Source organism: Colias croceus, chromosome 22 (assembly GCF_905220415.1).
Source record: "Colias croceus chromosome 22, ilColCroc2.1".
In the NCBI taxonomy this organism is placed as follows: Eukaryota; Metazoa; Arthropoda; class Insecta; order Lepidoptera; family Pieridae; genus Colias; species Colias croceus.
The window spans coordinates 3470189-3587429 of NC_059558.1; the positions used below are offsets into that span (position 1 = coordinate 3470189).

The window sequence follows — 117241 nt, forward strand, 5'->3', positions numbered from 1 at the left end:
TTATGTTATTTGTAGCTAATATTATGATAGTATACTGTCATTTATGTCTTACAATAACTATTAATTAAATAAACTTATATAAAACTCTTAACAGCCTGGGGCAGTCTTGAACAAAGAACACGTTATTTTAACCGAGATCAAATTGGACATTGCGAAACAATATTAAAAATAATATTCATAAGTAACTTAGCAAATATGACATTTTAAAGACGCTTAAATCTATAATAAACGAAATGACCAGAAAATATAAATATTAAAAATGCAAACCACATCAATACTTTGTTAGTTAATACTACCAAAATATTGGACTTTGAAATAAATTTAAATATAAATATGAGATAGCACCTTTTCATAATTATTAAAAAAACATTAACATTATGTTTATTAAAGCTCGTTGAGCGAGAAAGACTCGTGTTTTCAGGTTTTCGCAAAGATAATTTGGAGTGCCGTTTCATAAAACTTTTCATCCACTCGATCCCCGCCAACTTGTTATTTAACCATTTTTCAGGGCACTTTCCTAAAGCTCTTGCATATTCATAAGCCAACTCTCGGCCCTGTAATTAAGTTAAACCATAGTTCATACTGGACATTTTCAAAAAGTAACCTTCCAGCATACGCTCCTCATCATTGGTAAAAATTTGATGCGTGGTGTGTTTGCTGCTATAGTTTTCATTTTTTTTCCTTAAATTTTTTAACTCTATAAAATAAAGTTGACGGTTTTATGTTAAATATCGTAGCAGCGGTCCTCAACTTCATGCCATCATTATACCATCATCAACATATGAAACAGCTCGTTGGGTATCTTCTTCGATCACATCACTTTCTTTTTTCTTTTTATAATTTCTTACAATTATGACTGTAAAGTAAAGACAGTACAAAATGTAATTACTTACTTAGTAAAAGGGTCAGCTTTACATGTATATGTGTATGGGGCAGTTTTGAACATTTTATTCAAAAGTGCCCCAGTTATTTTGATCAAATCTGCCCCAATACCAACCTTCACAAATAAAAAATTTTGGACGTGAAAGTAACTTGTGTTCAATGATCTCATATTTGTAAATACTTTGTCTGTAATACGTGAAACACTATAAAATAATAACAACTCGAATATAATACTTACGTTTTCAGTAATTTGCATTTAACCAAAAAAATATTTGTTTACTTTCGTCTCCGTCAAAGTAACCGGCAATATTTTCGCAAAATGACACTGACATAGACGTTAGTTGACAACTGACAGATGTGTAGTTCGGTGTTACTAGTATTAAAAAGGTGATGGAGGTCGAAAACAGTAAAGGATGCGTTCATAAATCGAATAATTCAAAACTGCCCCTGTTCTAAACTGCCCCCCTCTCCCCTACATCAAGTAGGTACCTAAGTCTAAACTTATGCAATAGCGCCCCGCGATTTTTACCAGCAAATAACAATATTAATATAGGATAAAAAATAGCCCGCTATATATGTTAATTCTTTGTAACAACTGTTATCTGTCAGTGAATATCCCGTTAAAATCGGTCCAGCCGTTCCTGAGAGTAGCCCGAACAAACAGACAGACTACATACATCCATATGCATTTAGTAAAAATGGGTTATTTCAATATTAAAAACACCACACCAATATTATTATTGGTATAGAATATAGATACACCACATTTGTATTTTGTAGGATAGGCAAGATTTAAATAAAACACATAAGAAATTGGTAAATTTGCTATAATATTTCTTTGAAAAGTATGATGTAAATCGAAAAATTCTTCAGCAGCGTTCCCTTTGACTAGACAATCATTAACAGCTCTTTGTAGTGTCTGAAAAAAATACAAAAATATTTAGAACCTAAGATTTATATTCTTGAAGAAAAATTAGGCAAGTGTGAATAAAAATTGATTCATTATAAATTTGTTTAAAAATATTACAGTCAGTTGCAGGACAGTCCTAAATATTCGTATTATTTTAAGCGAGCGTATAGCTGTTACGGTCTAACTGATGGGTCAATAATTCTTCGAATGGCGAAAAACTGGAAATATTTTGTTCAATATTTGTAATATTATGGGAAATATGAAACTTAAAAAGTCTTATAACAAAAAAAATAAAAAAAATCAGTGAATAAACCAACCTCAACTACTGAGTATAATGACCAGTTCACAACCATCTCTTGTGATCCCAAAAAACCATTCCCGACCAAGTTTGCCATAAAATTACGAATATCAAGCGCTACTTTCGCATTTGTACTCGTTACTTTTAATACAGGTCGAGAGAAACCATCATTTAATATTTCTATATCAGCTTTTTCGTTGTTGACATAAAATTGGAGGGTAGTTTGAGATTTCAAAAAATCTTCACTTGATATGAGTTCTTTAATATATTCACATTTTCTTGTATCAAAAATATTTCCTATATTATATTCTTTAAATATCTGCTTGTAATCATTTGGTAATTTGGCATAAAACACCCACTCATAAATATTAATTTTCATAGGATTTTTTGCAATACTAAATAAAGTACCAAATTGATTATCGACTGTTTTGAAAATTAAGTCTTCTAGTTCACTTCCATTCTCCTTCAAATAAATATGTTTTGGAGATTTTCTAGTTTTTATAAAATATTCAGATGTTAGTGGAATATATTTTTCATGCAAACATGTCCATAGGTTTTGTTTTGTATCTAAAACACCTGGTATCCTTGTAACAAGTTGCAAATTTATAAAAAAATTCTTCCTCAAGTCCAAATATTTCGTTTTCAATGTTACTACGATATCTATTTTTTTAAGTTCTTCCAGAATCTTCACTGTAGTTGTTTTTAAAATATTTTCATTTGTTAATAATGTAATATGAATCCTAAGATCGCCAAATAAATTTGAGAGGATTTCTTTGAAGTTTTGTTGGAGGTGTGAAGTTGTAATATTTATCAAAAAGTAGAAAGAATCCTTATAAAATATATCTTTAGGGTCATCGGCAAATATTAAAACATTGTCCGAGTTTAAAATATCTTCATAATCATCGAAAACAGTAACATTATAGTGGATAATAGTATCCATAAGATCTTGTTTATTTGACAATGCTAGAGTGGTTATATGATTCTTTTCTTCATTAATTTCCTTAAAAAGTTCTTGCATTTTATTAACTTCATTTACTATCCTTTCTAAGTAGTGTGAATTGTTTAATAAAATTTCTGCGGAACAATATTCTTCATTGGATATAGGTTTCAAGTATGAAGATTCATCATCAATTGAAAATATATAAATAAAGTTTGTATAAGTAGTGCAAACTATTTGGTCATTGCATTTAACAAAATCCTTAACTTGTTTTACAAATAATTGTTTAAAAGAAATACTGTTTTCATATATATTATCTGCTTTCCACATAGAAGAACCATCGGAATATAAGATACAATCATTTGTTTCAAGAAATTTATCTATACAACTGTTCATATGTACTATGTTATGTGATTTTTCTTTATTTAAGTCTAATTTTATAAATGTACCAGATGAAAGAGCCATTAGTACTTGAGGATGGTTCCGATTCAAAATTTTTACATCACTTATTTCAGTGGGACAATCAAAAAGTTTGATTAAAGTGATTTTATTATTATTGTGGTAAGTAAATAAGCAACCAAACATTGTTCTTTTGTCAAAAGAAATTATTATTAAATAGTGGTCCTTCCAAACACTATCTTGGCAATTAAACATTTCCTTTACAGTATCAAATTCTTGTAGAGACAGCGCATGTAGGTAAAGTAGACACTTTGTGCTATCTAATGAATTCTGTACAAAAATTTCTTGTTTTCTAGTCAGTTGAAAGTCTACATTCATTTTATATAAACATATGTAACAAATTTCATTTTCCTTCTTAATACATATTACATCACTACCAATGTTTTTCATTGTTATTATGTTTTGGTCTCTCGGAGAGAAGGAACTTTTAAGTCTTTTTGTAGCGGAATGTTTAAATTTTAAAGATATTAAATGCACATTCCCACTGTAATCTAAGCAAAGCAGGTAGTTATCTATAAGCAAAGATTCTCTGATTTGAAACTCGGGAATTATTATCTTGGCTGCATCTTCGAAATTAAAATGTTCGTGGATAAATATTTGGTATTTGTTCCATAAACATAACATAGAATTGGATGCATTGTAAATTATGTTCAAGCTACCGGTCAATTTGTGTCGATATTTAAAACACTTTTTGTTCACTTCTTCATCATCACTTATATCAATCATTGTCACTTTATTTAAACAGTACAAAAAGTGGACGATTATCGCATAAAAAATAAATACTTTGAATTTTGAAACTAAAAGAAAGTTAACAAAAATAACCGCGGCTTTTTTTCAAATTTGGAAATGTCATTTTTTCTTAGAAGTCACTGTCCACTGACATTTCGATTTGACAGAATTGCTTAAAGTTGCCATTTCATAGCATGTCGTATGCAACAAGCAGAATCAGTTTAATTAAAAGCATAACGTCTTTTTATTCACCGCCCGCTTTCCATTGTATTTAATTGATTAAGGAACAATACTGTAGTCTTGAAAAAGTAGAGGAAAACCCACGATTTTATTCTATTATAATATTATGTAAAAGAATGAAAGGTTTTTGAGGATAGCTCAATGGCCAATGGGTTCAGCCAGCCCTTTCGGTGGAAGCTCCCAATCAACTTATTCTTTCTATCATTTAATATTTTCGTATTCCATCCATTTCACACAATAACATTTCACAAAAAAAATGGTCGCAGGGAAATGACGAATTCAGAGAACTCACAAAATACAAATAACGGCAAATGTCGAATATAATTTTTTATTTTACTTTACGTTTTTACTAAAATGGTTCGTGGTTTATTATAGTTAGTTGTGTTTGGCTACAAAATCAAACAAGCGTTTCATACTTTTCTTTTATTTCAATCTGTTTTTCATAACATACATATTTACACAAAACAGTTTTACAATAACTTAGAAGTTATGAATACAAAAATAAACGTTAAATTAACATTACATTTCTTTAAATTCTTGGCACACGATTTCTGTTACAATACTGTTATATTTATAACGATTGTTAGACATTAGTTAATTTTTACATTTCCAACTTCTATGTCACATTAAGCCGGCTACTCACTTCTTGCAGCAGGGGCAATATTGGAATTACACCCTTAATGATTGTGCTCCTTAATTGTGACGTGTATAGGCAAGCAGTGAGAATTTAAAGAACAACTGAAATTGTTCCGACGGCCGCGCCCGCACCATGCAACCGAGATTGTACCAATATTGCCCTTGCTGCAGGTACGTGAGTAGCCAGCTTTATGTACTTTTTTTGTCATTTACGAAAACGTTATGTGACCGCATATACGGACTGGCACGTATTATTTCAAGTCAAAATTACAAGCTGTTTTAATATTAAAATAAACTAAAAAATCACAAGTATACATAATTATTCACCTTCCATACAATGTCTGAATATTTTATTAAGTCCACACAGAAGGGTAAAGTGACGTAAAGCAATACTAACTCCCATGTAAGAAAGAGACAGAGCTATGTAGGATGCAAGAAGCTTATATCTAATACACTGGAGATTGCACTATGAACGTTGACTTGTCACGGGAAGGTATGACCTTGAATGACGCCTGGTTGTTTTTTGTCCCTTTCACACCTAACTTGGCAAGTTGGTGTGAAAGGGATGAAGGATGATATAAGCTTCTTGGTAGGATGTCAAGTGCCATCACTTTCTTACACTGGAATTAGTGCTGCTTTAAGACCTCACGGTAAGTCCTCAGGTTTGGTAAAACGACTTTTTTTTGCTGTGAGTGGACCCAACATTAAATCATAAGTTTGACCAAGGACATAGCAAGAGTCTACGTAATATACTGAGGTAGGAATTGCAATCAAAGTTATTTTAAAGGTAATACTTTGAATTAATTAAATGGGGTGCGAAAACAAATTTTACCTTAATATTTTAAGTTAAAATTGTGAAATGTCTTTAATTATTATAATAAATACATAATAAACACTTATCAATTGAAAATCTATTTAGACTCGCATTAAAAACTAATTGGCACACGTTCACAAAGAATCTAGCAAAACTATGTCTAATTACAAATTATTAACTAAGGAGGTTCGACTTTAAATAATTATAACTGACTGAAAAAAATCTTATACTGTATTAATTTTTCATCTTACTTCAATTATTTACATTTACCTTGATATGTGTGTCTTATTGCGCTGGCTCATTGTTATTAAAAATACTATTTCTTTGAAGAGAATACAAAACGGGCAATATCATAAACGCTTAAATTTATAACTAATTTATTTTATCTATATTTACAAATTCTCACAATCTTGAGTATTTATATAATTGCACTTTATTTGTATGCGGTTTTGCTATAAACGCAAGTATTTAATGTTATAAATGCATGTTATTCCGACTATAGATTACTAAAAAATCAGAATCTAAGTAACAAAACCACAAAGAAAAATGGTTTAAGTACAGAATTTATAAAATACTATACGCATTTTTTTGAGCTGAGTAATGAGCAAAAGTTTTAGCTGTAAGTTTATAAAATAAAAAAAACATTGTAGAATTTGTACGCAAGAAGTCGGTTAACAAAACAAATTCATATTTATACAAATCGAGTGTTAAAAAAAAAACAACTTGCAACGGCAGTGACAATTTTTTCGTTCCATAGACTAATAGAATAATAGACCACGGAAGTAGTAAGAACAACGTAGTTCATAGAACTTCCGTAACTTATTTGACATTTACTTTGACAAATAAAATGTTGCCAGTCAAATAAAATGTTCAAGTCGTTGTTCGAATTATCTGCTACTTCTTGATGTCGGGGTCCATTTTTGTCTTGTCTAACGATGAGGACACCATTCCGCTTTGTGGGTACAATTTGTCTAAATGCTTCAGGGATTCGTTTAAAAAGTTCTGTAACAAGAAAATTATTTTTATTAGCAATACAATAATAACATAACTCAAATATTATCCAAATGCAACTATTGAGATTTACAACTCTACAAACTGACATGAACATCGAAATATCACAATTTGGACTCGACGATCGACTTAGCCAATATCACTACATAGTGTAAAACAAAGTCGCTTTCTGTTTCTATGTCCGTTTGTATGCTTCAGTATTTAAAACTACACAATTTTGAAGCGGTTTTTTTTTAATAGATAGAGTGATTCAAGAGGAAGATTTTAGTATAATTTATTATGTTTTAGAAAAAGCGGGCGAAGCCGCGAGCGGAAAGCTAGTTGTGTTATAAAAATCGAATTAAATCTTTTCACATTGCACTGATTTGACCTAAATTGTATTTATTACTAGCTGTTCCCCGCGGTTTCACCCGCATTGCTCCGCTCCTGTTGGTCTTAGCGTGATGATATACAGCCTATAGCCTTCCTCGAAAGCTATCTAACACCGAAAGAATTTTTCAAATGGGACCAGTAGTTCCCAGTGCCGGCATGAGGGCCACTGATACCCCGGGCGAAAATATTGTGGCGCCCACTTGAGGGAAGCAATATCAAGTGTTAGGTTAACCAACTTCAGACCTTGGCGCCCTGGGCCATTGCCCCTCTTGCCCCCCCCCCCTAACGCTGGCACTGGTAGTTCCCGAGATTAGCGCGTTCAAACAAACAAACTCTTCAGCTTCATAGTATTAGTATAGATGTACCTGTATAGCAGTGAGCGCGGCCACTATAGCGGGCCCGCCGAACCCGTGCGAGATGAGCGAGAAGTGAGTATTAGTATATAGATGTACCTGTATAGCAGTGAGCGCGGCCACTATAGCGGGCCCGCCGAACCCGTGCGAGATGAGCGAGAAGTGAGTATTAGTATATAGATGTACCTGTATAGCAGTGAGCGCGGCCACTATAGCGGGCCCGCCGAACCCGTGCGAGATGAGCGAGAAGTGAGTATTAGTATATAGATGTACCTGTATAGCAGTGAGCGCGGCCACTATAGCGGGCCCGCCGAACCCGTGCGAGATGAGCGAGAAGTGAGTATTAGTATATAGATGTACCTGTATAGCAGTGAGCGCGGCCACTATAGCGGGCCCGCCGAACCCGTGCGAGATGAGCGAGAAGTGAGTATTAGTATATAGATGTACCTGTATAGCAGTGAGCGCGGCCACTATAGCGGGCCCGCCGAACCCGTGCGAGATGAGCGAGAAGTGAGTATTAGTATATAGATGTACCTGTATAGCAGTGAGCGCGGCCACTATAGCGGGCCCGCCGAACCCGTGCGAGATGAGCGAGAAGTGAGTATTAGTATATAGATGTACCTGTATAGCAGTGAGCGCGGCCACTATAGCGGGCCCGCCGAACCCGTGCGAGATGAGCGAGAAGTGCGTGAGGTGGCGCTGTATCGCCGGCTCCAGCAGGTGCGGCGGCCGCGTGTTGCACAGCGGGGATCGGTCCTGGTTCAGCAGGTCCATCACTTCTTTGACCACCTGGTGGAGATGTTTTATGGTTATAAATTTATAAAGAAAATAAAAAATTCGATCACGAGGCGGGACTCGAACCCGCATCCTTTCGCGGCATTCCGGGGCGGATGCCTGACCAACTCAGCCACTCGTGACCCGCCAGAGCGTGTTTTATGGTTGATGCATTTTTTACAGAAATTTAAGAATATGAAAGTATTTTTTACTTTGAGCGGTCACTAAAAGCGGTTCGACGTAACATAGAGCTGAGTTCAGTCTGCAGTCCATTTTTGTAGCGCAACTCTGACATAAATCAAGGTGTAATATATGTGAATTTTACTCTTTTAAAAAGTGAGACTGACTGGTTGGGAATTTTAGTCACAAAAAATACATAAGTCCTACACACACTCTTTTTTTTAATAGCACTGGCTGGTTGGAATTATTATTTTTTTCTTTCTTTTTCCCCGCTCACCTGTTTAGTGGCCTGCAGCAGGTCGCGTCGGCGTCGCGCGTCGTGCTCCGCGTACTGCCGCGCGAGGTACTCCGCCAGCGCACGCGCCGGGAACTCTGTCTCGCACACGTAGCCGAAGTCGCGCGCTAAGTGCACTGCTTCGGCTGGGGGAAACAAAAATAAAATGGTTTAGGTATTTTGAGGAATAAGTTAGTAATTTATCATAAATTACGTAGACGAAGTCGCGTTAGGTGCCCTGCTTCAGCTAGACGAAATTAAAATAAAATGGTTTAGGTATTTTGAGGAATAAGTTAGTAGTTTATCATAAATTACGTAGACGAAGTCGCGTTAGGTGCACTGCTTCGGCTGGGGGAAATAAAAGAAAAATGGCTTAGATATTTTGAGGAATAAGTTAGTAATTTATCATAAATTACGTAGCCGAAGTCGCGTTAGATGCACTGCTTCAGCTGGGGGAAATGATGGAAAATTGTTGATTATTACGCATGTTTTGGGGACTAAGCACATTGCACACTAATTATATAGTTAATCAAAAACTACGCAGTTGAAAGTAATAAGTTAGGTGCACTGCTTCGGCTGTGAGGGTAATTTCAAATTTAGCAATCAATAATGATTTTAAATGCGTTTTAAGGGGAAAACACCAGGCATCTTAGCAGCTAGCCATTTATAATTGGTATGATATTGAAAAAGATTAAACTCTGCATTAAAACTACTAGTACCTATAGTTTTATACTGTGGTTTTATATGATCTGTGATTAAAACCAATTTTAAAATTTAAATAAATAAAATGAGCAATCATGAATTTACTTACAACAAAATATAATAGAGAAAAAAATTAAATTTACCTTCTACAAGTGAAGTGAGTAATGTGACATTAGCGGCTTTCCGTCTCCCCGCTGGTAGGTTCAAACCAATTTTTTCTAATTTCTCCCTTAATAATCGACCACCATTTTTGCTTTTTGCCCTGAAATAAAAAATACATTAAATTATTAACTTAAGGGCATTAGAATAATATAAAAAAAAATATCTAATATCCGCACCGTCATTCGCGTAGACGTAGTAAACAGGTATACAGTTCTTAAAATATGATCACGTGTTTCAGCGTGAACGACTTAAAAAAAAAAATCCATACATATTCTGACAAAACATTGTTTTTACTACAGAATAAGAATGTCAATGTTTTACCGGGAAAATCGTTCCGCACCTATTTATTTTGACAAATGTGATTAATGAACTTGTTACTTGAACATCTAATTGACATGTTTATATTGTAAAGTTGTTTTTAAAATGCAAATGTTTATAAATTAATGATGATGGTTTTATAGTTACCTACTACAGAATACAGATATACATTTTTTACTAATCAGAGCTAATATCATCTTATTACATTCAAGAATCATCCATCATAACTTTATTACGTCAATGAAATCAATATTTTTTTAATATTTTTTACGACAGAGCACACGAAATTATTGACGTATAGAGCAGCTACCGCCCACAAGATTGAACCACAGATAAGTGATAACCTATCTATTACCGCCAAAATGATTGACGTGTAGAAAGCGGTCTAAACGTTGCCCTTTAAATAAATACCCTAAGTACACGCAGTAAAGTGTAAATTAGATTAACGATGTTTTCTTTTTAAATTTATGTAATGTTGCCAGTACGTAACACGCTACTGAATTAATGAAAAAAGTTGGGCTCATTAATAAAATTGTTTTTGCTTGGCCTTATCAAGGTATCTAGGAATGTGTGCTTGACGCTTGTTATTTTGATTGAATATTAAAACTTTAGTTTTGGTATGATTGATAGTGGAATCAACTTAACTTTAAAATTTCTTATTGTTGTTTTATTAGTAATTCGGTTGCATCAGATGTTTGATACACATCCGATATAACCAAATGAAAGATATTTAAAGTAATGGACACACCCAAAATTTTTGATATCTTAAATTTTTTATTAAATTGATGTGTTGTAACTTGTAAGACTAATAATTGCTTCATAAAAAATAACGTTCAGAATATACTGCATATAATTTGTTTCAAACACATTTCTCATAGGTACCTTATTTATATGCAAATTATACTGGAATACTTCAAAATCGACAGACCGATGCGTAATCTGATATTAATTGAAATAAAAATTGAGTCTAACTACGTAATTGTTAACTATCGACCCAGTATAATAATTGCTACCTACTATATAGATAATGAAAACTGTGTATGTGCTATTATTTCAAATCGCTTACAATTTTGATTAAAACAAGCTATGATTATAACCGTTATATTTCAGTGTACACTTTTTTAAATAATGGTTTGTTCATACAACGCGTTAATGTTGCCAGTAAATAAATTAACTATGACTAAAAGTGTCGTTAAATTAAAATTGGTCCTATTTATGTGAAAATTAAAATTTGTTTTTATTTTTTTAGGGTTTAATGAGACTTCAGTTTATCTACGCAGTAAAGTTTATTTGCTTCAAATATAGTAATAAATTATTCCACTTACAGCGTATTTAGCTCGCAGTACCTACTAATCATTACTGCCATTAATTTGAACAAGTTTAATTTTCGCTCCATTAGTAATTACATCGAGATCCAATTGGATACATTTACACTTTAGTACGTAATTATAAAATTTGTTCGTTCAGCGCGTGCTGCTTTTTATCGTCCGATCGCATACCGCCAAACTGTCTGGTCATGATAGGGTTGCCAAAACAGAAATTTAATTAAAAAAACTTATTAGATTATTTTTTTTTACATAATAGTGTGAACTTTGTGATGTATTTCAAAATTTATTGGTTTAAACCAATAAATTTTGAAATACAAAAACCAGGAAGACTTTATATTATGAATCTTCGTGGTTACTAAAGTTTTTAGCGGTTTAATTTTATTTAAGAACAACTAGAAAAGTGCTTCTAAATTGAAGCTTATTGAATTAGTACGAAAGACTTTTCGGCGAAAGGGAATAAAATGGCTTTCTTTACAGAAAAGCATCAATATAAAATATACATACCTAGTACTTATAGAGACGATATTTATTGTATTTGGGATGAAGGATATCATCCATTTCAGTGCTGAAGACTTAGTATTTTTAAGAACAGCAAGATGGTCTTTAGTTATTTCGTTAAATATTTTGATAAATGTGATGTTATTTAATACATGGATGGTGGCAGCCCTAAGCAATATTTAAGATATCCAATTATTCCTGAAAAGGCACACGTAATGAATGTATGAAGCCATTTTAAACGTATACGATTGGTCGAATTTGCCGAAAATTGGTGTTATTCTGTTTATTTTTTTGTAATGAAATGGAATCGAATTAATTTGGTTAATTTACGTACAATTTATGTTAAGGAGATAATATATTATACATGAAACTTTTTAAAGTCTCAGCATCGCAAATCAAAATTCCTTATTGTGAATGTATTGAATACAATGTAAAGAAAATGTAGCATTTCCAGATGGATATTTAATCATTACGTAAAAGAAGTCGGGTGACCCAATTAGTTTATAATATCATCATTATAACTTTCTAAGGATCTTTAACGCCACCTTAATAGCCTCAATTCTATAAAACCAACGTCTCTAACTTTATTTTTAATTGTCTTATTTTAACAGTCAAATATATTTTTAATACTTATAACTCCATTTTAATTTGCAAAAATGATGGTGTATACGTTTGTGTACATTGTGTATTTGAGAAAAAGTTAGGTATCGTTCTATTTGATTAATCAGAACAATTATATAAGTAGTTTCTTCACTAGTCCTTTCCACCTAAGATGATTTCTGTGACACATCGATTTTTGACACGTGTAGAGATGTCTTTACTGAAATCGTATCAATTGTTTCCGATAATCAATAATATTTTATATGGAAATGAAATCGATTTGAATAAAGTACCAAAATTAGTTTTTTCGGCATTTCGCCAACAATTAACTAAGGAAACATAGCAAACAACAGCAACAAAAACTCAACAATAACAATTAGTAACAATAACAGAATTATAAACGTAAAGTATCAATATAAAAATGCAACTTGTATACAAGGCTGACGCATTCGTACATACGATTGACTCGATTGACAAACGATCACAAGATGGGCGCCGATTATATGTTTTCCAACTCTATGATTTTTCAACGATCCATTTCATGTACACGAATTGCGTAGGTATTATATTTTTGTGTTATTTTTATTTTATTATTCATTATATTAAACTAAACAATACTGTTTTTGATTTATAAGCTTAAGATGTTTCATTTTTATATTTTTGGTAATAATGCCGCCATAAAATAAAAATATTATGCACTAAAATTATTTTTGCGTTTTAAACATAAAATACGTAATTCGGAACACGACGAAGTGTCACAGGAATCATCCTACGTGAAAAGGACTATAGACGCACAAATTCATAGAATTCATTTTTCATACATGCATATTTGACTTAGAAATTCGGCCATCGACAAAAGAGAGATTCAAGCACAGATCTAACGAGACAGGCAACTATTCGATTCGAATTTAGAATCAATGTAAAACTAAATCGAATGAATCGACATATCGCTAGCTAATGGGCATCAAATATCGATATAAAAGCATCGAGTACACAGATGTCCGATTTAAAGAGATTATCAATCAATAAACGGATATTTGATTTCGATAATTATGATGAAAAAGATACCGTTCGTTCGCATTGTACCAGTTTTATTATTGTTTTGTGTGGAGCTTTCATGTTTCATCTGTCTTAATCTCTTTTATGCTATTTCTTTTGGATTAAATTGAGGCTCTTTCAAGTGTAAAGTATGATGAATTCTATATTATTGACGTTCCGAAATCTCAATAACTTTGTTCGTTAATATTTTACTTTTAAATGTTGGTTTCGTTCAATTATCGTTGTGGATATTAAGTTTCTTATTAATCAACTAAAACTTTTACTGGCTCGTGCTGGTAAAAAATGTGTATAGTATTTGATTTGCCTGTATATAAGACCACAGACAAAAAATATCTGACCGCTAACTGGCGGTTGAAATTAAACGATGTCTAGCCGCAAACTGTAGCAGTGTTGCAAGCGCAAAAAATAACGTGATGTAAATAACCCGGTAGTGCGGTGTGGGGTTGAATCATTGTGTAGTCTGTGGATATAACTGTACATGCTTATTTGTGGTGTAGACGGTGTAGTGGATACCGAACATATTTTCTTCATGGTATATTTGATTAGATTATATCGACTGCAGGAAGCTAGATTCTTTAGGTTACTGCAAATACGTAGGTTTATCTTACTTATATTAAAAATGTAAACGTTAAAATGACGATTTATGGATGCTTGTTTGTTTATCTTTCATTTAAGTACTACTGAACAGTAAACGGATTTAGGTGATACTTTGTGATGTAGCTATTGCTACCAGAATCATACAAGCTATAGAAAAACTTGCCATTGACCGGGTAATCTGCGGATGAGCGCGGCACAGCTCATACATAACATAGCATATTTAAACAATATAATTTCCTTATCGAGCTTTTCTCCCTACGTTCACAAGACACAAAAATTCATAATTATTCAATACACAAATCACACATACCTTCTTAAAACCCCTCCCAGCAGTGAGGCATTCAGACACTCCGGCGGTGACAGCCTCCTCTGCACCTCCGCGACTGTCACCTTGTATTTACTGGTAGAGGAGAGGAGGGACAACCTCCCGGGCACTGAGCAGAACACGTCGTTCGGTGCACATGAACCGGAGGAGAGGCCGTCTCTGCCTTTCATAGCTGGTGGGAAGAAAAGTATTTTAGTATCGTGTGTCTTCTCTTTATAAATGGGTCAACCAAATAGATGGACTTCGCCAATGTTCAGTTGAGTTATTACTGATTTGATATCGTTTGACAAAGTTTGGTTTTGTTGAAAGGAAAGAAAATCTATAAAATTCTGCACTGGAAGACGACGGCAACGTGTTATCTCGATGTAAAGCGTTCGAAACCTCAAGATAAATAGAAATATTATAAGGAATGCATCTCTAAATTCCAATAATTTATACTGATTGAGTACCTATTTCTTTATTTGTCCATATAATACAAAACGAAAAGAGAGCTAAACATAATTTTACATGCACTATAGGGGGCTTAGCACCTCACTTCCATGATTTTCAATGAATAAGTATAATATACTTAATATCCTTACAGTAAGTAGCACAAAATTGCTCAATGCTCATTGAAATAAAAAATCCGGGTGATTATCAAATCCCTGGTGTAAAACTAACAATGGCGCTCTAACAATTCAGCCACGCCCCAAACATGCACACAGCGTGATTGCTATTCTCATTGTAATAACGCGTATGGCAACCCTAATACAATAAACATTACTGTATCATTACCTCAGCACCATGCTGGCTGTTTAACACGTTTAAAAAAAAGAATTAGCTTTTTTTGTAGAATAAAAATCATTAGCGGCCAATTATTTTGTCGATGGCCAGAGTTGAATGCAACGTTTTTCGGCAGCAAATTGATTTGTTGCCGTTTCTTTATACTTCGGAATTTGAAAGAAATTTTGCAAGATTTTTTACGTTATAACGGTACCTACCGTATTATATTATATGGTAGGTATTAATGATTTTATTTAGTAGCCTCGAGTAGATTTTATGTGATTATAATTTCTGTATATCTCTGAGATTTGGAAAAAAATACGATACTACTACACTAATACATAGTTAATCATATTTACTGAAACATTAAACTTAATTTTACAATTTTATTTCAGAAACAAATAAAAAAAATCCGTAACATATTATTTTGCAATCGAAATGAGACTCATCAATCGATAAATAGACAAGAAAAAAGTAGCATCTCATTTCCGTATCCGCATTCGATCGATCCAATTTTATCGATTATTCGCTTGTCCGATCTAAAAAAATCGACACACGTTTCCGATTCGATGTACTGCCTAATTACTGTTTTATCATTGAAACCATCTTAAGTAAAGTATTTGATAAGTTAATAACGTGTGTTATATAGCGGTATTTAAATTACATTTATTATAGATAGAAAAAAAACATTCAGAATATATTTTAATGAGCAACATATTTGCAATATTGAGATTGATATATAAATTCAGTTACTACACAATAGTTTACACAATTAAACATGGTAGTGAAGCGATGTTCGAAAGAAAATATTTTTAATCTGCAGTAGGTATAGATCGGATTTTTTTTTAATTATTTTTTTTAAGCACTCACTTTTTAATAATGGTAGATCTGTCATAAAACCACTTGTGTCGTCCATGCCCGCATTCTGTGAAAAAAAAAACATAGAATCAAATTGTAAAATATTATGAAAAGTATTAAAAAAAAGTAGAAAAAAATTAAACATTATGATACCAGAAAAAAGACACCCTGTATAAAAATATTTATAATAATATGTAAGTCAATATCGTATAGGAAGCTAATCATAGCAAAAAAATAGCACGGAATTCTTTGGAACATTCCCGTAACGTTAAGGGAGGTCTAATTTACTTAGCTTATTAAATTCTTTAGCGAATATATTTGTGTAGTCCATAGAAGGGTATTTTTTTGTATTTATTTACTGCTCTTATGAAACCGTTTAGAAATCGACAGTTTAGAGAAGTTTTTTTTTTAGAAGATCGACAGTTTAGAAGATTAATTGTGAACACAAAAATAAATTTAAGTAAGATGAAGAATTATAATATGTACATGATAAAACTTTTTACTAATACCACTTAATACTTACTAGTAACAAACGCTAGTAAAACTCTATATCAATTTAGATTAGATTAAGGTGATTGCTACGATCTGTTCCCAGCCAATGTCCCGCTAGATGGCGCTGAATTCTACATTTCTAGTTTATTTGAGTTTTTGCGTAATTGGAAAAGATTAAGGTCGTAGGAATAGTCATGGCGATTACTGAATATTATATTTTATTTAAATATGTCATATCATTGCCTTAAAATCCACCCAATTCGGTAAAACCATGCGTTTTAACATCTGTCATTGCATACAGGGTCGTTTACACACACAGACGTATACAAAAATGATAAAGATTGAACTCTAGATGGCGTGAATGTAAAACAAGTTTGGCGTGTATGTATTTGAGTAGTTAGTAGCATATTATATTCTGAATTTCTGATCCATGCCTATTCACTCAAAACTACCTAATAACACTAATGATTTGTAACAGTAAATTATTTCAATAGGTAGGTATTTGAACATTTCCCAACAAGACGTAAGAATAATTATTCGTAGGTATACAAGATACAATAACAAATCTAATACACTATTTATTATTTTATTATTTACTAGCGGTCCGCCCCGGCTTCGCCCGTGGTACATGTTTACGTTTTCTCTCCATAAGAAGTAAGAACCATCCTCGTACTTCAAGGAATATAATAAAAAAAGAATTATCGAAATCGGTTCAGCCGTTCTCGAGTTATGCGCTTACCAATACATTTTGCGATTCATTTTTATATTAGACTAGCGGTCCGCCCCGGCTTCGCCCGTGGTACATGTTTACGTTTTCTCTACATAAGAACCATCCTCGTACTTCAAGGAATATAATAAAAAAAGAATTATCGAAATCGGTTCAGCCGTTCTCGAGTTATGCGCTTACCAACACATTTTGCGATTCATTTATATATATATAAGATTATGTGAAAATAACCAGGAAGGTGAAAAACATATTTACGAAAACATAGTAACATATGGCTGTCGCTACAATAATTATATTTCAATTTTATCTTTTTATACCTAGTAGAACTGGCCGACGAATAAAAAAAATCGTATTAGAATACAATATATTACGGAACAAAAAAAGGATTGTAACTGAATTAGGTAGGTATGTTTGTTTCTGGGCGCACCGTTTTCGACGACGCGACGCGCGACGTAAGCGTATAGGTATAGGTACCTACTTTGCTAAAACAAACTAATAAAATTGTGTGTCTGTCTGAAAATTCGGAAAAGCATATTTTGCAAGTTTGTGATTACTTTGATAGTTTACCGATTTATAATAATTGTAATTGTAATTGTATAATATATAATTTGCAATGTGGTGAAATTTCATAAAAATCACGGGCCAATTTTTTGTTTTGAATCCCACCGAAAATATAATTGCGTTATTAGAATAATTAATTACTATACCTACCCACGATCAATTATTACAATATAGTCTCAAATGCATACTAGAGAAATATTGCAATTTGATTCAATTAAAATGCATAGCATACAAAAATAAATTCACAACACAAGAAATTCCGCGCGCAAATCATAGCGCGTGTCAATGAAATCAAGAATGTTTTATATCAAGCCGACGCGGACGAGCGACGACGCGACGCCGAACAAAAGTACCTACGACGGACGACCACGCTTCGAGTTGCCAAACACACAGCCAAACAACAATAATGAGTAATAAATTGTTTACAAAAAAAACAAGTTTTCCATTTTTCTGTATGAGTAGACAGAACTTCAAAACGCCACCTGCTACGGTTTATATTATGAACGATGGTTATAAAAATAAAAGTTATATTTGTTGGTGTAAACTATTTTATTGATCAATAATTTTGGAATTTAAAACTGTCAACATTGATTACAATAAAACGCAGTTTTATTTTATTACACTATTGTTTTTTTATCAAAACATGTATTTGAAGTACCATATAATATTATGCTGATCCAAGCATTTTCACTCAAAACTAATATCACTAATGATTTGTAAAAGTAAATTATTTCAATATACATTTCATAACCAACAAGTAAGAATAATTATTATTATTCCTACCTACAACAACAAACATAAAACACTATTTACTATGGGAAAATAACCAGGAAGGTGAAAAACATTATATTATTATTTACGATTTCGACGCACTCGACTTTTAGTAAAATATAGTAGGTAAACATAATATTATGGTTTTGATTTTTGCTACTAGTATAAGAAAACTGCGTGTTCAAACTACTTGTTTGTCTGTCTGAAAATTCGGAAGTACTTTGGTAGTTTACCGATTTATAATAATATTGTATATATCGTTGTTTAAAAAATATTCAAACACAATAAAATATGATATACTGATTTATCACTGGTTTCAGTGATGAACTGATGAGTCAATGTTAGCCACTATACTTTCGTCATACGTGTGTATGATTGATGTGATTTGAGGTGATATTTCAGAAAAATCACGGGTCAAATTGTCCCACCGAAAATATAACTGCGTTATAAGAATAACTATACCTACGATAAATTATACATAATACAATATAGTCTCAAATGCATACTAGTGAAATATTTTATTTGAATCAATAAAATAAAAAAAAAATAAAAAATAATAATAATACAAAAATAAATTCACAACACAAGAAAATCCGCGCGCAAATCATAGCGCGTGACAATGAAATCAAGAACTTTCGAGCCGACGCGACGCGGACGACGAAGGAGCCTAACAAAAGTACCTACAATCATAGGCGGCTCGTGACAAAATTGTATGGCCGTGTTCACTTGAAATAAAACAACGAAAATAGGTACCTACAATAGCGTTAGCAGTACAAAAAAAATGAGCACCACATTATAAATGTCTATTTATATTTATACACTAAAAATTATAGAGTATTTCAAAACGAATTCAATTATTATTTAGCAATAATTAGAAAATCCCCGAATTTGCATTCGTGATCGTATTCATAGTGTTTGTCTACACTAATATTATAAAGAGGAAAACTTTGTTTGTTTGTTTGATTGTAATGAATAGGCTCATAAACTACTGGACATTTTACCAATGTTTGCAAGTTTGTGATTACTTTGATAGTTTACCGATTTATAATAATGATTTATAATAATTGTATACTTATATCATTGTTTAAAAATATTCAAACACAATATGATATAGGTACTGATTTATCACTGGTTTCAGTGATGAACTGATGAGTCAATGTTAGCCACAATACTAATCACTTTCGTCATACATGTGTATGAACTATGATTGATGTGATTTGCAATGTGGTGAAATTTCATAAAAATCACGGGCCAATTTTTTGTTTTGAATCCCACCGAAAATACATATATTACTAATTGCGTTATTAGAATAATTAATTACTATACCCACGATCAATTATTACAATTTACAATATAGTCTCAAATGCATACTAGAGAAACATTGCAATTTGAATCAATTAAAATGCATAGCATACAAAAATAAATTCACAACACAAGAAATTCCGCGCGCAAATCATAGCGCGTGTCAATGAAATCAAGAATGTAATTTATATCAAGCCGACGACGACGCCGAACTAAAGTACCTACAGTACCATTTACCTTCAGTGTACAATACAGTTTACAGACCTACGACGGACGAACAATAATGAGTAATAAATTGTTTACAAAAAAAAACATAGTTTCTAAGGTCATTAGTTTTATTTTATTTTATTGTTATTTTCTTTGAACGATTGGAAATGAAATTACTCAATTTTTACACAGAACTTTGATTTATTAGAATTATGCTCATTATGTATAAGATAACGAACGCGAATGCACGACATCTAGCGCGTCTTATGTCTAAACATCGCCTTTCGTTTAGACATTGACGCGCTAGATCTGTAATAAGTATATAGTCTATGCGCTAGATGTCGTGCTTTATGTCGTGTTTCGCTTGGCAAAAGTCACGCACACTACTGTAGAAGTGTCAAATTTTTCCGGTATTTTACTGTTGTTTTTCTAAGTAAATATTGTAAATTATTGATTAAAAAGGTCGAACGCGCACACATTTCATTATAGAGAAGTGATAAAATGATTAGTTTTAAAGAAATAGTGTCTGTGTTAAGTGTTTAGAGGTAATCAAAAATGTATGGAGGGACGGTCGGAACATCCACCTTAAGGGCTGATTTTTCAATCCTTGGTTAAAACTTATTCATCGAATAACGTATTAAACTACCATTTCAAAAATGTATTCTAATTGTCCGTATTTGACAGTTTACAGGTGATTTAAAATGTTCGTGCAATACTTTATTGGACGGATAAATTTTAACAAAGGATTGAAAAATCGGCTCTTAGAGATGTAAATCTTTAGGTTTTATTTCTATGACAATAAAAAACTAGTCTCCTTTTTCTAAGTTACATCCATCTCTTTATAATATTCAAGCCTCGCAGCTTTAGGTACCAAACAGAATGACATACAAGACATCTTTTATCAATATTTTGTCCTGATTACCATAAATATTGATACTATACGTGTTTTAATACCATGTGCACATAATATGTTCACCTGTAGAGGTGTAATAACACACAGGCTTGTCATTTATAAGAAATAATTTATGGGATTGTGACTCCATTACTCTGTAATCACATGTAATTATATAAATTGATTAGGTTAAGTCCGCCATGATAGTATACAGGATGCTCTTAAGTGGGTGATTATGTTTTGCTAAAATGTAAGGTGGTCATTTGCATTCGGGTTTCTGTATCACCTTATATGCATATTGAAGATCTGCTCAGGGTTAAAAAAAATCATTGGATTATGATGCTGTTTATAATGTGTACTTAAATTAGATAGGTAATATTTTGGAAAGTTCTTCGATATTTAATTCTTATTAAGTAGTAATGTAGTTGAAAGTTCAATTGATTATCTGAATACTGTATTTTTCGTGTGTAGTCACAAGTTTAACGAAATTTCTCTTACGTTTCATCCATAAAATATATTGTTAAGACTTAGTTATACATACTATTAGTACGTAGATACAGATAGAAACATTTGCGAAGTGCTTTTCATATTAAAACTACCCTCATAATAAACATTCTTCTTCTTATTTCTTTATGGCCCCACCATAATAAACCTATATAGCTACATATATACAAATGACACACACTTACCTGTGTTTCATCAGTGGAATGCAGTGCATGGTGTAAGGCGAGCTCATGCTGCTCCCGCACTCCGTAGTCTGATCGCCTCTCACCACCGCCGTAGCTGAAGCCGCCATGGGATAACTGTTGAATATAAAGATTAAACGTTAAATTTCGTTTTATCAGTGATCTAATCATGTTTAAGAAGAGATCATAATGACTTATCTAAATCTTTAAATTATTACTAATAATGGGAAACATAGTTTAAGAAACCTAAATTTTACAGGTATGTCGTGGTTATATATTGTGTATAGCTGTTTTCATTTTAATAGTTTTATTTTTCTGTTTAATTGTGAATTGACTCAGTGTTTTCATGTGTAGGTATAATAAAAAAAATTGTGAAAAATATATAGGTATGTTTTTCTCTTCTTATGATGTTTAGCATATTGTTTGGAAAAACGTAGGTACCTTTTAAATTGAATGAAATATTTATTAGAAAACCTTTATATAATCCTAAACCATAAAATCCTTAAATCATATTATAAAAGTTTGTTGACGCCTTGTGTGCAAATTATTAATTATACACACACACACAGGCTCGCGTGGGCTCATCGGCCGATCGCCCCTCCCGCCCCGCGCGCCTTATCCAGCGACCGGCACTCTCAGCTGCGCGGCTCGTGCGAACAGTCGAACACACGCATTAATAATTACAATTTGTTTGGACTTGTCTTTATGTAAATTGCCGAGCACAAATATAAACCTTGAACTACCATTACGCCTTCTTATTTCACCGGCGACGAAGCCACCAAAGCCGCAACCAGCCTCTTCATTTTGGTCCTTCGAGCCGGATATCAAATCAGCACCTATACAGAGGAAGGAATCGCGCACGTGGCAGCCGTTTCGCCGGTGAAGACATACCTACCTGCGGAGCTGAGAGTCACCATTGGAAGCATCGAACTCGCACCTACTTCAATGGGAAATTTGTGAGAACCGGGGAGGTGGCGTTATTGTGAGTTCGTTCCAATTTTTTCCATTAGGAATTTAATATTGAATCTTTCCGATTCATTTCAATTGAAACTCATTAAATATATCTCATTTTGCTTTTTACTTTCGCCTTTAGTGCGTATCTAAAAGCCTTACCAATTATCATTATTTGTTTCGTGCATTGATATATGCCGAAACTTCATTAAATCATTATCTACCAATTACATCGAGATTTAACTGCGGTTAATCTCATTTAGTTGTTTAGCCGTTCCGGTTAAACTCATTAAATATATCTCATTTTGCTTTTTACTTTCGCCTTTAGTGCGTATCTAAAAGCCTTACCAATTATTATTATTTGTTTCGTGCATTGATATATGCCGAAACTTCATTAAATCATTATCTACCAATTACATCGAGATTTAACTGCGGTTAATCTCATTTAAATAACATTAAATTAAGAACATTACCTAAAGATTATTTCTTTTCTTTCTCATTAATTTATAAAATTAATTGCAGCATTTTATTGCTATAAAATCTCATAAAATCATTTTCTAGTTCTCAGATTGTGTCATCTGTACATTAACTGTTAAAAACATAATTCATTAGAAACTAATTATAATTTATTGCTTTCGTCTTACAGTTGATCCATTGTGAATCACGCGCAGCGCAACGTGACTTGCATTCAGGTGGTTACGCGGCGGTAACCGATCCCTATTATACCGAATCACCCTCACTTCATATTCACAAATATAAGTATTCTCGTTTATTCATTTCATAATTATTTTACTGTTCTGTGTTTTTTGTGATTGATTAGTGTCAGAGTTGTGTGCTTTAGCTAAACTAATAGTTCAGGTAAATTAATATTTCTATCGTAAGTAGGTCAACTATTAAATTAAATACGAAATGGATATTTCAGCTTTAAAAAAACAACGTGGTACATGTAAACAGAAATTAACAAATTTTAAAAAGTTTTTAGATCCTCTCGATGAGTGTAAATCATTAACTAGACTTCAAGCAAGTGAACTTAGTGTTCGTTTGTCAAGATTCGAAGAACTTTATACCGAATTTGATAATATTCAAACTAATATAGAACAATTATGTGATTCTTCAGACGATGAACGCGAGGAGTTCGAGAGCAAGTATTTTAGCACTTTCGCGGTTGCCAAGGAGGCGCTGGCGCGGAGCGGCGACAGCGCCCCAAGGGACGTCGACTTATCGGTCTCAGGTTCTAGTTCTGTGCACGGAGGTAGGCCAAACCTTAAACTTCCTACTATCCACTTACCTAGCTTTTCGGGTCGGTATCAGGACTGGCTTGAATTTCATGACACATTTAGTTCACTCATACACTCAGATGAATCAATTAACGAAATTACAAAATTTCATTACCTACGCGCATCTCTAAAAGATAGTGCAGCTTTGATTATTCGAGCGCTAGATTTTTCAGCTGATAATTATAGTATTGCTTGGGATCTACTCTGTGATCGCTACAACAATAAGCGACTTCTTGTCAATAATCACATTCAGTCAATTTTTAATATCGAAACATTAACTAAGGAATCATCCAAGGGTATGCGTAATATTATCGATAATGTAAATAGAAATCTTAGAGCACTAAAGACACTGAATTTACCTACTGAACACTGGGATGCACTTATCATCCACATTTTGTCGAATAAATTAGATTCAGTTACAAGTCGGGAATGGGAAACGTACCGCAACACATTTAAAGACTTACCTACGCTTGAAAATCTTCTTACATTTCTTAAAAACCGGTCTGATTTACTAGAAACAATGGAGGAAGCCAGCGCTAAACGCCGGCACAGCGACGTCACGCATAATCGTCAGAAATCATTAGTTGTCAATTCTTTATCTCCTCCTACTACGAATAATAAACCACAATATGCTTGTCCGTTATGCAAGCAGAATCATCCAATATACCGTTGTCAGAAATTCAAGTCACTTTCATTAGAACACAGAATGCAAAAAGCTAAAGGCTTAAAATTATGTTTAAATTGTTTGCGTCAAGGGCACAATGCCAACGCATGTAAATTCGAATCTTGCCGTTTTTGTAACAATAGACTGAACAGCTTATTACATAAACACTTACCTTCGGATGCGACGTCCTCAGCTCCCGATCAAAATGTTGTTCTATGCGCGGCGCCGCCGCTGGCGCAGCCCACGCAGATGCAACCTGAAACAGAAAAACCTAAAAATTATAATACAGAAGACAATATCGTCTTATCAGCAATTCATAATAATTGTGTCTTACTGTCCACTGCTTTAATCCAAGTGCAGGATAAGCATGGCCACAAACACACAGTGCGAGCCTTATTAGACAATGGTAGCACATCAAGCTTCATTACCGATAATTTATTAACTAAACTTGACTTACCGACCGTTTCGACTTCGTCATTAGTTGAAGGGTTGAATTCCCAATCATCACAATTAACTAAACGATGTGAAGTTGTCATATCGTCGCTTATCAACTCATACACGCAGAATATTAATTGTTTTGTAGTGCCGCGAATTACTCAAAACTTACCCACTGCGTATATTAACTATAAATTATTAAATATACCAGAAAACATTACTTTAGCTGATCCTACATTCAATGTGCCGTCTCAAGTAGACATGCTGCTTGGAGCGGACATATTTTGGAGTGTTTTATGCTCAAAAAATATATATTTAGGTAAAAATATGCCCACATTAAGCCAGACCACGCTTGGTTGGTTAATATCAGGTCTAGTTCAGATACCTAATAATTTAAATACAGTCCACTGCCATCATATTACTTTGTCTCATGATAATCAACTTCACGATCTTGTTTCACAATTTTTTGAGCATGAAACTGTACCTACTCATAAACAAATATCAAAAGAAGAAAAAGAATGTGAAGAACATTTTTCGAAAAATACATCACGGCTGCCTGACGGGCGGTTTGTTGTGACCATACCTTTGAAAGAATCTCCCATCAAACTGGGTGAATCATACGAGCGAGCTTTGTCTAGATTTTTATCATTAGAGCGTAGATTTAGTAAAGACCCGGTATTCAAGGAACAATATTGTAAATTTATTAAAGAATATATCACCTTAAATCACATGTACGAAAATAAAAATCCTGAAAAAGATATATACACTTACCTGTTGCCGCATCACGGTGTTTGTCGTGAAACCAGTTTATCTACCAAATTACGCGTCGTATTTGATGCCTCTGCAGTCACGACCTCTGGTCTGTCATTTAACAATATACAAAATATCGGTCCAACTGTACAAGATGACCTCTATAGTATTTTAGTTAGAATGCGCCAACATAAATTCATTGCCACTGCAGACGTGGAAAAAATGTACCGCATGATCTATGTTCACGAAGATCAGCATCAGTTGCAACAAATATTATGGCGGTTTGAGCCTTATGAACAAATAAAACAATATAAGTTAAAAACAGTAACATACGGTACGGCATCCGCGCCTTACCTTGCGACTAGATGTTTAAAACAACTCGGTTTAGAATGTCCCGATAAAGTTATTTCTGAAATTATTCAACGCGATTTTTATGTTGATGACCTCATAACTGGAGCATCATCCGAAAAAGAATTACTACAAATCTGTAAGGGAGTCATAAAGCAGTTACAATCAGGTCAATTTCATTTAAGAAAGTGGTATTCAAACTGTCCTCATATCATTAACGAAATCGTTAATGAAAGTGTAAATGACGGATTACTTAACTTGAGTAACAACGAATATTCAAAAACATTGGGTCTCCTTTGGTCGTGCAAAGAAGACAAGTTAATGTTCGCAGTAAATATAAAAGAAAACAAACTCGTTAGTAAGCGTACTATTTTATCGATCATGTCACAAATCTTTGACCCATTAGGCATAATTAACCCATGCATACTTAACGCAAAAACTATCTTGCAAAAACTGTGGTCTTTAAAAATTACATGGGATGAGAACGTTCCTGCAGATATTGCAAGCTGTTGGCAAAAATTCATTGATTCTTTACTATATATCAACCATATACGCGTTCCGAGATGCATTGTTTGCGATGACTCAGCGATCATTGAGCTCCATTCATTCAGTGACGCATCGAGTTATGCGTATTCGGCTTGTGTTTACGTTAAATCCGTTTCTTACAATAATAACGTTTCTGTTCACTTATTGACAGCGAAAAGTCGAGTCGCTCCATTGAAACAGACAACTGTACCGCGGCTGGAATTGTGCGGAGCACTTCTCGCTGCAAAATTAGTAGATAAAGTAAAATCATCGCTTAGATTACACATAAATAATTGTATTTATTGGTGTGATTCAACTATTGTGCTTGGTTGGATAAAATCTTCAAAAACTCATTTATTAAAGCCGTTTGTTTTTAATAGAATTCAAGAGATTCTTGACAGAAGCGAGTCATCTGCCTGGCGTTACGTACCCACCAGCGTTAACCCCGCCGATATAGGCTCACGAGGGCTAGACGCTAAACAATTAGAAACTTGTGCATTATGGTGGACTGGGCCAACATTCCTGGCGCAAGATGACTCATCATGGCCAACCCAACCAACAAGCTATAAGCAATCTGAATTACCAGAATTTAAGGTTCAATGTAACTTGTCGACTACTCAATTAGATCATATCACATATTATTCAAATTTATTTAAACAATTCTCTAGTTTCAACCGATTACAACGTATTGTGGCTTACGTTCAAAGGTTCATTCATAATTATTGTAATAGGAAAAATAAGCGTAGTGGTCACCTAACAATCCATGAACTCAATTCTGCTCTAAGCGCACTTTGCAGATTCGCACAGCGTGAACATTTTTCACAAGAATATACGTTATTGAAAAATAATAAAAATTTACCTATTAAAAATTCATTATGCAATTTAAATCCATTCTTTAACAAAGCTGACGAACTTATGCGAGTGGGAGGTAGACTTAATAACTCTTTTTATGATTTTGACACAAAACACCCCATATTGCTTTCATCAAAGCATCACCTCGCAGAACTCATATTCAGACAATATCACATTTGGCTTATGCACGCTGGTCCACAGTTGCTTTTGGCTACCTTGCGTCACAAATTTTGGGTTATTGGGGGCAGAAACTTGGCTCGCAAAACAGTTCAAAGATGTATTAAATGTTGTCGTTTCTCGGGAAGGATTATACAACCAATCATGGGCAATCTTCCCGAACAGCGCTTGCATGCTGAGTTTCCGTTCACCAACACTGCTGTTGACTACGCCGGGCCGGTCATGATACTGAACCGTAAGGGAAGAGGAAGTAGAACTATGAAATCTTATCTTTGCATATTTGTGTGTTTAGCCGTCAAGGCCGTGCACATAGAACTTGTGACCGATCTGAGCAGTGAGTCATATTTAGCTGCATTAAATAGATTTATTGCTCGTAGGGGCAAACCAACAAACATTTTTTCTGATAATGGAACAAATTTTGTAGGCGCATGTAACGAATTATCTAAATTCCTTAAACAGAATTCTGATACTATTAAATCACAAACATCGAACATGTCAATTAACTTTAGATTTTCACCAGCTTATAGTCCACATTTTAACGGATTAGCTGAGGGTTCGGTTAAATCATTTAAACACCACTTGAAGCGAGTAGTAGGTTGTACTAATTTAACTTATGAAGAAATGAATACGGTTCTTGTACAGATTGAGGCGATCTTGAACTCAAGACCCCTCACCCCTATTTCTTCAGATCCATCGGATCTTACAGCTCTCACACCATCGCATTTTTTAATTGGACGAACAATAACATTTCTGCCTACTCCTCAGGTCAAGGAAACTACTGCTGTGCACACTCTTTCCCGATATATGAGAACACAGCAACTGAAAACCCATTTCTGGAATAGATTTCATAAAGAATACATTACAGAACTTCAAAAACGACAGAAATGGCGCAAAGATGGAGGACAGCTCAAACTGGGAGAAATGGTCGTAGTAAAAGATGAGCGACTGCATCCCAACCAGTGGCTTCTGGGACGAGTGACTCGCCTCCACCCCGGCTCCGACGGCGTGACCCGCGTGGCTGACGTCCTCACCTCTTCAGGGATACAACGACGGGCCTTTAACCGACTGTGTCCCCTACCCATCGAAGATCAGAACTCCGTTCCTGGGCCGGCAACATGTTGACGCCTTGTGTGCAAATTATTAATTATACACACACACACAGGCTCGCGTGGGCTCATCGGCCGATCGCCCCTCCCGCCCCGCGCGCCTTATCCAGCGACCGGCACTCTCAGCTGCGCGGCTCGTGCGAACAGTCGAACACACGCATTAATAATTACAATTTGTTTGGACTTGTCTTTATGTAAATTGCCGAGCACAAATATAAACCTTGAACTACCATTACGCCTTCTTATTTCACCGGCGACGAAGCCACCAAAGCCGCAACCAGCCTCTTCAAAGTTAGAGTTATTACAAACATTTCTACACATCTTTAAAAACTACCCCTTTTGTACGCCGCGGCCGTACTCTCAAATCCCCACAATACAGTATCATATTTTCCGATATAATAAATCGTTTTCAACAATAAAGCATTGCTCGGTGCCTCACAATGTGAGCCTTCTTCCTGAACATTAGACGTTAATCTATCTAAGTGAGTTTGGGCACTTTAGATGATATTAAACGAACATTCAATACTTTGTAATGTTATTTTTGGAACTATTTTGACATATTTTCATGTTGGCGAGTTATTTTTTGCGTTTTAATAATATCGTAAGGAGAGCACCCTGTATTTATAGGTACAGACACATTGCATAAAATACTTCTCCCCATTTTTTTCTAATACTGCTAGTTTGTTTTACTATTAAAAGTTATTTTTCGTAGTAAAATTAATTTAACGAAGTAGGTAACTTATTGCTATGTTTTTTAAATAAACAATTCATCTTAATATCGACATAGTACAAAAAGCAATTGAACTTCACTAACATTATAATAGCTCATAATATAACGTAAAATCAATGTAAAACAACATACAAGAATGCGCCCCTGCGTTCCGTGTAAGATCCACAAATAGTTGGATACCCTTGGCTGAATTATGTTATTAAATATTTCAAATCTCCGTGTACGAACTTATAGAATGTGTAATGTGTATAGGTATCGTGTGAGCAATTTATAGTTTGAACATTGTGTATGCAAAAGATTGTCAATTTTATACGAAGTAAATTAATATTATAAAGTGATTTTGTTATAAGTCACCAATAATAGGAAAGAAAATTGCGTTTTTGTGTTTAAATTAAAGTCACTATTCGATATTTTTGTGAGTTTAATTTTACAGAGAAGATATAAATAAATATTTCAGGACAATTTACACACACGGCACAATCTGATCCCATACTAAGCTTTCGCTTGTGTTATGGAAACCAGATTGCTGATAACCATGAAACATATACATAATTTTAAATAAATACTTATATATAGATGTTGCATTCGAAAAGAATATTAGGCTAATAAATAAGTTTTGCTGCAGCGCGTTCTGCCCGTACTCGCCGCTGTTGCCGTACTGCATGCCACAGTTATGTCACTTACATGGTTCACCGTCTATGAGTCAGTGTGCCTAGTGCGAGTTTTCATCGAGTACGAAACGTTACTATCGCGTCTGCGTCACAGCGAAATTTGTATGGGAAATCAAAGCTTCCCCATACGTCCGCTAGGGGCGCTGTTCGATTTCCCATACTAATTCGGCTGTGACGCAAACGCGATAGTAACGTTTCGTACTCGATGAAAACTCGCACTAGGCACACAGGTCACTCAGGACGAGCTGCTAGTTCACAAACTTACATGGTGCGAGTGTATATCATGGTGGTCCCGGTGCCGCAGGTGGGAGTGCGGCTCGTGGTGGCCGTGGTGCCGCGGCAGCAGCTGCTGCGGCGCGTAGTGCTGCCCGTACTCGCCGCTGTTGCCGTATTCCATGCCATGGCTCTGTGGGTACAGGTTGTGGTTATTATGACTTCTTAAAGCAGGAATTATTCCAGTGTGGGATAAAAACTGTAAATGTCAAAATGACAGCACGTTTATTTAAACTTTGTGTGATTATAATCAAGTGTATTTTTTTTTATTTGTGGGGCAATAGGTACCTACTACCTACAAATACAATAGTTGTGAGTAGTTTTCAGTTTAGAAGACACATACTATGTTAATTTTCTTAAGTAGCCCGTATAACAATATGAAAATTGCATTACAAATATCATTAAAAGATACTTTAGACCTTAATTAATGAATAAAAGCCTACCTGTTGCTGATGCGGGCTAGCGGGGTGTGCGCTCGGCGCGAAGGGTGGCGGGAAGTACGGCGGCTGGAAGTCGGCAAGCGAGGGCTGGCCTCCGCCGCGGAACCCGCCGCCAGCAAGGCCCAGCCCGCCGCCGCCGAGGCGCTCCTGGGGACAAGGACAGTCTATATTAGTATTTAGTACTTGGTAGTGCAGCAATACTTAACGGTGTATCTAATCAAAATTGTGATGTCAGACTGTTATTTTTTAAGTGATTGATTTTTACTGCGAATAAATGAATTCCATTATATTCTAAAAGTCTTAGTGATCCATCTCTTTCTGCTAACACAAAATTCTCGTATGTAACCAAATTCACTCTTTAAACGGCCTATTTTTAAGACCTTTTTGTATTCAACATAACTGAAATGATGTCTCATAAAGAACAACGTTTGCCGGTGCAGCTTGATAAAAGTAGGATTAAGTATGATTATTTTAAGGCAAAAAATAGTAATTACAATTTCTTTAGTAAGACAAAGCACAACATATTACATTCTAAATATTAATATTTAATACCATATTTAGTGTGCCAATACACGTCGATAAATAGGTACTCTCAACTTTCCTCCACAGAACTATAGCAATATTGTAATTAGTTAAATCAGTTCAATTATCAAATAACTGTCGATGAGTAATTAACTATTGTGTATAATTGCTATTCACGAGTTCGATTTAGGTTTTAACAATTGTATTTGGATTACAATTACCTATGGTATCTTTTTTTTGTTCCGTCTATGACGTACAGCGTGCAACACGCGTATCGAGTGTCAAAAATTTAAACAATTTGTTTGGTCAATCACGAGTGTTAATAACAGTTATTATTGCCTTCCTCGGGTCGCTAAAGTGTGTCTGGATTGTGTTTGTGCCTAATCTTTTAAGAAAAGTCTAACGAGATTATATTTGTGAGAGTTATTTGCGTGTGAATAAACATTTTTTTTTTCCACTGACGGTATCCACAATATAATTATTATCCAACACTGAGCACAACGATTATAATGAGACTGTGCATGGATGAATAATATTAACATTTTCGAAGTTGTCAACAAAGTCGCTGTAGCCGTACGGTTAACTCACTACATTGCTCATCGTATAGTTCGTGGTTCAAATCAAGCCGGGGACGACTACCGAATATTTGCTTTTTTTTTTTCTGAATAATTTTTCATCAATCCCCGCTACATATTGAAGAAAAATATAACTTTGGACACTGAATAAAGATAATTTTTATTTTATTTTTATTTTTTCTCTGAACATGATTAGATCACCGCCTAAAGCTCAATCCAATCCTGATTTGAGTAAGACCAATGTATCTCAAGCCACAAGCGTTAATATAAATATGCGAAAGCGTAAACAACCTGAAGACGAACTAACTAGCGCATTCAGTGTCCTTAGTGTGGAATTGAAAGAAGCTTTTCAGGTGTTACGAATCGAACTGGACCATAAAGTAAGCTCAATTCACGACAGTATCGGGAAGGTGAGAAGCGATTTGGAATCGTATACTTTAGAAATAAAAAAGGAGATCGATGAACTGCGTTCTGAAAATACTAAATTAAAGCAGAATATTTCGGAAATGAATGCTGAAATAAGGGAACTACAAAAATCATCTGAATTTAACGGTGAACAGCAGATCGAGCTTAAAAAGCAAGTTACAGTCTTCGAGGAACGTTTATCAAACATCATGCCAGATTACTCTAAAATTAATTATTTTGAAGCCAAAGTAGATGCCTTGGACCAACAGGCTCGACAGTGTAATCTAGAAATATGCAATGTGCCTGAAAAGAGGGGTGAAAATCTCATTACACTGCTAGAGACATTGGGCAGCAATATAAGTTTCCCCATACAACAAAGGGATATCGTATCTATACATCGAGTACCACATGCGCAAACTCAATGCCGCCGTCCAAAAAATATAATTGTTAAATTCACTTCAAGAACTACGAGAGATAATATTCTCAGTGCCTATCGCCTTAAAAAAGGAATCACTAGCGGTGAATTGGGAATAAATGGATCTTCATCGTCCATATACTTAAATGAACACCTTACTCTAAAGAATAAGCAGCTTTTTCGTGAAGCCCGGGAAGCGGCTAAACAAAATAATTTCAAATATATTTGGATTAAACACGCCACTATTCTTGTGCGTGAGACCGACCATTCCGGTGCTTTCGCCATACGTAGCGCTAGGGACATTAATGAGAAGATCAAATCAAAGAAATAATAACATCCCAGAACTAAATTTTTTAATTTTTTTCAAACATCACCTTCCTCAATTAGCCTTTTATATTCTTACATTGTATAATAATGTTGTTAAAAATTGTGTCACTATTTTATATCCCTTAGAATTTTTCTTCTCTATTTTTGGCACTAATTTTATTGTTACGATTTTTGAGAAATTCTTTGCCTCAGTGATTGATATGGATAATCAGCACATTTTAGCCATGGTAATTAAAAATATTTATAACTTAATTAATATTCTATACGCATACTTATATACTTACATTAATTATTTTTACAATGAGTAAAAGCATAATAGTTTATTACCAAAATTGTAGAGGGTTACGCACAAAATTAAACAGTCTTTATACTAATATTCTTTCAAATTGCTTCGATGTTATAATATTAACCGAAACCTGGCTTATTCCTGACATAGCTGATGCTGAGTTCATAGACTCGCGTTACGTTGTATTCCGTTGTGATCGTAACCGCACCGCTTGTAATAAGTCTGATGGTGGTGGAACTCTGATTGCTATTTTAAGATCGCTGCATCCTCTTTGTTTATCTTTCTCGACGTCCTTGCATATAGAAAATGTAGCTGTTGAACTCACTTCAAATGATGGCCGAATAAAACATTTTTTTAGTGCTACATACATCCCACCTAACACGTCTGATGAAATATATTCTGCTCACTTTGATGCTTTAGAAAACATTTTACTTAATTCTAATATTGATTACTTTTACATTTTAGGAGATTATAATATACCCGAAGCACGCTGGACCAGAGGACTTGAATATGCTTGTATTTTGCAAAACTATGGCGATCCACACAAAGTTCAACTTTTGGGTTCTTTCATGGATTCTGTTAATGGTTCCCAATTTAATTATATTAAAAACGTGAATAACAAAATTTTAGACCTCTGTATCTCCAACGTAAATTGTATTATTAATGCTCCGGACACCTCACTTGTAAACGTTGATCATCATCATCCTCCATTTCAGGTCGCTATTGATTTCATCGGTAAATTTTCATGTTTAAAACGTCAGAAAATTAAAAAATTTAATTACTACAAAGCTGATTACGAAAAAATTTGTGAACATTTGGCTCAAACTGACTGGATTTCTATTTTTGCAATAAACAAGTCCGCTGCTGACTGTGTTGATGACTTTTATAATGTGATTAATAAAATTATTGCTGAATATACTCCTGTATCGTACACGAAATCATCAAAGTTTCCACCATGGTTTTCAAAATCTCTTATTCACATCTTTAATAATAAGTCTAAAGCATGGATCCATTGGAAGAAATGTGGCAACAAAACAGCGTATGAGTCATTTAGTCTACTTAGAAAAAGGTTTAAAAATGAATGTAATCAATCACTATCAAAATACAGAGAACATCTAGAAAAGTCAATCTCAGAAAACGTAAAAAATTTTTGGAGTTACATATCTAATCGCAAAGCAAATAATCAAATTCCGTCAAATATGTCTCTTCTCTCGCGAACTGGAAAAACCCCCGAGGAGATATGTAAATTGTTTTCTTTATTTTTCCAGTCGGTTTATGAGCCGTCCTCTTTTATACCACATGAGTGGCACCCGCCTGATATATTATCTGATAATTGTGACATTATTAATAACATCACTATCACAAACTCAAAAGTTAAAAAAGCCCTAATGCAGCTTGATGTGTCTAAAGGACCTGGTCCCGATAAACTGCCAGCTGTTTTCTTCAAAAAAACAGCTAATACATTATGCCACCCCCTTACCATTCTATTCAATAAATGCATAAAAGAGGGCTCGTTTCCCGATGTCTGGAAACGCGCTTATATTATCCCTATTCATAAGAGTGGTGCTAAAGATGAAATAAGTAATTATAGGCCAATCTCCATACTATGTACACTGTCGAAGCTTTTTGAAAGAATAGTCCATGATGAATTGTATCCGCAGGTAAGCAAACTCATTATACAAGAACAACACGGATTTGTAAAACGCCGCTCTACTATCACGAATATGGCTACATATACTGGATACTTATTCGAGAACATGGACAGACGCATTCAAGTGGATGCTGTTTACACGGATTTCCAAAAAGCCTTCGATAGAGTTGATCATAACATTTTATTAAAGAAGTTAGCTTATAATGGTATTCGTGGGAACTTACTGAGATGGTTCTCTTCTTATGTTACCAACAGGTCACAAAGAGTTGTTGTCAATGGATACTTTTCGGACTATATTACCATTACATCGGGAGTACCGCAAGGCTCAATTCTTGGACCCCTTCTATTTATTTTATATATTAACGACATTAACACCTGTTTTCTCAATTCAAAATTCTTGCTCTATGCCGATGATCTAAAGGTATATAAAGCTATAAAAACTACAAATGACTGCATAGAATTACAAGACGATTTAGACCGACTAAATACCTACTGTTCTAATAACAAATTAAATCTAAGTATTCCCAAATGTCACACTATTACTTTTACAAAGAATAAGAATCGTATTCTATTTGACTACAATCTTTGTAATGTAACATTAGATAAGGTTACGTATTTGCGAGATCTTGGAATCACTCTCGACGAAAATCTTCACATGAATTTACATATCGCTAACATCACCAGTAAAGCTTATAGAATGTACGGTTTTATAATGCGCGCATCGTTAGAATTCAAAAAGCCTTCTACGTTTATACACTTATTCACGTCGTTGGTCCGTCCGCAATTAGAGTATGGCTCGTTCGTGTGGGACCCATTTTACAACAAGTACGCTGATATTATTGAAAAAGTTCAAAAAAGGTTTTTCAATACCATGAACTACAGATGTCATAAAAAATATATCCCATATTCAGACGTTTTGAATAAATACAAATTTTTGACTCTTAAAAATAGGCGTTTGCTCCTTCAGACCATGTTCTTGTACGGACTTTGTAATAACAAATTTGACTGTCAGTATCTTGTGAGTAAATTATTTTACACCGTGCCACGAACTGCATACCGGCGAAAGCTACGCACTTATCATCTATTCGCTACTGAGGCATGTCGTTCGAATGCTGGCCTGCGCTCCCCTTTACGTCATGTTGTTGACAATTTTAATAAAAATTTCTCTGACCTTGACATCTTTTCGAATTCAAAATTTAAGTTTCGAAGAAGTTTAGTTGATCTGCTCCTAAACATGCAATAACCTAGGTATCTTATTTTGCGTCCCTCTACCTTTATCTCTAATTTTTGATTTATTTTATTTTTATTGCCATGGCTAAGTGCACATTTATATTTATTTTTTCTTATTCGCATTTGTTGCACGTATAAAAATGTATGTATCCAAACTGTGGATAATGTTGTTGGTTGGACAGTTATACCTGTATTTAAACTAAGTTTTATTGTACAATTAACCACTGTTCTGCTGTTTATTATCCCTAATAAAGAAAAATAAAATAAAAATAAATGGTATAATTTGTAGCACTACCTAGCGGTTTTAGCGGTTATTAAATATTGACAGTCATGTTGGGTCATATATTATAGAATTGTATTATCTGTGGTCATATTATTTAGGTCTCATTTAGAGTTGTACACAGGTAGTAAAATTAAAATTTCAATGATATAGATCGTATTTTTAGAATAATTAGTTTTTTAATAAAATAAAATAAATACCAGTTTCCCCGGCAGAATAACCTACTTTTCATGAATGTGCAAGTAAGTTTTGTGCAAAGAAGCTGAAATATGACAATGATTTCAACAAACATATTCGTTTAAAATAGTCTTTTTTATAAAGTACATTATAATAATATAATATTATATAATCTGGAGAAATTATTTCGATGCCGGTCAAATCTGGGCTCCAAAGCCAAGAGTTTAAACGTATTCAATGAGAGCTTTACACACGCGATCTACACATTACACTATTATAAGTTAATGTTATTTTTATTAACGCCTCTTGTAATGAAATTAACTGTTCGGTCATTTGTCTTTTTAATTCGATTTAATATTCTCTTTTTATAGTTTGTGCGGTGTTTATTTTGTGATTTGTTCTTTGGTTATTAATTTTAATGACTTTTTGGTATGATACCTACAAGTTCTTCAATCTGATTCCTTTTGAAATTAGTACTTACAGATAAAAATTAGGCAAATCTGTTTTACCTATCTTATTTTTGAACAAATGATTTAACTAATAATTTTGAGCTTTTTAAGTTACTTACAAATCGAATATATTTTTAACATACTTTATTAAATACGATTTTTAGACAGATCAATCTATCCTATCCTTTCCTACTATCCTATTCCTAGGTACTTAATATTATAAATGCGAAAGTTTGTGAGGATGGATGTGTATGTGTTTGTTTGTTATTATTTCACGCAAATACTACTGGATCGATTATAATGAAATTTATCACACATATAGAGGGTAACTTGGATTAACACATAGAATAATTATACTGTAGAAACTCTTGTTCTACACAATTATGTTTTTGGATTATTAGAATTAAGATAATAACTGTACATTTTTGAGAAACTTAAAAAAAAGTCTACTCGGGTGGAGCCTATATTATTTATTACACTAACCTATTGATCGTTATCATTCGTACAAAAATAGAAATATATTATTAAGTACATATATTATAGTGTGCAATGTAATTACGTTACATGTGTTCTAAATTTGAATTAATATATGCGACCGGATGTGGTGAAAACCGAAACTGGTCTATGTTATTGACACTCGATTTTTTGTGCAATTAAAAAATAATTACGGGACATATACGGCCCAGATTGTACTGGTGATGGCTGTTTTTATCGATTTTTCGATTATCGATGTAAGTACCTACGTAATCATCTATTTTTAAATTGTACATGAATTAAATTTTATGTGATAATTATAGTAGTAAGATTGATTATTATCATTATAATATGTTAGTTCTACATTGAATTGAAACGAGCTGCGTTCTTACGTCTAAATTCTTATTTTTTTTAATTATTTTGCTGATTCAGAATATCGTTTTCAACGAGAGATAATATTATCAAATATGCATAGTTACGAGACTTTTCAAATGTTCAATAATAATTATTAGGTACCTGGTACAACTCTTATCTATTCTTAGATATACTAAGTTGAACGAAGTTCTGTAAGTTTAGAGAAGACGCAATGTTTGACGTAGCTTTATAACATGTGGGCTTTCTTTGGAAATAAAACACAAGGATACTTTTAACGAAGACATCACGAAAGCCCCTTAGACAAAGTAACAATTAAAAAACGATAACGAAGTTAGAAAAGGCAAAAATGTATGGGATTGACATACGCCGCGTTAGATCACGTGGTCTATCTAATGTCAATCCCATACATTTTTGCCTTTTCTAACTTCGTTATCGTTTTTTAATTGTTACTTTGTCTAAGGCCTCTGCTTCATCATAATAGTACATCTAGACATCGATCGCACACTTACATTAATTTTGTTTTATTTGACCACTATGTAAGCCATAGCCCATACAAAAACATTATAACGACTATCATATTTCATAATACATGCTGTGTAGCCGATGCCTATACTACAGCCTATATACATACATTGTTTTGTTTAGCAATAGCACTAAATCTTAATACAATTATAAATAAAGTCTACAATTAAGAGTACCTCAAACACTCAATCACACCTGTAAAGCCATTAGTGAGGCGAAAAAACATTTATCGATATCGATATTTAAATGTACTGTTATACCAATGTCGATCAATCAATGGTGGAATGCGTAATAGCATCTAACAATGCAGTATAAATTGGTCGATATGTATATCTCATTAACATACGAAATGGGCCAAGAAGATTCGTTAGCGATGTCAGTTGTAATAAAATAATGATGTCAGTGTGATTGCTTATTATTGTATGATTAATGTTTTATGTTACGTAGACGGTGTCTTGGAAAGGGTGTAGGTGAAATCCCTATCATGGTTGAGTGGACGAATGTATGTAATTGTGAAACTCTATCATGCCATTCCAAATATTTAGCAAGTAATGATTTTTATCCAGGTACAACAAACACACGCCCATATTTATGAATTATTGGCATTTATCAGTCTCAAGTTTATACCGCAAAAATACTGGTCTGTTTGTATGTATCTACTTAATTCACATGAGTGTATTATATGTTGGAAGAGAATAAAAATTGTATACCATTTGAACTAGTAAAACTTAACAAAAGGTTTAGGCATATCATATAAAAAAAAATCTAACAGTCTAACAAGAAAATACGAACGACAATTATAAATTATCGATATTATACATATATTAATATATATTTTTATTGGACGTTTTTACTGCAATAATTTTATATACCTACGAACAGATTTTAGTCTTAAGCTTTTCAATTGCTCTTAACTTAAAATACACAAGTTAAATACTGTAAAGAGTAAATAAACCCATTACATTTTCTAAATAAATTTTTTACTTCTTCACAGCATTTATATTACCGCATCTCGAATCTACTGAACAAACTGTGGTGATGGCTAATCGCTTTTCAGGACTTAAGTCTATTCACTTTCATAAAAAAAGGAAACATTACTAATATGAAGTTGTTTTGATATTAGCTAAAAATAGACACATACATGGTAGTGTTCATGTTACCGTTATCCTTGGTCAGGTGCTAATGGAGCGGACAAAAAATATGCAAATGACATTTGATTTAATAGTTGATATTTGTAAGTTCAACTTTATTGTATGTAGTCATGTAGAAGCTTGGGCAAGTATGCTTTTAAGAAAAGTCAATAAGGTAAGTTTTTAGTATGTATTTTTAATTATGATGATTGTGGATGTGATTTTTACAATAAAATTATTTTATATACTATGTATTTTTTAATAAATATTCTGCAAAATCATGATTCTATTTTGTTCCCAGGTCAACACGGACTATGCCGGAGCAAGCGGTTAGATTTTACGAAATTTATGAATTGATATAAGCATAAATTTAGAGCATACGCCTTTAACATAAACTTTATTAAGACAGTTAAGGCCCACTGAAGATAGCGCCGGGGAGGTTAGACAGATAGAGCTCGATTCAGAACCTATGATTTAAACTTTAAAACATTTAGTATAAAATAATCCATATATAAAAATCTCTTCAATTACACTCTATACAGATAGCAACTATCTCAATTTATTCGCAATTTCAGTAATACGTGACCAATTGATCATATAATTATACTGAGATATACTTGTTTTATTTACCTGCACCTCAATCACGCTGGATAAGTCCACGTACGCCACCGCCAGTGTTGTCGTCACACTTGTCGATAAAAACTATTTATCGATTATAATTAAACACGTAACTTCACTTAACAATCACCATTCAAAATATTTTCGATAGTAACTTGTGTTTTAGGTTATTAATTTAACAAAGAGTAAATAAAACAGAGATTAAAACATGTATTTTTAGAAAACGCTAGAACTTCAAAATAATTTTACAGTCTTTTCGTATAACACTCAAGGTGAAAGCGCAGGTTGTGAAGACAATATGTAAATACGTGTTCGTATATATCGACAATTACTGACCCCTTAAAAGACGAACAAATCCGGTTATGATAGTGATTACTTTTAAATTGCCAGCTTCGTTCACAAAATTACCAGCCAATGTGCCTACTGGATTTTATCTCCAATTTAGAAGATACCGAAATACGTTATAGCTTGTTGTATCGTTATAACAAAATGTATGTTTAAGAATTCGCAATAAAATATAATCAACAAGCTAATAACTATCCTTAACAAAAAGATATCGACATTTTATCGATATGTAATTAAATGTTAGTCGGGCATCACTAATGTTTATTAGTATTTTATTATGCAAATATAGCAATAAAATCGATTTTGCATGCCGATTAAAACTGTTACTTTTAAATAGAAAAAATGTAATTAACTCAAAGCTTTTCTTTGCGTCGTGTAACGGATTATTTATGAATTCAGATGAAGTTAAACACTCGTAAATATGTATAAATTGAATATCACAATCAGGAAAATTAATAGTTAATAAGGTCTAATAGTTTCGAATATATTTATTTTTGATTAGTTAATAATTAAGTTTATCAGAAGTTGATTAGAGATTTATTAGTTGCATCTTTTTGTTGTAAACTTTTTGATTTACATTTAGATAGAGAACTCTGCTAAACACCGGCTTTATTTGATTATAACCATAGAGCCTCACGAGAGCAAATTTAAAAAAGTAAAATATTAGAACTATATGCACAAATTCCACTTTTTTTTAAATTCACGTTCGATTTTTAAACGTAATTGACGTTTGTAATGTGTTTCGCGCGCACGGGTTCGTTCGAGACTGCCGCAGGGCGGACCGCCCTGGGGTACCATGTGCTTGCCAATTGATTCGATTTGACCCTATTCTTTACGATACTATTATACGATTCGAGTTTCGATCGACTTTTTAACGAGCTTGTACAGTTTAAAACGCTTTAAGGCCGCTGCATACGTGACGGGATTTTACCCGGACGGGACGTGACGGGAAGTTTTGGAAACATCGTTGCATACAAAATGTATCCAAATACGCATATGTCACGGGAACATCGACGGGACGGGAACGTGGACGGGAAAAATATCGTCGCCGACGATGTTTAGCACGTCCCGTCCCGCACGTGCCCCGTCCCGTCCGTGATTTCGCTACGTATGCACAGTCGCTCCGTTCGTGCCGGAGAGATTAATAGTGACGCCTTCCAAGTATCGAAAATGGACGACGAAAAACTGATCGAATGTGTTCGCTCATATCCAGCGTTGTATAGTATAGCGAACCCACAATATTTAGACACAAAGTATAAAAATTATTTATGGCGTAAAATTGCTGTGAAATTGTCATACAGTGAAAACGGTTAGTGTTATTTAATGAATATATTGTGGTATTCCTAACTATACTTAGTCCTTTTCACCTATGATGATTCCTGTGACACTTCATCGTGTTCTGAATTACGTATTTTATGTTTAAAATGCCAAAATAATTTTAGTGCATAATATTTTTGTTTTATGGCGGCATTATTACCAAAAATATAAAAATGAAACATCTTAAGCTTATAAATCAAAAACAGTATTGTTTAGTTTAAATTAATAAATAAATAATTAATAAAAAAATAAATAATAATTAAAGCCAATTCTTGAATTGAAAAATCCATCTTTCGTTGTTCACAACACTAGCACGTTATATCCGAATCAATGCCACGGTACGTATGCGTTAGCACCACGTTCCCGTTTTGAACGTGGCAATCACGTGCCCGTCCCGCTCACGTCCCGTCCGAGGTATTTTCCCGTCACGTATGCAGCGGCCTTTAGACTTTAGTTTATAAGTAGGTTACATAATATTATAGTACGTTACGTATAAAAAATTAAAAAATAATTACAACTATGCACTGTATAAAAATAAAATGTTACACTAATAAATAATTATAATATGTTCTACTTATAAATTACGTAATTTAAAATGTATTTACTATTTACATAAAAAACAAAAATATATCTTTGCGCGATAATTACCTAGATAAATATGTCATTTAAGATAATTAATTACTATTGATTTTAATTCACTTTTAGCCATTCGTATGTACGACTAAATATTTCGCTAACTTTTAAATACAATGAGGTTAATCACTTAATCAAAAAATAAAAATCTTTTTAATGGCAATACCAGTCTTATATCCGATTGCGCAAATCGAATGACAGCAATCTAGATTTTTTTTTCGATTTAAGTAATATTTCTCGATTTTTATTTAGTATCGAGAATGCCTAGTACTTCACCCCACCCTAGGGCTGTCTAATTACTAGGTACTGTGTTCTTATTGGCGCGCATCCGCGTGTGACTACATACATTGTCGCGGCTCGGTGAGCGGGAAAATTTAATTTTTTTTTTATCAAGTGAGCATGGGCAAAGGCGCTCTTACATACAGCTTGACGTTATGAATTTATGTATGCATTTTAAATAAGTGGCGATTTTATGAGGGCGATTGTTGAAATGGAGGGGAATTATTTTTCTAGTGCGGAAAGTTGCAAAGTTCTATCGATAAACTTGTTTTTCAAAAATATCGAAATTCTAAAATGTTACATACTTAGGGTTTTTGTTAACAGAGATTTTAGAAACAAAAATACATACAAGTAAGTATATGCTGAAAATAGATACTCCCCTATGCAAGATTAACGCATTTCCTTATTCCGAATTTCTCCCAATATCCGTTATTTAGTCACCCTTCTGCCCTTAGCCCTTCAGGCAATGTTGTTTTGAAATATTTCATCTTAAAAAAATTAAATATTTACAAAAAAAAACGGTGTCTTTGCTCGCGAAGAAAATGTATTTAAAAAAAATACCATCTACTCAACATTGATGAAAGAAGAAGATTTCTGTTGATTTAATAATATTGCAAATTGCACATACAATTTCCTTTTTGTTCTTTGCATGCACAATGCAAGCTAAGAAGTTTACGAATTTCACGATAAGGTGCAAGAAACAGTAAGGTATTTTGGATTATAAAAGTTAAAATCATCATTAGAGATGCATTCAGAAAGTAACCTATAAAGTTTCTCAAACACAAAAGATTCCAGACGATAGTTACTGTCAATCAAATTAAAATCGTTAAAACCAAATGACCGGCCAATTAATAAGCACAATGCAAATAGTGAATGAATAAAGAAATAATAATACATTATGGAAATGTTTTTGAACGAGCGCGCCAAATGGCGATCGCCTGAGGCAAGATGGCGGGGTGCCATGCTTCGTCCGGAAATATGGATTCTATTTGTTTAGTGTGCTATTGATTATTTTACTATTTGCGAACTTATGTATAAAAAGAATAGTAATATAAAAAGAATAGTATTGTGAGTAGATGTTGACGGTGGCTTCGCCCGTGTGGTAAATAAGAAGAAAGAAAGAATTTATTTACCAAAGGCCAACAACAGATATAATAAAAGAAAAAAAATACAAAAACAGAGAAAGAGACAAAAGTGTGGCAGACCTTTAGCAAAAAGGGACCAACTCAGTATTTAGCTGTGCCATCAACGGCACAGCACTGATTTTCAGTGGCCCCCTTGTTTGAAGAACAGCTACAGACCGATATAGAAGAGTGGAAATAATATTCATAAAATAAACAAATATTACACATTATAAATATCATACATATGTATGTAAATAAACATGAATAAAGAGCCTGAGATGTCTTTCTAACCTTCTAACTCTTTCCAGACACAAAAAATCATACCGCAAAATCGCATCACCGCGAAGTGACATAGAGAAAAACCAACAAACAAACGCATTTAAAATAATCAATAAGGACAATGAAAATTGAAAATGGAAAGCTTTTAGAATTATACGAAAAATACATATTGTTTTATGAGCTGAATTTCATATGATGTAGGTACTTATAGACGTAGAGAAAAAGCGCAGGTTTTTAGACCTGCCTTGCCTGACCTTCTCTTGACATTTTTTTTTTTACTAACCTAGAAAATTTAATTTAACCCCTTACCGCATACAAAGCCATGTATGGACGACGAAGTTCATGAATTTTTTATAGGCTAACTATAAACAATATCTAAAAAAACTACCTTACATCTTAAACAGCATATCATCGAGAATTGGAATGTAATTAATTTATACAGTGTAATTATTATCCATCAGATATATGATAGATTTAGTCTAGCGCGTGCGACGGTTTGGGTGCGCGGAAAAAACCGTGATTTTCAAATTAAGATTTCAATATCAAAACGGTGAGTAAAGCCATGAAAAAAAATATTACTTCTTTCTTTAGTCTTTCTAAAATAAGGCAAAACATTTGGTTTGGTTGTTTTTTTTACTTTAATCATGATTTTTTGTACTTTTCCAAATCTGTCATATTTGGCTTCGTATGCATTCCGTCCAAACTATATTATGTCATATGTGGCTTGGTATGCATTCAAGGATACTTTCACTGATTGTTCCAGTATCGATTCTGGACACTTTTATCTCAATGCTAAACATGTAAATATTATATCATCATCAATAAATACAGACTCATGCTATATGCCACTGTATGATTTTTAATTAGCCGTTTCAGAGCAAATGCGAAAGTCAGGGAAAGCTCTTATTACCAAAAGACGTGGTCGTCTCTCAAGAACTTAGAAACATCTCTGGAGTCTTATTTGTATTCCTGACTCGCCAATTGCCGCAAAAAAGCTACGAAAATCTCCTGCAAGACATCTAGATTTTCACTTTGATTCTGCACGATCTGATGGGATTAGTCATTACCCAATTTGGAAGAAGAACGTCCGTCAGCTATGCCTATATTGTTCCAATTTCGTTCCTTCACGTTATGTGAAAAATATAACGTGTTTTTATGTTATAATGACAAATGTTATTGTTTTAAGCTATTTCACGAAGTATAAGTTGGCTATGATTCTGGGTTTTATTTAGATATCCATATAAAGTACTAACATTTCGCCCGTGGCCTCGCCCGCGTTTTCAAAGAAAACCCCGCATGGTTCCCGTTCCTGTGGGATTCCCGGGATAAAACCTATCCTATGTGTTAGGCCAAGTTACCCTCTATATTATGTGTGCTAAATTTCATTGTTCGGTTCAGTACTATTTGCGTGAAAGAGTAACAAACAAACACATACACGTATACATCCACCCTCACAAACTTTCGCATTTTTAATATTAGTAGGATAGGATTTATGTAAAGTATATGTAGTATATCAGTTGACTTAGCATTCAGGATACAAGCCTTTTGTTTTGGGGCTTAGCAACCGAGTGTGTGAAATTAGTCCGGAATATATTTTAATTTTATTAATTAGTTACTTTTTTCTAATTGCATATGAAGCCATATATGACAGAAAAAATACAACAAACACTGCATACGAGTCCATATATGGCGCCGTTTCATATTTTCTATAATATAAGTAAATATTTTTTTTTCTCAATTTGATCTCATAATGTAAGGTCTAATAAACACTTTTTTGCAAAAAAATAATTTTTATTTCATCTCCTTAATAATTCATGCAATAAGGGGTTAAAAGCTTCTCTATAAAGCTTCTCTAAAAAGCTTCTATAAAAAGCTTCTCAAAAAAGCTTCAAATTGTATTACAAACACAAAGACCTGCGCTTTTTAAATATTTCTGAATAGTAAACTTCTGCTCGATATATAGGTAAGAATGCTAAGTTTATAAATTAAAAATTATGTAGGTACCTACTTAGTTTTTTTTTTAATTTCAAACTAGGCAAAAGCTTTAGCTAGAAAACAATTTTTAAGTTACATCATTTCAAGTTTAATTGCACCTTCATTCAAACCAGATCGTATAATAAAAATATGTTTTTTGTCGGCCAGAGCTTTCAATTATAAGGTGACGACCTTTGATACCCGCTACCATAGTTACATAGATCGTTATAGTTACATCGTTTTATATATTCGTCTTTTATTTCTTCATTGATTAATTAATTATCTTTCCTCGATTCATCGTGAGTAAGAATGTAATTGAAGATTTAAAGTCGGAGTAATTAGTGAGTCTCGTTTTAAAGCGATTTTGTATTGAATGGAATTGTTAACTAGTATAATGCTGATATTGAGATGGTATATAGGATTGTTGTAGACTAATAGGATAGTTTTTTAAACAGTTTTATTGCGTGGAATAGATAATGAAGTTATTTTTAAGAAAAGCTTACAGTAACGTCCGGTACTAAGATTTACGTTGCAAGTACATTGTACCTATATAATTTCAAAATAGTAATGTAGGTAGATATATACTACTTATTTATATATATTTTAACTTAACCATATTACCAAGCCATTAGGAAATTTTGTTTACCAAAACTAGAAAGCTTCACAGAGAGCTTACTACAAGAAAATAGCAAAAAATCGCCGGATCGCTTTTAAATCATATTAACTCCTATATTTCTTAAAGCAGATGACAACAAACCTTACACATTCGAGTACAATTCAAAATCATTTCACGTATCCATAAAATGTAAGTCGGGCAAAAAAATCCAAGTCAATTATGAAAATTCAAAAGGAACGCCACGACGCGAGCGTTGTCCAACGAACCGTTACTTCTTAGTATCGAGAAGATTGATTCCATACGCCCATTGTGGTCAGCTGATTTCAAATTTCCAAAATAATTACACACAATAAACACCTCTATTACTTGAAAATAAAGAGCATAATTGTGCGAAACAATTTCCGATTTATGACCAATTCTGTTAACAGTGTGTTGTGCAAATATGGTATGTAAGAACAAGTGAGCTGATGTGAGGAAAGAAACCAAACGTGATTTATGTTTATATTTTATTAAAAGATTTTATGGTTGAAATTTTCATTGTTACTTTGAGAGCTTTATGATAAGCCTATATTGGTTTTAGTTGAAGTGTTGACTTAAGTAACTAAAGAGGGCCATTTGATAGAAGTGGTGCGGTGGGTTTAGACTTTAGTTACAAAAATCTATGCAAATACTAAATAGGAAATTATAAGTTAATGATATCGTGAAAAAAGTTTCAATTAAAATAGTCATTTAGTTTAAATTACTAGAATTGCAGATTAGAATCTATATACTAATATTATAAAGAGGAAAGGTTTGTATCTATGTATGTATAGTTTATGGTTTTCACGCATAAACTACTAAACGATTATAATGAAATTTAGCACACATAATATAGAGGGTAACGTGGATTATAACATATCCACGTAGGATAGGTTTTATCCCGGAAATCCCACGGGAACGGGAACTATGCAGGTTTTCCTTTGAAAACGCAGGCGAAGACGCGGGTGAAAAGCTAGTATATTACAATTTATAGGTTTGTTTCTATAAATCAAAAATACTTAATAATTAAAAAAACCGTATAATAAGCCCTAAAAATTACAAAGATAATATTTAAAATTTAAGTAAGTACATCTATAAAGTTATCAAGTGTAAAAATTTAATTAAAACAAAATGATTACTCAGAATGTCGCGCTCAAAACATCAAAAACCAATCATATTTTATGGTCACATGTCGTAACATTATCAACTACTGAATGTGAAAATAGTGTATGCAAAAATAGTATCTATTACATATGATTAGAGGTTGGTATTCTGTGGATAGTTTTGCATAATTGTTATATGTATCACATACTCGTTGAGAAAGTTGCTCCCAAAATGGTCTTGTCATTACTCAATAAGTGAACTATTTCATTACCGGATGAATTATGAAGATATATCGTAATTTTCGGAGATAAATTAACATGTAGACGCAAATTTAACTAAATATTTTGTTACTTTTTCCTTAAGTCAGAAAATATAAGAACTAAATCTAAATGGATACTTCATGATCACTATCACTACATAGTATAAAACAAAGTCGCTTTCTCTGTCCCTATGTCCCTTTGTATACTTATATCTTTCAAACTACGCAACAGATTTTGATGCGGTTTTTTTTAATAAATAGAGTGATTCAAGAGGAAGGTTTTAGTAGATAATTTATTCGGTTTTAGACAAAGCCGCGGGCGGTAAGCTAGTAATGCATAATTAAACTTTGTTCAGCAAAGACAGATATACAAAAAATTGTTTTATAAATTTACGAGAAATAAACAGTCACCATTTGGTTTAAAAAGCTTTATTAATATACCTAATCAATAATTACCAATTATTTATTTAGATGTTCTCCGATTTTGAAAAGGACAACCATCGACATTTTTGCCATTTCTTTCCTGTTGAAACTTCCAATCCAATCACCTATAATCGATGACTATAGGTATTATAAAACAAAGAGGAAATTTTGTATAGTTTATGCCTCATATACTGAAATAAACTGAAATAATCTTTACTTCTGTTAAAAAGTTTTGTTTCACAATAAAGTAGGTATTTATGTTTGTTTGTAAACCGACTATGAAATTGACGAGGGATGAATGGACTTTAAAATAAAAATCTAGTTAATTAACAAATGAGTATCTATACAAATATTATTTGTAGGAGAAGATTGTTGGACAAAACCTTTCAAATAATTCATTACGTAATAAAATATATTAACGTTCTGTCATAAAGTATTATGAAACAAGGCAGATAAAATTAACGGTCACAAATCGTGAAACGTGGTGATTAATTGTTATAAGCCGTTTTATATCTAGTGTCGTCACAGTTGACAGTATGCCAGTGATACACCGCGACAGCTAAGCTATGTTTAGGCTGGTTGCAGAGCTTGACCGACCATCAGTGCGTACCGTAGGTCCTGACGGTACGCATCAACAATGTGTATGACTATGACACTAATACGCATGACAATACGCGTGCGTATGGTCGGTCTAGCTCTGCAACCAGCCTTAGAATAAATTATCGATGACATCAATAACAGCAATAGTGTTTGATTTTACGCGAGTATACATTTAGATATATTATATTCATTATAAAAAAAATTAGAAAAAAGATATTAACTGATTTTAAACGCGATTAAAATTTTTACTTAATCGCGTTTTACGAACGTAGAATTTTTACTTTCTAAATCTATGATAATAATGCTCCAAAAATGAGCCATGGCGCATGTGCTAAAAGTCGCCTCTATTCATAAAATTTAAGCTTTGTCAATTGATAAAAAATACTTTTTATTTTATTAAGTTGTGGCCTATATATACATAGGTGTCGTAGGTACATATGGGGATGAAATATATAAATAGACTAAATTTCATAAAAACGTAGTACATATTTTGTGTGTTGTCATGTACCGTACATAACATAAACTAGTAATATAATTTATAGCAATAAATATCTTCTCTATCAGTAAATTACAGACCTAAACTAATAATAACTTATGCAATTATAATTGTATTATTTATGTTTGAATGAAATAATTTGTAATCCAGTTATGAATTATGTGATTATAATTCGTAAATGTCCTACCATTGATTGGTTGTTTTAAACACGAGTAAGTATATAGGTTTGGATTCTGAAATGTATTAATATGTATTTTGACGCATTATATGCTTTCTTATTCTTACTCAATAAAGTATATTCTGCTAAGATCATTCCTTCATTATTTTGTGAATTCTGTGTGATATTGTTTTGCTTTTGTCATTGTCGACATTTTTTTTATTGTTCTTTTATAAGGAGCTAACATTAAACTTATAAGTTAGTTAAGACCATTTCGTTATAAGGACTTTATTGTAATTATTTAAACCGTGTTAATTGAATTTATTGTCTTACAAATTAACCTGTCAAAAAAAAAAAAAAAAAAAACAAGACACACACCCGTCCAATAAAATCTGTATTCGTAATAAGTAATTTGATAGATGGATATCGTATATTTTTTATATTATGTAGTTATCGAATGATATACTGCGATCTATCAAGCCGCTCGCCCGTAAAAAATACAATAGAACACACAAACAGTATTATTGTCTTGTGGTAGTTTAACTATAGACATTATCATCGGTTCTCGATAGAAATCTTTGCGAGTTTCTCACGAGTCATTCGATTTCAGAAAATGTTAAATAATTTAATTTATTTTCACAAAAGAAGTCTTACAAACAAAATACAATAAATAAATTTATCTCATTTATCTCTTTTTGTGGTATAGCCACCTATAGTCAATAGAAGTGATTAGACAATATTTGATTCGGACATACTATGTATATATAAAAGTTTTTGAATTTATAGAGTTAACCAACGTTAGCCCATTTTTGTTGTTAAAATTATATTTATATTCGGTCACCTAAACAGCAATTTCATAATATGTACCTAAAGATATATTATATCTAATTCTTCACATGAAAAATTATGTTCGAAAAAATTCGATCGAAAATACTTCGAAAACAAGTAGTAATATCATGAACTGTTATTAAAGCTTCTACATAGTAGAGGCGGGCGTGTGTAGGCGTCATCTGACCTTTAATAGCTTTGCTTATCATTTCTATAGATTATTTTAAAGATCATTTTTAATTTGGCGACACCTTTTTAAATTATTTAATCTACATTTCAAAATATGCACCTGTTATACACAACGTAACGTCAGAAAGTAAGTAAATAAAATATTTACAAAAATACATGTATAAACTCAACATTAATAATCATTTAACCTTTTGTTAATTGTCACTCGTCATAAATTCGCGGAACCGAAAAAAAAAACACAATACGATAATCTGTCATGAACTGTCAAACTTTCCCGCCAAAATATTGTTTAATCAACACGGCGGCAAAGGGTGAACGAATATTTGGCACACAGGTGTGTAAAGAATTCGGTCAAGCAAGTCGCGCTGACGCCCGAGCCGGCACAATCAATGTCTTTTTGTTTCGAGACCGTTCAAATTATTTATGCTTTCGTTTTAAAGGCTTATTGTGAGGCATTAAAATATATGTGGTATTAAAAGTTTTGTGGTTTATTAACAGTCAATAAATATTGTTATTTATTGAATGATATTTTCGGTTTACACTTCGTATTACCTATCTATCTTAAAGTATGCAAAAGTATATAACGTCGGATGAGCTCTTTCAAGTAAAAAGGGTTTTATTGGCTGGGTGAAATTTGATAGGTACAGATTCATGCAATTTTATTTATTATGCACCACCTTGATTAATTTAACTATTTTCCTCGTCTTTTTTGGGTTGCCTGGTAGAGATCGCTGCCTACTGTACATTGATTTATTTATTGTTAAGTTTATAAAATGTATCATATCTGGTGTACAATAAAGTATTTTTCATTCATTCATTCATTCATTCATTATTATCCGTATTAGCACATTTACTACTAGTTTTTATCCGGGTACCCCACAATCAAAACCTATTAGTTAGTATACATATTCGTTAAATATAAATTTTCCTCAATTCACCGAGTCTACAACTAAACTATTCGATATTTTTTCGATCTCTAAAATTATATTTCATTCACTGACATAACAGGTCATACGATTGGTTCACTTGTCACTTCAATCGCACTTAATATGCCAGAAATATTATTTAAAAAAATATGGACAGGCACATGAAATAGATATACATACATAAATATTGACTAAAGCTCATTATTGCTATTGATATCGACTATTTAACTTCTGTCGTGTCAGCTCTGTAGATCGATGAAAAAAATAAACACAATATTCTCTGTGTGTGGAATATTTGCTGATTTTTTAAAAGCTTTTCAAATCCTTAATACTACAAATTTTTTTACCATACATTTTGTTGGCATTATTATGTACCAATACGGCATTTATACTACTATAATGTAAGTTTTAAAATAAACATTGTACGTCTTAATATATAGAAAGGTCTAAAGCTCTTTTAAAGCTACGAAAGCGTATGCGTCATGCAGATAAACAGGAATATCTCTATATTGCTTTCTCATAAAAAATTGCATCGAGCAATTTAAAAATACGCAACTAACATTTAAAAAACTAAAAATAATAATAAATATCGAAGATAACGGGTTCGTTTTGGAAGCAATTTGGTTATATGAACGTTACAAATTTGCTTTAAACTTACGGATTTTAAGTGACCCAGATGCATGACCTTTGCGCCAAAAGAGGAGAAATATGCACCACAGATTAAATAAAATTTCAGACTAAACGTGTAGAACTTAAAAAAAAAAAAGAACTAATAATAAATAAGAGATATAGAGGCATTCTTTGATGGAAAAAAGAGTGAATCATTTTTTAGGTTGCTTGTAAATTTGTTTTTGGATTCAACAAAATCAGTTACAAGAATTAGACATTATTTTAGGTTACAATACTCGATGACTTTTTAGGGTTTGGCTTGTTGGCCTCGTGTACAGACTTAATACATTTTTTACTTTTTTATAGATATAGACGCGTATGAGAAGTGATATAAGTAAAATATAGGTTTGTTCTAGTTATCCGAGCTTCAAACTTATAGTTTAATCTATCCATATCTATTGGAAACATGAACGCTTGTTTAGAGAATATTTCGAACCGTCCGCGTCACGCGCGTCGCGTCGTAAAGCTTTTGCTAAGAAATTATCTATATCTATTTTTTACATCTTTTTATTTTAATAAAATTTTCTCTGGATTGCTAGTCTACTCTGTGGCCTTACTCACGAATGAATGAAAATGTAAATTTTAAAGAAATCAGTCGTAACGACCCTTATTAAACTGCACGCAAATTAGTGAAATTCCTGAATTCTGATCCGAACGGCTTGTTTGCTTGAGAAAGTTGTGCATTAACTTTTTGTATGGAATCACTATGTTTAATATATGTACGTATTTAAGGATGTATAATTACGGAGTAATTTTGAAATGGACGACACAATTTTTTTTTTGGTTTGGACGAATGAGGTCTTTAAAATAGGGACGTTGGAAGTTTAGAAATGATTTTGACATTTTTCCTCATTTGTATTTGTATAATAAAGTGTTTCTTCTGCAACACTTTACTATACATATTCATGTATTCTGCTACTATCCTTATTGGATTCTTCTTTATCGATAAAATGTAACATGTTTCCTACTACCGGGTTCGGCCTATCAAAATCATCATCAATCATTGTTTCAAGTATTTCTTTACATTATTTCTAGTCAATTATTATTATACTACCTACTTCTAAGCCACCGGACTGATGCATAGTAGGTATATATACGAGTACCAGTTATGTACCACAGACGGTTACGTTTTAAAAGAATAGATTAAACAAATATTCATAGAGGTGGTCTCTGTACACAGACTGCATGAAAATTTCATCAGCCTATATATTGTCAGTCTGTCAAACGAGTTTGACAGTTTGACAGCGCGCGCCATTGTTTATGTCACGCGGGAAAATATTGCAAAATATGCGTGTATGTATATTGTAGGTCACGAACATTAGTCATCAAATGATTGTTCAATCAGTAATTAAAGGCTAGAATATTTGTGCTATTAAAATTAAATATATCTTGTTCGTTATTACATAACTTAAAAAATTATTTCTCAACGACGCGCCCCATCAAGCATTAGTTAATTTATTCTTATTCCTAAACTACTTGTAAGTAAGTATCTATTCTCATATTAACAGATAAAAAATATATCGGCAGGCAATTTAAAATTGGACTCAATTCTGAATACTTAAAGTTTATGACTAACATAACAATTCCCAAATTCGGTCAATTACTATTAAAAGTATCAAGTCGGACACATTTTTTTCTAAAGTTATTGAAGAGGCATTACACATACTATTCTGGGTATTCAGTGTCTCTTAGTACCTAGAATCTAATGATTAAAGACTTAGAAGAGAAGACTATTAAATTATCACTAGTAATAAACTTAAAACAACATGCAACATTCCAAAGAGTTTTTTTTTGGTCCAGTATCCATAGACAGTTACAGACCGCATGGTGCCGAATGAATTTTATATTTTCAGTTGTAAATCACATACGCGATGCTACATTATAGTGTGGTTCTTTTTAGACTTGTATTGAAGTGCGCAGTTATATGACATGCAAATATACTTAGCACAGATACTAGGAAAACTAGCATAACCAAATTTAGCCAAACCAAATCTTAGGAGCGTGACACGATTATAAAATTTTTAATACTTGAACTAAACATTCGAAAGGCTATAATCTTTGTAACCCATCTCCTATCGACGACTGTATCTCTTATTACGAAATAAGCCGTGGAGCGCAAAAATTAACATTCACGATTGCAACGGCTTTTTAAATTGATAATATTATAGATAAGGCATGTTTAATGCTTTTCAGGTAAGCGAAGTATTTGACATTAAAATAACGCGGTGAAATTAGTAAGAGAAATTATTTATGAGTTTCTTGCCGGTTCGTCTCTGTACTGTTTTCCGAATCGTTAGTAAATGGTAAAACTATGTAATGAAGATTCAAAAGTGCTTCTAGAAGAAGTCTAATTGAATAAACAAATGTTTGAGTTTATTAAAAAGCACGGAACGAAATGATCAACATAAAATTGTAATAGATTTAGTTACAAGAACCATTGTCACTTGTAGTTCTTAATATTGGTAGTGTGCTTTTAATTTACTTCAATATGTCAATTTAATGTGATTTTGATACACATTTAAGTCAAAACATGAAATAAACGATAAATTTTTTTTGATGCTACACATCTACTACTTACTTTTTCCTCGTCATTCCCATTCGTGTATTCCATATTATTATTTTCAACGACATTACAGCTAGCACTGTCTGCAACTAAATCATCTTTCATATATTTGGACAAATCATTATTTTCTAAGAGAATATTCTTCTCAATTTCCTCTCCACTTGTATCGTCCATTTTATACTTTTTAACTACACACTCATTGTCTGGGTTCCGTAGTTCCAATCTAATAGTTCTATGCGTATCATTCTCTATACAAATATTTATATTAGGCTGCGTTTTTTCCACAACCTCGATAGATATATTTGCGTGCCGTTTCAAGTCTCTATTTATCACATTTAATTTCTCAAGTTTCGCCTCGTAATTTTTCTTTTTCAAATCATTGTAATAATCATCGACAATGCTTTCTTGCTGAACCATGTCGGAAAGATTCGCTTCGTTAATTTTAGTCATCGTTGCTTTGAATCTAATTGGTCACATTGTATCGGGTTATCAGTTCTATTGTCGGTTTAACACAGCGTAAATCATCAGATCATTATCTGTCGAGATGACCGTTTTATAAAACCATTCTATTTTGACCTCTGATTCTATCTGATTCAGTTCTGAATAGGCTTCGTATGAGCTGGCCGTCTCGATACCGGGTTGAGTAACTATCGTGAACTTTTACACGATTATTGTATCATTACGTTTTGTATGAGAATTCTATTTTCTGATTACTTTATCGCTGCGTCTCCCTCTAACCCGTTGTTCCTCCCGCTCTAATGATGTTATTGTTTACCTGCCCCGTTATTGATATTCAAATTGTGTTTCTAATGCGGCCGATTTCAATTGTAACTAGTAAGTACTTATTGTCACAGTAATTCGCTATTTCTGAATGACGTTGCAGATTTGCGTGATTACACAAAATGTAAACAGATAAAAAGTCACTTGTACACTTCACACATAGAAAACCTCCTTTTATCGGGCACCATAGACAAAAAAGTTTGAAAAAAAAGAACGAAGAAAAAATATTTGAATTTCCCGCGTCGCTCGGCACGTGAGCGGGCGCGCGTCGCTCGAGGCTATCACATGGAGTGGGCGCTGCGTGCGCAGTCGCCTCTGGACATGATAAAGTTGGGGATTTTGTAGTATATGCAAAAATTAACGAAGGAGTGAAAGCTCATATGTGGTACCTACGTATATATGCTTCGATATTATTAATTGCGGTATGTAGGAGACAGGTTTAACATGGTTTTAAAGAGCATACCTAATGTGTGGTAAACGATATATACTGTAGGAGAATATGATTTTACAATTAACATAAATTGCTATTTAATATTCAGAATATTTAATGTATGTTCTCGATTAACTGTAAATGCGTAGTGCACTCTTTAATTTCGTATATCCAGTATTACACATTAAAAAACAATAATGTAATTTAAAATTTATCATTAAACTTATACCTAATATAGGTAGCACCTACAATATTGTTACTAAATACATATTCATAGAATACATATTCATAGTGATTTCTTCCCATTTATAACGACGAAAGCTCAGTGATGCATCGTAAAATCAAGCATATACTACACAAAAAGCTTCCACCTCGCGTCGCGAATCTATAACATTGTTCCTTTCATAACATCCAGTTTGATTGTATGTACGTATGTGTGTGTGTGTGTGTGTGTGCGCGTGTGTGTGCGCGTGTGTGTGCATGTACGTTTTCGAATCGACTTTTTAATACAAATCGATTTTTCTTTGTAACTTTTTAATTTGTTGGTTGCGTAATTTAATGATTTTATATTTTTCAGGCCGCGCCGTGCATATTTTTGCACACTAGGTAAAAATATCGTTGATAAAAATCTTATTTTATTAATAGACTAGCTTCCGCCCCGGAAAAATTAAGATTTTTTTTTCTTCGTGTTTTTTCGGGATAAAAAGTATCCTATTTTATGCCCAGGATCATAAGGCATAATTATACCAAGTTTCATCGAAATCGAACCGTTAATTTTCACGTGATGCCTTCACATACAGACAGACAGGCAAAAATTTTTTTAATCACATATTTGGGCTTGGTATCGATCCAGTAACACCCCCTGCTATTTATATTTTCAATATTTTCAATGTGTACAGAATTGACCCTTCTACAGATTTATTATATATGTATAGATAATAGATATATTGATTAAAGTGTGTAAAATTAATTTGACTTATTAAGTAAATATTTTTTGGAATGTCTTTTTAGAAGTAGACCTATAAACCTAATAAAATACACTGTCTATTACACTATCTCTTAAAAAAGTGTTATATGATGAGTATGAACTAGGATGTGTATGCCTGAATATACCAAAATTAAGTCAAATATCATGATCATAAGAATCATCAGACTTGACTTGAAGTTTGGTAAAATCTTTTCAAGAGATTGCTCTGGCTTAATACTACTTGACCTAGCACAAAAAATTACCTATGTTTAATCGGCAAAGGTAAAATATTTTATAGGTTCAATGGAGAGCCTATCATTACCTACTCATAAGAAATAACACTACAAAAATAAAAATATGCATACACTTATTTGTCAGCGTGGGCAGATTGATTCAATAAGCTTGGGGTCATAGATTATTGACATGTCAACATTCTGTCAATACTCAATAGTGAGTCGAGTGACACCCACTCAGTTAAACGAGTGCTTTCACAGTTATAATGAAAAGATTTTTAAATGGCAGGTTGTTTGCTTTGACTGTGATGGGAATCTGCAAGTTGCAAGCAATTGGTAAGGTTGAAAAACTGTTTAAATGGTTAATTGAATAGGTTCGTTCGTCTGTATTGTAATGCGGGATCTATTGGATTCCAAGTTTATGGAATAACAAATGATACAATATATTATTTAATATAGCTAATAATTAGGTTAGTGAGCTTTAAGGGTTAGATTTAATTCTTAAAATTAATTAATGATAGGTGGGTATCATAATTAATAAATAGGTACAATATTCGAGCAATATTATTAATGATATAAAATAGTTTATTATTGAATAAATAGTATTTATGTTATTTTTAATCATATATTTAAAATTCACAAAACGCAAAACGTTACATTGAAATGAACATCAACGCCATCTATTCAAAAGAAATTAGTACTATTTGGATACCACGATTTGTTATAGTTCTTATTATTCAAACTAGATGGCGCTACAAATATATTCAATTATTCTTAAAAATACATGCTATAATATTATCTATATTAATTATCAAAAATACTAAATCACAATAGAAATAAAACCATAGTATATAGTTATATGTAATATAATACATTATAAAATTACAAATGTAATTTTTTTATTACAGCGATCTCTATTGTTGAGTAGCTGCATTAATAAATTTATATTAGTTCTTAATACTCACCCAGGTGGAATTGCTATCGTTTTACACGGTTTGGAATGTACTGCACACAACGGAAAGTCATTTTGGAAATATATTTCCTATAATATATATATACGTAATAAAATTACAAATGTAATTCTTTCATTACAGCGACCTCTATTGTTGAGTAGCTGCATTAACAAATTTATATTAGTTCTTAATACTCACCCAGGTGGCGTTGCTATCGTTGGACACGGTTTGGAATGTAGGCACACAACGGAAAGTCATTTTGGAAATATTTCCTATAGACTAACATTAAGTTGAGGTTTCTTTCTCACAGCTTACCTAGAACCAAACAAAACACCTACTTAGTGATATTACAATAAAAGAATAAACCTATTTTTTTAGTGTTAGTCGTAGGTAGGTGCAGGCGCGGTCCTAGCCTGACATTTTGGGGGGGGGACACGCAGCTGGAAAGGTATGGAATCCCCTCCCCAACCGTACTCGCCAAATATCGTATTCACGTGAAGAAGAAGTGATAAGCAAAAACTTGAGAAAATCGTACTCAAACCGGCCAAGTGCGAGTCGGAAGCCGTTAGCTGCAAATTTTCGCAAATTTCAACATTTGCAAGGGATTAAAAACAGGTTTAAACAGAACTTTAGATGTGCGAGTGACTCCGATTTGCACCAGTTTTTTATATATTGTACAGTATAAGAATTTTTTTCTATTTTATCGAGTACGATTTTGGGGGGGGTCATGTCCCCCGTGACCACCCCCCTGGGACCGCGCCTGGGTAGGTGTTAAGATAAACATTAAATCGATTTCAATTTACATAATATCCCCGTTTTTTTATTATATTTAATAAAGCTAAAATAAACGGTGATCGAAATTTCCTACCTATTACAATTATTTTTTTATAAGTTATCTAGACTCATTTTTCCAACCCAAGTAGGTATATTAATAACCCCAAAACCCCGACCGCATTAATCCTACAAAATGCGACTCCATTATTACTTTCCAACGGCACTTAATTTTTATGCACAATTATTTTAAGATTGAAGATTTCTAGGCCCGTGCCATGCCCGCGGCAGTCCGGTTTACGACCGCCATAAAAAAACTTTGACGATGTTGCCACTTGCCAAAACATCGGCTTTACTCTTTTATTTGTGGCTGGCGTTTGCTTTAAATGATTTACTTGTAAAAATTCACTATTACATTTGTTAAAAAAAAGTTTGAATATGACGATTTTCTGTTATAAGTATTAATGTTTATAGTAACCGTAATGTTTTTGATCGTATTACAAAACTACAATAATAAAAGGGCCTCTGCGGGTTGGACCTGTGTCCCCAGCCTTCCAAAGGACCGGGTATCTTACTTCTGGCAGTGTCCGTGTATTAGTTCTTAGGTATTATGGAGAGAAACAAAAAATATAATCTTCTAGTTGTAAAACTAGTCTTGTCTTTTTGCAATTGGAGTAAGTATCTATACATACCTAATAAATTCACACAATCCAATAGAAAACATTGTAACTATTCAAAATGATAATATAAATTCAACCCATGCATAATTAAGTATTCATTGTTCGGAGTTCGGACACTCACAAAGCACTCGTATTACTAGCCAAGCGAGCTTTGTTTTAAAAGTATATACCTAATACCTATAACTTACAAGATACACTTATTTATGCTAGCAGGTGAAATTGTTCACATACAGGCTTTTTCTAGCGTTTTTGTGCGACAGTGGAAGGCATTTTTTCAGATTTTATTTGAGCTGTGACAAGAAAAGTTAATTTGTAGTTGGCTGATGACTTTTCACCGTTTATTCAGGTATTCTTTAAATGTTATAATTTAAAGAATGCCTGCATAAACTGTGAAATTTGAAACTTACCTACCTCTATGATTTTGATTACTTTGACATCCACTCAAACTTTTGGTCTGTGTAGCGCATGTCGCGTGACGCACGATACGTACGATAATTATCGTACGAATACGATAATTTTTAGTTAAATGTCTATAGTGTGAAAAAAGTTTCATTTTTACCGTGGTTTCATAAAACCACACAACATTTTTTTACTTGCTTTATGAATTTTTTGACTTTCCCTATATTTTCTTGTTTAGATATCATTTGAAATAAGTATTCATAATTTGTTTAGTCTATTTCTAACGTCACAAATTCCGTGAACTTTTTTATCAACTATTAGTTATCTACATGATCTCTACCTCCCTTTTCAAATAGCTATGTTAGGTACCTTTTTTCTATAATATTACAAGCCACGTCATATTTATTTTAATTTACGTATGATTTATTAACGTCTATTAAATGTATAGAATGAACACAAAAGAGTATTTTAATTATGGATTTCAGAATAAAGTAACAAAATTCCTCATCTTGATTAAGCTTCTGTCTACGCTCCTTATAATTTATGTAAAAACGGAAGTCAATAAGTGTTCTCTAACAATCTTAAAAGGTAACATGTAAAATATTTGAAAAAAGGAAATGCGATCTAATGTAAATGTAATAGCGATGAAATTTGAAGAAAATCCGGGAATGCGTATTATAAATTGGTAGCTCCGTTCATTTCAACATTCCAACAACGCCTGTTCTTTTTTTAAAATTGGTCTTGTATTAAATTGCCAGTGATTTGTTTTTATTTTTTAATATAACCAGGCTGTGGTGGTTTAGATTATAAAGCGGGTTTTACACACACTCTTTTAAAGTTGAGAGATTAAAACCAAAGTTACTCGGACTTCCTATTATTTCAATTTACGTTGGCAAGTGGATACGTTGTATATGTTACTCGAGAAAAGCCAGCTGATTGAAATAAGAAAACTTGAAAGTAATCATTTATTGCTTCGAAAATTTACACCAGTTTAAGTATTATTGTTTTACAATACTTAGTACAAAAACCACGACTAGAAAAGTTTAATTTCGGGTCAATGGAAACTGGAAAGAGCAAGTCCACTCATCTACTTAAAGGTTTGTCATAGACATTATGATAGTAAAATTAAAACAATAATTGCATGTGTTATAGCTTGAAAAGCTTTTAACTACGAGATTTTAATCACTAAGGAGCGAAGTTAAACGCTGTTGTCGAAACGCCGCGAGAGGGCGTGGCTGTATGATGGATGCCTGTGCCTAAGAAGTAAGATTGAATGTCGTACGTCACTGAGTCCCTATTAAATACAGACAAAACAAAAGCACAGATTATCAAAACAAAACAGACTCTATGTCAAATAAATAAAGGTGTTGCCAACCGAAAAAACAATGTTGTAAAATTAAAAACTTTTGTTCCGAGCTTATCCATTTCATTAAGGAAAACGCTAGATTTAAACAGAATATTGATGATGCTGTGGACTGATTTAAGTAAATAAATGACTACCAAGTTCGGTATTTAGTTATTTGTTTATTGCTAATTGATTATCAGACTTAAGTCACAATTTCCAAGAAAATAAATGTCTAACAAGCCATAATACCTAGGTAGCTATTAGGTATCTACATAAAATTGTCGGTTAAAAATATCCTTGTTTTGTATAAAAATAAAGTTATTTAATAGTATACTTCGCAATAATGATCATTGAATCAAAAAGATTTCAAACCGATTTGGATTCATAACTTCAATAATAATTATTTCCATACTGAATAAGTTACGTTAAGAAGTCTCAACCCAAATAAAAAAATATCGATTAATTAATAAAAGTTCGAGTAAATTGATTGGAAGGCGAGGTTAAGAAATAATAACAGTTACCGTGTTACGAACCGAGCGTGGAGCGTGCCGTGGTCACGACCGTTTTGAGCTCCACTATCCTATCCTATCCTACTAATATTATAAATGCGAAAGTTTGTGAGGATTGATGTGTGTATACTGTATAGTATGTTTGTTACTCTTTCAGGCAAATACTACTGAACCGATTAAAATGAAATTTAGCACACATATAGAGGGTAACTTGGATTAACGCATAGGATAGGTTTTACCCCGGAAATCCCGCGGCAATGGGAATTATGCTTGATAACGCGGGCGAAGTCGCGGGCGGAAAGCTTTATATGTATATTTAAGTTCAATTTTAATATCTAAACATAAAAACAATTAAATTTACATTTAGTAATTGGTTCGTTGATAACATGTTTTATTCTATTCGAAGTTTGTTTGGCATAAAGCAAACTAGATGTAATATGATGTATGATAGGTACTCTTTTTTATGTTAATAGCAGGCAAACGAGCAGACGAGTCACCTGATGAAAGTGCTGATTTACACAGGGTCAGTAGACAAGTCAGTCGCGGCGCCGAAATTCGGCGCCGCGACTGACTTTAACTGTTTACTTCAAGCCTCTGTACTGACTTTAAATCTGTTTACACAGGGTTTTTTTTCGGGTCAGCACTGATTTGCCTCGAATTTGTAGTCAGTTACTGACCCTGTGTAAATCGGCACTTAGGTATGTGAAAATCAGCTCGCGCTTGCATTTTGTTTTTGCAGCATAGATATTTATTATATCGCAAGTTCCGACGTTCTGCGTTTTCCTTATTTTTTGTTTTATTCGGTCCCACGGCCCACCCAGTGCCCCGCCTGTAGTTGCAGGCGGCGTTGCCATCACTGAAAGGGACCATTGCCCCGAACAGTTACCCCGAAGCCTGTGAAGGATTGTGTGGAAGACCCGAGTAGTTTTGCGTTTTCCATACAAACATCGCTTTATATACAACCAATCAAAGACTCGAAAGATTAGTGTAGAGCTTTTAATAAGGAAAGTGTCTAAGTATAAAATTGCAAGTAATTATTTAAATTTTAATCCAATAGAAAAATTTCGTAATGCCGGGTATACATTATTCCAGTCGCGATCCAGTACAGTAGGTACTGGATTGCTTGCAAACGCTGACAAACAAGAGCGGAGCACCGCGGGTAAAACCGCGGAGCACGTCTAGTTATTAATACTTTCACATTTACAATATTATTGTTGTTATGGTTTTTATTGTTTATAAGCTTAAAATTAATAATTAATATTACATTAAGTTAACGACATAAATCTACTGACTTAGGTAAATAACCTCCTATAGAGAAACAAACAAACTTAACTCTCTTCATTATAATAAAAAAAATATGTATATTTTAATTGTTATCAATTTGAAAATATTAAAATAAATACACGTTTTTTTATTAACAGAAATACATTCTGACTTGTTGTATATTTGTGTTAAAATAATTGGTTATAAGTAAAAAGAAAGAAATAAACAATAATGTTCAACAATGGAATATCGTTACATTATCATAATAAAATTTTAATCTATGAATTCTAATATGATAATTTTCTTATTTCTTTATTCCACATGGATTCCAATCAAGTTAATAGTTTTGGGTAGTTGACTATACTTTATCCAGTTAAAGGCTTTAAAGCACTATGAAATAATTAGAATCATGATTATAATTACTGTAAGAACCAATATTTATATCCTGTTATTCCTAAAAATATTACGTTTTAGTGTTGCGTGTTTTTTCAAAATTGTACTAATTATGAATTTTATTAATGCATAGTGGATATTTGCCAAAATAGGCTATTTCTTAACCCAATTTCCATGTGAAAGAGCAAAAAAAATAAAGTTAACTATTAATACTTTTAAAATTGTCACACACAAAATCTTTTGTTTAAACAATTCCCTACCTTATTTATCAAGGTAAAATAACAACAAGGTACATTTACTTCAGACACATCGTACAAGATTTCTGCAAGCATGTTTAATGTTCTCGCGTACCACTAGATGTCACTGTCATTTTCTAGATCGCGCTATCGAAGTTTTTTGTGCAATACTATATATTTCCAGCATAACATAGCTTCGATGCTTATGGGCGACGTTTGTTGCTTTAATACTTTTTGTCGAGCGAACTACACCTTAAAAGTGTAGAGCTTGTATAAATTACAATAGATATTAGATATTTGATTATAGAATAGAAGAGAGAAGTCGGAAAATCAAGAATAAGTAGAAAAAATAAAATGTATAAATTAAGGTATTCTAAGTTATCCCTGTTTTAATTTATCTCTCCTCCACTCTCTAGCATTGCTACGTTAATATTTCTGACTAGCTGTCCGTTTCGGCGTCGCCTGTGGTACATGCTTACGTTTTCGCTTCATAAGAACCATCCTCGTACTTCAAGGAGTATAAAATAATATACGAAAATAATTATCGAAATCGGTCCTTCCTGTAACCGGTGATGCCGCGACCAAGGCGAATAAGGATTCATTCTTAAATATTAATAGAATGTTCACCGAGCAGTTAGAATTGGAACAATTTGCAACTAGCTTTCGGATCATACACAATTCTAAATAAACATTAATTGGCTACATACATTATTGTGTATCACACAGAACTATGTGTATCATCCGGAATTCGATTCAATTCGAAGCCATACCTATAGCTTCAGGGATTAGCATGTTCAAACAAACTCTTTACCTTTACCTATAACATAAGTTTTATTATTTTACTTGCTGTCGGGTGTGCCCCGCGGTTTTATCCGTATTGCTCCGCTATTATTGGTCTTAACGTGAAGTGCCTATAAGCCTTCTTCGACAAAAAGGGACTACCTAACTGAAATAATTTTTCAAAATAGTTCAATGGTTGTCGCGATTAACGCGTTCAAACAAACAAACTTTTCAGCTTTATAATATAAGGTATATATTATAGATTTATGATTTTTTTATTATCATTAGTGCACTGAACTCTTCAAGGCTAAAAGAAATAACATTAACAAGTGAGATGGGTATAGTCTATTCCTTTAATTGATGGTTGTAAATATGGAGGTGTCATGGTTTCCGGTCATAGACAAAAAATATGTCGATTTTGATGTACGAGCCAAGGTACGAGCTAACTGACAGATATTTAAAAATTATTTTCATATTGAAGTTGGTTTTGATTTTAATGGGAGTGTAGATTGTATTGTTCAAAATGCTGGACTTTGCCTTTCTGATTCAGGGAAATTAATTTTACTTAACTTTTCTGTAAGTATATCGTAACTTTGTTTTATTTATTTTCATCCATCTGTTGTCGTTCTCGGGCCATTCTTTTTCTATTGTTTTTATCATTAACTTTTGTTTCCTTTATATTAAATCTTGAGCGTGCAGGATATAAATAGAGTTTTCATCACCATCACATCACCGCTGTTCGAAACGGTGAAGAAAAACATCCTCACGATGTCATTCGACATGTCAATAATCAGAAATTCGACAGTATGCGACCTCTGCGCATCGTACACTATGACAGCGTGGTGGATTACGGCCTGTACCCTCCTATGAGGTCTCTGTCTCAGTATTAGCGAATAGGATCAATATGGGCTGATGATGATAAGAAAATATTTATAAAAGTATGAAACCACCGACCGACATTGTAATAAAAAGGTATAAAACATTCTTCTGTCTTAACAACTCAATAAAAATCGCCAAGAAAGTGATTATAACTTTCTTGCACCGTTCTTCTTCGTTTCAAATTAGGCCAATCAAGTGCATGCGTGTTCCGAATATAAGTTACACAAGAATCGTGTCCGAAATGTAAAACATTTAAATTGCATATTATTGCTACCGTGCACGCGGCCTCCGAATTCCTCCCAAACTTGTAATTACAGTTGATTTGCTCATCCCGATTTGCCAAAAAAACCCTTCTAATTCGAGCAGGCTTAGCGTGAGAAAGGATTTTCGCCTAAACCGACTTTGTCGCTTTACCGGTAAATGGAATTCAATAAATCTTCAATACGATGAATCTTATTAACATTATTAATCGCGGTGCATTTGAAAAAATTAAAATGAGATAATTTTACTGGCGAACGGTTGCTACGGCATGCTGAGAGCTCGCACTCGGAAAAAAGGACGCCGTCGACTCGACTGTCAGAGCGCGGACAGAAAATGAGAAATGTTGCTAACAACAAAAAAACAACCATAGACTATATCCATTCATAAAACGGCCACTCGCATTTAGAAATTAGTTTATTTTAATTACCCGGTCAGCGTATTGTTTTCATTATTGGACGATCGTTCGACTGGACAATATATTTTATTGTCTTTCTGTACGACATGATTTATACGTCTAGTTAGTAAGTTATTTGAATTTTAATTTAGACGAGTTTTAATGGGGTTCGCTTGAATGCGTTCTAATTAGGGGAAAACAACGGCGGGAAGATATGAATAATGTCAGATATAAATTCCGGTTATGAGTTAGGAAAGCGATCAGAGGTATCGATACAATAGAATGTATTTGTGTGCTAACAAATTGCTTTTGAAAAACTGAACGATGAAATATGGCTCGATTTGTGTTGGATTTTATGGATTCTATTCACAGGTACCTTCATGAGTGGAAAACGAGTAATTGCATCTTTACGTTAGTAGTAGGTATTTCATCAAAAAGCAATAATTCTGAATGATAGTGGATATTTTAGAATATTTATGTTAGAATGCAAGTTTTGCGATGCCACTGCTACTTTGCTAATATTTTATAATGAATCTGTAATTTATTATTGGTAATAGACGTATACTATGATTTTTACCAGCTCCGTTTGTTAGCTTATTATTACTTGGATAGGTATTATTATATTATTCTGTGCTGTGATCTTTCTCTACTAGAAATCTCATCTAGACACGATCAACTGTTTTGTAAGAAATATAAACAAATGAGAGACTATTTTTAAGATTGTATAAAATATACACTATGTATCAGGTACGTTGTAGTTTTGTATTTTACCTACATGATGAAATACAATTAATAAGGATACCTACCTACTTACCCGATAGTATATGCAGTAAATCTGTAAATATATAATTACTTATATATAATTATAATCCCAACCCAACCTAACCAATAAACCCAACTTCAGCTTCCAATTACATAAAGGAAAACCAAAGTAGGATCTGCCATTTAAACTTTACGACACATTAAAAATTGATTCGAACAATCACAAAAAAGTACAAGTTATTAATGAATGTTAAAATTAAAGCCACATATCACTTGGAATAAATCAAAACACGACACACTCATTCGAACGGAACACTACTAAAGTTAACAATAAAAATAAACGTATTATTGACTGTTAAAATATATCAGTGATACTTATTGAAAGGGGGTTTCGAGGCAATTAGAAGCTCGAATTGATTAAACCCGCGTTTTGTGTGTGGGCGGGTGACGTGTGATGACATTTCGGTTCATTTTTCGGTATGGCAATGTTGGCGTTTTTTTTTTCTAACGAAATGATTATAAAGAAATGAATTAAAATTTATGAAATGTGTCTTGTGTATGAGTAACGTTAAAAAATAATGTTTTATAATTGAGGTAGGTATGTGGTCTAAAAGTGAAAAGCAACATCACAAAATATAAATTTACTGACATATTATCTAAAACATGAATTAATAAAAGAATTCATCATTCAAAATGAGATTTAATGATTACGTAAATAACTAAAAACCTATATCTACGTTTGGGTCAAAGGATAAGGCTAAAAAGAAGATAAGTCATAACATTGTCACAAGATTGAGATTTGCAAAATAACATAGCAATTTTTTGTTCCCAAAAGATGCTTAGGGTAATTGAAAGATTGCCATAATCGCGTAACCGTAATGATTATTTAATTGTCAAAATGTTGCCAACAAAGAGTCCGCGCGAAATTAATTTGTCACGATTCGAAGCGTGCGTTCCATAGAATTCCGCAATGGCAACACCGTTCCCGTTTCAAATTCGAAATTCGAAATTAATGGCGAATTTGACAGGAGCTTTATTGTGGCGGCTAATTTAAATCCTATCAAGCGATGACAGCGCTTTAATGGGATCGCCGGTTTTTAAAGGCATTTCCTTTGGGCATTGTCGTATACTTGCAGGTTATTATGTTTTAATTGATCTTTTAAATTGATAATTACTGAGATGTTCACTCACACTGATGTGAACTCAATAAGTTCAATGTTTTAATTGCGAAACGTTTAATTTAAATAGATAATTGCGAATTTAATTAGGCGTGGCTTGTGGACTGCTGTGCATATTTTAATTCATACTATCTTACATTGTTTGTATACAGGAATGTCTAGGAACTTTCATTAATTGAAAAGGAAGTATAAACCACACCAAATAATATAATACGCATAATATGATTTTTTTTGTGGACTCTATTTCATCTCGGTTGTCAGTCTTTCGTTGGATCGGACGGCTTCAGGCTCAGGACCGACGGCGTAATCTCCAAGGGACAAAAAGTATCTAGAGTCTAAACTAATATTATAAAGCTAAAGAGTTTATTTGTTTGTTTGAGCGCGCTAATCTCAGGAACTACTGATCCGAAATTTTTTTTCAGCGTTAGATAGCCCATTTATCGAGAAAGTGATCACAGGCACAGATCACAGAAACTAAAGGATGTCTATGAACAGCAGCGTAGCACTGCGAGTAAAACCGCGAGGCATAGCTAGCTTGTTGATTATATATTAATTTATTCAAGTCTCAAAATTAAATTAAACCTGTGTTGCACAGATAAATGCAGCTGTCTAAAGGTAAAATCATGTTTAGAATCCATCCAATAAGGTTTTTGAGATAAATCGAGAAACAAAAAATCTACCTATGTATAACATTAGGTACTGATTAGTCCTTTTATTAACGATGAACGTCCGCCGACGGATTCGCTTCTCTATGCGTGAATGCGCAATTTCCTAAGAAATTTAGCCTTATTTCGTTTTACAAGTTACCATTTATCTACAGTAAAATGGATAAATTAAAGTTTTGTATTTTTATACCTACTTTTCATGTCCTTACTTTCAAAGTTACCCATAAAAATATTATAAGGTAATATAAATAAGACACTAGTGTTCTATATCTAGAGAAATTGTATATTCTACCTACAGTACCTTTTATTAACGATGAACGTAAGCCGACGGATTCGCTTCTCTATGCGTGAATGCGCAATTTCCTAAGAAGCCTTATTTCGTTTTACAAGTTACCATTTATCTACATATTGTATAAAAATTCATCACACGTAGCAAATATAATTACAGAATTACTTTCGCATGTACATATTATAATACTATAATTATTAGTGTAAATTAAATGTGATACAGAAATATGTAATTATAATACAATTATTATCATTGACACTCGTAATTACAATAATTTATATGTGGCTGAATATAAACGTATTTTAACGCGATATAGGGTAATTGCGCTGGTTTGCCGTCCAGCTTCTGTTTTCGTCCATTTGACTGACCTGCTACAATCACGTGCGTAAAACTTGAATACAAACCTACCTTCCCGCGCAAGTTTGCACTTTTTACGGTCCATAATGTTTAAGCAACAGTACTATCAACATGAAAATTTGATTTGACAAGAAGAGAGTTCAAAAAATTAACGTAAAAGTGGCCGCTTCGCATACGTGCCTTGCAGATGTCATCGCGCGAGAGAAAAATTTGCCGGCGAGAAAAGTTCATGGTAAGGTAAATCACTGTTTTAGCTAGTTTACGTAATGTTTTTGGTACGTATGTTTAATTCTAAGCATAATAAACGCAATTATAAGTGTTTATCATACTTTTTTATAATACTCTTCGAGATATTAAGTGGACGGATACTAGGTTACCAAATTCTCAAAATATTTGGTTTTCGTCCAAGTGGACGGAAACTCAAACAGCTACGTGAATATTTGTTAGGGTCATTTTACTTTATCGGACCTTTAAAATACTGAATAGTTTCTCCCGAAGTGATCTTTATTGCTATTAGTTTAGTTTTTTTGGTTTCCGTCCACTGCTATGTCAGTGCTGCCAAAATAAAAAAATATTTAAAGAAGTGGACGAAAACTAAATTTAGCTTTAAATGTTTTAGTTTTCGTCCATGAATGAGTATTGGAGTAGACAAAAATTAAATATAGCTATTCTTTTGCATTACTTTTCATCTATTTTTACGTAAGTATTGAAAAGTTTTCTATTCAGTATCTTCCTTATAAATAATTGCTGAGGGCCAGAGTGTTGTAGGTACCTAATGTGTGAAGTAGAGTCAATTATTCGTAGCATAGATGGGGGTAGGTCAGACATAAATCATAATACACTGTATTATGGCTGTGTGTGTAGGTATAATACGTTTCATTTGATAAACAAAGTATTAGAATGAAAATTTTTGTTGTTAGAATGAATATTTCTGTTTTTTGATGTTATTTCTTAGTCCTGTAATTATTACTTGTTTAATTTACATTGTAAGGAACGCATTCCTTTCTTTATTACGAATGATTATACAGTCATCACTAACGCCTTTAAGGACTGCCAAGTGCTACATAGATCTCAGTGTTGACTAGTTATATTGATTATTATTAGTAAAACCACAAGTAAAACTAAACCTGTAAGGTAGTGAGAAATTGTAATGTTAATTAAATAAACGTATATATTTACCTGTAATTGATTTTTAACTTAATAGTTGACCTACCCTCCTTTTTCTACACGGTGGTCGAAAACTAGCTTACACTAGGACGAAAACCAGTTTTTTTGGACGAAAACTAGCATTTACCCTACTTTTGCAGAAAATAATTTAAATAAAAAGATACATCAAAATGATTTATTTTCCCTTAATATTATCTTAAAGAAGACTATATAAGGACTTAAAAAAAATATTATATGTTTAAGGAAGGGAGGGTGCTCCAAAATATTTATTTCGTATCACAAAGTTGGCAACTCCTATAATTGGACGAAAACCAGCGCAATGACCCTACCTAGGTAGTTATTAATAAGTATTAACTTATGAATTATACTATGTATTTTATTATAGATATAGCTTTTGCCTGTGACTGCGTCAATAATATAATAAGGCGCATTTTTTTTTATCGACTAGCAACAATTATTATCGACTAGCTGTGCCGCGCGGTTTCACCTGTGGACAAACCGAACGACGAAAAAAGCCTATATTGTGTTACATACCTACATACCTAGGATACTACATCACAGCCTCGAGATTGCTCTAGAAATTTTAAAATTAATTTAACTGCATTGTTCACATCATCAATACTTCAATTAGTACGAAAAATCGTGAAACCAGCATTTTATAAATTGAATCTGTAAACTTTTGGCCAGCGTGGTGGATTATTGCTTGCGCCCTCATAGGAGACCTGTCTCAGTAGTGAGAAGATGTGTGGGCTGATAGACTTTCTAAAATAATCTATACTAATACTATAAAGCTGAAGGGTTTGTATGTTTATTTGTTTGTTTGAACGAACTACTGGTCCGATTTGCAAAATTCTTTCGGTGTTAGATAGCTCATTTATCGAGGAAGGCCATAGGTATAGGCTATAAATTATTATATTGGTCGATTCTAAACACATTTGGCGATTCATTTTCATAATACATAGAGATAGAGATGTCTTTTAAAATAATATAACTGGAGATTTCGTTTGTATAAATAGCATCACAACTACTAAGTACCTAGTTCCAATTAAAAATGTCCAAATGTCCATGTATTGACGATCTCTTATTATCTTTATACTATGACATGTAACACGCCACGCCACGACCAATAGGAACAAAGCAGCAGTGAGAAATGTTGCTTACCTTTTTTTTAAAGTAGGAACATTTTGCATAGATATACCCACGGCTCCCGGGGAAGGAGCCGTGGGTTATGTCGGATTCTTACTGACTAAAACCCCACTGCGTTCCGTCGGGGCCGCGGGTATTGGATGGATTTCTTCCACGACTTCTATGTCCTTATCAAGGCAGATAAAGTAACGCGTCTCAGCTAGTAGTAGTAACGTCATATCCCTTGGAACAAAGCCTAGTAATTCATTTTATCGCAAGGATGTCTTTCATATAATTCTGTACAATTACGAGTCGTAAGCCGGTCTGGTAATTATAGCCTGTCCAGTTTAAACGGTCAAATTTATTTTTCGTTCCTTAGTGATAATAATAGTTATATGAAAGTGGTGAATATGGTTATGTGATAAATGTAATTACATATTATGAATGATTTGGTGTTGTTTTTATTCGTATGTAAAGGAAAGGATATAGTTTACCATAATAATTAGCCAAGAATCTTGAAAATAAATAAAGGTAATAACCTAACAACAAATAAGTTTAAGAATAACAATATAGGTATCAACGTAACCCTAACTAGAAGGTACCTAGGTCTCTACTCCGATTTTTATTTTTTACTACCTACTACCTAGTCAGTGAGATAATTCAAAGTTTGTGGGTGACTAATCTAAAAATTATGTACCTGTTTTGAATCAGTGACAATATTAAAACACATTACATAGGGTCATTGCGCCTGTTCGCGTCCACCTGCCTATTCGCGTCCATTTTGCGGATATCTTTTAGAAAATTCACGAAAATAAGTATACTTTATGTAAAATTGTAATAAGAAAAATTTCCGATAATTACCTCAATGTATAAGAGACATGCACACATATTCAAATTATGCCTGCGCACCGCCTATCCTATTTAAAAAAAATATTTAAGTTTGGCTATTAAACGAGAGAGCTAAAACGCGCGGGATTTTGAGAAAAAAATAGTGCGCAGCGTCGCGTTTGACGGTAAGTATCTTATTGTTAAATGTGAATTTTTGAATATGTAACTGTTTCTTTGCTTTGCTAACAAAACATGGAATAGTATGGATTATAAATAAGTTTATTTCTCTTACAATTAATAGTTAAAATAAGGTGGACGCGAATTACTACACCGAATTTGTACAACTTCCATTTTGCGTCCACGGTGGGCGCAAACTATACCTGTAGTGCATAACAATAGAACATATTGCGTCCACATTGTTTTTCATTACGTAGCAATGAATTGTTTGTTAAAATATGTAATTTAAAATAGATTGTAAATTTTTGACTAAGACCACAAGTTGTTAATTTAAATTTTCATTCAAATTAGCAAATTTTTATGCTATTTTTTCATTTTAAAATGGGTATTCTAAGAATGAGACCAGTATTTTTGAGAATGAGAGTCAATAAGTCTGTGGTTAAGAAAATAATAGAAACAAAAAGGAAATTTAATTCATTAGAAACTAAAAAATAGCGTAGGTAGGTAATCTTAATAGAACTGATTATTATTTATTTACATAACGTAACTTTGTTTTTTGTTAATTTTTGATTCTAACTTCTAATAATGATGAGAAGATAAATATAATTAAGTTTTTCCAGTTTCCTTACACAGTGAATTATATTAATAATAATGTTGATTTTAGGGTTCCGAACCTCAAAAGGAAAAACCGGAATCCTTGTAGGATCACTTTGATATCCGTCCGTCTGTATGTCCGTCTGCCGGTCTGTCTTTCTGTCAAGACCCTTTTTCTCAGTAACGCGTAGAGGTATAAAGCTGAAATTTATTTTGAATACTCAAGTCTACGGTCCCTTGAAGCTGTGAAAAAATTAAACTTATAAGCCAAAGCAATCAAAAGATACAGCCGTTTATGCTGCAAATTTTCGCAAATTTCGACATTCGCAAGGGAATCAAAACCTACAGGGTACTTTACGTACCTAAACACAGACACTTGAAGTTTGGTACGAAGCAACGTCTTATAGCACAAATAAGGGAAACATTGAAAAAATAATCATTTACAGTTAAAACATATGAAAAAAGACAGGTTAATACGGAACCCTCGGTAAGCGAGTCCCACTCGCATTTGGCCGGTTTTTATTAAATAACTATATTCGTAAATAAATAATTTATTAAAATCTAATTTTTATTTGCATTTATCTGATAAAATATCACCCAATACACTCTTAATTCCTTTTCTAAGCTGGTGGACGCGAACTGGTCCACGGGTGGACGCAAAAAGGAATTTTTGGACGCGAACTGGGTAAAACGCCAAATTCTGCTATTTGTCTAGATAAATAAAAACCACATGATATTTCCAACACAATTGAAAGGAAATCATAAAATAGACTATGTAAGGAACACGTTACATAAATTTTGCGTTGTAATTTGTTCTGGAACATTTTTATTTTCTCCTTCAAACTTTCCAACTGCACTAAGTGGACGCGAACTGGCGCAATTACCCTAATACTTTTGGTAATGTAAAATATACTTAATAAATTTTAGTTTTATAAATGTAAAATAAAAAATATAAATGAATTAATAACATCAAACAATTGGTACCTTCCTAGGTACCTACATAGGTCATTGTACCTAGGTAGTACCTAGGTAGGTACAATGAGATGCAAATAATCTTTTAGAACAGGCTTTGAGTCGTTTTTCTTTGTTAATTAGAATTTCTTATTGAAAACTAGGTAAGACACCTATCTAGGTAGGATCTAGAACTGTAAAGCTTTATATGAAACTAGGTTAGTTTCTTTAGACCTATATTTTGAAGACAAAGCATGTTAGAAAAAATATTTCATACCTACACAAAAGCTAATTAGGTTTATTTATAGGTTTTTATAGAACACAAAGATTTATTTTTTTTATTTATTAGAGGTTAAGTAATAAGTACCTACCTATTGGTTCAATAGATATAGGTATAGGTAGGTAGGTAGGTATCTATTCTATTTTTAAATGTTTGTAAGGATTTGTCTTTCCAGATTTTTTGGTCTAAGATAGTACCTATTAGGTAGGTATTAACTTTTTGTTTTCTTAATTGAAGTTCTTTTTTTAAATCACTACCTAGGTACCTACCTACCTACATAGTATAAAATAAAGTCACTTTCTCTGTCCCTAGGTAGGTACCTGGGTTTGTTCAGATAGGTACCTATAATAATTACCTACAAAATATGCAATATAATAGGTACCGACTATACCTACCTGTCCATAAATTCTCAGGTAAATTATGATTATTTATGATAATTGTTTATCCAATTATAAGCAAATTATAGACTTGTTTAAACCTTGATGCTTCATTCTAGAATCTGTAATCAATCTTAGAACTAGGCAGATAATCTGTTAATATCAGTTAATATATTCCTAATTCTTAATTACCTACATTTAGTTTGTTAGAATGATTCTAAAGAATAGTTTTTACTCATTGTCTTGTTTCATAAACAACAGCATAGAGGGTCTCATCAAAAAGTCAGAAAAACACAAAAATGTAGTTAAATCATGCAAAAAAGTGAAATAAAGCATACCTCACGATGACACTGCATATAAAGATTCATGCCGCTATATCTATAAGGCAAACATATCACAGTTCACAAAGTTTATCACAATTGAGAAAGCTCAACACGGATCGTACGGCACACGACTCTCAACATCCTATCGATTCACCACCGCCTCGGGCGCAGCGTAGATCACAGAATCACGCGTAGAAAATGTAATAATAATCGACCATCCCGCAGGCTTATCTGTAAACGACTGGAGGCGAAAAGGTTTTAGCTGGGGGCGAAAGGCCCGCGTCGCTGGCGGCTCCGCCCCGGGCAGGCATTGGCCCGCGCGGCGGCCGGCGGGCCTCCCATTGGCCGCCAGACCCTCGCCGCATGCCGCACGCCGCACTCAGACCCCTCCGAACACAATATTTTGACGTTTTTTAGCCGCGCGGTGGCATTTCACTGCGAAGCGATTAATTGTAATTCTTTATGGTTATTGTAGGGTTAAGTGAGCATTTGACGTGACGCGCTCTTATCGTGTGCGTTTATCGGGCATCGATGCCATTTTTTGTCGACGTTTGAATAGGTTGGATCGTATTGTCAGCTGAATAGTATCTTTACGCGTTTTTACACCTGTTTACGGTTTGAAGGATCCTCCTGGTGTACGATAGAGTTGCACAATGATTTGTATAGTGTTATTTTAATGTAATTGTGTGGGAGTTTGCTAAATTTCCGTTCGATTAGTCACGGCTATTGATTGACGGTTTTTTTGCGACGTGAATCAGGGATCCTGTTTCTATTCTGATTTTGTGTTAGCGAATTTTTAGTCTGTTGATTTATTGGTGTTTTCTTTCATATTTTTTATAGTTATGTCTGTAGGCTTAAGGTATAAACTATCAACCTACTTATGTTAAGTGAGATTATTATTTTTTATTTCAGTTTACATTGAGCTTTTATCTCAATTCCTTCATTATTTGTTATAACGAATACCATTCATACCTAGGCAGGTACCTAGTTAACAAAGCTTTTCGAAGTAGAGCTTTAAATTAAATTATAATCAACATTTTTAAAATATTCGAGATACCTAGGTAGGTAGGTATACTATCTATAAGATAAGCTTTCTAAAGCTCAATGAAGGAAACATGCTAATCATTTAAATTGACTACACATTTTAATTGACTACAATAGTATCAGAATTCAGAACCATTATGTAGAGACCTCTAAATTCATATAAGATCCTTTGTTCTATAGGAAGAAAATAATAAAAATAGGTATCTACCCACGAAATTAGCATTCGATAGGTAGGTACTCTAAGTACCTATCGAATTTACCTACCTATTCAATCGAATGTTCTAGGATAGGTAGTGTTGTTCACACTGTCATTAAGTATCTTTTGTGAAATTGTTATGACTTATGACTGATTGACTGTTACAGACTAGGAACCGCTAAATTTTTATCCGAAATAAGTAGGTAGGTAGGTACCTACAAACTGAATTTTAATTTTTATTAGGTAATTGGTAGGTACTCTTACCAATTTATCATCAGAAAAAATATCGTAAAGTAGGTAGGTACCTAATTTAGACCTATAATACTTATTTAGCATCTACTATGACAAAAATTTTCATAACAAGTAAATTGATCTTTCAAATCACATCATCAATAAAACATAGGTAGGTAGGTATTTAAAATATTAGAAAGAGATTTAAAACACATGATTTTTTTTTGTTTAAGCTAGATATTTGCATAATTATTGATTTTGGAAACCGCATTTAACACCACTCATCAAAATTAAAACCCACTAAAATTTTGAAAACAGTAGAAAGTTTTAAAAGCAGCTGTCAAATTCGACGCATTGTTCATTGCGGTCCCGCCAAATATTTCAAATTTCGCGCTATTTTGCGAATTCTACATAATTAAACGTTTAGTGTTGCCACAACCAGCCCGCGGTGATGGACATTTGGTAGGCGTATAGCTACAATAATAATAACAAAGCTTGCTTGTGGTTAAAAATTAAACTTGCACATGCGTGAGGAAAAAAGAAAAAAACATTCAGATGCAGTTGAAACAATTTAATTAAAGCGTAGTCTTGTTTTAACCAAGCAAGGAAATGAAAAGTGTTTTTATTTGTAGGCAAAATCGGCGAAACGCATTAGCAAGTCATTCAATTCATCACGGTGACCCGAGCCACCTTTGTCAATTAAAAAATTATCCAAACTGTCAAACGTTTGATAAATTCACTACTTTTTGTTTTACCGCCCAATTTGTTATGGCGGCCCCGGTTAGATATACCTAAAGGAATTGGAATTGTAACGGCATTTTTTACTAATAAATTCAAAATGACATAATGAAGAATTGGGTTATTGTGTTGGCGTGGATTGTTTTTTTGGTTGCCTCGATTTGATTTGGTTTTTATTAGAAATAGAAGCAACTGTTCTAAAATAGACGATACGATGGTACGAATTAAAAATTAGTATTTAATTAAACCATAGAAAATTCAGGTATTGCAAAGGAACTTGCTAATAATAATACCTAACTGACTCAAACCTTTTTGTAGCAATGGCCAAAGTATCAGGCACATAGAAAAAGATTTTTTATCAAAATATTTTATCTGTAGAACCTAACTTGTAACAGATAATGCATGCCTCAAAATTACCATAGACAACATTCAAGATGGCTATCATACCTCAATTACATTAGAGATAATTTTAGAAGTATTCCAAACATGTCGACTATTACTCAGGTATTTGAGGCTTCGGCACGCGACGTGTACCTAATTTAGGACATTATTACATAACAATGTATCAAAAATGTTGATTACCATAGACTATAGACTACACACTTTATAGAAGACTAGCTGTGCCGCGCGGTTTTACCTCAGCTCCTGTTATGGTCTTAGCGTGATGATATAATATATATAAAATATATAGCTATATAATATATAGCCTATAGCGGTATAGCCTTCCTCGATGAATGAGCTATCTAACACCAAAATAATTTTTCAAATTGGACCAGTAGGTAGATATTCCCTGAGTTTAGCGCGTTCCAACAAACAAACAAACTCTTCGGCTTTATAATATTAGTTCAGATTTACAATTTCTAAGGAATATGACTATCTAACAAGTATGAAGTATTTTGTAATAAAATTTAGAACTGAATGGTTTTTGAATACTTGGATAGCTAGTCTTTGCTACTTTGAAGTTACAAATTTTAAATTATCTGTCGGATTTATGAAAAAAAAAAACTAAAATTCTTACAATAGAAACAAAAAATTGTAAAAATTGTCTATTGCAATTTGCAGATCGTAAGGTGTGCTTTTCTGTAAGTTTAATCATAACAATGCTATTTTTGCTCTATACCTACTCTGCTCTATCAGAAAAATAATCGTAAATTCGAGTTATATTTTAATCAACTCTCCCTTATAATTTTTATTACCATGAAAACTTTCTTTAGGTAGGTACCTACTACGTACAAGTTATCAGAAACACTAAGAAAACATTACCATCAAAACTACAAAACCGCCAAAACAACAAGCCTCATTTGTAGGGTCCAAAAATTTCGAAACAAAGATACATCAGAGGTCATAAAACATATGAAATCACTATATTTAGACCACAATTAGAGGGGACTGGCCAGCGCCTCGGAATTATAAACAAATGTGCTTTACGGAACGGGCCATGTTTTTTCTGTAAGATGTTAGTTTTCGGAGAATTTTTGGTTCATTTTTTTTTTGGTGCTTTGGTGTGTGTTTTTTAATGAGTAACAAGTGAAAAATTGTTTATGTTACAACGTAGAAATGCTATAATATCAAACTAGAGCAATAGACAAACAAATACTTAGGCCGGTTGCAAAGCTTCACCGACCATCAGTATTCAGTGCGTACCTACGCACTGATGGTCGGTGAAGCTCTGTAACCGGCCTTAGAAGTAAGAATTGTAAAAGTACATTAACAATTGAGGGTTTTAAATATCTGCTATCTCAACCTAGTTTATAAGCTATAACTGAGTATCAAATTCTAAGATTTCATTTGCAGTTAGGTTCACGCACACTGCATCAAGAAATTATTATCAATGCAAAGCTTATTTATTTATTTAACACTTTATTGTGCAATAAACCAGATACATAAAATAACAATTTACAATACCTAAACAAAAGCACAAAGGGCGGCCTTATCACTATGCAGTGATTTACTTACCTTTATGAAAGTTTCAAGGAGTCACAATTAGCAACAATCAATATTGATTTCAATATTTTTAATATCACAATACAAATTTAAATTAACATACTTGCCTAGAAATAAAATTAATTTACATATAAAAAACATAATAATACAAACAAGCCAAAAATTTCTTCACACAAATGAAATGACCACATGAATAGATATCAATCATAATTTATTTTGGAAAGGTATAAAATGATAAAATCACTGTGTTTATGGTATAAACGAGACGAGCACGAAAGCTGAATTATAATAATTTTTGGATGAGTGGTTAATCCGATCCCGTGATCACACTTTGATTTGGATTGATCACAAAAAAGTGTATATACATATATACATAATTAACGCATTAAAAACAATATTTTTTATTTTGCCAGAGGTGCAGAAAATGGTGTACAAAACAAAGAAAAGATAAAAAAATAAAAATTGTAAAAAGAGCATTCGGTTGTATGCATATAACTAGCTGTGCCGTGCGGTTTTACCCGCAGTGCTCTGCTCCTGTTGGTCTTAGCGTGATGATATAATATAGTGTAGTCTTCCTCGATAAATGGGCTATCTATCTCTATCACTGAAAGAATTTTTCAAATCGGACCAGTAAGTAGTTCGTGAGATAAGCGCTTTCAAACAAACAAACTCTTCAGCTTTTAAATAATATTAGTATAGTTGGTATAGATATTTTTTGAAAAACCGAAACAGCAAGAGTACCTAGGTATATTAGTATAGTCTGTGCTAATACATATAAGTTAAGTTAAGTCTTAGTATCAATTTGATTTGAACATTAATTAAAAGCTGAGACAATTCTAAGGAATCGATTATGCTGAATTTAATTATGAATAAATAATAAAATAACCAGTTTTCTGACGATTCCTATGTCGTTAAAGATGCTAAGGAATATCAATAATTCAAAAATGAATGTAATAATTTTAACTACATAACAGATGCCATAAATCAGGATGCTTCTGATAGCGATTTATTACAATATCTAATTATTTCATTTAAATGGTGATTCAGATTTTGGTATTTGGTAATAATAGTAAAATTTAACAGATCGAAGTAGGGCCTTTAGACAAGTGGCAGAATCGCCCAAGAATACCAACTGCTATCGCTAATTTATTTTCCAATCACCAGAACGACAGGAAATTGTGTTTTGCACAATTTTATTAAATTTTGTTCGTGGTCGTCGTCGTCACTGGTAAGGTGACCGAATTCTTGGCAAAACATCATGTCCACTATCGATACTAATTGCTTATGTCAATTAGTATCGATAGTGGATTCTATTCTTTAGCGTTTTGCCATTTGTCTCCGCCCTTAGGTAATTTTGTTTCACGTAGTAACAGAATCGGATTTGGATGAAGTTTATCACATATCTAGCTCCTCCGCGCGGTTTCACCCCCGTGGCTCTATCCCTGTTGTTCGTAGCGTGATGATATATAGCCTAACCTTCCTCGATAAATGGGCTATCCAACACCGAAAGAATTTTTCAAATCGGACCAATAGTTCCCGAGATTAGCGCGTTCAAACAAACAAACAAACTCTTCAGCTTTATAATATTAGTATAGATTTAATGCTTTTGATATATAATGGCTATTACATACAGAATTTTTGACCACAGAGACTTCACTTCAGTTAAAACTAAATAGGTTAGTGTTGTGTTGAATGACATTACCTATATACATGCACTTACACCATTATCCAAACTTAGTTTTTAACAGATATAAAAAGCGATTTATTTATAACATTTCGAATATTAAAATCTAAAACTGTTCCTTCTAGATCCTTTATCTTTACTTTAAAGTATAAACACTAAATATTTTTGAACAATTTAACTCGTGAAGAATGTAAATGCTCGGTCGTGGCATCTCGCGTGTCCAGAGCAATCTATCAGTCAAATTATATTGTCTTAGAGATCGGCCCAAATTGGGCCAGACGCAGATTGAAATGGGCCCATAATGCGCCGATTCGTCTGCTTGATGCAGTTTAATTGTCGAATTACTTTTGAAATATGAGTGATGAATGGTCGATTTTTATGCTTTTTTGTTGGGACAGACGAAAGGGTTAAATTGTAATGTAGGTACCTATGTGTTAGTTAAATGATTTGAAATCTTCTAAAACCTATAGTAATAATAAAAACATACGTCATTTATTCAAAGATAATCATCATGGATGAATTCATCAATTCAGGTCGTAGCGACATAAATTGGCTGTCTTATTTTCTATGCAAAATCAGTAGGTATCGGATCTGTATGAAATTCAGTAGGTACAAACTGCATACATTTCATCGTCATAACATATTTTTAACATTTACCACCGATTTGGAAAGCAGTAGGTATCTATCTATGGAGAAGAACCGGCTAGAAACTCCATAGATATGGATTATGCAGAGGCATATTTACACATTTGCCACCCCCCGTCCGATTAGGGCCCTTCTGGCCTCCTCCACTCAAGCGACAGCTCAAGCCGAGGTTCGTGGTCCCCGTCAAGGGGGGACGCCCTTGTGCATGTCGCTACCAGGGTGAACCTTCAGTTCACCCCCGCGTCCGCGTTAAAATGTAGTAGCCCTTCTGGCTAACATTGAGAAACACCTTACAAAAAAAAAAAAAAAAAAAATTCGCCACCCGTAGGCTATTCAATTTTTTCCGCCTCTAAATTTTAATATGTTAGTCCACAATCGTATCAATTTTCAATCAATAAAATTCCAACTTTATGATTTGTGCTACGTCTTCGTTACATCAACTTTTCCCTTATTCTTAACCAAAAAAAAGAAAATAATTGATACAATGTAAAAAAACTTTTTTCTTTATAGCCATATTGCACGTCGCGTGATTTCAATCGATTTAACGATTATATTATGCAAATTGTTCCTGGTTATTTCAAGAACAGGTGTATTCGTGTAGATGTTCTGCATAATATCAATAATTTAAACATTCTTTTGCGATTACATACTTAAAAAGCTTGCAATTTTCAATTTTTGCGTTCATGTTTTGAAGGTTTATGGCCGGTTGCAGAGCTTGACCGACCATCAGTGCGTACGTCAGTCGCGCTTGTCATATGTATGGAAATTCATAAAACCGTTCATAGCTAGACCGACCATACGCACGCGTATTTCCATATATGCATTTAGACAAGCGCGACTGACGTACCTACGCACCGATGGTTGGTGAAGCTCTGCAACCGGCCTATGAATCAACTAGCGGTCCGCCCCGGCTTCGCCCGTGGTACATGTTTACTTTTTCCCTACGTAAGAAACATCCTCGTACTTCATGGGATATGTTTTATAAAAATATGTATTATAAAAAAGAGAATTATCGAAATCAGTTCAGCGGTTCTCGAGTTATGCGCTTACCAACACATTTGACGATTCATTTTTTATAGTATAGGATATTTTTAATGTATCATTGAATACCCCAGTAAATCAAACGTGTTCTTAATAATTATTATTGGAAATTAACATAATAATTAATAAGTAATAGTGTTCTTATTTCTACTGTTAAGTTGTAACATCCAATGATTCAATGGAGATTTTTTCATATGTCAAATCCTTCGAATATAATTCTTATCTAGACCAATAGTTACAGTACCTAATTACTTTATGTGAGACTCACAAATATCACATAACTAGATTTCCGCCCGCGGCTTCGCCCGCGTTTGCAAAGGAAAACCCGCATAGTTCCCGTTCCCGTGGGATTTCCGGGATAAAAACTATCCTATGTGTTAATCCAAGTTACCTACCTACATATTTGTGCTAAATTTCATTGTAATTGGTTCAGTAGTTTTTACGTGAAAGAGTAACAAACATCCATACATCCATACAAACTTTCGCATTTATAATATTAGTAGGATATAAAAGTGCGTATAAACTTAATACTATAAAGGACTTCATCTTGAATACAATACATAATATATTGTATTCTCATATTATCTACAAAACAATATTGATGTATCATGTAGCATAGACAAAATGACACAGATTTAAAAGTAATAAAAGATCAAAGGCGCGGAATCGTTTCAAATTGACGTTCGATTTTCGAATGTATTTTCGAACGAAACCCTTCAATTCGCGCCCTCACATACGAGTAGTGGAAGAAATAACATGGGGTTAAGGTTGGTATTCACTATGCTTTTTAAGTTTTAACTGACTTCAAAAAGGGAGGAATAGTAGTGAATTGGTCCCATTTTGAAATCTCGCAAGTAAATTTGTTCCCCTTCCCACTCGGTAGAGTGAGGACGGTCCGAACACAAAAATTGACTAAAAATCCATAAAACTTTCCTTTCTTTTAATCGAAGGAAGGATTTATAGAAAGAACGGTAGACATTTAAAAAATAATAAAATAGATATACACTAAGGATATTTGTAAGTACATATAAAATGTAAAAACAACTAGAAACTGTAATTTAAAAGCTAATAAAACGAACAATGTATAAAAAATAAATGCAAGTTGCCAGTTGGGCTCTCACCCTTATCAAGTATTCTATTCGAAATTTAAATTGAAGTTGCAGATGTTTTGACGCGTATCATACGTTTATGTGCCAGATATTGGTGCGAAACATTTTATTAGGACACCATTTTGAAAGTGAAAATGGATAAAACTCGCTTGCATCTTCGTTTTCTTTTAAAAATGAAGTAAAAAATCTGAAATACCTACTTTGTGAAATCTACTATTTTTTAAGTATACAAAGTTTGAATTAAATCTCTCCCTTAAAATGGGTCTTATTCGAGTTTAAAGGAGTCGGTTACATGCAAATATACAGGTGAAGCTAATAAAAGCGTGCTAAAAAGGTGTAATGCAAAATTATTCCTGATTATCCAATTACAAAATAACATTATAAGACCTTGTCCACTAACAAGGTAATGTCAAGAGCTGTCAAAATTAATAAAGTAGTAGTATCGAGTGTTGCCTCGTGTCAGAAAATGAAGAGTATTTTTTATACGGCAACCCCCTAATGGTTGACGCGTGGCTTTCCAAGTGCATATTGTTGGAACCCTAAAATAAGGCTTGATATCATAATATGCTTTTATTCTTTGAGTATCTGAGAAAAACAAGATAATATGATATGGCTTATTAATCGTAGTTGTGAAATGTATCTCACGTTAATTAGGAAACTGTATCTATTGAAAACGACGTGAGTGTAATTTTTAATGTTTTGTTATTTTTTACTCTCATACGAATACCTACCTACCTACTCTCGAAGTATATGTCACATAATCACATTCAGTCTTTAAAATTAAAATCGAATGCTTTTCTGCATTACAACTGTAGGCATACTATTCGGACTTCGTCTTGAACTTCAGACATTTAACAAGCTACGATTTAATTTTTGCCAATTTTATTTTTATCGATATAAAACAAACAACCTGGCAGTTCAAAGGTAAACCATAGCCCATGCCTAAGCCTAAAAAAGAAAAAAAATTAAGAACAATACTGCCGTCCTTTAACTAAAAAGCCGTTAACCCTCAAATGGTCAATTTTCAGTTTTAAATGTAGGGTGACAAAGTTCAAAATTCTCTATCTTTCTGTCTAAGAATCATGTCTCTAGCATTAATAGATAAAGAGATACGAAAATATTGTGAGCCGTTAAGTAACACAATTTTCGGCGATTTCATAACTTAAAAGCGTCTAACCAACACTACTTCGCTAAATTTCCTTTAAAGTACCTTAACCGCCAAATTTAATAATATTTTTTTAGCTTTTTACTTGACTAAAGGCACGTCATCAGATTATACTTGACTATAGGGACGCAAACTGACTATAACTGCTTTGTGATATGCTTTCATATAACAGTTACTCGCCATTAACGCTTTTTTAGTTAAGTAAATTTATTTAGGAAAAATTCTAATTACACTTTTTTGCTTAGCTAAAAAGCAGCTAAGCCTCATTTTGTAGCTAAAAGGCAGTTATCAGATTCTGGTGATGCATCCGTTTTGGGGATGAGTGTGATGCTGTAATGTTATCGCTCCTAAGCAGAGTACCGATTGCTTTTGATTTTCTTTTACGAGACCTATTGTTTCTGATCAGGTTTACTAAGTTTTATACAATCTAGCAGCTAAATTACGGAAAATATAACAAGTCAAAGTTACGAAAATTTGGTAGGTAATGGTTACGACATGACAGTGCGAACTTTCAATCATTATAGTTCTCTGTTTAGACTCTGATTAGTCTCTGTAACCGAGAAAGAGGATATAGAATTATAGACAGTCTCTACTATTTATTAATGATATAATTTACCCCTTGGGTGGAATTAGTAATCGACTGTCAAGCAATGTACTAGAGATGGTGATACAAAAATTGTTATGAGTATACTACCTTTGACCCGCTGGCGGGGAGTCCATTTTGCCACTATTTCTATTTTTTCTTTTCTTTATATTAGATTATAAAGATTTGTATTTTTTTACATGGTAGCAAATAAAAAGTTTTATTTTTCTACCTCCTGCTATTTTCCACATATTCTGGTATAATATATGTATTTTCTGAATGTGGATGAAAGAGTCTTCTAAAGTTCTAATCATTTGATAAGCGGTTCAACATTAATTATTAAGAGAATCCCACATGTAAGAGCTTGAAGCCCTATTGAAACCAGGATTTTTTTTCAAAAGCCTCGTGCACAAGTCTTAATATTTTTTCAGAAAACGATTTGTTTAAGCACATTGTTTGTTTTCCTGTTTGTACTCACATATCCGTGACTTGTGTGATGGCTTATAATATTAAAATAACGTTATAATTGCAATTCTAAATGAAAATACGGTTCCACAAAGAAAAGCGAGAAGATTTATCTCAATCTTAACCCCTTAATGAGCCTCTGTAATGAAATAAACGTGAACATGACGTGAAGAAAAGGTTAATTTGATCAAAAACTTAAAAGAGTCATTTAGTAAAAGTTTAAATACTTGTTACTCGAAAACCATTAATTTAGATAGTGTTTAAATCTTTAATACTTAAACCTAAAAGCTTTTGATCCTTTTCCTATCCATTGGTTGACCTAGGGGATGTAATTCCCGAGAGCAAAGCCTCAGACAGTTGCAAATTTTTAACATAAGTAAGGTTAAAATTTAGTACAACTATTCGAATCGTAGTACAAAAGCATCCAAAAGCCCTTAACCGCTGATTATAAAGTTATTGAAATATAAATTAAAGCGAAATTCATAGGTTAAAAGCAGGTATAGTAGCTTAACGACGTTTTAGGTAAGCATTTTATTAATAAATTAAAAAAAATCGCAAAATTAAAATAAAAATACTATATTACTTAGCTAAAAAGTCGCTATGGTATGTTAACGGCCGTCTTGTCCAGTAAAAAGTTAATTTTTTCCGATAATATGCTGAGCTAAACGAGAAAAAGTGAATTAAAAAATAAATTATAACAGTGTCTGGTTAAAAACTATTATTTATATATAATATAATTAAATGTCGATCGATGTATCTCTCAATAATTATTCTAAGTGTCATAATTTTTACGAAATAACGATTTCCGTGTTTTTTGTCATTTACTCGAAACTCACTTCGTTGGCTTAACGGCTTTCTAGTTAAAGGAGGGCAGAATAGCGTCGTGTGGCGGGAAAAGTGACAAGCGCTAACGGTCTCCCGCCGAGCGCCTGCTGCTAACGCGTCAATTAGTTCACTGATCGATTTGATTGATGAAACAGGTTATTTGGATTTAGTTGTTAATTTCATTGATTTTATTGTTATGACTGTGTTAATTGTTTAATTCATTATTATGGTGGATATAACAAAATTTTGGAACTGAGTACCTACCTAACGATTTTAATTGTTGCAGGATACTGGACAGCGTGGTTTATCACAGGTATCTTTAAAATATAGGTACCATAGGTAGGGGGCCATCCATAAAGTACGTCACACTAATTTCATGAGTTTTTGAGACCCCCCCCGTCCTTGTCACAGGTGGTCACATTTCTGAGACCCCCCCTCCCTAGTGTGACGTCACATGTTTTGCAATTTAACATCGAAAAATTATTAAATTAAAACAGCAGTTCCGATATTAGTCTTATTTCTATTTAAATTAAGTACTTTTTTAGGATATCAAATATTTGAAACAATAACAAAAAATAAACTAATGAACTCGAACGGTGAAGGAAAACATCGTGAGGAAACCGACATGTCGAAGAATTAAAAAAGTTCGACGACATGTGTTATCCGCCAACCCGCACTTGGCCAGCGTGGTGGATTATGGCCTGTACCCTCATAGGAGGCCCGTGTCCCAGCAGTGGGAACGTATATGGGCTGATGATGATGATGATGATGATGAAACTAATGAATAAATATAAATTGTCAATAAATAAAATAAATAGTATTATTACGCGATTAGTATTTTGAAATGTGATGTCACGAAACATAGGACCCCTCCCTCCCCTTGTCACACCATGTCACACTTTGTCGACCCCCCTCCCCCCCCTTTACGTGTGACGTACTTTATGGATGGCCCCTAGGTACCGTAGGTACCTAATGCTGAAACTATAACTGTTATTTGTGTACCTACCTACTGTGTGGTATAAATAGGAGTTCTCATACTGCTTATTAAGAAGTAAACTGTAATTTACGTGCTATTTTAGAAACAATAATAAATTATTGAACATTTATTTTGGGGTACCTAATATTATATGAAAATGAAATGATGAATATGTAAATTGTCGAATAATTGCCTAATACCTTATCTCATAACACGTGTTTTCGAAAATGCACCTGAAAACAATCCTTATAAAAACTACACACGTATAATTAATCATTATAATTCGTAACCAAATGTTACCCGTGCACTATGACAAAAGGGATCATTACCACAGACTATAACAGAGTAATAGGCGCTTGTAGAGCCGCGTCGAATCCTGTCATTAGTTTTATTAGATCTGTGGCCGATACAAGTTGATAAAAAACGAGATAGGGTACCATAATAACAGTGTGTGGGTCGCGTAATTTAGGGGTAACTAACGCTTTATGGGTCTTTGTGATTTTTGTGCTAGTTCGCGATGTCGATAATTTAACAGTTTTATATTTGTTGTGTTTATTTGAATGTTCCCTTTTTTGGTACTTTATCACCACTAACCGCCAAGGTTTATGTGAATTTACTATTGGCCTGTCTGTTGGTCGCAACTTGCTAGTGCAAAATAGTACCTATAAGTGTTAATTTTTTTATTAATTTGTGAAGAGTTAGGTACACTACATTCCCCACAATGATATACAATAACAGAACATGTTACCGACTAAACTTTACAGCAGAAAGTCTTATTTAGGTAAATCTTTCGGTACTTCTTTACTTCAAAAACATAAAAAAAACACTATCCTTACCGCATACGACAATTTCGTACTTACATCACACTGTACACACACTGGCCATAGTAGGTGATCTAAAAAAGAAACAAAATAAAAAATAAAAAAGACCTCCTTGCGCGGCTAGGCAGTAAAATTGTCTGAGGGCCTTTGTCAATAAAAAACACTATTCATACGACAATTTCATACATCACACATAGGTGCACACACATGGCCATAGCACATATAGCCGTTGTTCTTAAAAAAAAGAAGAAAGAAAAATTAAAAAAAAAAATAACTCCTTGCGCGGTATATCCAGTGAAATTGTCTAAGGGCGGAGGGCCGTCGTTTATCGTGACAGCCGCGGGCGCGCTTACTGCCGGCCAATTCGACTATTACCCCGATAACTTGAATATAGAGTAGGTACGTATTTTTGTTTTTATCTACGCCTTTCTAGATGTTCGGATAGTTTGATAAGCTGTGGCATTTCAAACTTAACGGTTATTGAATGAAATTATATATTATTAGCGTTGTTATAATTTATTATCTAGATAATTATATCTGGAGATAAATACATCAAAGCGCTGTTTAGAAGTGTGGGTTTCCTAATTTTATTTACGATGAATAAAGTTATTACCTACCTCATTATAGGTATTTACTAATTTACCTACTGTAGATACATTATATGCATTAAAATTCGCATGTGAAGTAAAAATGTATTGTTGTTTCTAAATATATTCATCTACATCTATTTAAAAGAAGCGCAGAAAATCTTTAACAGACAAAAAAAATCCTTATACCTACATGTAGGTATATTATGTTTTCAGGTTTCTAGGATCTCGTCAAACTTTCTTTGACGTGACTTTCATCTGTGTTTCACTGCACGCAATCTGAATTGTTACAGGAAAACGACGATAGATATTATATAATCGTGATTCATGAAAGAAGCAGTCTAAAATACTTTCAAGAAGACGTCTCACTATTATAGTTTCGTAAGTTTGAAGATAAGTAGCCGCTTTTCCCTACTTCACCCGACTTGACAATTATAAAATATGGTCTATGTTAAGATAATAAAAATAAAATAGTTTTCGTACAAACCATCAAAAAGTTATATATTTTATCTTTATATTAGTTTAGACATCCATTTCAACTCAAACGTTGGCAACTGGCAACACTCAAAATTGATCTTATTAAAAAGGCAAGTCTGTCGCCGGCATCTGGTACTGAAGGTTTTAAAACAACGTCGTATAGAAGGGACTCGTGATGGCCGCGGGCGACGGTTCTGCCACTACGGTAACTCTATGGTATGGGCGGTCAAAGAGCATGTATGAAACAGACATTCACTTTCAGGTGTAAAATATTTTGTCTAGGTGTAAATCTATACATATGGAACAAGAGTTGAAGGTAAGATAAAAAAAGATAAAGATAAAAATAAGTAAGATCATAGTTATTATTATTACTGTATTTGGAAATCATAATTAGTAAACTATCTATAAACTATGTGAAACTTGACTATTACATGAATGATAATGAAAATTTTAACTCTCCTGTTTAAATAAATAAACATGAATCTAATAAAAAAAATCATTTAAGTAAGTAGGTACTTTAATATTATTTTACAGTCAGTTATTAAAAATTTTGATTGCAATTGCAAACCAAGAACAATAAACGAAGGTATTTTATTACAATAATAACTAACATTTAATAATCTGTGACGTTATTAATGCTACTTTTCCTGTACGTATTAAATTATTAATGAACAAAGCAGCTTTTTTAAGATGATAACATGGTGCTTCTTTTTATAATTCTAGACTGTAGGTATTATACACCGCTTGTTGATAAAAATACATTGAAATCGCTACATAGTATAAAACAAAGTTGCTTCCCGCTGTCCGTCTGTCCATATGTACGGTCTACGCTAGACCTTTAAAACTACGCAACGGATTTTGATGAAATTTTTAGGAAATAACGCGAGAGAAACGGGTGGAAAGCTAGGTACCTACTTAGGTACATTGAAGTTTGAACATTGAGTGGAGAACATTGAGTTGATAATAATAAAAGAATGTTCAAACACTTATAAGTTAATAAGTAGTAGGTATTTCGTATGTGTATTTGCTATATTATTTATTGTGCTATATTATGATTTGTTTCGAAACCGAAACAATTCCGAAAAAAGCTTCATTTTCATAAGAGTTTAATGCAAAATACAATTAGCATACTAGCCTTCCTAAAGCCACGCAATCCACAACTTAACATAACATCGAATAAATAGAACAACTTCATTAATAAAGTAGAACATAAATCAACAGTCCAAAAACTATTTTCTTAATTTATTCACCCTTTCACTGAACAAACAGGGCACTTAAAATGAACACCGATAAAGAACTCATTTACACGGCATATTAACCGCGAAATGAGACCCCCAAATTAGTTCCTACTAGCCTTTGTAGAACCGTCACAGATTAAAAAACATTTTTTATCTGTAATCTATTTTTTATTTGGTAATCTGACCAAATGTCACTGTAGCTAGACAATGTAATTGAGCTGTCACATTTTGGAGGGAACGAAACGTTCGTATCAATTTCATGTTTTTATTTTTACGTGCGTAAACAATACATTCGGTATTGTTTCGCGTTTAAAATTGAATCACGTTTGCAATTTATGTAAATAATAAGAAATCCACGATTCGGATTACAGTTGGCTTTTCTTCAGAAAAATCGAAAAATAAATTCAGAAATATTTACCGTAAGTTCTACAATTCAAATAATGTACTAAACTTAGCAATGTGTGATATATAGGTACCTACCTACACTATTTTTTCAGAATTGAATCTGAATTGACTATGGATTCAATACTCAAAATGTAGTGCTATAAAATAATATTATGTAAAGTCAATGACCTATTATCATAGTGTAAAGTTCAATGATAGATAATAATACCTATAATACGTATTCAATTATACCTCAGGCTTACAAAAAAATTTATAGCAATATTTAAGAGACCTTCTTAATTCCTTACCTAATGAAGATAGGTACCTAGATAATATTATGTATGTACCTATACGAATATTTTTGTTTCATTTAAATAATTTAAATGTCGTAATTACCACAATTTATTAACAACTTGAATTAATTCCTCATTCAAATCAACTAAATGAAACTTGGGGTGAGCTAGCTATTTCGCGCCCAATTTAAGCTCGATTAAAAACAAATTTCTATCAGGATGCATTCGTTAATAGGGCTGTATATCATCAACATCGATAATTTATCTCGGATTTATTTTTCTTATTTTTAACGTTATGCACACAATTGTTTTTGAAGTTATTTATATGCCTGGTTTTAAGGAATGTTCATTTTGATGGTCTTTGTTATCTTTAAAACTATTTTATGACATACATAAATGCAGGTTTTAAAAAATGTTAAAAAATTAATTAAGCATTAATATTTAATATAGTGTACTTGTATAAGCAAAAATAAAACCATCAATCAATAATTAATAATGGTACCTTTCTAAATGCTACATCTAATTATATGTGTACGAAAGTATATTAGTACACCTAGGTGAGTTAGTACACGTACCTCGGTACCTACGTACTTCTCTTATTATATAGGTATATTCCGGAACAGTGGAACAGGTTAAGAAAATATAGGGTAGGTGTAGGTATTTTGTTTTCGTATCCCATATTTTCCTGTAATTTTCTATGTTGTTATTTATCTTTCTCTTGTGCGTAGTGGTGTACCTACTTTAAATTTTTATTGAAAAATAAGTACTTATTTCCTAAACATAAAAAAAATGTTTCAACGTTGTATAAAATAGCAGTGCTCTGTTTTCAATAATTGTAACTAGCCAAAAAAATATATAGGAGATAAAAAAAATTGTATTCAAAAATTACAACATCAATCTAGTTATAAGTCCACGATCAAAACTGCTATAAAATACTTCGTTCCAGTCACTTGACTGAGACTGTCAATATATTATATCGTGTATTATAGTGTAATGCCAGTAATTCATAAGAAAATTGTACAAACTCGAGGCGGTAGGCCGGCCGACCACGCCTGTGAACGTACATATTATATGTAATTATCTATACTCTATAGTCTATGCTATGTACTGTATTGATAATGTTACTATACGTTTTATGTAGTTTGACTATGGTAAAGTGGTTGAGTCCGGTTAGAGGGAGAGGTCACAGGTACGTTAAAGAATGTTAGGAATTATGTCTACTACGATAGTTTTGTACACTTTTGTATATTCTAGGGAAGCGTCCTCCATCTTAGGCCACGTCTCAGTTTACCATCAGGCGAGATCGGAGCGAAGCACTCCCCTATTGTACTATAAAAAAATAGTATGCAGAATCACCATAATATGTAAGTAATTTTTTACGCACTCTCCGGAAAAGTAAAAGACATAATATAATTATTTAAAATTGAAATATTAGATACATATAGGTAAACTTAATATATAAACTTCCAAATACTTTTTGTTCAATCAAAAAACATGAAGCAATCAAAACTAAGAATATAATAAGGTAAGAACAAATGAATAGCAATTTAACTAATTTCGTCAAATGATGATGCGATGTGTCACGATACGTCATTTATAGACAGAGAGATGCTGAATAAATATTATTTTCATAACGGCATCTTAAACATAAAAATTACCTATCGTATTACTTACCATACTCCTCGAAAACAGCTTAACTGATTTTAATTAAGTTGTAATAGATAGTAGTTGGTAAAGGATATCAATGAAGTGCGAATGTATTTCCTTATGAATGTAGCTGCTGTCAAATGGAAGGCATGACAACATCTGCTTGGCAAGGAGAGAAACAGAAACTCAGAAACACAGGTTGGTTCTAAAACTATCATCTTAAAAGTACCTAAGTACATAATATTGTGAATTTGGTGAATCGAATTGTTTTCAATAAAATTTAATTTTAATCTTGCATAATCTACAGAAAAAAAAACAAGTAGCAGTATAAAAACACAGTTAGCGAAATATTTTTCTAGATTAAGCACTCTCAAAACATCACCACTTCTTACACTAGTCACAAAACATTCACACGCCATTCCGTCAGATTGGTGGCAGAATAAATCACAGCTTCTAATTGCATCAATAGCCCGTGGGTCCACCAAAATATTTACCCCAAAGTCATCACGAATTCGTGATCTCCAGAACCATTTCACAAATCATTTCACATTGTTTTCCCAAATTATGCCGGTCATTTTTTGACGTCATGGATTTGTTGTACGGTAATTATTATGGTGTTTTCGAATTTAAAGATTGTGTTCTTATGTGTTTGTCTGTTGATGTGTTAGTTAGTAGAAAGTTAGAACGTATGTTACCAGTATGTTTTAAACCGGCTACTCACCTACCTGCAGTAGGGGCAATATTGGAATTGCATCCTTGGTTCCTTTATTGTGATGTGTATAGGCAAGCAGGGGCAATTTAGAGAACAACTGTAATAATTGCTCCAACCGCCGTGCATTACCATTATTGCCACTGCAGCAGGTACGTTAGTAGCCGGCTTTAACAGGGATTTAAAAGTGTCTTCTTACCTCTGTGTAGTCGTCATCTTACGCATTAGGTAGGTAAATCATACAATTTTCTAAACCTCAATCAATTTTCTACGCCGCATTTTATTTATTAACTTCATTATCTTAGATTACAAAATAAAAGACAGATGGAGCGTTGCCGAACTAAACCGAATAATTTATCGTCATTTTCAATAAAGCTATGTGTGCTGTCATTTCGCCGCTGCACTGTACGTACACGGTGCTTCTGTGTGCGTGTAATGTTGCCAGATATTGAAAAATTTCCCAAATTTTTCCCCGACTACGCAAAAAAGAGGGTTATGTTTTTCGAGTTTATGGATGTATGTATAATATTTCTTTGACACGCCCTGCAGTATAAACCGTTGGACCGATTTTGAGTTGTGAGGTTTCATTGCAATGATCTGAATTATTATGTTAGTGGCGGTAGTGACGTAGGCTATATACATAAATGAGAAGTCAAGTTTTAATTTTTATTTAAATTCTTTTATTACATAAAGTACCTGCCTACTAAAGTTATATAAGGACAAAAAAATTGTATTCAATTTTTTATTAAATAAATTACATAAAAAAAGTTTCAATATTAACTATAATAATTATATAATTTTTTTTTTCATAATATATGAATACGAATAGCGGTAGTTTTTAGTCGAGAATACGGGACACTTTATTTTCATCATATCCATCATGGAGTTCACATAAATTAAATCGCTAGCGAAAACGACTATGACGTTTTTAAGCTTTATAAAAGTAACAAAATAATGTATTATGCTTATTAAAATAATCTAATAATTATCATGAACCTTTAGTGCACTATACAAATAATCACATTCACGATCGAAAAATCCAACAGCATCCCTGAAGATCCTTTAACCATTTTACCGTTTTTCCAATAAAAATGGCAAATTCATTTTCAAAATACTGGCAACATACGTTGAAGTTTTGTATTCCTTCATATCTGTAAAATTATTATTCGTATTAAAGAAATAAATCAGCCAAATAATCTACAGAAAACCTGTGAAACGATGTTTTATCTTTTTTTTTGTTTTCGGGAACAAATTTTACAGCGTTTTATTATCACAAGACGGCATTTTTTTACTAAAATTGCAAACCCTTTTTGACGTATTGCATGACACTATATGCGCTATAGCACTGGTGCAGCGACGTATTTGTTTTTGATTTCGTATTTTCTTTGACAAGGGCGACGGGCGGTTGTCATGCTCCATCTGTACTTTATTTTGTAATCTAAGTTCATTATATAAAATGCGGCGTACACAATCTCATGTCATCAGAGTGACAGAAGAGTAATATACTCAAGTTTTTTTTTCTTTATCTCACACTGTAGCCACACTGTAGCCATAACGCACCCGTTCTATTTAAAGCTGACAAGTTCTACAGATAATAAAAGAAACTAAGGCACGCCAGGTGGATCTATCAAGCTCCGCCTTGCAATTTCCGAACGAATACATACATTCATGTATAGCTAGCTGGCAATACGTGCGATTTCGAACGTTTTTTAATACATAGCATATTATGTCGCAGTCATCTGGTTGAATCTGTCAGCATATTACAATATGCCGGGGCTATATATTCTCTGTGTTCAAAGGGCTATATGTTACAGTCCGCTAACAAGTCGGACGTTGAGTGACGCGTAAATCAACGCTCGGCCTAGTCATTTAATTAAATGTCATCATTCAAAGGACGCACTAGTCATTTAACCAAATAGCAGATTTAAACAGATGACGGTAACATATATAATGTTAGCTTGGTACGCAGGCTTTTTAAAATGCGTACACATTTCGTCCGCCGGGGGCTTCTCGTGGTCTCTAGTTCATGATGGCCTGAAGACAAAGGGAAATAATGTTCAATTAGTAGCACTGTAACAGTAGGCAGGATAATAATGTATTGGAACGTCGAGTATTTTGTAAATTATCGCAAATTATTGACGAACAGTGGGAGTTTCTGGAGTGTTTCTTCTGACTTTCTGATGTGGCCACGTTTTGGTGGTTTGAACTTTAATAATATTTAAGTGTGATGTTATTTTTAGTCTCGTCACGCTAAACTACGTTAAAACTCACGTAGACCTATATGTGAGGAGGATACCAGGATACCAGATACCTCCTCTAGGTTTGGACAAAATCACCATAGATATTATAGGGTCAATAAATGGCTAAATACAATTATTACGCGATTAATTCATGACTCTTAAATTCTAGAAATTTCGAATATAATTTACCAAATTGGATTTCTAAGAAGAGCTTTTTGAATTTCAATTAGGTAAATAAGATTCTGCAGACTATACTTACTAAGAGACTTTAACGAAGAAATTGTCAAAAAATGATATAGTACCTACCTACCTAAGTCATCTTTTTGCATAAATGTTTACAGTATATCTATAGGTAATCTATACTGGACAGGCGATGGTTATCATATTTTGTCGAAATCAAAACGAAGATAAATAGAAATAACATGAAACGTGGTTTATTTTAAATCTTAGGTCTGAAGCCCTGTAAAAATGGACAGACTTCTAATTATTATTATTATTGTAAAGAAGTTCTATGTTCAAGGTGAGGTACTGAGGAAAGAATATCCTGGGGTTTCTTCCAGCTGCTGATGACTGCTGTAGGAGTTTTATCAATATTGTAGTTAGCTCTTCCATCTTTTATTATTATACATTACCTAATATGTAATTACAATTTTTTTCGATAATTAACAAAAGAAGTTAGTAAAAAACTTCGTGAACTTTATCACATAGTTCAACTCAACCTTCAAGGCGTGAATCTATATATAACATACAAAAATAATAACATACTTTAAACACCTGTTTTGCTTGCACTTTCATAAAAATTTAAGACATCCACCGCCTTATCAGTTGAATCATGTTCAGTCGTTTATTTGTGGATATTTTTTCGTCGGCAGCGCGAGCCCGGGGCTCGGATACTTTCAAAATAATAATTAAGCGGATACATTTATTATATTTTACGCATATGTAATGCGCGGCCAGATAACACTGTATAGGGTGTTTCGAAATGTATTGTGTGACAGGATGTATTTTACAATCTTCATAAGGCATGTAATTTAATTGATGACTGTGGACTGTATTCTATGGTAATAGTCTGAATTATAAACTTTGTCTATTCCAAATTCTTTATTGATCTGATCAACAATTTGATGCGTGAAAGAGTAACAAACATTCATCATCACATATACTATAGGCGATCGGCTATAAATGGTTCAGCCACAGGCTTGATCTATGCGGTGTATCAATAGTAGGCTCCGCTCTGCACATAGAGCCGACCAACCATAGCACACATCCAGAGCACGCATCTATAGCACACTAAGCAGCATCTATAGCACGCATCCTTCCATATAAAAAACATATCTTAGTTGATTCCGTTTCCACCAAGTTTACCATCCACAAGTCTCTACGCAGATATTATAAACTATCCTAAACGATATAAAACACCCTGTACACTCTTAAGTTTCCTAAGCGTCGTTCATTACTTGGGCAGCTGCGTGGCCGCGGGGCGCGGTATATGGGCCTGCGCATCGGACGTACTCGTAACTCCTTATTGGAAGATCAATGTAGATCTTTGGGGTTAGGTAGGATGGAGGTAGGATTTAGTTTCGTAGAATGTGTCAAAATTGTAAAAGTTTAATGTTTAAAATATACATTTGCTATAGAGAGGAAGGTTAAAAATAAAATTGCAATCGCCATCGTAATAAATTTTAACGTACTTTATTACTTTAGTCCTAAAAGTAAAAGTGAGGTGGTGCATCGGGAGAGGATTAAAACACTAAGACCGCTGACTAAATACTGCGTAAGCTTCAAATAAAACATGCGTTATTAAATAGCTACAAAATTAGGTTACACGTGTAGCCTGTAGGTTGTTATTACTTATAGCACAGACTAATAATATTATACTACGTACCTATACAACTTATAGTTATAAAGCTTAATTTATCACTACATCTCAAAGAGTCAAAGCAAAAAGGATACCATGAAGAGACGCTACTACGCTAGACGTGCGTTCGTTTTAAACTCTACAAACTATTGTAGAGTTTCAAGCTAACTCTACTTTTTTAACGGATTTTACAAACTCTACTTTTTAAACGGATTTGTCTAAGGTCTCTAATTAATAAAACCTTTTTTTTTAACTGAAACAAATAAATCTAATTTTCCCCGCGTGCACATAAAGCACAGTCCATCTCTGCACAATATTGCATATATGCTATGAAATAAAAGATTGGTACAGAAACAATACATCTGTATTCTGTAACCTGCCTCCATCTTTGTGATGTATTATAATTAAACTTTCATACGGACATATCATTTTGTTACTATTTTTAATCCAGATGCAGTTCTGCAATGGCTACCTTTGTTCTGTTTGAGGTAAGTTAAGGTTAAAAGGTTTAACTTCAATAAAATTTCTTTTATTTTTTAATTTAAATGAAATGAATTGAAATTTCATTCAAAATAATGTAAAATATTTTAGGAGCCTACAACCTACTAAAAAAAATTGTATTTCGTCGAAAATAGAAAATAAAGTGGTTTCATATTATAATAAGTTCACTTCAAGAATGCTCCAAGCTTTTAGTATTGTACTAAATGTGAAAAACTACATTAATAACTATGTAATTTTACAATTACATAGGTAGGTACCTAATATTATGTATCTATAGTATTACGTAAGTACTTTTTTCTTATTTACTATATTTTGTTTCAAAATTGTACAACAATTGTTAAAGCACTATGCTATTAAAATATTGATTACTCACAGTACACAGGCATTTCAGATCGCGTATTGTACGAAAGGGAAAGGGTAGTTAACCCTTTCATGAAGAGTTACGAAGTTATAGAGCTCCCTGTTATATTTTTATTTTTTATTAGTGCTATATTGTTCTATATTGTAGTTATCAATCGAAATGAGTATGAGAAGTAGATAAAATTGAATTATGAATGAATACCAAATCGAATGCACGTAAAACATGTAAAAACGGAGTATAACAAAAAGCAACGTTAATGTTCGGTATGCTACGCTGTATATTTTCTTTGTTAAAATGACTGTATTTATTTTAACAGTTTGTAGTGATATTATGATCATTCATAATTTATATTGTAACTGCATACTTTACTTACTTCAGTTTATCTGAATAACGTCACACTACACAACAACGGTTCATTTATAAAGGTAGAAGATATATGTATTAAAAATGTTTATGGATAGTAAATCTTTTATTCATGAGTTATTCTTTTGGATTCAATGTTTATTTGAAAGCGAAATTTTGAAGGAATCCTCAATATATAGTTATTAATTCAAAAATGTTGATATTTGATAATAATTTCGCTATTATGTCTATACATTCGTAGGTCTGCAGTGCAATGAGCAGGTATCCCTCGAGATCAATACTGTAGTGTAAATAACATGAACTAGCACCGCCACGCGGCTCCGTCCGTATAAAACCAATAAGTATAACCAACTCATATCAATTTCATCCCTTTGAGGATTACTCTACTTTTTTGCACTATTTTGTTTTACGAGTACCTACTTAAAAGAATGATGGAAGCTTTAAAAGATACTATGAAGACTATAGATAACTATAGATATATATTCATTTATCTCTATCATCTCTATGGTATTCCAAAAGATAACAATAAAGTAAGAAAAAGCTAAATTAATAAGGCCAAGTAGGACCGCCACAATAAAATCGATCCGGTTGTCATGGCAACGCGATAAAACGTCACTACACAGTCATTACACCCTCCACTGTCCTCCGGAGCAAGCAAAATGATGCACCAACATAACTAAAATATAATAACCCCTTGATATTGAAAACTAATCTTTATCTCCATACAAATAAGGTACAGAAATGTGTGGTTGTAGGTCTTGTAGTCTGGTGGTTGTTAAGCTGATTTTACACGGATGTTACACGAAGAAATGGAAATAGTGGAGAGTAACGAAGTATTCTTGTGTGAAATATTGTGTAACTGGCTTTAGTTGGAAAAGTGTTTAGAGATTAAATTGACTAGTTGATGAGAATTTATAGTTGGTTTAATGTCATTCTTATGTAGCCTTAGGTCATAATAATTTAATAATGTAAACTTTTTTTTAGTTTGTTTGTTTTAACGCGCTAATCTCAGGAACTACTGGTCCGATTTGAAAAATACTTTTGGTTTTAGATAGCCCTCTTATCGAAATAAAGAATTTTTTAGGCGTTCATTTTTAAAACAACTCCCTGGAATATTTAATAATTAGTAGCTACGCCGTGCGGTTTCATCCGCAGACGAACCCGCGGACGTCGGAAGTATTTCTATATATTTCTTATGTGTTAATCTGGTAAGTTATATCGCTATTAAGTACATTAGTACAGTCACGAGCATAAATATATTACTTTGGCCAGATTAGCAAAAATATCTGCCACAAGAACGAGTTCAATAATATCTGACTGCCGGGACGCAGAAAAAATATCTGACATTAGCAGCAGCAAGTAGCATCAAAATTATGTGACAAAAATGTACAGCAAATAATTGTGTTATCCTCTCAAAGCATAAATATGTGACGTCACCCTAGGAGGCAATAATATCTGATACAATGACATGAAAATCCGTTAGTTTTCGTGTAGAAAAGTAAACACTAAACATTATTAAACCATATTATAGAGTTAGCAGCAGAGGCAAAAAATCACACATTACTAAATAGTTGCAAACACAGTTTGAAAAAACAACCAAAACTGGAAATGCCTTGAAAAAACATTTTTTTCATTTCCCGTTGGCGGGAAAACTAAATAGTGCAGCACCTGGGCGGAAGTAGCCGCGATTGGAGGAAATTGACCGACCGACCGGAAATGGCAATTTACACTCCCCGCAGCTTTGTTGGCTTATCCGATCAAGGAAATGTGTTTTACAGTTTATTTAGCCTTAAGTAAGGAGGTTTAGTCGAAGGAGTAAAGATGGTACCCATATAAGTATAATTTTGGGAAAATGTGGTATTTGATAAAAATAGCTATGTTAAAAACAACTGACTTCAAAAACGGAAAAGTGAAAAATAAAAAAGATTAAGTATCTAGGTAGATACTGCTTTCTGAATCGGTGGTAAATGTTAAAAATACTTATGTAATGACGATTCGAATGTGCTACTAAAAGTACCTAGTCTACCTAATTGAATAAATAAATGTTTGAGTTTGAGTTTGAGTTTATATAGTATAAGTATTATATCTATAGGTATAGTGTATATATCTATATCTGTACATACAATTTTGTCCGTATCAGAGCCAAGAGGCAATACGAGTTTCCTGAATCTCTCCTTATTTGCAACATATTTTGACAATACTGCGCTCCTACTGATCAAAGCGCGATAGTATACGCTATATATCTTCCTAAATATATGGATTTTCTAATACTTTAATTAGGTTATATTCTAAAATAAAAACACTAGCTTTACATCTAGGAGAAAAATCCATACTAACATTATAAATGCGAAAGTAACTCTGTCTGTCTGTCTGTCTGTTACTCAATCACGCTTAAACTACTGAACCAATTTTCATGAAATTTGGTGTGGAGATATTTTGATACCCGAGAAAGGACATAGGCTACTTTTTATCCCGGGAAAATGACGCAATCCCGGAAATCCCACGGGAACGGGAACAACGTTTTTAAAGACAATTCTGAATACGCAGCGTATTTATTATTTTATTATAATAATTTATAACCTTAATTTAATTTTCCAACAATCATACAAAAAAACGTCGAAAATTAACAGAAAAAACAATGAGCTCAATGTACCTAATCTCGTTAAGCAAATGTTTGTTGTATAAAAGTGTAATTATTTGCGAGGCTCCCGTCTCAAAGACTGCAAAGCCCTTGTAATTATTCCCCTGAAAACTTTGCGAAAGGAAAACCTTTCGGTTTGATTTGTGTGGATTATTTACCTGTGCTTTTTTGGGGATCTTGTTTGGGTAATGAATGTTATTATTAAGCTATTGCATAGCTTCTATCGCAGGCCGGGACCGCGGGGACCGAATCGAGAAATTCCGTAACGAAAAAATCTCACGCTCCGCACTCCGACGGGCTCGGAGGTGTGGCTTGAAGGCATGCTATGCAATAGCTTTACCACGGCAGTCCCCGAGTGCCACACGTCTTTTTTTTTGTAATTAAGTAAGTTATAACCCGCCCCGGCTTCCTACATGTTTACGTTTCCTCATAAGAACTATCCTCGTACTTCAAGGAATAGATTCTGCAGCGCACGCGATGACAGAAGTTTTATTGCATTTTTGGTAAGGATCTCTAATTTTTTTGAAAATGCAATATAGCCTATGTTGCTCAGTGAAGATGCAGCTTTCTAATGGTGAAAGAATTTTTGAAATCGGTCCAGTAGTTTATGCGTGAAAACCATACATACAAACCTTTCCTCTTTATACTATTATCTATGTATTAGTATACTCAGATTAAATTTTTACATTAGATAATGAAGTACATATTATTATGCCTAGGCTTATTTAGTTATTGTGTTTTAGTTGTAATAAATACTAAGTTTATTTATTTCTTAATGTAAGTATATTCGATTTAAAACACTATTGTAGTCGACTCAAACATTTCCCAGATAATGTGCTCACAATAATAAGTTTATATAAAAAATATTATACCTAGATACCTATACCTACCTACCTACCTACGTGATGGTAAAGTAGTTTAAGTAGCTACCTACCTAATTTCATTGACAAATAAAAATTAGGTATTTATTATTTTAAAATATAGTTTACCTTCTCATAGGTATAAAAAAATGTTTATATTTATTCATGTCCACATTTTACTATCTTGATAAGCTTGTTACGAAGTTTATCAGAGCAAGGCGATGTCCGCTAAGGTTGTGTTCGGATAAATTTACAAAACAACTAATTGTATGGAAATTGTATATGTATTTTAAACTAGGTTTTGCACGCGACTTCGTCTAGAAAGTAGGTAAAAGGTATCATGTGTTAAATTAAGTCTTTACTTGTAGGTACTCATATTAGGTATAAAGCTGAAATTCTTTTTGTTTGTGAAGGTAAAACAATTTTGAAAGTGGTCCAATAATTCCTGAGATTAGCGCGTTCAAAAAAATCAACAAACAAACTCTTTATAATATTTGTATAGATAAATCGACCATTTATTTTAAAGTGTAGGTAGATACATTAACAATACATATATATATGTTTCGTAGGTACCTACCTTATAAATACCTATATAAAATAAATATTCGAAAACAAAACTAATAACTTGAATTCAAACTAGCTGCTATGAAAGTAGATAAACATGTTTGTAAATTTGAAAACTATACGAAATCATCATCATTTTTTTCGTTTCTTTATTATATTTATAAAGCATTTGAAAGCCTTTGTAAAACCAAAAATATCAAATTCAACTACGAAATCATTTTAAATCCATCTGTGTTGAAAATTACTCAGTTGAGAGAAATATTTATCCATACTAATATTATAAATGTCTGTCTGTCTGTTACTCAATCACGCCTTAACTACCTACTGAACCAATTTGCATTAAATTTGGTATAGAGATATTTTGATACCGGAGAAAGGACATAGGATAGGTTTTATCCCGGCAATCCTATGGGAACGGGTTTTTCTTTGAAAACGCGGGCGAAGCTGCGGGCGGAAAGCTAGTTTTATATAAATTCTCCATTTTTATATAGGAAAGTACCTACCTAACTACTTATTCGTATAAAGCTTACGGCTTTGATGCCAAGTTATCTCTATAATCATCCTTTTTTTTGCCTAAACTGTAGTACTTTATAGACCTACTAAAATAACAAAAATACTTACTTTATCATTCAAAACGTTATATTACTGAGAACTATAAAAATCGCTCTACCAAGAGACATAGCAATCATTCATAGATTCTATACCTAATCAAACTAGCTTACCGCCCGCGGCTTCGCCCGCTTTGTATAAACCTAATAAATTACATATATACTAAAACCTTCCTCTTTTTTTTTTTTTTTTTGTTTTTTGTGTGGTGTCTCTCAATGTTAGCCAGAAGGGCTTCTACATTTTAACGCGGACGCGGGGGTGAACTGAAGGTTCACCCTGGTAGCGACATGCGCAAGGGCGTCCCCCCTTGACGGGGATCTCGAACCTCGGCTTGGACTGTCGCTTGAGTGGAGGAGGCCAGAAGGGCCCTAATCGGACGGGCTTGAGTGGAGGAGGCCAGAAGGGCCCTAATCGGACGGGAAAACCTTCCTCTTGAATCGCTCTATCTATTAAAAAAACCGCTTCAAAATCCGTTGCGTAGTTTTAAAGATTTAAGCATACAAAGGGACATAGGGACAGAGAAAGCGACTTTGTTTTATACTATGTACGTAGTGATGATGATTATCAAACCTCATACTTAATCATATTCATAACACTACCTAAGAAAAACGCAAATTAATACCACAAAAATACGACAAACCAAAAAAAGATTCCATACAGAATCTCAAGATAGAAACGATATCGATTCGAAGACGCTCGCTTGTGTGTGTGCGTGTGTGTGTGTGCCCCGCCCCGGGCGTTCACTGAGAACAACGTAGCTGATATTTCTTCAGGAGTTTTCAGGATTTTCTTGTACAAATAAGTGTATTAAAAGATTAGAATATGGATTTGGAGTTAAATTGGTTAAGGTTTAAGATAATGCTTTGTAAGTTTGAAAGAGCGGTGTCTTAATAGTTTCCTAATTCTATTTCTTTTAATCAATTATTAGATAGAGTTAAAGCTCCATACTTAGATATTTATTTGTCAGTCAGATCTGTGTGTTTAGCCATAAATAATAAGTATTTGTTACAACTTATAGGATCTATATTTACCTAAAGAGATCTGCGAGGTAGAGTTTCTTGTACTACGTTTATACCTATAGAAGATATTTTTTATAAAATTGTTAGAGGTTATTACAACATAATTTATCGAGTCAAAAATAGTAAAGAAGTCATTTTTGTAAATCATTAATGGCGGACGTAATTTTGTTTAAATCGCGTTGCATTGCATTTACTGCTACTAGGTACCTACAACATTTAAAAAAAGCTTTTCAGTTCTACAATCACGATTTTGGCTTTTATAATGATTTATTGACGACCATTGTTACATAACGAGCAAAAGGCCAGTCTACTATCTAGTCTTTAATTTAGGTCGTTTTTTAGAAATTCATAAATTAGATACAACATTCTGAATACCAAACGACGACGTTTACAGTAGACATAGGGCGGGCTACTGTTCACTGCCTGCGGCCTTCCTGACCAATCACAGCGCTCCGAGCTATATCGCCGTCCTTATCACACCTGGTGACATACCCATCGAGATATCCTTGTCACTTCCCCCGGCGAAAATCCTAGCATTGACCACCAATTACCATATTTTTAACCTTATTTACCCGGTATAAAGTCCAATTTTCACAGTGGAGCGGCGCGTCCCTTCAGGCGTTCCGGCTCTGCATGAATGTTTATTTGATATCGAGCGTCAGGCGTACGATTTTCAAGTTCAGATTTTCCTTTCAAGTGATTGTGAACCTTATTTTGTAACACATTAAAACTAACAGGGAGAAACGGTTTGACGAATCTTATTTACGCGTGCAATGCTGGCGTTTTCATTGTTACAACTCTCGTCAGGGGTGTGCTTTGGGATTTTGGGTTGTTTCTGGTATAGATAGGGTTGATAGTAGTTTGTTTGGTTGGTGAGTTATGTCGTTTCGCGTTGTTGGTCGGATGGCCTGAGGCAAAAGCTATTTGCGATGACAATTTTGCGAGCGTCCGTGTACGAAATATGCCTTTTATTCGTAGTAGAAGCGGGATTAAAGCTGTAAAACGGAATCGTTGTAGCTTTGTCGAGTTTTGTGAATCATACTTATCGTATGTTTTAAGATATCTCTTGCTATTAGTAATAAAATTTTATGCATAGATTATAGAGTATGGTTGTTGTTTATAGACTAGTTTTGTAGTATGTACCTAGGTAGTAGGTACCTATGTGTTGTTATTTACGTATTTAGATGATTAAAACGATAGTAATGTAATGTATTGTATATCTAGTAATGTATAGTTGATAGTAATAATTACTATCAACAATTATTGAACCTATTCATTTTATTTTAATTGCTTGGAAAATTGTAGAGAGGCTAAACAACAACTAGAATAACTTACTTCTTAGCTGTTATTTTATGATATTTTAAGTATTAAATGTTTGAGAATTATAATAAGAGCGATGTTTAGAACCGTCTCTATCAAAAAAAAGCTCTCCGCGTTCCGCTACACGTATCGCGATGAATTAGGTATATTTTAATATACATTTTGATTAATCGGCGTTTTGTTTTAAAAATGCCTAGATATGTATTATACTTAGATTAGGTATATTTTGTAATATGTAGGTATTATATACTAGGTATAAGCTGTAGACAAAACACGAGTCTAAAAATTTATGTTATGATTGACTCTAGGTCTTTTATTATTTTCATGCCAAATTCAATCTAAATCAGAGTTACGTTTATCCCATGAAATTTTACAGAAATAAGATACCTACAAAACTGACCTAGGTCATAAAACATTTTTTTAAGTGTAAGTAAGTACCTAGGTACTTAGGTACTTAATACTTGTTGTCCCTTATGCAAGTTTCTACTAGGTATAAGCGGAGATTATCTTACAATGAATAAGACATTCCTTTTTATTTAGAACATATTTTTATTTTAACTTAATTAAAGTGTAGGTGCCATACACTCATATTTATAATTTATATACCTACCTTGGTGAAAACTGTATCCAAATGAGTAAGTATATAGAAACCTATATACCTATCTAAATACTTACCTACTGCCGTTTTTTGAATTAAGTGAGTTCGGGTACCTAAGTCTGGACATGGGGTAAGAACGTAAACATCAAAAATTCGGCGAATACGAGCATATTTATTTACGGGGGCAAAATTCTGTACGACTTCATTTTGTTTTGCATCGACCAGCGACCTTCAGGTTCTGGGCGTCGCTCCGACGAGCCGCGCGCCTGTAAAGTGGATTTCAAAAAAAAACGTCAAAAAATCATTTTAGAGCGTAAAAGATCGGATATATTTTTTTAATCGACCTTATGCTATATTCAATAGAAGTGCATTTAAAAGTATGTCCGAACTTACCCCGAAGAGTAGATACTTTTTTACCATAGTCATAAAAAAAGTAAGTGTTGTTTTTAAGCGCCTTAAAATCAGAAACTGTTGAGTTTATAAGAACAAACTTATTGTAGAGCAAAGCGATGCTAAATGAATTGTCATTTACATCAGTTTTAAGTAGTAAATCTTGAACTAGTGCTGAGAAAATCGGGCTTTTGCTAGACCATTTCAATACGTCTAAAATCCGTCCGGTCTTACCCCGACTCACTATTTAATTTATTTTGGGAACAAACTCAAACACAAGTTATTATTATGTTTCTCTTCTCCATAATACTCGGGTACCACCAGAAGGAGGGTACCCGGATCTTTGGAAGGCTTAGGTACGTGGGGACACGGATCCAACACGCAGAGGCCCTTTCGAGACTTTTAATGTGTTGTGGGACACCAGCCGCAGCCTGCCCATGACTGCACTATAGAAATACAGCCCTAGGCAGTCCGCGGCCGATGTAGGACTATTGCAGGGTATGGAAATTTAATAATTGGGCTATGGATTGGGATGCTAAATGGACTGGTACTTATTATTATGAGCCATGGTTGTCCCACTGCTGAGCAAAGGCCTCTCTTCCCTCAATCCATTTCTCCCTATTTTGAGCAATTTTGCTCCAATCTGCTAAATGGGAATCAAGCTCGTCCCGCCATCTTGTCCTGGGCCTGCCACGCAGCCTTTTGTCCTTGTTGGGGTTCCACAAAGTGGTAATTTTTGCCCACAACTCCTCCGACATTCGGCAAACATGTCCAGCCCAGTTCCATTTCAGCTCAGCAGCTTTATGAGCTACATCGATTATCTGTGTTTTTGAGCGCAGTATCTCATTTTGCAAACAAGTAAAATAAATTTGAACAAAATATGTTTGCTATTAAAATACAGATAATTTGTTATTATATTTCTAAGTATTTACGCAGTACCTACCTACCTAAATAATAAAATAATTTCAGTTGCTAATTTCTCATCTAATGAATTATTTATCAAAGACGACACAAACAAACAGAAAATAATAATTCAAACAAAGAAAGAAATACGACGAAAAACGAAAATTAATAAAAATGTCAAGAGTTGTAGCGAAGTTTTTGCACAAACTTAATAACGTATAATATAAGACCTCTATTACATTGAAATAAGGTCTATTTTCGCTTGTAAAATACATTTTGTAAGTTTGTACGTCTATACCGCGTTTCTATTATGATTCCGCAAACAATCTCAAAAGAAATTCAGAAAAATGTAATTTGGAATAACACGGCGGTTTGATTTCGACCCTCCGTTTGTTATATGTAAATAATCTTGAGATTCTTTTATAAAACGCGCTGTATTATGACTACTAATGTTATAAATGGAATACTGTGCCATAGTTTTTTTGTGTGAAGCTATTTTTATTAATTTATGTATAAAGATATCAAGCTTTAGGTATATGAAAAAATAGTTTATCTCAAAACTCATTATAGATTCCGAAATAACGCTAATTTTATTATTGTTTGTCTATCCTAAAGCGCCCACGTTTCCACCTGCAAGAAAACTTCCACGAGAAATGTCCGACAGTCTGTCCGACAGCAACTTGCAAGTCTACTTGCAGCCCAGGTGGAAACGCGGAATTAGACTTGCAAGTTGCTGTCGGACAGACTGTCGGACATTTCTCGCGGAAGTTTTCTTGCAGATTAACAGGCGGCCTGGGTCTAAAAATAAAAAAAAAAGTGTACTTATATTTTTTTGTCACAAAACTACATCCAGCTAGGTTTAAAATTCGAACAATCCATAGCGCCAACAATAATGATGTGTCTACACAATTTTCACGGTGCTCAAGCCAATTCGTCACACCGGCTAGATGCTCAAGCATTGTACTTATAATACAGGTGATTGTGATTAGTCCCACGGGGATAGGAATTTCACAGTTCGCGATTGTAGGTGGTTAGTTATTGCTTTTATAGTCAAACAAATTATTTTGAATTATTTTTTGCTAAAATTAAGTGTGCAATGTTATTTTAGTAATCCTTTTAGAACACAATAGATGTTGGACTCGAAGTGGTGGGACTAGTAGAGTTGTTATCAATGTTATAAAAGGATTTTTTGTAAGCTGATGATTTTTTTATTCGTAACAGTACTTAGGTAAGTTTGCCTTATGACTTAGATATATTGAAATAAACTCTACCAACATAGCTACTGTATATAACCAAATTGATAAGTACCTACATACATTTATAATTCAGTTTGAAAAAAAAATACATTTTTTTACTAACAATTTAATAGCCCAATTAGCCCTTCAACAAGAAATAAAAACGTTTCATCAAAACCCTCCATATCACACCTTTTTGTCTATAATCTATGGTAGTTACAGCCAGCGCCTCGCTCGTTAAAAAAAAGCTACATGACAGATGTCAATCGCGTCATCAAGGCAGACGGCGTAGTGGCGGTAAAATATTCATATGTCATTAGTGGACCCTTTCAGCTCGTCTTGCTGTTTTATTGTTTGCTTTTCGCTTGCACGTCTAATGTTTTCTAAAGAGCTGGGTCAGGTGTGTATGCGCTGATGAAGAAAGTGCAGTTTTATATGGTCTTCTTGTGTGTGATATTTGTTTTTGGTACAGTTTATATATGTATTAGGATGATAGTTGGTAGTGATAGAGTGAAAGTGTTTGAAAATACCGCTAGATAAGCTATGATAATAATATGTTAAATATATAGGAAATATTGAAGAAAATGTCGGTTTGCTTACAATAGGTACCTATCACTCATTTGGCATGTCATTTTTTACCTAATTTAAAATAGACAACAGCTTAAAAATACAGTGGTGGCTAAGTAAGAATTTGTTAGAAAATATGTAATTTTACAAATGTACCAAACATCCATAAAAATAATAAACCAAACATTAACAACAATTAACATAAAACACGCAGAACGCATCAACATAATTAAATTGTAATTTACGACGCAAAAAGAACTATCCGAACCGTTAAAAGGAAATCAATATTTTTATTACTGGCAGCACAGCGTGAGTTTGCGCGCGAAAATTATAACCTCGCGGTGAACACAAATCAATTTGCCGTCTCAGAAGCGCACACGACTACGGCCGTAAATGGAATCATGCACTTTTCTAATATACGCTTTAGTGGTATTTAGGATGTTTTATAATATGTAGGTATTATTGAACTTCTTTATGCACGTTGGGAGTAAAATTTCAAAGTCACGTCATGGCAATGCCGACACGTTATGGAGTAAGAAGACCATTTTGGTATCTTTATCTAGCCAAAGAAGTTTCACTTCTGACACGTGTGCTCGGCACACACGCTCTTTTCTATTGTGTTCTTATACCTTTATGAACCATAAATGAATGCATTTGCAAAAGTGGCAATTGATTTGGATTAATTGAAAAGCGTGGAAAATTGAATCGTTTGGTTAAATAAAAAGCTCGTGTGCGAATTTTGTGATCTCTCTTTGACAATGCAAAAAAACGAATCGTGTTTTGTGTCCCCTATTGGCATTGCGTTCATTTGACAGGAACATCAACGAAGTTTTAAATAAATAATTATAACCTAAACTAAGCCACAGTAAGTACTTAGCATCATCTCTTACCATAATTAAACGTACTACACAATTATTCAGAGTATTAAACTTAAAATTGTCAAACCGACCCGTGTTCATTCGGATCAAAGGGCAGTGCTTGTGACGTCACTTTATGGGATTACAGCCCTATGGCACTGACACACCGGTGTTGCCAGATTATGTGGGGCTAATTTAATTGCCAGCTAATGGACCCTCTTCACAATCGAGAGCGTTGGCCCAACAAATGGTCCTCGATGTTGGCCGCCATCACGGTTACGAATCAACATCCAGAATGACGGCCGGTCGTAGACATTTAGGCCTTCACTATCATGATTGCCTCTACCTACTCGCCAAACGCTGCCCATTGTAACGAGAACCCATAATGCTTGGGCTTAGTAAAATGCTTATTAAGTAATGTTTTAGTGAGCATTTGTTAATTGTTTTTTCGTGTATGCAAGTTTCAATGTTGTAAGTGCTTGATTATGATGTGATGTTGAAATGGGCTGCGTAAAACGTACAGTATGTTAATTAAACAAAACATAACTAGGTACATTCTACAATGATAACTATATTTAAATCAACAACTTTCATTATTATCATAGGAGAATAGCGTCAATAAAGCCTTAATAAAGTTATAGTTGTCGATTATGTTCTGATCATTCATTCTTAACACAAGTAGGTAATTTTAAATTAAAGCCGACTTCCGAAAATGAAGCACAAAAGAGAACCTTTCTCTAACCTGGGTAAATTTACCCATCAAACCGTAAACGACACTTAATCAGTTTCAAGTTTCAACTAAATAAACAATTCAATTGCACCCGTATAGCGTTACAACTACCTATGTATCAAACAACTTACAGCATAGTAATTGAATTATAAGATGGCCGACATGCAAGTGTTATCGTGATGGGTACATATTTATCATTGCACAGCATGCTATAAAACTGAAATAAGCTGTGATAAAAATATTTCTGCGCGATTTATAATTTTATAGCCGCTTTTAGTAATGGTGGGTTGGCATGAATATTTGTAGGGTTGCCAGGTGATGCTATTTTGGCAATGAAGGCTTTCATGCCTTGCCTATATTGTAGTTATTAATACTCTTAAAGTCACACTTAGGTATCGAATGCTTACGGTGCGTTTACATCAAACGAGCAAATGCTGATTCTAACCCCACTATGTTCTTCTTTTAGTGCTTCTAATAGCGTAGAGCATTTTTTCGTTGTTCTTAGTGCGCTCGAAAAGATTGTTCTAATACTGAATACGAGTTTTCGTTTACCTACACTAAAAGATCATGAAAAAATGCTCTTGCTAGAGCAAGAGATCTAGCTCTAGATATGATTGTTCGATGTAAATACAAAAAGATATAGTATTAGTTAAGATCCTTTCCTACCCTTATTAGGACATTATTATTTTCGACTCATGGTTTATTTAAACACTGCAGACAAGTAAGAATTATTTTGTTCCTGAACGTCTTTGTCTTTTACATTTTCCTTGATGACATTCCATATACATATTTCATCACTCTAACTAATTTCTGATTACTTATAATACTTATGCAAACTTTAATAATACTAATTTGCACTCAATTTAAAACAACATCCTATTCCTTCAATAATTAATAAATAATTCACACATTCTTTACGCACAATATAACCTCTCTAAGTAACCTCTTCAAATTCCGAAACCCCGCCCGTCATTTCCCGCGTCATTTGACAACTAATTAGGAATAAACAACGCCATCTGTCGCCGAGGTGGTGAACCAGAGGTAATGAGTAAAAAACTATTCTATGAATAATGTATTGCGATCGGAAAGTGAAACTTAGTGATGGAGATGTGATATCGATAGTATAGTAGAGACACGGTAGAGACGAAGTAAAGGCACAATTTTTAATGTATAATAGGGACGGTCAAGAAAGACTTTTTTAAAATATGTTTTTAAGAAAGTATCTAAACTTAGAAATAATACTTAAATAATTCAATAAATACATAATAAGTTGGTAAGTTATATGGTTGATGCTCCAGAATCTGTTGTTCACTATTTTGTATATAGGTAACTACCTATGTATTTTAATTAACTCTATCCGCCTCAACGATGTTACTATCAGATTACCTTATATTATGTAATAAATACATTCAAACCAATTAATGAAATAACAAATATTTTCAAGAACATCAAAACTATTTATCACGTTATTCGTTCAATCCGTATCCATCCACAAATTATGTGCAATAAACACAAATATCGATATCGATAATCACACAACACTAGCAAAGTTGACAGATGGCGGAACAGTGCCGTCGGCAATCACATCCCGCATGAAGGATCTCCAAACGATGTTTACTAAATCTGCTCCACTGCCGAATATCATGAATTATCAACTAATATTGGTACTTGTAGGAGTTTGAATTTAAATTCGTTCAAACTCGTATAAGAATAAGTATGAAGTAAAGATACAATCTAGAATCACATGTGTAGCTTTATTGTATTTGTTTACTTACTTTGTATGAAATTTAGTAACGTTCTATGAACGGATACAAAAATTTGACCACAGATTACTAAATAAGTAATATTTGGCATAGATTGACCTAACTTATGTTAAATAAGCATCTCTTCTTAGACTCTGTATACAATTACTAGCTGCTCCACGCGGTTTCACCCCCGTGACTCCTCTCCCGTTGTAGCGTGATGATATATAGCCTATAGCCTTCCTCGATAAATGAGCTATCTAACACCGAAAGAATTTTTCAAATCAGATCAGTACTTCCTGAGATTAGCGCGTTCAAACAAACAAACAAACTCTTCAGCTTTATAATATTATAGTACCTACCTATAGATTAAGAACTATTATTAGGTAAGAACTACAAATAACTACATTATTGGAAACCATAACCTGAACATTTTAAGACAAGAATCCATTTTAACAAAATTAAAAGTAATCAACGGAATTACGAATTACCATATTAACGACATCAAATGTCAAAATTGAAAAAAAGCGCGGTAGCGTCGGCAGCGCTGCATCGCTGTTGGACACCGCTCCCCGCTGCGCGAATGTTACCATATATATTATCTGAGTAATATAATATATTATCTGTGGTGTCAATAGGGAGTTAAAAGTGTTCTTTGTAAACGTAAGTTGTTACTACAATGTTGCTATGATTGCAAACCTATTTCTTAAATAGAACTTGAGGTAGAGCTCTCAAATTTAGCTGGAACTATGCTACCCAGAGAAAAGCTTTTAATTTTGTCAATTTCGGAAAATATTAAGTGTTTGTGTCACACTGATTTTGTAATTTGTTTGAGTTGAGTTGAGTTGAGTTGAGTTTGACCTTTTTCAATCTAAGTAGGTACCTATTATTTTGAGCCTATACGTATGTTAGTAAATGTAAACCAAGATATTATTAATTAGGTACAGACCTAATGAATACCCCATTATTAAATAAATTATTACTAAAACAACATTATATGTATATAATTACGAGTAAACAATCCCATATCTTCACTTTTAATTAAATTAGCTCATTTTACTCTTGCATCGGTTCCAACATACAAAAGGGTACATTATGTGCTCCTTATCCTGTACATAGAAAACAAACTTAATCCACCCTCCATTACCTAATGAAAGATTGACGTAATCCCGGTTTTATGTGAGTAGTGCATCGTTCAAAGGTAAATATCTTCAGGCGGTAACCGTAGCTATCGAATTTGCGAGGGGATTCCAAATCTTGCTATGTTTTTATTCATGATCCGGGATGCCAGTTGTGGATGCGATTTAAAAAGGTTTTATATTTTTTTTTATTCAATTTTGTCTTCATAGGAACAGTGAAGTAGGTACTTCAAGGTACATCACACATTTATTTGCGCGTCTTTAAGATTTCTATATAAACTACTGTAAATGATTAGACTATTGCAGTTCAATAGAAAAAAAATTAGGAGTGAAGAAAAACCTCTTTGGAATAATAAAAAAAAAATAAACCCCCTAACCATGAAGACATGTGAAAAACAATACGTTGTCTATGCCCCCGCTGCGCGCTCATTTTTCCGACCTGTCAAATTTGAATGGAGAATTTTAATTGGAACATATTCGCATTGATCAATCGTCGTACGTTTTTTGTTCTGCCTTTGAGTGGGGTGTATTTTGCCCCGAGGTATTTGGTTTTCAAGTAGGCATTGGTAAAAGATCGGTCCCCTATATCTGGGTAACAATGAGTACTATGGCAAGGAAAGTTTCGTTTTACGACTGTATTGAATGCAGTAAAGAGTTGTTCAGAGTAATTTTAGGGCATGATTTTAAATTATTCTGTGTTACTATTTGTAAATTCGTAAATAATCGTTAGATTTACATTCATAGACATTACGTTGCTAGTAGACACCTTCTTTTTGAAAATAAATTTCTTAGAAGAAGCTATTTTAAACTTCTTTCCAATGATAACAGTCACACAAGGATAAAAGACATCAATCTATAACGGCAGTATTTTAGCATACAAAGTTTGTATCAAAACTAGTGTTAAAAACATCAGCTCTTACAAATAATGAAAGTGATAGAAAAAAACACTCTTGTCAGATTTTTTTATATGTAATGAATAATGATTAATAAACTTTACATACCTACATCACTAAAGCTGTAAAGATGTACATTTCGTAAAGAGCATTGAGATTAATGGTTCGGTTTCAGGAAGGCTAACTCCGTGCGATAGGCGAAGGCTTGCGGCCGTCACGACGTCTTCTCTAAAGACTAAAGTTGTGTGCTGATTGGGACCTTTGTATTATTTATTTGATTATTTAATCGTTATGGGTGTCTTTGTTTTTAGGAAGTAAAGATTGGAAATTGCGAAGTGATTTTATATCTACAAATGGACTGGTCTACATTATTCCCGAGTTGCTTAATTTTAGATTCTTTGATAATAAAAGAAACGTACATATGTAATACGCTACAAACAGTAGTAGTTTATAGTGTAAGTGTAGTGCACCTTTATGTAAATTCATATTTATATGATTTTCAGGGTTCTGTAACGAAATGGTAAAAGAGGACCCTATAACTTAGACTTCGCTGTCTATCTGTCAATCTGTGATAGGTAGATATTTGAAAGTTTCTGCTTTGATTTACAATTCAAAGACTCATACATATTTCAACACAAAAAAGCTCTGGCAATATTACGTTGCCAGGTAACATTTAAGTCTTATGTAATAAGCCCTTAATGTCATGATTTAGCAATTAACACAGAAACCTCAGTGCGTGCATACAAAGTGATAAAAACCGTCATAAAATAATTCACACCGTTGTGAACAGCGCTTAGGCCGGCGCGCGACTGCCCGCTCGCGTGCCAGTAATTGCTGGACGTTCCTTTTTATAACCATCACGACTCTTTCGTTCCAAATTCCTTTTTTAAATTTCGCATTCTTTGCATATAGCGCGGCAATTTGGTTGCGTTCGGAAATTTCAGGCATCTCCGTAATCATGTGCGCTTATGGGCCCTTTGTAATGTTTGTAATGACGTTTGATGGCTGTTTATGAAGTGATCATAGCCTGTGTTTATCAAATTGATGAACGGTTTTGTTTTTAAAAGTTTCATGCTTCAAAAATGTAATTATTTGTAGGTATTTTTAAATACATGTAATAATATACATACAAATATTTCTTCTTTTGTTATTTTAAACTTGTTCTAACAAACATGGGGTTATCTTTGAATCAATTTAAATTTGATTTCAATGATAAACCGAAGTTAACTTCAATATTTATAGAATAAATAACGAATCTTAATTAAATTACAAGTTGTAGAAGCTCAGACTATTAACACTAACAAAGTTTATAATTAGAGAGCTGAAACTTAGTGAACTAGTGATGGTCTGCGACTTTGTCTGTAACTAAATAACTCTTGTTATGCTTAGTTAAAAAGTTAGTTACGTATTTTATAAAGTTGAATAATATAGAAGAACTATAGACGAAGTTTTTTTTTCTTAATGAATCTTCTTGAAACACTCAATACTTATGGGATAGGGCTGTCAGTAGACCACTTAAAAATAAATATAAATTATTATTTAATTAAAATTAT

At 33.3% G+C, this 117241-nt stretch overlaps 3 protein-coding genes across 5 annotated transcripts; 1 reads left to right on the forward strand and 2 right to left on the reverse strand.

Moving 5' to 3' along the window:
- Positions 1-752: 752 nt before the first annotated feature.
- Positions 753-4313, reverse strand: LOC123701960. The gene is made up of 3 exons (XM_045649595.1): positions 2110-4313; positions 1645-1801; positions 753-856 (listed from the first exon to the last, which is right to left on the reverse strand). Exons 1-3 carry the CDS (start codon positions 4210-4212, stop codon positions 753-755), a joined length of 2364 nt encoding a protein of 787 aa, XP_045505551.1. The 5' UTR covers positions 4213-4313.
- A 550-nt stretch (positions 4314-4863) lies between these two features.
- LOC123701830 (transcription factor AP-2-epsilon) lies at positions 4864-75723 on the reverse strand. Its single transcript, XM_045649409.1, has 11 exons — positions 75512-75723; positions 58712-58823; positions 30919-31062; positions 30468-30608; positions 21720-21833; positions 16091-16145; positions 14444-14630; positions 9715-9833; positions 8873-9015; positions 8263-8430; positions 4864-6907 (listed from the first exon to the last, which is right to left on the reverse strand). The coding sequence occupies exons 2-11, from the start codon at positions 58769-58771 to the stop codon at positions 6800-6802; spliced, it is 1239 nt and encodes a 412-aa protein (XP_045505365.1). The 5' UTR covers positions 58772-58823; positions 75512-75723; the 3' UTR covers positions 4864-6799.
- Positions 23170-29033, forward strand: LOC123701837. 3 transcript variants are annotated; one of them, XM_045649419.1, is made up of 3 exons: positions 23170-23359; positions 23785-23919; positions 28461-29033. In XM_045649419.1, exons 2-3 carry the CDS (start codon positions 23788-23790, stop codon positions 28815-28817), a joined length of 489 nt encoding a protein of 162 aa, XP_045505375.1. In that variant the 5' UTR covers positions 23170-23359; positions 23785-23787; the 3' UTR covers positions 28818-29033. The 3 variants fall into 3 exon arrangements, with proteins under 3 accessions (XP_045505375.1, XP_045505374.1, XP_045505373.1); XM_045649418.1 differs by lacking the exon at positions 23170-23359 and adding an exon at positions 23366-23525; XM_045649417.1 differs by lacking the exons at positions 23170-23359; positions 23785-23919 and adding an exon at positions 27190-27434 and having other exon boundaries at positions 27468-29033.
- Positions 75724-117241: the final 41518 nt, after the last annotated feature.

Excerpts from the sequence above, each read along its gene's own strand:
- LOC123701960 (XM_045649595.1), bottom strand. The coding sequence starts at position 4,212 with ATGATTGATATAAGTGATGATGAAGAAGTGAACAAAAAGTGTTTTAAA. Across the intron at positions 1,802-2,109 it reads CATTATACTCAGTAGTTGAG|ACACTACAAAGAGCTGTTAA; the intron begins GTTGGTTTATTC and ends TATTTTTTTCAG. Across the intron at positions 857-1,644 it reads TCCTACAAAATACAAATGTG|TCATAATTGTAAGAAATTAT; the intron begins GTGTATCTATAT and ends TTTACTTTACAG.
- LOC123701830 (XM_045649409.1), bottom strand. The coding sequence starts at position 58,771 with ATGACTTTCCGTTGTGTGCCTACATTCCAAACCGTGTCCAACGATAGC. Across the intron at positions 9,834-14,443 it reads CTGGGAGGGGTTTTAAGAAG|GGCAAAAAGCAAAAATGGTG; the intron begins GTATGTGTGATT and ends TTTTTATTTCAG. Across the intron at positions 8,431-8,872 it reads TGCTGCAGGCCACTAAACAG|GTGGTCAAAGAAGTGATGGA; the intron begins GTGAGCGGGGAA and ends CATCTCCACCAG.
- LOC123701837 (XM_045649417.1), top strand. The coding sequence starts at position 27,582 with ATGCGAGTGGGAGGTAGACTTAATAACTCTTTTTATGATTTTGACACA.